The sequence below is a fragment of the Mauremys reevesii genome, linkage group 7, assembly GCF_016161935.1.
Source record: "Mauremys reevesii isolate NIE-2019 linkage group 7, ASM1616193v1, whole genome shotgun sequence".
Lineage (NCBI taxonomy): Eukaryota > Metazoa > Chordata > Testudines > Geoemydidae > Mauremys > Mauremys reevesii.
The window spans coordinates 64,086,134-64,230,312 of record NC_052629.1 but is presented as its reverse complement, the minus strand read 5'-3'; the positions used below and the strand labels follow the sequence as shown (position 1 = coordinate 64,230,312).

Here is a 144,179-nt window from a genome sequence, read left to right as displayed (position 1 = left end):
CTGGTGCAGGTTCGCACCAGTTCGCGGGAACCGGTTGTTAAATTTAGAAGCCTTTTTAGAACCGGTTGTCCCACGCCAGTGCAACTGGTTCTAAAAGGGCTTTTAAATTTAACAACCCATAAAGCTCCAGCAGCTGCCCGCCCCGCCCCCGGCCCCAGCTCACCTCCGCCTCCTCCCCTGAATGCTCCGCCCTCTTCTCCTCCCCCTCCCCTGCTTCCCACGAATCAGCTGTTCGCGCAGGAAGCCTGGGAGGGCTGAGAAGCAAGCAGCAGCTTCGCATAGGTGAGCTGGGGCAAGAGGGGCGTGAGGAGGGTTCCGATGAGGTGCAGCCTGGCTGAGCGGCTCCGGCTCCGGACCAGCGGCCAACCTGCTCCGGCTGAGCAGCTCCGGCCTGGGCCCTGGCCGAGCGGCGCAGCTGTAGCGCTGCCAGCCACCTCCAGGCAGCACGGTAAGGGAGCAGGGAAGGGGTGTTGGATAGAGGGCAGGGGAGTTCGGGGTGGTGGTGGTGGGGTGGATAGGGTTCAGGGTGGTCAGAAGGCAGGGAACAGGGGGGTTGAATTGTGGCAAAGGTCCCGGGGGGCAGTCAGGAAGGAGCAGGGGTTGGATGGGGCAGTGGGGGGCAGTCAGGGGCAGGGGTTCCAGGGTTAGTCGGGGACATAGAGAAGGGGTGGTTGGATGGGGTAGGATGTCCCGGGGGGCATCAGGAATGAGAGGAGGGGTTGGATGGGATGGCAGGGGCAGTCAGGGAACAGGGAAGAGGGGTGGATGTGGGAGGTGTCTGGGGGGCGGGGGCGGACCACGACTCTCTCATGGGGTGAGAAGGAGGGAACCGGTTATTAAGATTTTGGCAGCTCATCACTGAATAGGAGTACTTGTGGCACCTTAGAGACTAACAAATGTATTTGAGCATAAGCTTTTGTGCGCTCTAGCCCACTTCGTCGGATGTAGCCCACGAAAGCTTATGCTCAAATAAATTTGTTAGTCTCTAAGGTGCTACAAGTACTCCTGTTCTTTTTCTGGATACAGACTACTCTGAAACCTTTGCTGCTACTCTGAAACCTTTGCTTTTTTAGGAAGGGGATAGATAATTAGACAGAAAATATCATATTGCCTCTATATAAATCCATGGTACGTGTACACCTTGAATACTGTGTGCAGATCTGGTCACCCCATCCCCAAAAAGATATATTGGAAATGGAAAAGGTACAGAGATGGGCAACTAAAATGATTAGGGGTATGAAACAGGAGGAGAAACTAAAAGGACTGGGAATTTTCAGCTTAGAAAAGAGATGACTAACAGGGGATATGATAGAGGTCTATAAAATCTTGACTGGTGTGAAGAAAGTGAATAAGGAAAAGCAGCAAAGAATCCTGTGGCACCTTATAGACTAACAGACGGAAAGGAAATGTTATTTAATCCTTCACATAACACAAGAACTAGCAGTCACCCAATGAAATTAATAGGCAGCAGGTTTTAAAAAAACAAAAGGAAGTACTTCTTCACACAACATAAAGTCAGCCTGTGGAACTCTTTGCCAGGGGATGCTGTGAAGACCAAAACTATAACAGGATTTTAAAAAGAACTAGATAAATTCCTGGAGAATAGGTCCATCAGTGGCTATTAGCCAGGATGGGGAGGGATGCAACACCATGCTCTTAGTGTCTCTAGCCTGTTTGCCAGAAGCTGGGAATGGGCAACAGGGGATGAAACATTGGATGATTACCTGTTCTGTTCATTCCCTCTGAAGCACCTGGCCTTGACCACTGTCGGAAGACAGGATATTGGGCTATATGGACCATTGGTCTGACCCAGTATGACCATTCTTATGTAAAAATTAATTATAATAATAAAAATGTTTAGTACAGAAACTCCCCAACATAATGACCTCTCAAGATAGCAACAATGTGAGATAACAACCTTGGCAAATAATGCATTTTAAAAATCTTGGCCAACTAGGAAACATATTTATATAAGTTTCCATTCCCAGTCACAAATCTAGCATTCTGGAGCAAAGTCACTAAAATATAGTCCAACAAACACATGTTTATTTAACATGCCCCTCACTTTTCCCTCCACCGCACCCCACTCACTGGTGTTGTCCTTGGTCAGTGGAGACTCAGAGTTCAGAGGTGCTTTCACGTGAGTACACCTCCCAGGTGGGGGGCAAGAAGGCACCTTGCTCGTTCCTCCAGCTGCTCACTGTTCGCTCTGGCCACGGCTGTTCGTTGTGCCACCATTCACTCCACCACTCTATTGCCAATGGCCCTGCACAGTCACCGTCTGCTGCCACCTGCCACTGTGACCTCTGTGAGTTGGTCTCTTGAGGTTCCACCCAGCTCTCAGTGATTTCAGCTGAGCTCTCAGTGGGGGAACCTCGCTGCTAGTGCAGTCTGGGCTGTCTTTTACACAGAAACACTGTACCCACAGGAACACTGTCCCCACAGCAGGACTAAGCACTTAGACCTGATTATCAGTGATTTCAGTGGTCACTTAACAGAACAAAAGACTATCTATGGAGCCTAATCAGCTCTGTCTTTAAACAGTGGAGAGGGGCAGGTCCCCACCCTCTCTCGATGCCCTCAATCAGCACAGACTACGTACAGTTCTACTGCCCTTTACTCATACAATAAGAACAACATTTCATTCCCACTCCCTCACCCCCTGCATTCAAGTGATTTGTAACCAAACCCCAGCTAAAATCTATCACTTGGGCAACACAGCTCTGTTTGCTGGATACCTAGGTAGATTAGGTGTGAATGTAAATACAATCTGGTCCTGAAGCCTTTCCCCCCAGCCCCCAGCTCATCATTAGCTGTCAGGGAGAGCTCATTTAGACTTTGCTTACAAACCATCATTTGAAATTATTAGGTTGGCCAACAGCACTGATATGAATGCACTGACATTGTCATCAAAAACAATAGCTGTATAAGGCAGCTAGTCTATGTTCATACTTTTCAAATCTATTATACTTTCAGATACACGTATTTTATCATACACTGTATATGCTTTTAAAGTGTGTATTAATGTTTCAATTTCAATTCAAATTTCCAAACAGTCACTAAATTGGCATGTTTCAGAGTAGCAGCCATGTTAGTCTGTATCCGCAAAAAGAACAGGAGTACTTGTGGCACCTTAGAGACTAACAAATATATTTGAGCATAAGCTTTCATGGGCCCACTTCATCGGATGCATAGAATGGAACTTATAATGAGGAGATATATATACATACAGAGAACATGAAAAGGTGGGAGTTGCCCAATCAACTCTAAGAGGCTAATTAATTAAGATGCGCTATTGTCAGCAGGAGAAAAAAAAACTTTTGTAGTGATAATCAAGATAGCCCATTTAAGACAGTTTGACAAGAAGGTGTGAGGATACTTAACATGGGGAAATAGATTCAATGTGTGTAATGGCTCAGACATTCCCAGTCTCTATTTAAGCCTAAATTGATTGTATCTAGTTTGCTTATTAATTCAAGTTCAGCAGTTTCTAGCTGGAGTCTGTTTTTGAAGCTTTTCTGTAGCAAAATTGCCACCTTTAAATCTGTTATTGAATGGCCAGAGAGGTTGAAGTGTTCTCCTACTGGTTTTTGAATGTTATGATTCCTGATGTCAGATTTGTGTCCATTTATTCTTTTGCATAGAGACTATCCAGTTTGGCCAATGTACATGGCAGAGGGGCATTGCTGGTACATGATGGCATATATCACATTGGTAGATGTGCGGGTGAATGAGCCCCAGATGTGGCTGATGTGATTAGGTCCTATGATGGTGTCACTTGAATAGATATGTGGATAGAGTTGGCATTGGGCTTTGTTGCAAGGATAGGTTCCTGGGTTAGTGTTTTTGTTCTGTGGTGTGTGGTTGCTGGTGAGTATTTGCTTCAGGTTGGGGGGCTGTCTGTAAGCAAGGACAGGCCTGTCTCCCAAGATCTGGGAGAGTGAGGGATCATCTTTCAGGATAGGTTGTAGATCTTTGATGATGCGCTGGAGAGGTTTTAGTTGGGGGATGAAGGTAAGGGCTAGTGGCATTCTGTTATTTTCTATGTTGGGCCTGTCTTGTAGTAGGTGACTTCTGGGTACTCTTCTGGCTCTGTTAATCTGTTTTTTCACTTCAGCAGGTGGGTACTGTAGTTTTAAGAATGCTTGATGGAGATCTTGTAGGTGTTTGTCTCTGTCTGAGGGATTGGCGCAAATGTGGTTGTATCTTAGAGCTTGGCTGTAGACAATGGATCATGTGGTGTGTCCTGGATGGAAGCTGGAGGTATGTAAGTCAGTATAGCAGTCAGTAGGTTTTCGGTATAGGGTGGTGTTTATGTGACCATCGCTTATTAGCACAGTAGTGTCAAGAAAATGGACTGCTTGTGTGGATTGGTCTAGGCTAAGGTTGATGGTGGGATGGAAATTGTTGAAATCATGATGGAATTCCTCAAGAGCTTCTTTTCCATCGGTCCAGATGATGATGATGTCATCAATGTAGTGCAAGTAGAGTAGGGGCGTTAGGGGATGAAAGCTAAGGAAGCGTTGTTCTAAGTCAGCCATAAAAATGTTGGCATACTATGGGTCCATGCGGGTACCCATAGCAATGCCACTGGCTTGAAGGTATATATTGTCCCCAAATGTGAAATAGTTGTGGGTGAGGACAAAGTTGCAAAGTTCAGCCACCAGGTTTGGCATGTAACTAGTTCACAAAACTGGGGGGGGCGGAAATTCAGGGGTGTGTGTAGGGAAATCACTGACCCCAGAGGATCACCCAAGCAGCAGAAAGCTGGCATATGCGAACTTTTGATTTGGTGTCTGGACTTGTCCTTCTCTTCTCCTCCACCCGGTCTACCTTCTGATTCCTCTCAATGTGTTGTGTAACAAATAATAAAGAACAGTTTTTAAACAATTTTGACTTTATTTCCTTTCATATATATAGGGGGCAGGTAACTTCAAGAGAAACAAACACAACTGTCATACCGTACCCTGGCCAGTCATGAAACTGGCTTTCAAAGCTTCTCTGATGCGCAGCGCACCCTGCTGCGCTCTTCTAATCATCCTGTTGTCTGGCTGTGCAAAATTGGCCACCAAGTGAGTTGCCTCAATCTCCCACACTGCCATAAATGTCTCCCCCTTATTCTCACAGATACTGTGGAGCACACAACAAGCAGCAATTACAATTGGAATATTGGTTGTGCTGAGATCTAACCGAGTCAGTAAATTGCGCCAGTGTGCTTTCAAACGTCCAAAAGCACATTCTACCACCATCCTGCACCTGCTCAGCCTTTAGTTGAACTGCTCCTTACTACTGTCCAGGGTGCCTGTGTACGGTTTCATGAGCCATGGCATTAAGGGGTAGGCTAGGTCCCCGAGGATAACTATAGGCATTTCAACATCCCCAACAGTAATTTTCTGGTCTGGGAAGTAAATCCCTTCTTGCAGCTGTTCAAACAGACCAGAGTTCCTGAAGATGTGAGCGTCATGCACCTTTCCCAGCCATCCCATGTTGACGTTGGTGAAATGTCCCTTGTGATCCACCAGTGCTTGCAACACCATGGAAAAGTACCCCTTGTGGTTTATGTACTGGCCGCCCAGGTGTGCTGGGGCCAAGATAGGGATATGCGTTCCATCTGTCACCCTTCAGCAGTTAGGGAATCTCAGCGCATTAAAGCCATCCACAATGGTCTGCACATTTCCCAAAGTCACTACCCTTGATAGCAGCTGGTCAATGATTGCATTGGCAACGTACTGCATTGTCTGCTGGCAGTATGGTGTCTGCCGTAGGTTTCAAGGAGGGAGGAGCGAGTGATGGCACACACCCAGAAACACCCACGCGAATGTTTTTGCCCCATCATACACTGGGAGCTTAACCCACAATTCCAATGGGTGGCGGGGACTGCGGGAACTGTGGGATAGCTTCCCACAGTGCACCACTCTGACATTTGATCCTAGCCTGGGTACTGTGGACGCACTCCACCGAATTCATGCGCTTTAGTGGGGACACACAACACCGAATATATAAAATCGCTTCCAAAAATTCGAATAGAATAAGTTCGAATTAATTTTGTACTATAGACATACCCTCAATTTAATCCTACACTCTTTTTGTCCCTCTGAACAGGCTGCTGATCCACTGACTAGCAGTCTGCATTGCTTGGGGATCTGTCCTGCTTTTGGACTGCCCTGGCACGGCTGTGGGTGGCATCTCTGCAGAATCAGAGAGTTCAGCCTGAGGGGTAGAGGGAAGGAGTGCCTTGCATGACTCAGCCATGACTGGGTTAACTGTTTTTTCTCCTCTGCCAGAAGGATGGTGCTAGTATTAGGCTTTGGGAGCAGAAGGTGAAACAGGGGGATTGTCATGACTCTGCATCTACATCTCTACTCCAGGAGAAGCAAGTGTGTAATGGGATGGTGGTTGTAGGGAGGGCCATGGCTCATACCTCGTGTGGAGCAGTGCACTGCAGCAGGGTATGAATTCCTAGGAAGCTGAAAGAGCAAAGCAAGGAGGAGTTTTTTGCAATGGCTGCTCTAGAGCTAGCATGGCAGCAGAGACTGTCTGGGAGTGGGAGCAGTGAAGGCCTTTGAAGTGAGTGATAAAAATGGAGAAAAAATGTTTCACTGAATAAATTCTTTAGCTACTGCCCCTTCTTATCTGCTTGTCAACAACAGCTTCTGGCTGTGAAACGAAGCAAAGGGTGAACAGTAGGAAAGGTGGTTTGGTGAGGTACCAACAGAATTTGCCACAACTTTGAAGCAGTCCTGACCTGCTGCCTGCTTCACGGGCTGTTGGCAGGGCTGGCATTACCATGAGGCAAACTGAGGTGGCCGCCTCAGGTGTCAGACTGTGGGGGGGCACCAGTAGGATCCAGAGTCTAGAAAATTGTGTCTGCTGCTGGTGCATATGTATTCTCTCTGCTCTAGATGCACAGAGATGGTGGAGTGCTGTGCTGGAGGAAGGAGGGCACAAGAGACATAACAGGCAAGCAGGAGAAAAGGTGAGAGGGAATAACAGAGAGCAGCAGGAGCTGCAGGGGGGGAGAGAGAGGGGGGGGGAGAGAGAGAGAGAGGAGGAGCCTCTTATGTATCTCTCTAGCACCCTCAGGAGCCTGGACTGATTAACACCAGCTTCTCAGGGAGCTTCCTGTTTCCTGCTGCTTCCCTGAACCCACTTGAGGAGAACAGGCAGTCAACTGAAGTAGAAGGAACCAGTTAGGCCCTTAAGACGCTTATTTGTCCCCTTCAAATGAGTGTTGAGAGCCACTATAGCTGGCACAGAATAGCAGTCATGAGTGAAAGAAGAAAATGCCCCTCTGGGGCAGCATTCAGAAAAAGAAAGAAAGCAAACAAAGCTTTTCTAAGCAGGAAATACATAGACACAAATGTTCATGGTGAGCCTTCCAGCCCCAGTGAGACGTGAGTGGTGAGGAGATGTCTGATCTTCCAGTTAGTCAGAGTGCAGGTGACCTGGCAGCTACTGGAGCATCCATATCTCCATCTCGAATGGATGTAACCATGCACATTCTTGGAGAAGATTGTGTGGAGGCGCAAGAAACTGAGTTTAGTTCCTTAATTCTAGATGACCCAGGACTATGGATCCACTTGAGCAATAGCCTGAGGGACTTCCTTGTACTGCATGGGCCACAGCAAGTGAAATATTTCATGTTCCCCAAAGATAATGAAAATAGAAGTTTCCATCCAACACATTACTGGCATGAAATCCCCAATGGTGACAAAGAAGAGAGGCCATGGCTTATCTACTCAAAAACCCAGAATGCTACATACTGTTTTTGTTGCAAACTATTCCAGTCTAATGTTCCAGCCACATTGGGTTCTACAGGAACAAAGGACTGGAAAAATCTGGCTAGAAATCTGGCATGCCATGAGAAGGCAGCAAATCACCAGAGAGCATTCCATAGGTGGAAAGAGCTTGAGATGAGACTAAGGTTAAAGGCCACCATAGATGATCAGCATCAAAAGAAGATTGCATCAGAGCCTCTTTACTGGCAAAATGTTCTGAAAAGGCTCATTGCCATTGTGAGAATGCTTGCTACCCAAAACCTAGCACTGCGTGGCACTTCAGATCAGCTGTATGTGCCAAACAATGAAAACGTCCTTAAAATCGTGGAGCTGATGGCTGAGTTTGATGCTGTACTCCAGGAGCATCTAAGAAGAGTCACCACCCAAAAAATGTACACACACCACTACCTTGCAAAAACAATTCAAAATGAGATCATACAGTTACTGGCAACAAAAGTCAAACAGAAGATTGTGGCAGATCTGAAGTCAACAAGATATTACTCTGTTATTCTGGACTTCACACTTGGCATCAGCCATACAGAACAAATGACTTTAATGGTGCATCTTTTAACAACAACAGAACCTAGTGAAAATGTCCCTGCAATGGTGACTGTCTGAGAGCATTTTCTAGAATTTATTGACATTGATGATACTACAGGAGCTGGTATGACAAATGTGCTTCTTAAAAAGCTGGAAGATACGGGAATTGCGATAGCTGACATGAGAGGTCAGGGCTAAGATAATGGTGCCAACATGAGAGGAAAGAACAGAGGAGTGCAGACACGGATCTGAGAGTTAAACCCTCAAGCTGTTTTTGTCTCATGCAGTTCTCATTCATTTAACTTGGTGGTCAGTGATGTGGCATCAGTTTCTAGTGAGGCTGCTGAATTTTTTAATGTAATTCAAAGCATCTATGTATTTTTCTCTGTATCAACTCATTGATGCCAAATTTTGAAGCAACATCTGAGAACATCCTCTCTGACACTGACACCACTGAGTGCCACATGATGGGAAAGTCGAGTGGAGGTGATAAAGCCTATCAAACTCCAAATTGGGAAGATAGATGATGCCATAGTTGCCATTATGGAGGATAATGCTATGACAGGAACTGTTCGTGGGAGAACAGTGGCAGAGGGAAATGGAATCACCAGAAACATACATAACTTCAAATTTCTGTGTGGCTTAGTGTTGTGGCATGACATACTGTTTGAAATAAATTTTGTAAGCAAGAGACTCCAAGGTGTTGACCTTGATATATCTGGAGCAATGAAACAACTAGATAAAGCAAAGTCATACCTACAGCCTTACTGATCAGATGAGGGATTTCAAAATGTTCTGAAGAGTGCACAGAAGTTGGCAGAGGAACTTCACGCTGAAGCTATTTTCCCACCCATTCAAGAATACAAGAGACAACGAAGAAGACGACATTTTCATTACGAGGCACAGGATAATCCCATAAGAGATCCCAAACAACAATTAAAATTTGAATTTTTTAAACCAGGTGCTAGATTGTACAATACAGTCAGTTGAAGAACATTTCATGCAGCTCAAGGAACACATCAGTATATTTGGAATGTTGTATGATATTCCAAAACTCCTCACTATACTTGAAGACTACCTACACCAGCAATGCAGGGCGCTAGAGACAGTGTTGACACATGATGACATGTGCGATATTGATGCGAGTGATTTAGATGATGAACTGAAAGCCCTTTCAAGATACATTTCAGCAGGATCAACTCCAAAGCCTGTTCTGAAATATATGTGCACAAATAAGATGACCACCCTCTTTCCAAATGCTTTTGTTGCTCTGCGCATACTTCTAACACTTCCTGTAACAATTGCCAGTGGAGAACACAGCTGAAGTTAATAAAAACGCATCTATGCTCCACAATGACACAGGAGAGGCTGGTCGGCCTTGCAACCATCTCAACAGAGCATGAGCTGGCCCAGACTATGGACCTTCAGGAAGCAGTTCAAATCTTTGCGACCAAGAAGGCACGGAAAGCACCACTTTGATTATTCAAACAGATAAAAATGCCAGTGTTTACTATGCAGACAAGAAAAGTTACATTTGCTATTCAGGTGTTCGAAAGTTAAGTGTTACTTAAAATTCCTTGTTCAAAAAATTTAAGTTGTTAGTTCTCCTTTATTGGGGTAGTAGCAGAGCAGTACCATGAGAGGAATAGAACAGGAAGAAGACAAAATTGAGACCTTTCAAAGTTTTGGCCCAAATGAGGGGGCATTTGAGCTCCCTGCCTCAGGTGCCAAAATGTTGTGGGCCGGCCCTGGCTGTTGGCTACATATCGACTCTAGAGAACTGAGGCTAGGACTCTCAGTCTCATGGCACATCCCCTGTGTCTGTGACATCTCCTCCCCCCCATTAACAAAGTGAAGTTAAATGGTCTAAATACTATAAAAATAAAAGGGTGGCAATGTGGTTTCCTTGTAGAGAGGACAAACCCTTGCAAGTTAGTGCTTAGCCTCCCTCTGTCACTCTCTTTCTCCATATCAGTTCTTCCCTATCAAGATCTTCTGCTCTTTCTTTCCCTTAGTAGTAATGGGCACTGTGTTAGTGTTGTCATCACTATCTTCTCTCTTCAAAGGATTCATAGATTCCCAGGTCAGAAGGGAACACTATCATCTCACCTGACCTTATGTATAACACAAGCCAGAGAACTTTCCCAAAGAAATTCCTAGAGCAGATCTTCTAGAAAAAATCCAATCTTGATTTAAAAATTGCCAAAGATGGAGAATCCACCATGACCCCTCAGTAAGTTGTTCCCATGGTTAATTACTCTCACTGTTAAAAATGTACACCTTATTCCCAGTCTGAATTTGTCTAACTTCAGCTTCTGGCCACTGGATCATGTTACAGCTTTCTCTGCTAGACTGACACGCCCACTATCAAATATTTGTTCCCCATGTAGATATTCATAGATTGTGATCAAGTCACTCCTTAGCCTTCTTCTTTGTTAAGCTAAATAGATTGAGCTCCTTGAGTCTATCACTATAAGACAGGTTTTCTAGTCCTTTCAACATTCTCATGGCTCTTCTCTGAACCCCCTCCAATTTATCAACATCTTTCTTGAATTGTGGACACCACAACTGGACACAGTGTTCCAGCAGCAGTCACACCAGTGCCCAGTGCTGAGGTAAAATGGCATCTCCAATACTACTTGAGATTCCCCTGTTTATGTATCCAAGGATCACATTGGCCCTTTAGCCACAGCATCGCTCTGGGAGCTTATGTTATTGTCCACCATGACCCCCAAATCTCTTTCAGAGTCACTGCTTCCCAGGATAGAGTTCTCCATCCTGTAAGGGTATGTCTACACTACCAGATTAGTTCGATTTAACTTAATTCGAATTTGTGGAATCGACCTTACAAAGTCGAATTTGTGTGTCCACACTAAGAACACTAATTCGACTTTGTGAGTCCACACTAACGGGGCAAGCGTTGACACTGGAAGCGGTGCACTGTGGGAAGCTATCCCACAGTTCCCGCAGTCCCCGCTGCCCATTTGAATTCTGGGATTTCCCCACAATGCATGCTGGGGGGGAAAATGTGTCGAGGGTGGTCTTGGGTAACTGTCATCATTCAACGTGCTTTCGGACGTCTCAAGGGGAGATGGAGGAGCTTACTGACTCGCTCGGATCTCAGCGAAACCAATATCCCCACTGTTATTGCAGCTTGCTGTGTGCTCCACAATCTCTGTGAGAGCAAGGGGGAGACCTTTATGGCGGGATGGGAGGTTAAGGCAAATTGCCTGGCTGCTGATTATGCTCAGCCAGACAGCCGTGCAATTAGAAGAGCCCAGCGGGAAGCGCTGTGCATCCGGGAGGCTTTGAAAGCTAGGTTCCTCAGGGAGCAGGGTAACCTGTGACTGTTCAATTTCTTTACAGAGAAGCTGAACCTGCCCCTGCTTCAGTTACTGTTGACTTTCTTCTGCGGTTACATACCCCGTTCACCACATTTCCCCCCTTCCAACACATGTTTAAAAATAAAGTTAATGGAACATTGTTAATTAACAACGTTTTCTTTATTAATGAATTTGCATTAAAGGGTTGAAACAGGGACGCAGACTGTGGTGGGCAGGGTGTGCAGTGATGTTAACACCACTTCTACACTCGAGGAATGATAGGCTCCTGCTCCTAGAGCGGTCTGCAGTGCCGGACTGGTTGTTTCAACGGAGCCTGCCATCCCTCCTTTTCGGGACTCTGTGTGCGGGGGCTACGTGACCTTGTGGCGGGGGAGAACGATTACAGATTCCCCTGCTGCGTGGCTCTGTGGTCCGGGACAAGGACCGCTGCATAAGTTCTGTAACCACCCTCCCATGCCACAAAGTCACATACCCCCCACCCACACAGAACATGGAAAACACCTCCCAGACCGACCAGGGTGCCTACTGACTGCACTGTGTGTGTGACCTGCTGTTGATCCTGCCCCCGTGTCTGTACCCTGGTAATGGTGACTGTCCTATGCAATTAACAACCCCCTTCCCCCCCCTTCACAGACAGTCGTCTGTAGAAAAACTTGATGGAAATAGTAATTAACAGCAAACTACTTTTAATAATCGACTCACAGTTAGGGGATGAAACTGGGATTGGGGCTTCGGTGAGCTATGAAGGGAAGGACTTCTCAACATTTAGGGAATGAGAGCCTTCTTGTATTTGTGCACTCTGCAGGGGTTCAGTGACAGTTTTCACGGCCCCTGTTGCCCCTCCTTCTTGTTACTTTGGGTGAGGGGGGTTTGGGACTTTGTGGCGGGGGAAGGCGGTTGCAGATACAGTGCAGGGGGGCTCTGTCCTCCTGCCTGCGGTCCTGCAGAACATCCACAAGGCGCCGGAGCGTGTCAAATTTTCCCTGGGCATTTCCTGTGTGGCTGGTCAGAACATCCAAGCTCGGACTGCTGTCCAGAGTGGTGCACTGTGGGATAGCTCCCGGAGCTACTAAGGTCGATTTCCGTCCACACATAGCCTAATTCGACATAGCCATGTCGAATTTAGCGCTACTCCCCTCGTCGGGGAGGAGTACAGAATTCGAACTAAAGAGCCCTCTAGGTCGAACTAATTAGCTTCCTGGTGTGGACGGGTGCACGGTTAAGTCGAATTAACGCTGCTAAATTCGACATAAACTCCTAGTGTAGACCAGGCCTAAGATGTATGCATTTACATGTGTCCCTTATTAAAGTACATATTGTTTGCTTATACCCAGTTTACCAAGCAATTTAGGTTGCCCTGTATCATTGACCTGTCCTCTTCCTTATTTACCTCTCCCCCAATTTGTGTGTCATCTGCAAATAGTATCAGGCCCAGCACACCCGTGTCAAGGGAGCTGAGCCCCCATTGAGCCGCTTAAAAAGGGCAAAGCTACAACTGGGTCTATAAAGGGCTGTCCGAGGACAGGAAAAGGAAGAGTGATTGGGACAGGCTGTGTCTAGGGAGAGAAACTACAGAAAAGTGATGCTAATTGGCCGAAACTTGGAAGTTGCAAGACGTATGATTACCACAGACCCCCTGGGAGGAGAGGCTGTGAAATCCTAGGACTGGGTAAGCTGTGGGACTGTTTTTGTTTGTTTTATTTGGTTGTTTGGACAACAAATCTGCTTAAAAGAGACTAGGCATAGTGGTGTATGCCTGGAAGCTGGGGAGGAGCCCTGCCAAGTCACATTATCTAAGTTTCTTCACAAATAGAAGGATGGCTGAAATTCATTGAACATCTTCCATCTTCCAACTGTGTCAGTGCCTCAGTTCCTGTTTATGGTGAATGGAGTTTTTCCACTGGGAAGGGCTGAGAAAGGGCAGATAAATGACCTTTCATACCAGCCTCTGGTGTATGAATTCATAGTGTCTTGGCAGCTCTGCAACACTGCAGGAGCATTTTACCCTCACCCTTTGGCCTTCCCAACCCTAGTTACTTTGGGAAATTCTCCAGCTGTTGCAGTACCACCAATGCGGCTCCACCAGTAAAGTGCCATAGTCATGGCTCGGTAGTTCTGACCATTTTATCCTCTAGGCCTGCTCTGAGCACAATTAAGCAGGGTGCACCTGCGCCAAACTACATTAGTTTGTCCATGAGTGGAGAGCTGCAAGAATGAGCAATTTCCCTAAAATTGCCATGGTTACACAGACCATTACGAACCAGGATAACTGCATAATAATTGTTAGATGAATAAAACTGACAATAAATTATTCATATAGGTCCTAATTCCAAAAAGCACATAAGTGTCTGCTTAAGTCCCATTGACTTAAATGCAGGCCTGAACATAAGAATGGACATACTGGGTCAGACCAATGGTCCATATAGCCAGGTATTCTGTCTTCTGACAGTGGCCAATGCCAGATGCTTCAAAGGGAATGAACAAAACAGAGCAATTATCGAGTGATCCATCCCCTGTTATCCAGTCCCAGCATCTGCAAATCAGAGGCTTAGGGAAACTCAGCGCATGGGGTTGCATCCCTGGCTATCTTAGAAAGGATTCCTGTTCAGAATTGAGGTCACTTGCTGTATTTCTACAATACATTCCATCTAAGAATTAATGATTTAGGCCTCACCAGGCAAGTAGTAGTGTTGTTGTCCCCATGACAAAACAGAGGCACAGAAGTGTGGTGACTTTCCCACGAGACAGGCAGTCTGCGGCAGAGCTAGGACTAGACCCCTAGTCTTGTGTTTTAGCCACCAGACTCTTCTTCTGCTCTATGTGCACGGAACTACGCATGGCCTGAGTGATTTGAGGTCTTTCCCCATGAGCACGCAGCCCAGTGTGAAACTCCTCAACTTCCCCCTACCTACACGGTACATTAAACATGAAACAAAGCTGCATCGAAAAAAACCACCCCTTTCATCAGCACAGTATACAATGTTATCCTCGGTGGTTATCACTGGAGTAGATAATATCTACACTATGCACGAAAGCTTGAAACAGGTAAACATTTTAGCGTTGACGACACCAAGTTATATGTTAATGACTGTTGTAAATGTGGAGGGATGGAAAATTTACATGTATTGCCTGCAAACTACAGAGCATCAAGGCATGTTAAATTAACTGCCAGTGCTGCTAACACATTTTTCTGTGGGTTTTATAATGCCACCCACCACTGTAGTATCTGAGTGCCTTCCATGTAAAATCATTGGCAACTGTGACATCTCTAGTAGACTTCATGGAGACCCAGCCTCTTCTCCCATTTTGGGGTCACAACTGCTTCGGGTCAAGTTTTAGTTTTTGATTTTTTAAAAGTTTTTTATTAATTTCCTTTGGTGGTGGTAGGAGTTTAATGGGCAGAAGGGGGTGTCAGTGTTGAGAGTCAGTCTTACGGTGGGGGAAGGCTGTGAGCACAGATCGAATTAATCTGTGTGTAACATTTAGAAATGTATCAGGCCAGATGGGACTTTAAGTCATTGGCTGATTTGGGTGGGGAGCAATTTGGGGATGTGCTCGGTCACAGATCGTACTGAACATCCCCCAACTAGGGCTGCTGTGCTGGGAATCCAAGCCTCTGAAGCTCAGTTCAGGCTCCAGAGACTAGAATGCCCATGGATTCTGATCCTGCCACTGTCCCATTCTTTGGGTCTCAGGATACACATCTTCTACCCGGCACCCCCTTCTGAGAGCTGGAACCTGCCATCCAGCTGCCTAGCTCCTCTGGGTGCAGCACTGACCTTTCAGGCTCCCTGGTACTTAAACACATCCCTCTCCCAGAACTCCAACCGAAAGTTATGAAGCTTCTGGTTTAGTTGAACTCACCCAGGGGCTTACAGTAGTTGTGTGGAAGCCAACACACACACACACACACACACACACACCTGTTTCAGAGTCTAACGCATCTATGCTCCATTATAGTTAATCATATAAAGCATAAGTGCATACACATCATACAAAACAATAAACATGACATGTACATCCCTTTCCATCTCACCCTTCCCTGGGGAGCCCTGAAAGACCAACAGTGTCCAGAAAGGCAGGCAGGCAGGGTGTTCCCTGCCTCATGCAGGCTGTCAGATGGTGAGTGGTCTCTCTCTCGGGATCAACATGTTCATCTCTCTCATTGACTGGAGAAAATGGGCCCCTGAATAGAAAAGCTTCTGCCCTTTTTAAAACCTTCAGCCTGTGTCAGGTGATGCCCTTGCCAGCTGCCCCACATGAGCACAAACCTGTGCCAGGTGACTTGCCCCCCCCGCTAAACCAATTCTTCTGGGCAGGGACCAGTCTTCTGTCTACAGTGACCAAGGCCGCCCAGAGGATTCAGGGGACCTGGGGCAAAGCGGGGGAGCTGCGGCGCTTGTACTCAACCGGCAGTGGTCCGGGTCTTTGGCGGCATTTCGGCGGCGTGGGGCAGCACTCCATCAGGCCAGGGCTCACGGGGCATTTTGGCGGTGGGGGGATCTTCAGTCACTCCACGTCTTCGGAAGCACTGAAGAGCCCCCTGCCGCCGAAGACCCGGACCACTGCCGGTCCAAGGCTCATGGGGCCCCTGTGGGGCCTGGGGCAAATTGCCCCACTTGCCTCCCCACCTCTAGGTGGCCTTGACAGTAACTAGGTTTCCAGTGATTGGGTACTTAGTCAAGTACCCTGTATTGTTGCTCTCTTGCCACCAGCCTCTGGAAACTCAACCTAATGTGGAGGTAAACAGATCAAAGAGAAGGCAAAAGACTGGACATTCAAAATAGGGTTTGCAGTCTGACACAGACACCCAGGGATCACACAATTCATAAATTGTACAGACGTATTCCCAACTCATCACATGCTGCCACATCAGCCCCTGGAGGAATTTCACCTTCTCGCAGCACTTGTCACTTATGGCGAGTGTAAACCTCTGAGAAGGTGCAGCATACACAGCCCACACACTCCAGCTCCAGAGCCAGCTGCAATCTAGCACATACTAGATAGTAACACAGAATACATCACTGAAAATGGCACACTTAGGCCAAATTATGAAAATAAGGGGCTGTGAAACAGAGGGTAATTAAAGTGACAAATTCTGCCTGCATTCCCTTCTCTCAGATGACTTCCTGTTACGGGACGTGAATCTTGCTGATTGCTGCCAACATGTACATAAACACAAAACAGATTGAAAGGGGAACTTGAAGCCGTATCCGAGCCTTCCTCTCTCATTTTTGATACTCAGTCCTTTCTTTCCAACAAGTAGTATGGGCAAAGTGTTTCCACTTCTATTACCTATTATGGCAATGCAGAAGGCCCAGCATGATCTAAGGTTCACTGTCCTAACCACAAAACCTTCACTTCTCCAGGAAGAAGTTACTTCTTCCAGAAAAGATCTGACTCTTGGTTTGACTCACATCGCACTCCATTCTGCATCCGTAGGTTTTTGTAACACATTACTCCCTTGAGAGGAAGGCTGGGTTTGTAGTCACTGGCACTCAGGAAGTATGGATTCTCTTCCTCGATTTTCTGTGACGTTAAGGTCACTTAATTTCTCTAGGCTTTGTTCCTACCTCCTGTGGGTGTTGCAAGGACAAATTCATTAATGTATGCAGTATACTCAGATACTAGAGTCATGAGTGTCATAGAGAAGTCTACAAGTAAATAGATGAACAATGATGTGCTCCTAACCATCATTTCCATGCCAAGATATCTCATCTGGGTAACAGCCTAAGAGATTACAATGGTTGGGACCAAATATCAACATCCAATACCATTCCATCCATCTATGGTAAACCAAGAAACTTTTACTATGGTTTTATTTGGAAATTACTTACATTTGACATGTAGTTTGAAAAAGAGCTTAAAACTTAAACCCTCTCTCTTCAGTCCCTTTTACATCAACAAAAAGCCACAATTGTTTGCTTAAAGAAAACTATAAACAGATACAATTGGGCCAGGTTTCATGCCGGAATGTCTGTCAAAAAGTCCCTTTCCACAGCTGGGAGCTTTATTGTCATTGAGATGTCTAACATGGGCATTTGGGCACCTACATGCTGATTGCATTTGGGCCTCTCCAGTCTGGGGTGCTCCCAGTTCAGTGCCTATATTTGGAAACAAGATTGTGTGTCATACTAGCTCTCTTTTGCCTACAACCAACTCTGTCAATTGCATTATATGCCATAAAGTATTCAACTATTTAAAATAAGAAAAAAGCTGAAAATCCATATGAATCTGCAGCAGAGTCTTCTGGACCAGAGCCAAGACACTGGCCTCCATCTTGAGACAGCAAAGGAACAAAATTATGCACAACTTTCTTTTTGCCAGAAAGTGAGGTGAAGGGCGAGCACAAACACCTTCAAAGTGGGATCCTATCAGCCTATTACCCACTTTCAGGACAGGTATAGAGAGCGTTGTCAGATGTCACCAGTGTGGTGTTCTGCTCTATCCAATATTGATAACAGTCGACTGTGTGTGTGTGTGTTCTCCCTGTGTGCTGTCCCAACTCTGCGCAGATAGCTGGCACAGCAGATCTTGAGTGAACCACCCAATGACCACAGACTCCAATAAGGTACGAAGGCACCCGGCCAGGTTTACTGCCAAACGAAACACAGTCTCTAGCTCCCTGGATCAGATGTCTAAGTTCTGCTAGTACATATGTGCTCCCTGACAATGGACCAGCTCAGTCAGTGGTGGGATTTATCACTGCCCCCTAGGCCAGACCAAGACAACTCCTCAGGGGTAAATTCTTATACACAGGTACAAACAAGTTACATATCACTCCTGGCGTATTGATGTGCAACCCCTCTACGTAGCAAGGTGCAACCCCTCTACGTAGTAAGGTGCCGCCTCTCACCTTGTACATGTTGGTTCGAACAAAACAACTCTATCTATCATATTGCCCTTTTGCCCGTCTTTAGGATGGGTCAGCCTGTTCCTTGTTATCTGTGTGGAATGTGCAAGTATCAGAGTGTTCTGGTACCTTTTAGGTATGTGTATTTTTGCAACATCGGTCCTCTTCTTGCCAGCTTCTGTGAACAGGGCCTGCCTTTTACTTACAACTTAACTTTGCTTTATATTAGCAAAGTCTTGACCATTACTTTAGTTTAGGCCTTAGGCCTCATACCGGGCCTCTGATACAAGGGTTTACGTTTCAGGGCCTCATCTTACTACAGAGAGCAAAGCAGTCTGACATCTGCTGTGTCACTGAGCACATCCTCTAGGCTAGAGAGAATAAGAGAGCGCAGAGGCTCTCCTTGACGCCTAGGCAGACAGGCTGCAGAGTGTAGGTGCTGTAGGGGAGTGGCAAGGCTCCTGCAGAAGACCTGGGTCAGAGGAGAAAAGGACAAGGTTGATATGCTGAAAGTGTGTTAGAAAAAAGGGACTGGAAGCCTGTTGCTGGAGGCTGTTCGATGGTGCACGGGTTGTTGAGAGAGCTCAGTGCTTTACACTGCCTTCACACTTTTCAGTCTGTGTTTGCAGAGACACTCATTTTGCATTCAGTTCAGGGCAGCCTCTCAGATGCACTGTGCTCACATAGAAATTTGATTTTTATTCTGTTGTATTGTTCTCTTAATCTGAAATAATCATTAACTGAACTTTCGTATGTGTTCCTTCTGGACCCCATTCAGCAAAACATTTAAATATGTGAATAACTTTTAGCATGTTCCTAAAGATAACCATCTGCATAAGGGTTTTCTTGAAAAGGGATGGATTGCTGAATCAGGGATTATATTTGGAAAAGCATAACAGAACCTCACGTCCAAGGAGGGGTTACAGAAGACTGATCCAGCACCATCAACTCTTATTACATCAATGCCAGAAACAACATAGGAGCCCTTGACTCATGGAGAACTGTTTAGATTCCAGGGTAAACTACTGCACAGCTGCATTACATCCTTGAGAGGAGTCAGATTGATGCAGATTTCCTCCAGTCGGGCTACAAGTCACTCTCAAAATGAGTCCCCATGAAACCTAAAGCTAAAACTGCTCATCACCTAGGGAACATAAGTTTCAATGTTGGTCATTGTCAAAGTTCAGGGAAACTGCATCTATATTTCCCCTCAGTGGTCCCGCAAGGATACTCAGGCTTCTGGCTCCCCAGCCTCACCCCCATCTCCCTCCTGAGCAGAGTATTTCCAGGCTGACCAGTTCACTGTGTTATTTTCAGCAAAAGACAGTTTGCCTAAGCAGACCTGCTTTGCTTCTCTCCTCAGATGGTACGCAATGTAACTGGCACTGTTGTTATAAGTTACCACACAGCTCTTTCTAAGCAAACAAATTTTACTTGTAAGGTAAAAGCACGTCAGAGAAAAATAATAAAAGAGCTCCATGCTAATTACCTTATCAGAGATCTTCCCTCCCTGCCCTCAGTCTCCTCAAGGTCTCTCGTGGTGTCAGTCCTTGCAACCTTTCCCAGCAAGGAGTGGGGCCCTCCCCTTGGGCAGATGATCCTGTCTGATGGGTCAGAATGAAGGCCCTGAGTCAGTTTAAACTCTGGCTTTGTATTCCGAAGTCCTTTCTTTGTCTGTTTGGTCCATGGAGAACCCAGTTTGAGTCTTTGAACTGATGTCATGGAACGGGTGATCCTCAGACAAACGGTCCACCCCTCAGGGCACAGCTTCAAAGGCAAAGTCTGTAGGTGGGGTTTCAATCCCCTCCTGCCCAGTACTTCCTAAGAATTCCACTTCATACATATTGTCCTAAAAGATCCATCATATCTGCTACATTGTTCAACAGTGTCTTGAAGTTTTCAGTACTTCCCAGATGTTGCATTAATCCTGCCTTCCTCCTAAAGTCCCATACAATCCAACAATAGGACATAAGCATTTGCATTTTTAACACAGTGGGATCCTAAAATACTTCCACTTAATTCAAAAAGGTTTAACTTAATTCTGTAAGATTTGTCCAGGAGATTGCAGAAGATTGCCACCTGTCCCAGTCATATCCACCCATATCATTCCACTGGCTAAGCAAGAAGGGAGAGGATTGGTTGAAGGAGCTGCGCCAAACTTGCCAATTTCAGTTATAAAGCGTTTCAGCAAACTTTGCCATATGGTATTGTGTGCTTTGTGATTCACTTTGACTGCTCAGTTCATTCCGCAAAGGCCAAGAAAACCCTTTTTGTCCTTGCAGAACTCAAAATGGCAAAAATAGGATTTCCCTAAGACTTTTTTTTTTAAAAACTAACCAAACATTCTCCCCCTCCAAGCAAAAATACAAACACTCTCTCACTTTTGGGCCAAGACCAAGCATGGAAAATTTTAACCCAACACAAATGTTGCGGCATGTTCTGAGCGTTAGTAACAAATTGTTTTACATCATTAGTTGTAGTGATAGGTACCAGGCAAGCACCGTATCATTGGGACAAAGTTGGTCATAATATTTACTATGAATTATTCATGCATCTAATCCCTTTTTGGTTTCCAAATAGTGAGTTAATCCTGATTTTGGTTAAATGTAGTCTTTCAGATATACTCAGGAGAACATTTTCACTAATACCTGGAAGTTGTCTGAACATGACCTCACAAATTATAACAAAACAAAGTTGGTGCTTTTATATGTAAAAATATTTGTAAATCAGATTTACTCTTCTACAAGCGCCAGTTGTCCCCTTTCACGAGTTGTCCTGTAGAACTAAAATTGTTACTTCATGACACTACAGCATCATGCAGACTTCACACAATGTGATACCAGAATTGAATTTTGAAAGGTTTTTAAAATATCACACAAAGTTTTCTTGTGGGAAGTAGAGAGACCTGTGAAAATCAAGACTGTTCCATTAAAATCAGTGCAGGTAACAACCTACTGGATTCTGTAGTGTATGAATGAGTGAATTTTCTGTCCAACCTCTAACTTTTACAGATAAAAGTCTGTAGAAATTCCACAAACAGTGCAGCCTCCCTATCATTTCTAGGAACGTTTAAAAGTAACCAAAGCAGAAGCAGAATAGAGAGAAAAAAGTTCATTTACCATCACAGAAAATTGTGTCTGTGGTCTAAGAAAACAGGAAGACCATGATTATATTTTGCAGTATTAGTCAATAATATGTCAATGTCAGCAAAACAATGTCACTATGTCCCCTAAAAATCCAGATGGCTCTTAATTTGGCAAAGAAGAACCTATAAACTACACATAGAACAGAGATACTTCAGTTGTGTATTGCTTGCATCTTAAATTCTTTCCTTGTTTATATGCTACTTTATATATCATGGTTTGGTTTTAGTTTAGTATGTTGCAAGGTTAAGCTTGCAACATACTAAACTAAACATACTCTACTGACTGAGTTAGCCAAACATGTTGCAAGGTTAAACTTGTTCATCCCAACCACCAATTCTATTAGAAGTAGTAAAATGAACAAACAAACAAACACTTACAAATAATGAGTAGGATATTCAAAAGCATGTACGTGACTTAAGAACGCAAGTCCCATAGACTTTCAACAGGATTTGTGCTGCGTCAGTGGCTCTCAACCTATCCAGACTACTGTACCCCTTTCAGGAGTCTTGAGTTCCCCCAAGTTTCACCTCACTTAAAAACTACTTGCTTATAAAATCAGACACAAAAATACAAAAAAGTGTCATAGCATGCTATTACTGAAAAGTTGCTTATTTTCTCATTTTACCATACAATTGTCAAATAAATCAATTGTAATATAAACATTGTACTTACATTTCAGTGTACAGTAAATAGAGCAGGATAAAAACAGTCATCGTCTGCATGAAATTTTAGTTTGTACTGACTTCACTAGTGTTTTTATGAAACCTGTCGTAAAACTAGGCAAATGTCTAGATGAGTTGATGTATCCCCTGGAAGACTTCTGCGTACCCTGAGGAGTACACGTACCCCTGGTTGAGAATCACTGTGCAACGTCACATAAATGCTTTTGAAAATACCAGACTAGATGTCTTAGCAATTTTATCATCATCCAGTTAATTTAAAAATATTTTGTTTATGGAAATGTTCAGCATTCCATCATGGGTTTGTAAATAATTCCAGGGAAGACTCACTGGAAGAAATGGGTCTGAATGCAGAGATCTGAATGCAAGTTACTTTAGGAATTACCTGTTCTGTTTGGTGCTGCTATAGACATGGAATATTCCATCATCCTCTTCATGTCCAATGTGTACACAATAAACAGATGATCCAATAAACCTGAAAGTCCTATATGTAGGTATTCCTACTCCCAACTCCTTCAGAACATAAGAACTGCCAGGTTGGATCAGACCCATTGTCCATCTGGTCTGTTATCTTGTCTCTGACACTGGCCTGCACCAGAGATATTTCAGTGGAAAATATAGGATGTAGGATAATCAGCCCCCAATGGTAGGTCTCATTCTGATCACTAACAGAGAATGGTTTAAATCCCAAACCATAAGATTTAATATACTTTTCAAAATTTTTGTCATAATTAATTATAACTCTGGACTTCCTTAGTATCTCCATACATGTCCAATTCCTTTTGGAATCTTAAATTCTTAGCCTCAGTGACTTCCTAGGGCAGTGAGTTCCATATTTTAATAACATGCTGTGTGAAAAGTACATTTATTTTACTGGTTTTGAAAACTCCTCCTTCCCTTTAATTTCATTGAATGCCCCCTTGTTCTTATGTTATATGACAGGGAGAACAGACATTACTGATCTACCTTTTCTGGAGCATTCATTATTGTATATACTTTTTATCACCTTCCTTCTTATTAATCTCCCTTCTGAAGTCAATAATCCCATTTTTCCAATCTAAGAGGTTTATTTTATCTCCTTAATCATTTTGTTGCTCTTCTCTGTACACTGAGTCCTGCAATATCCTTTTTGAGATGGGGTGACTAGTCCTGCACACATTATTCCAGGTGTGGCCACACACTGAATTATATAAAAACTGTAGACTATTCTGTGCATTGTTCACCATCCCATTCCGTAGGAATTCTAACACTTCGCTTTTTTGACCATGGCTGCTCATTGAACAGAGGTTTTCATTGAGCTGTCCACAATGACAAGTAGATCCCTTCCCTGAGTTGATACAGTTAATAATTTAGAACCCTCTAAGATGTAGGAGTAGTTTAATTTTTTCCCTCTAATGTGCATTACTTTGCATTTATAAACACTGTATTTCATTTGCCATCATGTTGCCTATTCACCTAGCTTGTCACGTCTGAAGTTTCTCAAAGTCCTCTCTGGTCTTGACTAGCCGAAATAACTTTGTGTCATCTGCAAAGTTTGCTACCTCACTACCCAGCCCCATTTCTAGATCATTAACCATTATAATAAATAACATAGCCCAGAATGTTGGAGGACCCAGCTGTTAGCCTTTTGCCATAATGAAAATTTGCCATTTGACTCCTGTCTTCTAGCCAATTTTTGATCCATGACAATACTTCACCTCTCAGCCCATGACCATGTAAGCTTCTTTAGTGGCCTGTTATGCAGGACCTTGTCAAAAGCCTTTTAGAAATCTTGATAGTCAACTATTTGCCATTATCCACTAATTTATTGACACATTCAAAGGATTCTAAGAGATTAGGGAACAATTTTCCTATGCAGAAGCCATGCTGGTGAGATTCTATCAGATCATGATCTTCTAGGTATTTTTTATTCTGTTTTTAATTATAATTTCTACCTATATGTCAGGTACAGACAAGAGCCTTACCTGTCTATAATTCCCTGGATCAACCCTACGGCCTTTTAAAAAGAACAGGTACAACATTTACTGCCATCCAATCCTCTGCAACAGTGGCTGTTTTGAATAAGAGACTGCATATTTTTATTAGCAGCTCAGCTCCTTCATATTTAAATTTCAGTCACCAAGAGCACCTTGACTTTATTCCTAGAAAAGTACAGGTCTAGGGTAGGAATTTCGCCAATCTTCTCCATGGTGAAATGTGATACAAAGAATTAATATAACTCCTCAACATCCTTATCTTCTGAATTGCTCCTTTTAATCCCTGGAGATTCAGTGCACCCACAGATTCTTCACAGGCTTCCTGCTTCTAACATACTCAGAGTATTTCTTGTTTGTTTTTACACTTTTAGCTAGTTGCTCTTGGAAATCCATTCTGGTCCTTCAAACTTCCCTCTTACTTAATGCCTCCTGTAATTTAGATTCCTGTTTATTGGAGTTAATAGGGTCAGATTTCCAAATTTTGAAAGAGATCTGTTTGGTTTGGATAGCTCTTTGAACCTTGCCCTTTAGCCATCATGATTTCCCTCTTGTCTTTCTGGCTCCCTTTTTGTTCAGTGGTTCACATGTCTTCTGAGACTTTTTTTTTAAGTAACATCCATCTCACCTCTCAGGATCTTACTTCCTTGCAAAGAAACAAAGTGCAATGAAAATGGGTCAAATTCTGCTCTGTGATACCCAGGCATTAAGTTAAAAGAGACAGCACAAATGTAACTGAAAGCAGAATTTGATGCCATAGAAAAGGGGCATTAAAAGAGGGAGAAGAATAGGTGGGAAGTGATCTGAAATAGGATCATGGCATTCAAAAACTAGACAATTGGGCAAATGATAACCCCATGCAAAGGAAGCATACAGAGGACATATCAGATATTACACTGATACAACAGAACCTTATCCATAAGACCAAAGACAAGATGGAATGCAATTGGCTGAAAATGAGGTAATGATGAACAGATGAGATCAGAGCCCACACAGCATGCAGTGTGGTGTTTGGAGGAAATGAATAAAAATGACCTTATGAAGCCAACAACTTGATCTTAAAAGTTTTTTTTTTAAGTCACATCCTAGTTTGTTTGGAAATGCAACCCACAGCTATGTAAAAAACCAGTGAGTTAGCATCAGGTCATGATTGCATAAAACTGTTTACAGCAGTTGGGGTTTGGGCAGAAATAAAGGAAGCAGCATGAGAAAGACATCAGAAAGTGTAAGGCTGACTGATGCAAGGTGAGTCTCCTCACTCAAACCAGGACAGTCATTTCCCAGCTGTGGCAATCTGTAAGCTTTCAAAGGGGCACACAAGATTTAGAAATTGTTCTTCTGCATCAAATTATTTAATATATATTAAAAAGCCCACAACCACAGTAAGACTCCGATGTTACTTCCACAGGCAATTCATAGGGGTTCAGGTGGTGGTGAGCACCTGACCTATTACCTTGCATCTCTGATTCAGCTAGGGGGTTTCATCACATCACCGTGTGAGATGGCGCAACGTGCTATGCAACTCCACAAGGATACAGCAAACATGCTGTGTAGAAGTTGTGCTATTTTCTAGACTTCTGGGCAGACCAAATCAAGGCTGCAGAGGGGAAGTTTTATTCTGAATGCCTTGATTTTTGTGCAGCCACAATTGTAAATTTAATATTGCATTGATGTAGAATTTTGTGATTTAATGTAGTGTTTTTTATAAAAGGAAAAGACATTAAAAATTGAAAAAAAAATTAGGAGATTTCAAAAATGTTTAAAATAAAAATAAAAAACTGTACAAATTATTTTTTCAAATAGAGAACAGATTGGAGAGAGACAAATATATAAAGGAGAAGTCATCTCTCATCCTTCACTACAACATCAGTAGTGCAACTCCGCCACATCTCCTTATGTACTTTATTGCTTTACTCATCATGGAGCCTGGCTGCAAATTGCTGAGCCCTTTACATTCCCAGTAACTTCAATAGGAGTTGAGGGTGCTCAGCAACTGGATGGTGCCCCACGCAGCTTTTTTCTCACCATCCTTATTCTTTATGGGCTAGATCCTGGTCCCACAGAAGACTATGAGTTTTGCAGTGGACTTCAGTGGGAAGAGGATTAATCTGATAGCTGAAATGCACATTCCTTGACTTCAGTAGGACTTTGGGTGTACAAGGTACTCTGCAGCAGGGCCTCGCTGTTCATCTAACCCCCTACAAGCTAAAACAAGTAGTTATGCAAAGAAATAAAAACGATACATTATGTCTTCAGAAGTACCTGGGATTTCCCCCACCCAACTCACATCAAAGGGCTCAGTTCTGCAGCCTTTACTCATGTCAAATTAACGTACAATAAAATCCTATTGACTTTTATGTCCGCGAGTACAGAATGTTATCCCTTATACGCTATTGTGTGGCAAAATTTCATTCAGTTCTTTGAATATAGATACCTGAATGCATTAATGAATGCCGGCAAGAAGAGAATCCCAACAGATCAGAGCCTGATGAGGACAGTGCGGAATACAGGCACTTACAATCATTATGTAGGAAAGGCAGGTATGGTCCAGTGGTTAGAATACAGCAGCGGGAGCTAGCAATTCCTGAGCTCCAATTCCAGCTTTGTCGGTAACATCCTCTGTGGCATAGGGCAAATCACTTTAATTGCCCTAGGTCTCAGTTTTCCCATACAATGGGGATTATATTGGTACCTACCTCATATGAGTGTTGTAAGGCTTAATTAGTGTGTGTAGCTCTCAGAAAGTGCGAAGTAGTATTGCACATGAACCTGCGCTGCTGTAGGCTAGAAAATGCTAGTGGAATACACAGATTTAAGAACTTGTTTTCAGTTCTTCACGCTGAACGTTACAGGAGAATCTGTGCTGATATCACCCCTTTCATCTGAGAGTTTGCTGTTATAGCTACACTGGCAAATCTTTTCTAGTTTAGAGCAGGCCAAAGGCTGGGACTGTCAGACGAGCCTAAAAGAGATCAGTGATCAAATTCCATTGAATTTCAACTCCCTTTGGCTCCTTTGAGCTTAAAGGATTAAGGCGGGAAACACCACAATTTCGGTTTCATCTGCATCTCCTGTTTTAGTGAAGCAAATGTAATTTGAACAAAATTGGAGGTGTCTTTAGCTTAAAATATATCTGCAGAGAGGCCAAAGATTGTGTGAAATATTTGACAGGGAAGAATATAAAATTAGCAACATTGACTGATCCTCATTCAAAAGGAAAAATGAGTTTACCCACTCATTATATATAAATATTAAATATATAAATATCAGTCACTGGAAGGAAGGAAAGCCCTTCTATCAAAGTAGTGAAAACAATGTTCTATTCTTTCTTTTCCTGCTGAATTTGAATATCTCTGGAGAAGTGGAAGTCTGATTCAGAATTCCTGCAAGTTCTTAGTGAACCATAGCAGAAATGACTAAAAGAGTGAGGAAATGGGAACAGAGACACAAAAAGGTATCAGATTTTAATCCTTCTAAGACTAAACCTCAGTTTACAGAGCCCTTTCTTTATAGACGGACTGACACATGTCATGGTCTTCAGTGCACTGTAAACTGATTCCTGGCAGCTCCACTTCCACAAGCAATACTGATCATCCAACATATGGCACTTTTTGCACGGACCCACCCTGGAACCACATGAGAATTAAAATTCACCCAAACTTTTTTGGGGGGTAAATACTTTGTTCTATTGAAAACAAAACTTCATATGGTGTGTGACTGATGACAGAAAAAGGGGCACACACTTTAACAAGCAGCAGCACCATAACTAAAGCAATGCTCCACTCATTCCCCAAGTAGAGAGAAAGCTACTTCAGTTGGTGAAGGCGGCAAACAGTATTTACAGTCTCTTGAGCTCGATCATGACCCCAAGTTAAAGGCCACAGTTAATCATGAGGCGCTTGGTTTCCCTGAAGGTTAGCAGTGAGCTTTCCAGCTCCACAATATTTGAATGCTTATCCAAAGGTCTAAAGCTATCAGAACCCTGCTGGTCCTATCAAGATTGCATTACCATGCTTCCACCCAACAGCCCCACAACCTCTCCATGCCAACAGGCCCATGATCCTCCATATAGATCCCCTTCCTCCCAACAGGCTTGTGTTCCCTCTAAGGCCCAGTTATCTCACATCCCTCCCCAGTGGGATACATTCTCTCATATCTGAGGCATCCTTGAATGTTAACATTCCTTGTTGTCACTCAAGCTAGTTACCTCCCTGAGGCTCATGGTGGAGTGTACGCCAGCTGGGCATCCTCTGAAGATCAGGGAGGGAACTGCAGGCTTCTGGGCCTACCCTCTAACCCCATTCAAACCTGGCACAGCAGGAAAGAGGGGTGAAGAAGGAGAATAGTTGAAACGCCTGCACTTCCCTTTGGACGGAGGTAGATGGGGTAGGAGAGAGGTGTCCATAACTTAATTATCTTAACCTCACAGAGGTTTGATTTTAGGAATGGGTGGAGATTTATAAGTAGGGAGAAGGAGCAGGCTTCCATTTTTCCTTCTAAACATGTTTGCCCATCCCTAACAGAGCTACTGGAAACTCCAGAGGAGACTGACTTTTTCTGATGGTGACACAAGGTGGCTACATACATTTGATAGGAAAATGTGGAAATTTGGGATTTTCTGAAATAATTCCGTTTCCCAGAACATCTGTGCTCTGCACCACATGTGCTTAAGCTTCAGTTTCTTTTCATCATCTCATAGTAACAGAATAGATATAAACACTAGAGGTGGCACAGATCTAGCACATGCTCTGCTACACAGCTTTGTGTTCTCCACAGGTGCTGTTCTCTACCTCCCAGTGCCCTCTTTTGGCAATGAAAGATTTGAGATGACAAATAATATTGTGCTAGCCAGCCTGAGAGCACTAAGATGATGGAGTTGCTTTGGTTAATTATGCTACTTTTAAAAGTAAACATTGTAGCTTGGTTTCTGAAGCACTATGCTGCTTGTGATGACTAACATTTGTAGTCTAACAGTCAGACGCAAGTGCTGCCTAGATTACTGTGAGCTGACAGTAATGCCATGTGTCAATGGAAAGGTAATTTCCCTTTGATTTACACTAATGGCTCCGATTTGAAGCTTTCAAAATTGATCTAGCATCTTGAACAGTTATTTGCAAATTCCTAGGTTATTTGGAAATGAACATCATGTCCTAATTCAAAGGAAAGGTTATTTCCCCTAGGTATGCAATAGTGTATCATATTTTATTGGTGATCTCAGTATGTCACATTCTGTGCATATGTCTCTCTCTTAACCAGATCAACACCCAGGAGTAAGTTTTATTTTTAGAGAATGTATATTTAGATAACTCAGGTGTAAAGTCAATTCCTCTAAATGACAAGAGTCACGGTCTTAGGGTTACAGCACTGGAATGGGACTCAGGAACTCTAGATGCCATTGCTGGTCCTGCCACAGCCTCCCTGGGCCTCAGTTCCTTATCTATAAAATGGGGATAATATTTTCTTCCTCCTGTCCCGTGACGGTCTTATCTATTTGGACTGTAAACTCTTTGGGGCAGGGACTGTCTCTGTGTCTGTACTTGGCTGAACCCCATGGGCCCTCCCACTAGGTCCTACTGTAACACAAAGTAAGTCTGGAATGCCAACTTAGCTTCCAGGGACCAACACCTCCTCTGACATATACTGCTGGTATTGAATCTAAAGGCTTATATCTTATCATTGTAGTACCCACCTCCCAATTATTTAAAAACAGAAACACCAACACTGCTCACTGTCTCCCTTCCTTCCCAGCCTGGAGATTAAACAATTCTATTAGTTTTAGATTGGGGCCAGGGTTTTAAAAAGTGACGAGTGAGCTTGGAGACGGCGAATTTCTGGAGGTGCCACTTGAGATACTTTAGAAAGGGGTCTGGTTTTCAGAAAGTGCTGAGCACCAACCTGAGACACCTTTAAGGAGCTTGATTTTCAGTGGGTTGAACACCTCAAAAGTGTGGCACCCACAATCACTAGCCACTTTTAAAATAGTGGCCCCAATCTCTAAACTAATTGGCCTGGGATATTTTATATTTGTGTATTGGTGTATAATTGGGTGCATTGCATGTATGGATGTGGATGTAGCACTTAGAAGGAAAAAGAAATACCCCTCTCCCCATTATTTATTATTGTCTTTAAAGTATCATCTAAACACAACAATCAGGTTCAGGGCCTCACTGTTTTAGGTCATGTACAAACATAAAATAAGAAATGTTCATAAGCTAAATAGGAACAAGAGGCAATAGAAGAATGCAGAACACAACGGAGTTGGAACATGGAAAGACAAGAGTGATATTATTAGTAAACACACACAGCATGTACATCGCTTCTCGGCCTCATGGCTAAGAGGGGTGAAAACATTATCTAAGTTAACTCTTTTTTAAAATGAGTTAGGTACACAAAAGCTATAGATGAATCAGTAACCACCTCCCCATCCCCTGACAGCCATATTAATCAGGTGTTTCACTGTAAGCATCACAGCAGAGGTGGGTCTTAAGAAAGGACTTGAAGGAGGACAGGCTGGAGGCTGTGCAAATTGATTGGGGGAGAACAATTCACACTTAGAGGCAGGGGCGGCTCTAGAAATTGGGCTGCCCCAAGCAGCGCGGAGCGCTGCGCCGCCCTTCCCCGGTCCCGCGGCGGGTCCCCTCTTCCCGCGGCTCCGGTTGAGCTCCTGCCGGCATGCCTGCGGCAGGTCCACCGGAGCCCGGGACGAGCGGACCTGCCGCAGTCATGCCTGCGGGAGCTCAACCGGAGCCGCGGGAAGACGGGACCCGCCGCAGTCATGCCTGCGGCAGGTCCGCTCGTCCCGGGCTCCGGTGGACCTGCCGCAGGCATTCCGGCGGGAGCTCCACCGGAGCCAAATGCCGCCCCCCCGGGAAACGGCCGCCCCAAGCGCCTGCTTGGCGCGCTGGTGTCTAGAGCCGCCCCTGCTTAGAGGATAAACTAGTAGAATTTGTAAAGGTGCTTGGTGGGGGAGAAGCAGACAAGCGGGGGAAATAGGGTGACCAGACAGCAAATGTGAAAAATTGGGACAGGGATGGGGAGTAATAGAAGCCTATATGAGAAAAAGACCCAAAAATCAGGACTGTCCCTATAAAATCAGGACATCTGGTCACCCTAGGGGGAAAGAGGCTGCCATTGCTGGCAAAGCAATGTGAGTGAGTTACAATGCAATGAGGTAAATAGGAGAAAGTAACCTGGGAAGAGCCTTAAGAGTACCAAGCACTGTTGTGTCTCTCATGTGGCAGACAAGGGAGAGTCACCACTGAAACAACAAGCTAGGAAGATAATTTTGACTTCACGGAAGCTCCTAATTTAAAGTCAGCCAGTTAACTGTATTACACTTGCATCTTCATGAAGCGACATACCCATCCCATGAAGATTCTCTTGAAAAGAAGCCCTTGCAGAGGGCTAGTAGGTAGTACATTTGGGGCTTTTTAAAACTGTGCCAGATTTAGAACTAGTGTAAGCAGGTCCAACTCCACTGAAGGCAGTGGCATCACAGACTCTCACGGCTTGCCTATATGAACAGTTAGTTTGCAGCAAGCTAGGGTGAAAATCTGCCCTGCATTAGCCTGCCCCACACACAGTGTCTGTGTGGATGCTGCTGCTGCATATTAACGTTCCCTCATGCATTGAGATCGGCTTCCATTTCAAAGCAGTGTAGATCAAAGAGCACTATGGAACTTTTAGTGGGTGGCAGTGCATGGACACAATGTGTGGCAGGCTAGAACAAGCTAGATTTAGAGCCTCTAGCTTGCTGTAAACTAACTGTTCATATAGACAAGCCTTTATACCAGCTATTATTTTGACCCACAGAGGCAAGTTCCATTCATTTCAATGGACTTACATTAGTAAGTAGCATGACCCATTGCATGTCTAATCCTTTTACACTCGTTTTCCAGCATTATGGTTTAGCAGATGGTGCTTTGCCTTCCTATGCCAAATAAAGACCACTCATTTAGGTCCATTGTGTAATCTTAGAAATTATAGCCCACACCCAAACCAAATAACCAGCCTACCATGGATGACTGAGAATGTGCTCAATTCAACTAGATGAAAAGTATGATAAGGAATATGATACCTCTACATGTGTGGGAGAATTACATACTTAATGCTGTCAAAGTAGTCTTTGCTAACACAACCTATATATTCTACCTTCCTGAAACAACAAATCTATTGTAAATAGTAAGCTTCAGGGACTGATGTAGAAGCATGTTCTTGCAAGCTGGAATATTTAAAAAGTAAGGAAGGAATCTGACATGTACAATAACAAGTTAATGCAAATATTTTATTACCAAGTTTAAAATACAACCCCAAATCTCCAGGAACTAGCTGATATGGAACCCACCCAAGTATAACAAGCTGAAAGGGTGTTTATTTCAGCCCTGTTTGTTGGGGTTGAAATAAATTGCAAGATCGGTGTCCACAAAGCTCATTTGACGTATCCACCATGCTACTTAAGGCCAAATCTTTAGAGGTGCGGCGTACCTTCAATTTCCATTGACTTCAACAGAAGCTGAGGGTGCCTATTGCTTTGCAGGATGAATCGTTAAAAAATGGAAAACATTTACCAAACAAATGTCTCACACAACTGCAGACTGCCCGGGGGATGTTATACAAGGTGACACGGTTTTATCTAAAATACTAGTAAACAGGGCACTGGACTGGGACTCAGATACCCAGGTTATTGACCCTGATCTGCCACTGACCTGCAGTGTGACCATGGCAAGACACCTCACTTCTCTGTGCCTCTACTTCACCTCCTGCCATTTGTTTACCTTGTCTATTCAGTTTTTCAGCAAAAGGACTGCCTAGCACAATGGGGCCCTGAGTGGAATTAACACAATAGAAATAAGTGCCTCAGTCCAGCCATAACTTTTTGCTATATATTTTAAATAATAACTACTAAAAAAGAAATACAGGAGCATTTGCACTGTGTTCTCGCTCACACATTCCCAGATAGTATATTTTCCTTTGGTAAAAATTCCTTCCATTTACCAGCAGGCTAGCCAAACAGCCTCTTTCAATCAAACGGAGCCGCCCCACTAGAGAAGTGCCATAGACTGACTTGCTATCCAGGTATTAGCGGTGTTTTCTTAGGCTTTAAATCAGAGGAACCCTTTAATTTTCTGACCTTAGTGACAACTTTATTGAAGTTATTTATGAAAAATAACTAGAGACACAGATGGTTGTGCTCTAAGAGGCTTCTCTCCTATGATTAAGGATGAAGTTATTGAGAGGGACTAATACAATTTAGCCAACAGACCAAGGGCCAGATCCTCCAGTCCATTAAGTCCACTTTGCACTGTTCCTGAGCCAGATGCCCTCCCACACTCCCAGTATAAGTGGAGGGAGGAGGTATGATGGGCCAGCACAGAGCAGAATTTATGACAATGGCATGAGTTAGAGCTGCTCCCTTGAAGCTCTAATTTGCACCAGGGCCAGGCGGTTCGGCATTAGGGAGTGACAGTTGAGACTCCATCCCTACATCTTTTCAGACGAGTACTGGATTCCCAAACAAATTGTTGAACAGCTGATCCCAGTGTCTGCTCCAGATGAGCACCCCAAAAACATCCTGTCATGGAGTGTGGGGCAGTCAGGGCCCTGCACCCCTCTTCCTGAGATTCCCCGTGACTCTCAGCCAGCCAGTAATACAGAAAGTTTATTAGATGACAGGAACACAGTCCCAAGCGGAGCATGTAGGTACAATCAGAACCCCTCAATCAAGTTCTGCTGGGGGGTTTAGGGAACTTAGACCCCAGCTTGGGGTTCCCTGAGTTGCACCACCCAGCCCAAGACTGAAAACAAAACCTCCTCCAGCAGCTCTCTTCCCCTTCCCACCGGCTCCTCCTCTCCTTTGTTCAGTCTCCCGGACAGAGGGTGTCACTTCTCCCAACCCCCCTCCTGGCTCAGGCACCGGTCAGGTAGCTTCCTTCAAGGGAAGTCTCCCATCCCCAGTGTAACTCCCCTGCAACATTTGCAGATCAAATCCGCCCCACTTCCTGCTCCGTCACACATCCCTACAGCATTTGAGATGCAGACTAACTAGTGTGTTATATGGGGATTAGAGAGAAATCTCAGATACATTTGAAGTTCATCAAATACCTCCCTAACAACCTGACTCGCAGGCAGATTTAATTTACTTCATGGGAAAAGATACTATTGTTGGTGCTCAGTTCTGGGCTGCCTGTTTCAACTGGAAAACTTGTCTTCTTGTTGTAATAAAGAAAAGAAAAACCAGCACTTGCTGAGGCAAGCACAATGTTCTTTTTGCAGAATCAGGAGGATCAAACGGCTGGGCTCCACCCAACTCATTCCTTCACTATGATTCGCCTTCTAAATAGACAGTACCCTCCGGGATTCACAATTGTCTATGCACAGTAAATAATGTGATATGTGCTGAAGAATGCAATGTGAGAGATTGACATTCAAAGCATACCACCTACCTAGATCTCAGTAGTAAGAGCAGAGCGGCCGCACAGTGCTGCTAACACACAGGTGTTGGGAAGGTTGCATATTTGGCTGTGAATATCTTCTACACCTCAGCTCTCCATATTAATAGTCACGATTTCCTGAACCACTGTTAGGACAGCAATAACTTGACTTCATTACAACTTTTATATAGCATCCCAGTCATTCTTTGCATGTTGCCCAACATAATTTAATATGTACATAACAACTTATTTAATATGTACATATAAATATAGCACTATGACTAGTGAGTACTGTTAATTCTTTTAAAGTCTGTTACAGTAAACTGTTCAGTATGACTGGTTGAAAATTTTCAGACAAAAGTTTTTTTCCCCATGGAAAACTGGGCTTTTGATTAAATGAGAATTTTCATGAAAACTGTCTGCTTTCCTTGAAGTGTTTTTGATTATTTGTTGGAAAACAGGTTTTTTTTTTCTCGTTGAGAATGGGTATTGGCTGAACATTTTTGGTTTTCATTATTTTAAAAATAAAAGTCAATGTTTTCTGCTAAAAATTTTGATGAAGACAAAAGAATTTGATAGTTTTTGTCAAAATTTTGGTCAGGAAAAAAATTCCTGAGCTCTACTGCTCAGAATAGTGTTACTGAATGATATATTTGCTCTGTAATATACAAAATGGTGAAATTATGCAGCGAAGGTCTTTCAAATTGGCTGTTTCAGTCCAAAAAACTTATAATTCCTTTTATAACCAAAATCAAAAGCAGAAATCATAAATAAACACCAGGTTTTTATCTAAATAAGAGTTCAGTGTTTAAGTCAAACCAAAAAATCAGTTAATTTATTATATAATATATTTTCACAATTTAACTGGAAATAAGCCATTTAGGATATGTTACAAACCCTAACATTTGTTTGGCTGACAAGGTGCATTAAAAATGAGAAATGTTGTTAGTTACCTCCTTCGTTTTAGGAATGAGGCCTATTTTTTGCTACCTGGGAACATTGGCTTAAAAAATCTTTAAGTGAACATTAAGGCACTGCTTCAATTTCAACACGGTATATAAAGATTTGCTTAAGAGCTTGTCTACACAGGGAAATGGATTGTTGGCAGAACTATACCAATATAACTATAGCGCTATGCTGGTATAATTCCCATGTGGACACTATTTGAGAATAAAAGTGACTCTTTTTAGTATAATTACCCCTTATTATACCAGAATGAGGTTGCCTTTATCCTCAAATAAAGTGTCTCCATGGGGAGTTATAGCAGCATAGCTATAGCTGTATAATCATAATTATACTGCTATAGTTCCGCTGGTCAATTGCTGGTGTGGACAAGCCCCAACGTTCAGTAAATGAGAAGACACATGGACCGCAATGGGGCCATGTGCTTAAATGTAGGCCCAGACTTTAGTATCTTGCTGAATCAAGGCCCAAAGAAATAAACAGAAGGCTATATTGCCCCCAGCTCTTACACAGGTGCCAGGGTATAGGTGGTAGCTTCCTGGGCACAATCCCTCACTGAGCTCCCCCTGGGATGGGGGTGCTTGGGTCCCAAGACAGGCCAGTGCTAGAATGGCACAATTTGGCCATAGCCTGTAGCTTCCTGAATTTCTCTATCTATGTTCCCTTCCACCCCCAACACACACACACCTGATAATGTGGTGTAATGCACATGTTTTCACTCAGCATGAGTTTGGGACGGCTTCATTACTCATAGGCGGCAAAGCCACAAGTGAACTATACAGGTCATCCCACACAAGTACTGATAACAGTTGATATTGCACCACATATTTAGTATATGGCCTATATTATAGAAAGTTATTCTAGGAATGTTTGGGGGAGTTTTAAAACATTTTAATGGGACTATTTCTTGTATCCCTCTGCCTGCAAAGCCATGTGCCTCAGTTTTCATGAGGCCTATTGTACAAGGCTCAGAGAAAAAGAAAAAAAATCAAGCTAAAAATATAATAAAAAAAATAAAAAAAACTACTCAAATGATCTAAAAATAACTTTCCTATAGCTAAAAATTCAATCTCTTGTTTCTGAGGTCATCAAACTGCAGTTGATTTCAGTGACAGTTGCTGGGTGCTGAGAAATTTTAAAAACAATCAGACCACTTATTTAGATGCTTAAATATGAGATTTTTAGGCACCTGTTTTTGCAGCTATCAACTCTGCCACAATTTGAACCTGTGGTTTCCACCAGGCTGCTGTGGGCAGGGGCGGATCTAGCTTTTTTGCCGCTCCAAGCACGGCAGGCAGGTTGCCTTCGGCAGCTTGCCTGTGGGACGTCCCCGGTCTGGTGGATTAGGCAGCTTGCCTGCGGGAGGTCTGCCAGTCCCGCAGATTTGGCGTACCTGCCGCCGAATTGCCGCCGAATCCGAGGAACCGGCAGGGCCGGTGCAACCTATTAGGTGACCTAGGCGGGTGCCTAGGGTGCTAGGATTTCGGGGGCGGCATTTTCTTCTACAGCGACCGTGATGGCCAGATGTTCGGCCGCCCCAGTTGCCGCCAGCATTTAGGCAGAGGGAGGTGGGGTAGGGGGGCGCGGGGAGGGCCACCTGCAGCAAGTAAGGGGTGGGGGCGGCACGCAGGGGAACTCCCCACCCCAGCTCACCCCTGCTCCGCCTCCTCCCCAAGCACGCCATGGCTGCTTCACTTCTCCCACCTCCCAGGCTTGTGGTACCTAAGCTGATTGGCACTGCAAGCCTGGGAGGCGGAAGAAGTGAAGCAGTGATGGCGTGTTCAGGGAGGAGGCGGGGCAGGGGTGAGCTGGGCGGGGAGCTGCCGCATGGCTCCCCGGGCCGGGGAGGGGAGCTGCCACGGGGGGGGGGCCCCACAGGGCGGAGGGGGTGGGTGGGGAGCTGCCGCAGGGCTCGGGGAGGGGGTGGAGCAGAGGTGAGCTGGGGTGGGGAGCTACTGCATGGGGGGGAACTGCCGCAGGGGGGGCAGGGGAAGGGTGAGGGCGTAAGGTGGCAGTTTCACCTAGGGTGCGAAACATACTTGCACTGGCCCTGGGGACCGGCGGACCTCCCACAGGCATGTCACCAAAGGCTGCCTGACTGCCACCCTCACAGGGACCACCAGGGTGCCCCTCCGCAGCTTGCTGCCCCAGGCACGCGCTTAGAGCGCTGGTGCCTGGAGCTGCCACTGGCTGTGGGTATTTCAAATTGATAATTGCATCACTAAGCCACCGCCCCTCCAAGGGATGCTGCATGGTGAGGGCTCTGGCATTGCCTCTTTAAAGAAAATAGCTGCACTGAAACATACTTTGTATCTTAGATGATTGATAAATTACACAGATTCAGTCACTAGTCAGAACATGGACTCAGTACATTGTTAGAAAGACACTGTGCTTGCAGCGGACATGGTTTTGGAACCTGATTCCGAGTAAGCTTTGCTGGTACAATAAAAGATCAAAGCAAGCAGAGCTAGTTAGATTGGCCCAGATCCATAAATCAATAGAAGTTAGGAGCCTATGTACCTTTGTGGATCTGGGCCTTTGTACGTGCCGGTCCTGTGCATACCTGGGTTTTATTTTCATGAACAAGTAGCCTGAGCTCAGTTCTTAAAAGGGAGAAACAAGGACTGACCTAGGAAAACTCAGCCAGATAAAAGTTTTAATGTATTTTTGTTCTTTCTGTAAGAGGAAGGCAAGTTAAATATTGCTCTTGCAAGAGCAATGCCTTCACGTTGTGTGTAGTACTTGGCATGATTAATTTACCCTGGCTCTCTAGCTACCAAAAAGGCTTTTCTGATTCTGAGCTGATAAGTAGTTAACCATCTTCATTACCAAGAAACTAAATAAATAGCATCTCTATTTAGAGTTTCTTCCAGTAAGTTATTTCAGTGCATCCTGGTCCAACAGTGTTACTTCCTCTTATTGGTTCTATTCTTGATATCAGAAGCAGGTCTATTGTGATTGCAGCTAGAACTGTTTCAGTAGCTAAACATAGCACATGATGATGTGTAGGACCTTAAGTTTCCTATTCACCCCAAATATTGGTTACCATGGACACAACATTTTGAAGATCACGAATTATTAAGTCAGTGAGTTGCAAGGGTGTAGTCAAAGATAGAACTTGGCCCCCTATCTGTAAGTTACAAAACAATAAATCTGATATAAAAGAGGAAAGATATGGCTAATATACAAAAAAAGCTTCTAAATTACACTAGATAAAATTAAACCATTTAAACAGAGACTTAATGCGTTACAAAGGGTACTACCATGTACAGGTAGTTAAACGCTCTAACATATTTCTATAATATACTGAATAATTTATTATTATTTTAAACAATAATTACTGTTATGGATTTTTTTAAAATACCAAGGTGAGCACAACATCTGATAACAGTATGACACAGACAGACTGAATGAAGTTGCACCAGCAAGGCTTTAGTTTCAAATTTTCAAACTTGCTGCCAGTTAGAGAGGTAGCACAGTCTAGGGCAATGTTTCTCAGTCTCTGGGGAACAACCTGGAAATGGACTGCACACCAGTCCTGATTGACTGGTGGTTAGAACTGTTTGGAAAAATTATGAAACATTTAACAGTTACAAAAAATATTTTTTTCTGTATATTTCCCCCCATTTTTACCACCAATGCTAATACAGTCCATGATGCAAAAGTTTGTTGGAGTGGGTAAACTACAACAGTTTTTTTTGCTATTTTGTGGACTGTGGACCAAAAAAGGTAGCACCTTCTATCTAGAGGAATGGGATCAGGGTTAGGACATAGTCAGGAGTTTCTGGGTTCTAAGCCCAACTGTTACTCTAGCTTGCTGTGTGGCCTTGGGAAAGTCACTTCATGGCTCTGCCTTCATCTCTACAGCTGCAAAACAGGAATACTACTACTTCCCATGCCCAACAAAACAGGGATATTCACATATCTTACTTGTTTATATGTTCAAAGTGCTGTACAGACAGAAAAGTATTATTAATAATGGAAAATATGGAAAGTAAGCATGGAAAACCTTAACAGTGAATTTCTAATCTTTTGTCCATTTTTTTAATGTAAATATTTTATAACTTGAAGGAAAAGGGAATAATCTGTAAAATGAAAGGTCAAGTGGTGCCTTTTATACTTCCAGGTTGGGTGTCTCACTGTCACAGGTAACACATGCCATGAGCTCAGTGGCTCAGCTGGTGAGCTCCCAAACCCCTGAATAATGCTGGGGAATGAATGAAAAGGTAAGGGAACTCCTCATTACAATACAGTGACACTCAGCACTCCCTTCTCTAACAGCGATCTTCCACCTAACTCCACAAAATAGTCCACCTAAAATAGCAGTCCATCTAATTAAATAAAAGATTGTCATTATTTACATTTTCAGGCTTAAGTCACATGGAATGTCACAGGCCTCAAGTGCAGCAGAAGGAAACAAGAGGCAAATCTGAAAAGTCAACTCTCTCCTCAATCTCACCTTCAGCAAGGGAGGAATATTGGGCTGAGCGAAGTGGCTACCTCGCTGGTCTCTGCCACAGTGATGAGATTTGGAAAGCCAATCCATTTCTGTGGTGAGGGGAAGCAGGCAGGGGAGGGCCATGTCCTCCACTTATTTCTCCTCACTGAGGGACAACTGAGCCAGAGGAGACCATGTGCTTGCATGTCTATTCCAACAGAGTGAGAAATCAGCTAGCCCCTGAGGGTCTTAGTGGGCCCAGAGAATGCTCTTGAAGGAAAGGATGGACAGCACGCATGATGGACTGGGTACCTCAAAGGGAGGGGAGGCTGTGAATTATTCAGGAGAACTTGTTTGTTTATTTTCCAATTTATACCAGATGCTATTCCATAAGCAGTGAGCCCATTCAGTGTTCTGGGAGCCCAAACCACAATTAAAAGGGATCATTAGCCAGTGTAACAACAGACTTCACTTCATGATAGGTTAATCCCCCCCACAAAAGTTCCTAGCAAATAATAAAACTTCCCCTCCCCAAAACACAATGGGCTTTGGAGTAGGGCCAGCAGGTCAAAGAGCTCTAGGATCTAGCAGACTATTATGAGAGTTATGGAGTTGTAAGGCAGTCACAGAACACTGCTAGCAGCTCTCTCACATGTATACCAAGAGGTTTTAGGTCAACTGACTGCACCTTGGGCAGAACAAGGGAGTCTCCCGGGGGAGGGTTCAATTGTCTCAAAGAGCATCGTGAATAGGGGGGTAGCTACATGAGATAGCTCAACACCGCAATCCAATTGTCTACAGGGTGGAGGATTCGGGGAAGGTCAACTAGTCATTGGCATCCTTCCCTTAAAACTCACTGAGAACAGGGCCTGCTCATAACTATCTGATGTACATGTATCTAGAGCAAATATGATTAATTCATAGTCACCTATATCCACAGGCTCCTGCTCTAAGTCAGCTGCTTTGCATTGCCTCTCCTCAGTGACTGATTCAGTGGATAATAAGGCAACAACTTCCGGACTGCCAAGTCACCTCAGTTTGGCATTTAATGATCAACAGCATGAACTACCTCCAAGACTATCATGTTATTTGTCTTACATGTACCTCAGTAAACAAAGAACAGAAGAGTCAGGTAGGGCTTGACTCACTTAGGATAACAATAGAGGTGTCGTGTGAAATGATTAGCATAAAGTACTGATGTACAAAGTACATTTTTGGGATGAGCTCCTCACCTTTGCTGCAGCCCCTTTATGCTGGGTGAAAGAGTCAGTCTCACAAAAGGGCCTTAAAAGCCCTAGTTCTGCCTGGGGGATGATCCTCTCAGTGCACACACTGCAGAAGACAACCATAGCTTGCCCTCCAAGAGCAAGCCCTGGCATACAGAGCCTGCTGGGGTAGGGATAGAAGCAGGGCCGGCTCTAGGTTTTTTGCTGCCCCAACCCTGGGCTCCCCCCACAAAACCTCCCTGCTGCCCCAGCCCTGGGGTTTCCCCCCGCACTGCACCCCCTGCCGCCCCAGCCCTGGGGTCTCCCCACCTGACCCGCACCCCCCTGCCATCCCAGCCCTGGGCTCTCCCCTCCCACCCACACCCCCTGCCACTCCAGCCCTGGGCTCTCCCTCCCCCACACCCCATGTGGCCCCAGCTCTGGGTTCCCCCACATCAATGTCCCCCCATCCAAACACCCCCTGCCACCCCAGCCCTGGGCTCTGCTCACTCCACCCGCACTCCCTGCCACCTCAGCCCTGGGCTCTCCCCCTCCTCCCATCCCGCACCTGCACCCTCCTTCCGCCCCAGCCCTGGGAGACTGGTAACTTACTTCCAGGGCGGGTCATTCAGCAGGAATTTGGATGTGCACAGAACACAGACAGGATTGGTTCCCATATGGTTACAGAACTACAGTAAAGTTGAACAATTTTCAGCTTGTGTGATTGGAGGATATCTGAATGCATATTATAAGACTGTCCTCCATAAATGAGGAAAAGTTGAGGTGCCTTTATTATTCTTTTGTTCCACTCTTTGTTTCTATGGGGAATTTGCCAATGCAATATCACTGTCTTCCTTTTAAACAAATAAAACTTAAAAAAAAAAGGCAATGGCTGTTGAAAATAGCAATTCCAGTCCTAAAAACCACTGGGAAGCATTTCTTGCTCAATTTTATCCTACTTTTTCTACAGCAAATTACAGTGGATCAGTATATTTGATTTGGGAGAAATGAAGTAACAGCTGCCCAAATTGAGCTTGAGCACTCCTGAATTTTGAGGTGTTCAAATCTGGAAGGCAGGTGCTAGATTCCCTTTCTGAATATTAGCTAAATCTGGAAAGGAAAAGTCAATTTCTGCTTCCATTGCTCAGAAGTGGAAATCCTCCTACGTGCTTGGTACTGTATCTAAAGCTGCTGAAGTCCCCTAGCAGAGCCTCCCCTCCCTTACTTTTCATTTTAAATTCTAGTGGGATCCACATACCTCCCTTGCTAGGCTTCAGATAGAGAGGGGCACTGTCCATTTAGTCCACCCAATTCCTTCTTTGGGGGCTGCAAGGTGAGGTCACACCAGTATCCCTAATCCAGTCTGGGGACCACTTCTGAAGGGGATATCTGGGCCAAAGCCGCCTACTCCTTGGGCACACTTGTTCCCCATTCACAGTGCCATCCCACTCTAGCAGTGAGCTCTCCATTCACAGCAAGTTGCAGCATGAGGTTTCAGCTACCATACTCCCTCCCTTTCCTGTTGATAGTGGCCAAGGGAATGCTGGGAAATGTAGTTCTTTCCCTGCTCCAGGGCTGGCTCTATAGGCAGGGAGCTAACCAAGGAACTACAGCTCCCAGGGCCCCCTGTTGATTCTCAGCTCCCAGGGTGGATCCCTGCCAGCTGCCGCCCCTGAAAGTGGGCTGCCCCAAGCAGCTGCTTGCTTTGCTGGTGCCTAGAGCCGCCCCTGGTAGTACCAACACTAGTGGGTCTGAGTTGAAGAACTGAGAGGTTGAGCTCTGACAGATAGGATGGGAATATTATAATTTTGGGATTTTCAGTGTTTTGCTCTTCTAGAAAAGTATTCAAACGCTATTTTGGCACTTGGATAAATCAGAAGTTTTGCTACAAGGTTTAAAAACCCAATAGGTCTCAAGCTTTCAGTGAGGCACTTTGTTACATTTGAAAAGCTGTGAGGAAAAAAAAAAGTTAGAAAATGTATGTAGTATTTTTTCTTTAGAATGTATGGAAGCCGGAAAGCCCTCAACACAGAGAACCCTCATGGACCTCAGTGAGAATTCTATGCACATAGTACTTACAACAGGTCTTTCTTTTGCAACAGATTGCAATTATGAAGCTATCTGCATACTGAAATAATGCAACTACATGTGGTTGGGTCATGACTGCACATTCTAACATGGTTTCTGCAGTAACTTAAGTCTTGCATCACACTCTAAAAAAAGCATTTCAGTTCACTTTGTATAGTAAAACAAACATGAAGCATTTCAATTTTCAAACACTTCCTTTTAATTTTCAAGCCAAGTGGATCAGGGCAAGTGTGAAATATACATCGCAGTTCATGGACAGCTGAGCAGGTGTGTAAGTTACATTGTTCCATTCTCCAGCAAATGTACCAAAATCACCACCATTCTGACACTCATTTACTCCCTTGGTGGTGGTGTCAGAAGATAGGTCAGGGAGTGTATAGGCAAAACATATTTTGAACTTACACAGTTCATGTAAAGACCAAGTATTACCAACGTTATACCTATTTTACAGGTAGGGAAATTGAAGCTCCCTGTGCTGTGCCTGTTCTGGTGATTTTAAAAAGTATTTTAACTCACACAAAAGTCTTAAAGGTGCATCAATGGAATATTGTGGTTTGGAGACAATACACAAAGCATGCTCGCCCTTGCCTCGAGTTTTCCCCTCCATGTGTATTGCAGACCCCATGGAGCACTCTCTGCAGGGTCTGGGAATGGAGAGCTACAGAAGCAGCTGACTTCCCCTTTGCAAAAAACCAAAAAACAGAAAGGATCTGTGTATGGAGGGCCCTTCTGTATATGGATCATGTGTAACTGAGGCCACAGGTCTATTTATTAAATCCCTCTTCTTGTTCCCACTATGCCAGCTGCTCTGGGTCTGAAAGCAGAACCCTTCCAACTCTCACTGAGAAGATTTGCTGCCCAAGGGTAAAGCCTAATCTGGTACAGCACTGGTTTGCCATAACATTTGTGCTTAAAATGTCAGGTTTTGGGTGGGACAAATGTAGAGACTTTTCTCCCTATCTAGGTTAACAAGAAGGGCATAGACCAACAGTGGCATCCTGGCCTCTGCCTGTGGCACACAGTGTAGTCTTCTGAGGACTGAAATGCTGTGGTCTAACAAAAGTCTTTGAGCTTAATATTATAGGGGCATCTGTGGGAAAATTAATGACCTGTGATATACAGGAGGTCAGACTAGAGCAACCTTCCAGAAGTGCTGTGCCGAGTCTTCATTTATTCACTCTAATTTAAGGTTTTGCGTGCCAGTAATACATTTTAACATTTTTAGAAGGTCTCTTTCTAGAAGTCTATAATATATAACTAAACTATTATTGTATGTAAAGTAAATAAGGTTTCAAAATGTTTAAGAAGCTTCATTTAAAATTAAATTAAAATGCAGAGCCCCCCAGACCCGTGGCCAGGACCCAGGCAGTGTGAGTGCCACTGAAAATCAGCTCGTGTGCTGCCTTCGGCACGCGTGCCATAGATTGCCTACCCCTGGACTAAATGATCTCATGGTCCCTTCTGGCCTTAACCTCTATGAAACTAAGTATATGAGCCACCAGCGATTCAGTATAAGCCATCAGAGGTTATGGGAGCACTTCACAGTTTATTTGTGTGCATCAAAGTGGCCTGTTTTCCTACTACTGCATTGCCTTTATAACTGTGCAGCTCATGAGCTGCCACAGTTTTTGTTGTTAAACCCTGTTTCCTGAAATGGATCACTAAACAGAGCAATATCTGGATATATATTGGATTGAAAATGGGCAGACAGTCTCCACCTGGGAGGACAATTGCACCAAATTTTTTAAAAGACAAATCAATATGGGTACTGCTTTTTAATTCAAATAATTTTTCAATTGGCTTTAGCTGCCATTGTACATTACTCTAATAAAAAGGATTCTGACCTGCAGTCTGGGGTGTGTGACTGGTCTTGAGGAGAAAACTTTCTGCAGTTAGCTAGATGCAGTATAATGAAAATAAAAATAGCAACAAATTATTTATACTCTGTCATCATGACCATATTAAACTATGGGCTAAATCCTACAGTCCTTACTGAGTCCTCAAGGGTCTGGCCCGGCCCACTGAAGTCCATGGGAGTCTTTTCACTGAGTTTAAAGGGCTTTATATCAGAGTATATATGCAGAGTTCTCATTGACCTCAGTGAGAGTTTTGACTGAGGTGGGAGTGCAATATTTGGTGATCTCTCTATATGGAAATCACTTGATGCATTACTAAAGTGCAGTCACCATTCTGATGGAAAGTAGCAGCTAGTTAATAGTATACTTCTGCATAATGTAGGGCAGGAAGTAAGGGAGAACAGTACACTAAAGTGAAGAAATGCAGTTCAGGCAAGCAGAATGGTTACTATGCACGCTACGTTATCATAAATAGTCCATGTCCCTTAAAACAAAGTGATTCCATTGACTATGCCAGTTCAAATAAAACTGTTTAACTCACATTATTTAATGGCTAGTACACATCTCCAGAAATCTTATTCCCACTGTTTAGATTGTTCACCATAACAAGTTCCTCTTGGAGAATTTCAGAGTGGAACAGAATCATGGGATTTATAAAGGTGAGGGTACTTTGGGGGTTTATAGAACTTCTTGAAAAGGTAGGTAGAGAGGGCACCATTGAAAAAAACCCCAGACATGTAATTAAACTTACTGCAGTATTTCTAATCCTACACACAAGGCAGATAATGCAAATAGTGCAGGGAACATCTGGAGACTCCTCAGTTTCTGATGAATAGGAGAAAACATGTAAGATCCTTCATAAGAGACGTAATGTCCAATTCCCATTTACACCACTCCAGGAACCACTCCAAGGCCATTTTAAGGCACAAGACTGTAGGTTCAAACCTAGGGTCCCAGCTGCTGGAGACATTTGATGAATCTGAGCTGTCAGAGGAGAAAAGTAGTGTTTCGCTCCCATGCTTAAGAAAAGCTTGAAAATGACAGCTAAGGATGTGGTGACACTTACCTGCATCTGCAAACAAGCTGAATCAATTGCTTTGGAGGTGTGAATTGCTCAGGCACCTCAATGAGGTGCTACCACTAAGACCCACTGCTTTGGGGTACCCTGCCAAAACCACCCCAGTGAAGGACACTGTGGCAGGATAAGGAAAGTGCAGTGTAGCTGGCCCACCCACCTAAGGGATGTAAGAAATGGGGGACACCCCCCCCACAGCTGCCCATAAGGGAGTAGAGCTTTTGCTGTTGCTCCTGCAAAGAAGGGGCAGCCCAGGCAGCTGTCCCTGCCTCTCTGGGAGGAGAAGGAGGCATCATGCCAATGCCCAAGGGAGTGGGAAGGGCTATGGGTGTAGCGATATCATGGTGCATCTAGGATCCCAGATTGCCCCTTTGCAGTGGTAGATTAAAAAGTGGTGTAAAGGGGCAATAATGTAAATATAAATCAGGCCCTTAGTACCCAACCTTCAGCCACCTCAGTCCCTATTCTACTGAACTACAACAGCTAAAACATTTAAAGTCAGCTGGGACAGAATTAAACTGTGGCTCAACATGTCAGGCCACAGCAGGCACAAACTCACTTTTGTTACCATTGAATATGCCTTTATTAATAAGCAAATCATCTATTAATTATTTGTATTCTCATAGCCTAGGAGCCCCACTCATGGACCGGGACCCCACTGTGCTGGGTGAAAAGACTGTCCCCACCCCAAAGGCTACAAACGGCTCCGACTGTAGTATTCAGAGTAGCAGCCGTGTTAGTCTGTATCCGCAAAAAGAACAGGAGTCCTTGTGGCACCTTAGAGACAAACACATTTATTTGAGCATAAGCTTTCGTGGGCTACAGCCCAGTTCATCGGATGCATGCAGTGGAAAATACAGTAGGAAGATAGATATATACACAGAGAACATGAAACAATGGGTGTTACCATACACCAGGGGTTCTCAGACTTTTGAACTGGTGCCCCCTTTCACACAGCAAGACTCTGAGTGCGATCCCCCTTATACATTAAAAACACTTTTTCATATATTTAACACCATTATAAATGCTGGAGGCAAAGCGAGGTTTGGGGTGAGGCTGACAGCTCGTGACCCCCCCATGTAATAACTTCATGGCCCCTTGAGGGGTCCTGACCCCCAGTTTGAGAACCCCTGCCATACACACTATAAGGAGAGTGATCAGTTAAGGTGAGCTATTATCAGCAGGTGAGAAAAAACTGTTTGTAGTTGTAATGAAAATGGCCCATTTCCAGCCATTGACATTACACAAAGTCAAACTATTTCCCCATGCTTATTTCCCCTGCCCCCACAGTTCCTCACATCTTCTTGTCAATTGCTGGAAATGGGCCATTTTCATTACCACTACAAACAATTCTCTCTCTCTCTCTCCTGCTGCTAATAAGCTCACCTTAACTTATCACTCTCCTTACAGTGTGTATGGTAACACCCATTGCTTCATGTCCTCTGTGTGTGTGTGTGTGTATATATATATATATATATCTTCCTACTGTATTTTCCACTGCATGAATCCGATGAAGTGGGCTGTAGCCCACGAAAGCTTATGCTCAAATAAATTTGTTAGTCTCTAAGGTGCCACAAGTACTCCTGTTATTTTTTCAGACTGTAGTAATCGTTCATTGTTCTCTTCCTGCAATCTCTGTGCATGGTCCTAGTGAACAAACATTGCTACATGTCTGAGCTCTCCAACAATAAAAACCTGTGTCTGATCCGTTTTGCCTTCACCCTGCAGGTCCAAGGAAAGGGTGGAATGAGCCTGCCCTTTGAACAGCCCCTGCTCTGAAATGTACGGCTGCCATGGCTGTTTGTTCATTCTCTGAGGTTCTCAAATGGCAAGGTACAGGAACGGATGAAAAGCCTTATTCATGAACCAGGCCCAGCTACAGCACAGGCAGGTAGGGACAACATCTTTTGTTTGCTCAGGGATTTTTCACCCAGTGCCCTGCAAGGAGTCACTGGAAGGGATTTCAGTCACCTAAGGACTTGGCAATTCCTGCTAAGCCTCCGGTTACTAACACTTCAGCGCTGTTCCATGTGACTAATGGCTTGGCCATGCAAATTAAACTGCACATCCCCATAAACTGGAGGGGAAAACCGGAAAGTCACAGGATATCAGAAGGATCCTTTTACTGTGACTCTAAACCCATTTTCATTTCCTCTGCTCAGATCATCTCACTGACAGCAGAAGCAGCAAAGAATCCTGTGGCACCTTATAGACTAACAGATGTTTTGCAGCATGAGCTTTCGTGGGTGAATACCCACTTCTTCGGATGCATCCGAAAGCTCATGCTGCAAAACATCTGTTAGTCTATAAGGTGCCACAGGATTCTTTGCTGCTTCTACAGAACCAGACTAACACGGCTACCCCTCTGATCACTGACAGCACTCATTCACAACCATTCCCCTTCCACTAGCAAAGTTTGTCAGGAGACTGGGGTGCTTACTACCTGGGAACTAGGTTTGTCAATTTTGGATGGACCTATTCCTGGAGGTTTTATCACATGACATAATCTTTAATTAAAAATTAATCTTTAAATTCCTGGAGACTCCTGGACAATCCTGGAGGGTTGGCAACCCTATTGGGAACCAACAAACTATCTCCTGGCTGGATTCACCATTACCTGCTAAGGTCATTTACACTAGTGCAAAGTGGGTATAAAACACAGCCATGCTGATTTAGGAGCCTTTTACACCCACTTCTCTCTGCACCATTTAATTATTTACAGCTGTGCAAAGTGAATCAGGCTTAAAATGCCTACAACTGGGTAGTATTGGCTCCCAGTAACTAAATAAGCATGGTTAGAAAGTTTGATACCCAAAAATTAACCTAAGAGACACAAACATGCAAAGGTAAAGAAGTTTAAAGAAAATCTGCTTTGTGGACACCACTTCTCTCACCAGTGGCAATCTCTTTTAGCTTACCTTAAGTCCAGCTATTAACATTTGACTCCTTCTGCAAATGGATCAGAATATGCACAAGTGATGTATATCAGTCTAATAATAAGATACAAGTTATCCTTTGTGGTCATGTTGCTTTGCATGTGTCAGAATGTGGGTGGCAGCATTGCACATACACAAGAGTCTGGATAACTGGGAGGAGAATGTAAGGGTAAAGGAGATGAAGGGATCAGTGTGGATTCCAGCAGAGGTGGAATTGTGGCATACTCCAGCACTATTACTGAGGCACTGCTGGGATATTGCAGCTGGGGTTTGGTGCTAACTATATGAATTGCAGGGATGAATGAGAAGGAAATTCAGAACAGGCTGGTATTGCTGACACAGTGTACGGACAGAACCAAGACATACTGTTGATTTCTTTAGTGTTGCATGTTCTAACACCAGTGGCTGGTTGCTGATTACACCCAATGCTGATGCTGAAGAACTATTGACAGTAATTGTGACTGACTAAATAGTTTTTCCAGGGAGACTGGCCTTATTTGTTTAAAGGTCTCCTTAGCACCGTCTAACACAGATTTCTGCTCTGGAGAGCTACACTTAAGATCTTATTTTTCAGTCATCGCTTCCTTCTCCTCTGCTCTGCTTGACTCAGTGGCCCAGCCCTTCCTCTGACTTCCTCTTCCTGGCTGAGCCTCAGTCAGAGTCCCCACCCTTCCTCATGATTGAGTGAGGAATTTTATTTTGGGGAAGGCAAGGGGAGGACCGGTAACTACGCAGCTGGTGGTACCAAACGCCTTCCACATGTCACACAGCAGAGTCTGAACATTTTAATCTTAACAATGGTCTTTTGGAGCCAAATGCTGTCACCTTTCTTTATGCTAAGTAATAATCCCACTCCTCACACACTCCTTCAGTGGGACTCCTCAAGGAGTAAGGTGGTACACTCACTGATAGGAAGGATGGCAGAATGGGGCTCTTATTGAAGGAAAGGGAAGACACCCACTGTGAGGACTAGTGTACGTAGGCTGATAGCAGAGATCATAGATGGCTCTTCATGCAAGGATATCCATTTACAGGTATTTGAAGATCTTTAAACATCAAAGAGCAAGGGAGTCCGAAAGGCTGGAACTAAGAATAACAGACTTTTAGGCTAGTTGGCACACACTGAAGTCTATGAAAGAGGGAGATGGTCTGGTGGTTAAAGCACCAGACTGGGATGTAGCATATCAGGATTCAGTTCCTAGCTCTGTTACTGATTTCCTGTGTGACCTTTGGCAAGTCAATGAACACCTCATTTCTCCATCTCAAATGGGGATAATCCTTCTCCTTTGGGCAGTCTTCCCTATTCACATTATAAGCTCTTTGAGGAAGGATCTCTCACCAGGTGTACAGCATCTAGCACAAGACTCCGAGAAATTGGGGGCTCTAGGGGCTACTGGAATATAAATAATTACTGGTTGTGGGACTATTTTTAAAAACTTTTGCAGGTTGCATTTTTTTAAATAAAGAGCATTAAACCCACAACATAAATACTTCTGCATGCACATGATTGCTGTAACTCCAAAAGCAACATTATGTGGGGAAGGTGGATTTTTGCTTTTATAAAGGTGTGTTTTTGTTTTTTAAAGGTTTATATTACAGTTAAGATACAGATACTGTTGGAGATTTTGTGGGAAACATAGCTTATAACAACATCCATAGGCCCAGATGTACAATGGGATCTGCTCATACAGACCATGTTCTTTTCTGCCCCTACAGAAAATTTCTACTCTTCAGCAAAACAAATGCCAAAATCACTTGATTTGGAAATGGTGCTACAGTGCCTGATGGGAATTGTATAGTCTGGATGCCTCATGCTCCCTCACTCTTCTAGGGGCCAGGTTCCTTCGCTGGGCTACATCTCCCCTAATGCACTATAGTCTCCAATCTTTCCAAGCCTGTGCATTTAACATTTATGCATGTACTTAACTTTAATAGGACTTTTCACATGTTTAAAATTAAGCATGTGTGTAATTATTTCCAGGAATAACTAGCTGTACTCAAACACAAAACCCCACTAATTCCCACTACAAATAGCTTTATGTTTCACCTAACCACCTTAAAAAAAAATTCCTCAACTCCAGAAATAAAGCCAGTTAAAACCCCAAACATTAATTATGACAGTTAACCAAATGGTTGAAAAATAGTCCTATTACTATCAAACCCAAACCATCCACATGTAGCTAGACATCATAATTTTAACAATGCTAATTAATGGTTAGCAAAGAACAAACTTTAGAAATAATCCCATAAAAGTATTCAAAAGCTAAAACAAATAAATTTCAATTTAAAAATCATAATGGAAATGAAAGCCATCAAAATGCCCTAAAGTTTTCTACAAATCCTTTAAATCACGAAAAATCTTGACAATTTTCAGTTATAAAAACCAACAAACACAAAACCACAAAACGTTGGGTGAGGATTTGGGATTTGATACTAGGATCTTTTGCAGGAGCATTTGGTATAGTTTTGTAAAGTTGGATGCCAATATCCGCTATTCTTAACTTGTATTTTGGATTAGAGGCATTGGCAAAAAAAAATCTATTTTTTGGAACAAGTTTTAAATTTTGGGAATTAGTTACTTCCCAAGGGAGATTTGAGGAAGCATCTCTACTTAATCTAGACAAAAACACTACAAAACATTGTGTAGGGAACAATTATGCACTGGCTAAAGAATGAACAAGGGGATTTAGCAGGCATTTTCCACATCTGATTTGCACATTGCACTCCTCAGTGACACTGGGTAGAACAGAGGAAGTCACAATGGCTGAGGAGGTAGTGTATAGTCTTGTAATACTCAAGTTTGTTTGATCAGTTACAACACTTTACACAGAATAAAGTAATGTCATCCTAGGAGAGAGCTTTCCTGTGTGATTCTGTTTTAGGACTCAGAACTTGGATGATAAATATCTGTTCCAGACTAGAGAGAGGAAACTTCACTTCACTCAGGCCCTATCTACGGGTATGGCTACACTTACAAATCTGCAGCGCTGGTAGTTGCAGCGCTGGTCGTCCAGCTGTGCAGGGCCAGCGCTGGTGTGTGGCCACACTCACAGCTACCAGCGCTGCAGTGTGGCCACATTTGTAGCATTTGCAGCGCTGTTGGGAGTGATGAATTATGGGCAGCTATCCCAGCATTCAAGTGGCAGCAACGTGCTTTTCAAAAGAGGGGGGTGTGGGGCAGTGTGACAGGGACGGGGGGGAGAGAGAGAGAGTGGATTTTTGGAACTGACACTGGGCAAAATCAGAAAATTTTCCCACCCCCTTACTGTTAACTGCAAACAACCTGCATCCAACATACTCTTTCCCCCCTCTGCCCCCTCCCCCCGTTTCTCTCAAGCAAAGCAAACACTCAACCCCTGCAGGGGTTATCTCATTTCATTGTTGACAGTAGTTACAGATTAATGACAGCAAACAGGAGCTATGTTTGAAGCTCCGAATTGACAACAAAACAAAGAGAGGCTGCATAACAAAACAAAGGGAATAATTTAGTTAAAAGCATTCTGGGATACTCCTTATACCCTGGAGGCCAATAACAGCGCTGGTGAGTGTCCACACTTGATGACCAGCGCTGCAACCCTTATACCCCAAGCAGACCTGGGTGTATGGCCAGCGCTGCAGCCAGGGAGTTGCAGCGCTGGTTGTGCCCTGCAAGTGTGGACAGGGTGTAATTGCAGCGCTGGAAAGCCTCTACCAGCGCTGCAACTTGCAAGTGTAGCCAAGCCCTACATTACAAAATAGAGCTGTTGCAGAGAATGGTTGCAGCTGAACCAGCACTGATCACTATTTAGCTGTAATTGGAGACAAAGACAAGTTATGTTCAGAGCAGTTTCAATGAAGTGCTATTGTATTGGCAGGTGCTGATACAAATACTTTTGGGGGTACATTGGCTGGGATATGCACAGCACAGGCTAGATGAAACATTGCTGAACAGATCTTCTTGGGCATATTTACAGCTCAACAATGGCCAGCTCCAAGTCCAAGCAGTTTATTTACCAATTCTTTTTTAACGGTCAGCTTGCTGACTCCTGTAAAGAATTCTCATAGGTTGGTAACACACTGTTTTTTGCTTTACTGAAGCCATGCTGGTTAATTCCTATCATACCATGTGCATCCAAGTGTTTTATTGTTTTTGCTAATTTACTTAGTGCTGACAAAAGGTTCAGTAGTCTAATTGACTGGGTCACAAGGACAGTTAGCTTAACACATACAAGGAGAGGTTCTCTTTAAATTCTGGAGATCAACAGCCAAGCCAGTTGGTGCCAGTTGTGACCACATAGTATGGGCCAAGTTTCTCATGCATTGGAGTCAGATATAATTGTACAATGTGGTATGGAGACCCCAGGTGGAACTTTCTAACAAGTACCTTTGTTTCTTTTGGGCTGCTTAGGATACGCACAGTACAAGCAAATTCATCTCTGTATTCATTCCATGAATTTATCCCTATGACTTACATGAAGTTTATCTAGGTCCCACACATGCAACTTCAGAACCCGTGACATTACAGCACTGCTTTGCTATCCAAGGTAGCAGTTTATCTAGTGTAAGTGAGCATGTATAGCAGTGCCCTCCCAGGGCAGAGTAGGAATCAGAGTAGGACTCAGAATAGGATGGTGCATCTAGGAGAGGGATGGCGAGCAGCCAAGGCACCACGTACTTCATGTCCACCTTCATGGGATAAGCAATAGCAGTTTGCAGGGTCAGGTGAGGTAGATAGCTCCTTGCTCCCCTGCATACATATGCAGGTAAGTTCACGTTGGAGCCTCTAGTAACTGCAACAAGCGTGTGCTGCGGACCTGCGGGATTGGTCGACGCTACGCACGGCTCATGCGGCGCCTCATGGTCTCAGACACCATCCAATGGTCCAGGGACATCTACATCAAGCACATCACCGGCCACCAAGAGTACCAGGAGGTGTGAGCTAGAGTGACATCGTTCTTTGACTACGAGAAAGGGACCAAGAGACTTTCTTCATTGGATCACATGAACTGGAACCATAAACTCCCTGAACATTAAATCTCACCAAATGAGGGTCAATCCATCCTCATCATCATACCCACTCATTATACTCCACACCCGAACATAGCCACTTTATGAACTTCATACTCTCATATCTCAATGTCTGTACTTTGACCAATCAACCTTTTACCTCCAATCAGGGATATTGCTGATTATGTATTCCTTATGCCACCCGATCTTAAACCAAACTTTGCACCCTCGATAATCTGGATGTTATTCCCTGATAACCAGAAACTTCTATGCCTAAACTCTGTACTGTTCCCTTTTTCTTATCATCATCTTAATAAAATTTTTAAATCTAATCAGGTCTTTAGACACCACAAGCTATTTATGGGCCTAATTATGCAAACATTGGCTAGCAGGCACAGTGTTTTCAATGAGACTTCGCAGGAGTAATCAATGGGCCTGCTAATGGGTGTGAGTTCTACTCCTGATGCCAAGTCTTTGCAGAACCAGGCTTTATAATACTTAACAACAATACTCCCCTCTCTCATGGCATTTTCCCTCCAAGGCTCTCGAAGTACTTTATAAAGCTAAGCGTGAAAAACGTTGGAGATAGCTATAATTTTTATGAATATTATGTGCATCTCTATTTGCTTGATGATTATAGGGAGGCCTGCTGTATAGAGGGCTAAAGGTTAACTCAGTCCTAGCTGGCTTGTAGCCCAGCCAGGAAGGCAGACAGTGACTTCAACTCAATTACTGGTACTCAGATGAACAATGCAGATGTTAATTCCTTTTAATATTACCTCCTCCAGGGCCTTTCAGGCAGGAGAAATGAAACAAAGCACTTGGGAGGGGTTAAAAGCCTCAGCCCTGAGGCTGAGAGGGAGGCAAAGAGAGGCAATGACTGCCATGGAGACGCTGTCCCTCCACACCCAGATGTTAGGGGTTGGGGGAAGTTACACATGTCTAAAGCTGGCAGGTAGGACAAGATGCATGTAGGCCTTTTGTTATTTTTACACTTTTCTTCTCTGTTCTGTACCTGTGGATAAACACAATAATGCTTTGTTCTGAAGAGGCTGTTCTGAGCTGCTGCATTTAACTACTGATCACAAGTCTCTATGGCAGATACCAAAACCAGCTGGACCTGCTAAGGCAGTGGCTCTCAAACTTTTGTACTGGTGCCCCCTTTCACATAGCAAGCCTCTGAGTGCGACCCCCGCCCTTATGAATTAAAAACACTTCTTATATATTTAACACCATTATAAATGCTGGAGGCAATGGAGTGGAGTGGAGGGCTTGGGTGGAGGCTGACAGCTTGCGACCCCCTCATGTAATAACTTCGCAACCCCCAGTTTGAGAACCCCTGTGCTAAGGAAACATGGAAGGCAAACTGGGCTGCGCTAACCTAGAGACTCAGTTTAAAAGTGGGGTGAATCATGGGATTGCACCCCAAGAGAAACTGAGGTGCTGGGGTTGGCACTTAAAGAGGTGCCCAGGAAGAGACAAAGAGAGGTCAAAGGTATAGCTTACCCTGAACTGTGACACTAATTCTCACAGTATACCTGGAAGAAAAGTAGTCTTCTGCATCAGCAACAGCTTTTAGAAGGGGAAAGAGAAGAATAACTCTCTCAGTAAAGCCATCAGGGGAAAAGAAGGCAGAATGTACCTACTCCAAGCTGGAATCTGGCCAGAATGTTGTGGCCAATATCCCTGCTGTCATCAGTAGTGTCAATGAATCTGCCAGTGATCACATGTGAACAGGACCTCAGTTTTACATCTTACCACCCTAAAACCATGCTGGGGCGTTAGTTCAGCACTGACTCAGAGGGCAGAGTGCCATCTACTGAATCAGCAACACCACTTCCTGCAGGACTTTGGGTTTTTGGATGTGGTATTTCCAAGTACTGATTAGATTTGAGGCTGCTTAGCTAAGGATATCACAGAAAGGGTATGGGTGAAAGCAGGGCCGGCTTTAGCAAGTCTGGGGCCCGATTCGAACAGTTTCGATGGGACCCCGGCAGGGATGACTAAGAAAAAGAAAAACACGTAAAAAACACATGGGGCTTGTACTCACCGGGCGGCGCTCCTAGTCTTCGGTGGCGGGTCTTTCACTCGCTCCGAGTCTTCGGTGGCACTGAAGGACCTGCCGCCGAAGTGCTGCTGAAGACCCGGAGTGAGTGAAGGACCCACCGCCGAAGTGCCGCCGAAGACCCGGAGTGCTGCTGGGTGAGTAAAAATTAAAAAGGAGCCTCTGGCCAGGGAAGGGATTCTCGGGCACTTGCCCCCCACGTCCCCGGCAGCCCTGCCACTGGGCGCGGGGCCCGATTCGGGGGAATTGGTGGAATCGGCTTAAAGCCAGCCCTGGGTGAAAGACATATAGGTTTTCAATAGGTACAGAAGAAGTATTTGAAATGAAATATCCTGTTGTATTACACAAAAAACTTGAAGAGGGTTGTGCAAATACATACTGTTGCTCTGTTAGGTGCTGTATTAATATTCACTTCTTACAGCAAGGAAAACTCAGTCATTTCAAATACAGGAAAAAAGGCAAAGGAAGGCAGCATTATCTGTCCTGTGTGTCCCGTGCCTGCTCCAAGACACTGGAAGGAATGCACTTCTAGAAGAGTCAGTCATCTTACTTAACAGCTAGGCATGGTTATCTCATATTACAAAGAGATTAGCCAAACTTTTCAGGGAGAGTTATACTTTTATCTGTAAATTTGGTTGAAGAACTCCTCTTTTTAAATAACTCCTAGATACACGTGCGCATACACCCACGCCCCAGCTCAAATGTTTCTGGTTACTGATGTTGATAAATGTATTTGTCCCTTGATATGAAAAAAGAAAGATCACAGCCGTTGGCTCCCTGCATGGTAGCTGGCTGGCTCTAACAGGTTAAACAGCACATTTTCACTGAAGTGGTGCTGGCATGCCAGCACAAACAACCACAGCTGTACGGGATATATAACTTGTTCCTGCAACCCTGCCAAGTCCAGGCAACCTCCCCTGGAATTTGACTGCCCTGTTATAATTCCTGTGAAGAAAATTTTGCTCATATAAAAGTTTGCAAAAAAGCAGCTGGAAAGGATTAGGAACATGTTTGAAATAAAGTTATAAATTACGAGTGTTTGAGATGTTTATGTAAGAATTTTTCACTGTTACCCAACTGTAGCTGTTCCCCCTTTGCTGGCTTTTTTGAAATCAATTTAACTGTCTCCATAAGAGATCCCAGTGAAGAATCCAAAACTTCCCCCAAAAGATCTTCTGCAACTAGTGCTTCCTAATTTTTGAGTCAGTCTCAGCGAAGCCAAGGATTGAAATAGCTGGAGACTGAGCTAACCCAATTTATAACCAAGACTTCTCACAAATGGAGCCGTGGGCTGCCTGGGAGGTGTTACATCAGCCAGCTCATGGCCAGACAGGAAGGTCCAATCCTACCTATGATAGTGCATTCAAATTTCCTCATTGCAGTTAATGGGTGTTTCTGGTGCACGAGCACTGGAGGATCAGTGATGCTGGAATAACCCTATTAATGAGTTTCTCCAGACAGTGACTGTACAGTGCGTGTGCGCCCTGAAGACTCTATAAATGGAGAGTCAAGCCTAAGCTGAGCCAAAGGAGCAGGTTGTATGTGAGCCACATAGAAGCTGTGCCAAGCTTGTCTCAGCCAGAAGCTGCTTTGTGCTTCTGCAAGCAGAGTGAGGAGTGCTGCTACCTATGATGCAAGCAGTGCGCTGAGAATGTCAGCCATTAGGGAGGTCAATGTGGCATCTTCCATGGCCACTACAATAAAGTACTTTAGCCTATAGGAATCCTAAGGACCCAGTATGATGCATCAAAAGAGATCACTGCTAGAGAATACAAATTCCACTAAGCAGGTTGGTAGTAATACGGTAAAACAATAATCAATCCAGAGTGCACCACTGCATTCAAGAATTCAGTGCACACTGACTATGGATAAGATCCATTGTTACTACAATCCCATGTGGGATTGTAAAAACAAAAACTTTTCCTTGCTAGACCTCGCATCCTCAGCAGAACTGAAGAGCCTGTGAGACCATTTGGGGCAGACCTCCAAGATGGGGAACATCAGATAGGTGGGGCTATATCCTGATAAGATCACTATTCCATGGCCAAGAGACTCTGTCATGTTGTAGAAAGATAGGATGATGATGCCTTTCAGCAGCATTTGTATTACTAGAACCTGGGAATTTATTGACCTTTGGGGAAACTTTTCCCAGCCATTCTAAACACTTAATGCTTCTGAAGATGTTCTTCCTTAGAAGGATTGAATATCAGTCTCCTTTTCTTTGGTCTTTACTCCTTCTCCTGGATTTATATTTCTTTTCTGCTCTTTTAGGGAGCTTTTGTTTCTTCTCAGCTGCCCTACGTGCCCTGATGAAGTGTTGATCCTTCAGCGTACTCCCAGAAATATTCCTCTTTGTAGAAGTATTGAGAAATGTAGATCAACTTAGTGGAAGACTCTTTTATTGAGAATGTCTGTAGCATCTTTGCCAACAGAGACTCAAAGCTGGCTTCATTTTTTTATTTTCCTTAATAGAGCAATCTTGCCATCGGCCCTAGAAATGATGGGATTGTTGTCTGCAACATCCTTGTTATCTCCAACCCAAATCTCACAGCATCATTCCTGAGAATGTACACAGCATACCAACAGGTGTTTACAAAGTTCCTGGCAAGCTGCAATTCTTAACTAAACTACAGCTTCTGGACTACATTTGGCTCTAACGGGGTTGTTTGCAATTGCACAAGAGATTAATTTGGCCTGCTAACGACATTGGAAGGGCACCATCTGGAAACATCTGCTTCTAGAGTCACGCATCATCCTGTTTCAAAGCTCCTAATTAAATTCTGGAAATGTTTCACAGCCTTTATTAAAAACCTGAGTATGATATATGGTACCTCCTTTACCTTTCAACTAGGGCTCTCAAGAGATTAAAATATTAATCACAATGTTAAACAATAATAAAATACCATTTATTTAAATATTTTGAATGTTTTCTGCATTTTCATATATATTGATTTTAATTACAACACAGAATACAAACAGTACAGTGCTCACTTTATATTTATTTTTATTACAAATATTTGCATTGTAAAAAACAAAGGAAATAGTATTTTTCAATTCACATAATACAAGTACTGTAGTGCAATCTCTTTATCATGAAAGTTGAACTTACAAATGTAGAATGATGTAGAAAAAATAACTGCATTCAAAAATAAAACAAAGTATAACTTTAGAGCCTACAAGTCCACTCAGTCCTACTTCTTGTTCAGCCAATTGCTCAGACAAACAAGTTTGTTTACATTTGCAGGAGATAATGCTGCCTACTTCTTGTTTACAATGTCACCTGAAAGCAAGAACAGGTGTTCACAGGGTGCTGTTGTAGCTGGCATCACAAGATATTTACCTGACTGATGCACTAAAGCAGTCGTTCCCAAACTTGTTCCGCCGCTTGTGCAGGGAAAGCCCCTGGCAGGCCGGGCTGGTTTGTGTACCTGGCCAAACCTGCGGATGTGGCAATCGCAGCTCCCAGTGGCCGTGTTTCATTGCTCCAGGCCAATAGGAGTTATTAGAAGCGGCAGCCAGTACGTCCTTCGGCCCGCGCCACTTCCAGCAGCTGCCATTGGCCTGGAGCAGCGAACTGTGGCCACTGGAAGCCGCGATTGGCCAAACCTGCGGACGCAGCAGGTACACAAATCGGCCCAGCCCGCCATTGGCTTTCCCTGCACAAGCGGCAGAACAAGTTTGGGAAGCACTGCACTAAAGATTCATATGTCCTTTCATGCTTCATCCGCTGTTCAAGAGGACATGCCTCTATGCTGATGATGAGTTCTGCTCAATAGCATTCCAAAGCAGTGCAGAGCGACACATGTTCGTTTTCATCATCTGAGTCAGATGCCACCAGCAGAGGGTTGATTTTCTTTTTTTGGTGGTTTGGGTTCTATAGTTTCCGCATCAGAGTGTTGCTCTTTTAAGACTTCTGAAAACGTGCTCCACACCTCATCTCTTGCAGATTTTGGAAGGAACTTCAGATTCTTAAACTTTAGGTTGAGTGCTGTAGCTATCTTTAGAAATCTCACATTGGTACCTTCTTTGCATTTTGCCAAATCTGCTGTGAAAGTGTTCTTAAAATGAACAACCTGCTGGGCCATTTCCGAGACTGCTATAATATGAAATATTTGGCAGAATTCGGGTAGAACAGAGCTGGAGACATACAATTCTCCCTCAAGGAGTTCAGTCACAAATTTAATTAACACATTTTTTTTTTTTAACAAACATTATCAGCATGGAAGCACGTCCTCTGGAATGGTGGCCAAAGCATGAAAGGGTATATGAATGTTTAGCACATCTGGCACATAAATACCTTGCAATGCCAGCTACAACAGTGCCATGCAAATGCTTGTTATCACTTTCAGGTGACATTGTAAATAAGAAGTGGGGGGCATTATCTCCCATAAATGTAAACCAACTTGTTTGTCTTACCGATTGGCTAAACCAGAAGTAGGACTGAGTGGACTTGTAGTCACTAAAGTTTTACATTGTTTTGTTTTTGAGTGCAGTTATGTAACAAAAAAAATCTACATTTGTAAATTGCACTTTCACAATAGAGATTAACTTCAGTACTTGTATGAGGTGAATTGAAAAATACAATTTCTTTTATCATTTTTACAGTGCAAATATTTGTAATTAAAAATAATAATATAAAGTGAGCACTGTACACTTTGAATTCTGTGTTGTAATTGAAATCAATATATTTGAAAATGTAGAAAAACATCCACAAATATTTAATAAATTTCAATTGGTATTCTATTGTTTAACAGTGCTATTAAAATTGTGATTAATCACAATTCATTTTCTAATCATGATTAATTTTTTTGAGTTAATCACGAGTTAACTGCAATTATTTGACAGCCCTACTTTCAACACATCTATGTTTCAGGTACAGATTTTTTTTTGCAGATACTGCCTGCTCTCAAGGACACATTCTCCACCATATCCTATTGAAGTCATTCCACAAGCTCTAGACTGATTCTTGCCTTGCCTGCCTCTGGAAATTTCCACCACATGTGTCTGACGAAGTGGGTATTCACCCACGAAAGCTTATGCTCCAATACTTCTGTTAGTCTATAAAGGTGCCACAGGAATCTCTGTCGCTTTCCACAAGCTGTGTAAGAGTACCATTATACTTCAGTACTTACAAACAGCTCAATACTCAAAGAATTTCCCAAGGGAGAGTTAGCTTATTGTTGCCATTTGGCGTGCAAAGAGGGTAAGCACACAAAAGATACGTGCAGTCAGTGACAAAACCAGGAACAGCACCCAGCTGCCCTGACCCTCAGCTCCATGCTCTATTTCCTGGAACCTACTGCTCCCAAAAGCAAAACGTGTATATATATTCGTTCTGCTTAATACCATAGCTTGAACTTGGATTTCCTTGTGTTTTGCAATATGTCTGTTTATCCTCTTTTCCTGTGTCTTCTCACTCATTTGGAGTAGGATTAGTTCTTCTCAGTGATTATTTAAGATAGGAAAAAATGTCAGATGATATAAGTTACATCCTGTGTACATCACAAGATCCAAAGACAGTATACATTCCTTTTTAATATGAATCACAGTGGGAAGGACAGAGAAAACACCATTAGACAGTTAATGCCAAGCAGTGCAAGAAAAGCTGACAAGTAAAATTTTCAAAACTGTCCAAGTGACTTGGGAGCATATGTTCCATTGACTTGAAAATGGGATGTAGCCTTTGAGTGCCTAAGTCACTTCTGAAAATGAGACATTACGTGCTTTTGAAATATTTTTACCCAAAGCTTCTGTATTGATTTTGCAATTTCTGTAAAGACAATAGGGGCATGAGGCTATTTGTTTAGGACCAAACTGTACATTTTGTGAAGTTTCTACTAAGTTTTATAATATGCTGCTGCACTTTAAGTCAAAAGAAAACCCTGCAGCCACATGTCGAAAGCAGCAGTATTAACTCAACTCCTAACCTAAATGAACCTCTTTCACCACAAGGAAGAGAACTCCACATGACTGAAATAGTAACATTAGCAAAGGAGGTGAGAGAAGCAGCACTTTTATAAAATGTTGTCTTTATTTCTGCTCCTCTCCCTCTTCAGAAGGGATCTCTCAGCTGGAAGGGGATTGGGTAAGAGTCCATCACTACATCACTGTAGCTAGACATGGGATTAGATGGCACAGGGGATACATAGAAAAGCCATGTTAGTGCACTGCACTCTGTCATATCAGAGGTGGTATGGATTATAAAGGGTTTTTTTTTTAATTGTTTGTGGAGACAGGAAAAGAGGGTTCTAAGTGCCTAGATAGCCTAGGTCAGATTCTCATCCTTGTTACACAAGTATAAATTCAGAGTAATGCCAATTACATTAGGGGAGTGATTGGATTTGTCAACAGAGCAACTGAAATCAGCATCTGGGCTTCCGATTCTACCTGATATTTTGGAGACCAATCCTGTTCCATTGAAATCAGTGGCAGCAAGACTAGGACATTCCTGTCCTAATATCTGCTTTCAATACTATGTACAACATTTTAATGAGCATAACACAGTAACTTGGAGTTGGTTCTGTATTCCTTACTCACATTACTTATTCCTGCAAGCACTTCCATTGAAGTGAATTGTGTTTCAAGGGATAGGTAAGACATAAAAAAATCCGCTTTTTTGTTCACCAGTTTCCGTGGCTCTGGCATAGCTTTCCTGTTAGACTGCAACATGAATAACCACCAGTGTGCTAACGGGAAAAAATGAAACAGGCAAATTTTCCACTGAAACTGAGCAAATTTTATAATCCACAATTTTACAAAACGTTAGTCTCTCCCGTCTTAAAAAACTACTACCCTTGACCCCACTTGCCTCTCCCACTGCCCAATCACCTTCTCCCTTTCATCTCTAAGCTGATGAAAGACACGGATTACAATTGCTATTTGGAGTTCCTCCCCACCAATTCCATCTCAGACCCTCTGGCTGCCACCCCTTGCACTCCATAGAAATTGCTCTTGCCAAAATCTCCAGTGACTTCTAGCCAAAGCTCAGAAGCAGTAATTCATCATGACCCAGTCAAACAAGCTCTTCTTGAAATCTGCCCTCCCTCGGCTTCCACAACAGTCCTCTCCTGGGTCTCCTCCTACCTCTGTAATTCCTTCTTCAGAGGATCCTCCTCATCTCCCCTCTAATTTTCTGTGGGGGTTCTACAGGGCTCTGTCCTTGGTCCCCTTCTCCTCTTCCTTTACACCTTACCTATGGGTAACCTCATCCAACTACCATCTCTGCTGACAACTCACAGATCAGCCTCTCTACTCCAGACCTGTCTCTTTCCGTCCAAGCTAAATATCTCTGACATCTCGTGGATGGCTAGCAGTCAGCTCAAGCTCAACATCCCTAAAATATAAACCCATTTAATCTTCCCCTTCAAGCCCTGCCCATTTTCTCCTCTCTCAGTCACTGAGGACACCACCGCCATCCTGTCTGTCCCGCAGGCCTATAACATGGGCATTATCTTCTCCTGGGCCCACTCTCTAGGTCCTCACATCCAGGTTCTTTCTAAATCTTGCAGATTTTTTCTGGATAACATCTCTAAGATACAGGTGTTCCTATCCATCCACACAGCTAAAACTCCCATCCAGTTTCTAATCACCTCGCATCTTGATTACTGCACCATCCTTCTCTCTGGCCTTGACAAAGGCCATCTTGCTCAGTTCATATTCAGTCAGAATGCTGCAGCTAAGATCATTTCCCTAGCCCATTGCTTTGACCATGTTACCTGTCTCTGCATCCTTCCACTGACTCCCCCTTCTCTACTGCAACGAACCCCTTATTAAATTGCTGCTTACAACTGCAAGCAGAGGACTGAGTTTACAAATACTGCCGTGACTCCTGGGGGGCGGGGGGAAGTGGGGGGAGGGGAGGTGTGAGCCTTACTTAATCAACAATATTGGTCTGTATTTATTAACTGTTTCTGGCTGTTTATTCTGTGCCCCCTTTCCCCCATAATAAAGTTTTCTTTGTTGTATGATGGACTCAGAGCTTGCGCAGGGGAAATATTGCCTGTCAAAAGCACCCAGGGGATGGGGGGAGGGAGGGAATTCAGTTTTCCCAGGTTTCTGGAATGGGGCTTGCACTGGTATTATTTGTTAAGTTTTTAGAAGCAACCACTGGACAATTGAACCTGCCCTTGTGCTGCCAACAGCACTTGGCAGAAGTGGTACACAAAAAAAGCCTTCGTGCTTTCTCTCATGTTGCTACTGAGACTTGGGAGCAGCTCCCTGCCAACAGCTGAAAAGCTGCCTCATTATCCTTCTTCAAAACACTCCTGTTCTGTGATGCCTACAAAATAATCTTGTCTATGTTTAGGGCACTGGTATGCTGAGGCAACAGTCAATCATGCTGACCAATATCATCAGGGCCGGCTCCAGACCCCAGCGCGCCAAGCAGGCGCGTGGGGCGGCATTGTCCCGGCAGGGCGGCATTTGGCTCCGGCGGACCTTCCGCAGTCATGCCTGCGGGAGGTCCACCGGAGCCCCGGGACGAGCGGACCTGCCGCAGGCATGACTGCGGAGGGTGCGCTGGTCCCGCGGCTCGGACGGAGCTCCCGCAGGCATGCTCCACCGGAGCCGCGGAACCAGCGCACCCGCCACCGAAGCCGCGGAAACAGCGCACCCGCCGCAGACACTTCTGCCCCGGCCGCCGGACCGGGGAAGGGCGGCGAGCGCGCTGCACTGCTTGGGGTGGCGTAATTTCTAGAGCCGCCCCTGAATATCATCTCACAGTTTCCTTGAACATCAGCCTGTGATGTTATCAACTGTTGTCTCATTTTAGAATTAGGTTGTAACCACTTTGGGGCTGGGACGGTCTCTGTCTTGTTTGTACAGTGCCTAGCACCACGCAGCCCTGGTCCATGACTAGGGCCCCCAGGCATCACAGTAATACACATAATACATCCATATTTTTCTGCACACTCTGGTTAGATGTTCTATTTCTTTAGAAGTTTGGATTGGGGCCCATTTCAAAGACACTTGATTGATTTACAATCAAAATAATCCTTTACAAATCAGGGATACAAATCCAGTTCCAGTCTGCAGCTGCTGACAGAGCTCTGCAGTTCAAGCCAGCTGGGAAGAATTAACACACACCAACTCCTGCCCTCAAGGCAGACAAGTCTTTCCTGGAGGCTGCTATTACAACTCTGAATTCCACTTGCAAAGGTAGAGGTGTGAGAGCTAACAACTACACTCTTTCCTCCCCACAGGCCAGCAAAGGCTTCTAAGAGCTCCAGCAACAGTAGGAGCTATTCATACTTGTGAAGCTGCCTCTCCACCAGGACACCCGCTCTGGTGTTGGTGCTGCTTGGCTAGGTGGCCCACAAAGTCAGTGCTTCCTTCCCTGTGGACAGACCAGCCTAGATTAGTTTAGGCATTTGTGGTCCTTTGCTGTGTGAGGGCCTGCTGCATGGGCAAGCAGGGAGGAATGGAGTCTCTAATGGCTTTCCCGGGTGGGGCTCCCTTGGAGAGAACAGCAAAGAGTCCTGTGGCATCTTATAGACTAACAGACGTATTGGAGCGTGAGCTTTCGTGGGTGAATACCCACTTCGTCGGATGCACGTGATACTTGGAGAGAACAGCACCCAAGTATAGCAAGAACAGCTGGAGTTAGGCTGCCTCCCCAGTTATATTACCACTAGGACTTGACTTAGAACTCACCCTGGAGGTTTGTTTGTCTCTCATCTTTCACTAAATCTCTCTTGTTCCTGCTGCAATGATCTCAGAATGGAGATGCCTCAGCATCAAGAATCTGGGGGATGGAGAAGTAAATTGGCATCTGGTTCTGACCCAATTTGTCATTTTCAGTGCAGGTTACAGCTTTCTGATTGGCTGAAACGCTGCATAAACAATGCTCCCCATCAGCTCTTTCTGCAAAACTCCTGTAAGTTTTCAAATGCTTGGTTTCAGTGTGCTTTTTCCAGAGCAGTAAAGGGTATGCAAACATAGCATTCCCTTGAAAAACTGCCTTACAGAGTTTACAGTCAGCATTAGCAGGACAGCTGACTCACCAAAAGACTCCCTATATGTTTCTGCTTCTCTTGTTTGCCTTCTGGCCTCGGAGAGTCAAAATGGGGCTCTTGCCCCCAATAGGCCCATGCCTGCACACAAGCAGACATTTTGGGATGTTTCATAACTGGATCCAACATCTGCACTTCAGATTTTAGACATGAATTGACTCTTCACAGTATGCACAGAAACAAGTGACAGATAACTATCCCAGGAGCGCTGCACATTTTCAGGCATCTAAGCAAACCCAATCAACCCCAGAGAGGGTTGGAAGTGCATAGTGACAATCTGCTTTGGGCATTTGTCACAATCCATGCACCATAGGCTAAAGATAGACATACTGTGCACCAGTGTAGCAACCAACCAATGCAGCCACTTCTGGGACAAAACAGGCAGCAGTGTGAGAGCACACAGCAACTGAAAAACAAAGAAGAAAAACTGCACCTCAAATACCCACTTTATACCCCCAAGCTCCAAAGCAGAATGAATAAGATCCGAATGATGGCTGGGATTTATTTTCAAAGGTTTCCCAAGGAAGTTAGGCACCCAACTTCTTCCAAAGGAACTGGGTTCCTAATCCTTTCAGCCTCTTTGAAAATTTCAGCTGAAGTGTCTAGCAACACTGTACTTGAGCAGGATTATATTGTTTTGATTTTTGAAGCCCTGTTCCTATCTGGTCACTGCACTAGAATAGCTGAGCAAACAGTCGTCAGTTTCTGGATTTTAGTGAAACACGTTTTTAAGACTGATTACATTGGCATTTGTCCAGGGGAAAAAAGCAGACTATTACAGCTATTCACGGAGAAACATGCAACCTCGACCAGCTTCCCAAGAGTGGCCAGGGACCTACAGCTGATACACTCTGCTACTTTCACCAACAGGAATAAAAAAAGATCATTGAGACAGCACTAAGCAGGCTAAGTGCAGGACAGGAAGACAGTTTGTTTAAAACACACAACCTGAGCAGCAGAATTATACCTAAAGGAAATGAGATCATCTTTCACTCCTTGATTAACTCCACAAACAACTGACAAGTAATCTGGAGTCATTAAAGCATGAGAATTTTTATGATTCACATTTACTTAAAAATCAACATCTTTGGAAATTCCTAACAGCCTACAGATGAGCTGTAGTTTGAGTGTAACAGTTAAAAAGGAAAATCACATATATTTGTTTAAGTTATCTTTAGTGTTGCAAACTTTACCGGTTTATTAAAACTTAATTGTCCTTCTTGTGAGAGCCAGAGGTGACCTGATTTGAAAAATAAACTTCACTGATAAAGGGAGAAAATGAAATGGTTTACTGGACAGGTGCCCAAGTGTGTGAACTTTCAGCTAGAATATTCTAAAAAAGTGTCTGTAGTAGCAAATTCCTTTACACATGTACCACTAAGACTAAAACCAAGTATCTTGAAATCCATTCCCCTGTATTTTAGCATAACCCATTATTGGTTAAAGTGCAGTTCTACTGTAAAAACAGAACAGGTTCAGGAAATCTGCTGTCTGTGTGTATTTATGTGTTCAGCTGATGGAAGGGGCAGACTTGTAGAATTTCTATGGGCCATGAGCAGGGAAGAACCCAGTTTGACTTTCATATTCCAAGTTGAGTTTGAGTTTGTCCAAAACCACAACAAACAATGTTTTACTGGTTGTGGGACTGATTCTGATCTCAGTTATACCAGGTGTAAATCATGAGCTACTCCACTGAATCAATCGTAAAGCCAGATTTAGAGAAATCAGAATCAGGCCCGTAATAGAACAAATATGGAGCCCTGGTCCTGCAACTGCATCCATATAGCGAGCCTGCTGCAGCTGTACAACCCTGCTGGCTTCAGTGGGGTGCTGAGGAAGGATTTGTCCATGCAGCTGCAGTTGCAGAATTGCAGCCTTGATTTGGAATCACTTCCAATCACTTTGGAGGCTTTGATTCAGCCAAGACCCTAAGCACGTATATAACTTTAAGGATTTAAGTGTTATTCACGTCACACATGTGCCAAAGTTCCTCACTGAATCAGGGCCTGGGACGCTAAACCTGGAACTTATGACACCATTTTTAAGAGGCACTTTTCAGGCTAGAACTTCAGTTCCATGGAAAGTTTCTATTTTTTAGATAATGCTTAAATGGTTTATTTAACTGACTATTTGATAGCTCTATCTTTTGGGCTTTAAATAGAGGCCACAAGAACAAGTGTATGGTGAATGTGTTTTATTTCTTCCTGATTTTAATATCTGACTATCACTTGTGAAAAAGAACATCCTGAACAAACAATTCCCAGGCTCTCACACAGGGAAAAGAAAGCAAATGGAGATCTACTGCCTTTACAATCTCTCTCAAGTCCATACTGCTAGATAATCGAGCCCATGCTTTTTTTTAAAACAGTCAGACACATAGCACAGATAGTGAACAATGTAGTGTCATACAGGAAGCAGCAGGCCAGAGAGCAAGACTTGCTCACAGGTCACTGATCTCAATCTCCATATAGTACTGTAGATTCCTTCTTGAGCTACATGACTTCTCAGTCTTTAGTCAAAGTCTTTCTTGAGCACATCAGCTCAGTGTGGAGTTAGTTCTTTGGTGATCTCTTCAGCAGCCTTTCATTCCCTCGCTATTGCTCCCAGATAACTCAGATTTGGAATTCTGAAGGCCTCCCTTATTTTTCTGTCCCATCACAGCCTTTGCATCAGACTTGCCGGGTGAAAAATCAACCCTATGCAGAGGTCGCAGGCAAGGCCTCCCCATCACTTAAGGCAGATGATAATGGCCAAATCCTGCCTCCGTACCTGCAGAAGGTCCCGTGGCAGCAGAACAGGTTCAGCCTCTGGGGAGCTGTGCACTCCCACTCCTGTGCAACACAGATCCCTACTGTGAGGTTCTCCCTGTGCATCAGCACTAGGAAGCAAGGCCAGAACTGCCATAGTGCACCTCCTCCCGATCTCTGCCCCTTAGCCAGGTGCATAATGGGTGCACAGAGCTACTCCCACTACAGTCTCATTCCCCAGCACCATTTACTCAACTATTTGGGCATGAGGTTTTGGTTCGAAGGAGTTGAGAGGGGGTTATTGTGATGCAGAAGGCCTTGTCAAGCCTTTACTGTGGTGAATGTTGCCCAGTATGTCTCAAATGGAGAGACAGTGGGTCAGAACCTCCTCCTGATGTGGCCTTTTTACTGCATCTCCTCAGCCAAGATTTCCGTCACTGTCATGGCTGTCAACATGTTACACAAGCCAGTGCAGCATGGGACAAAACGGCTGAAGTGTGGAACACCGGGATTCTGCTGCATGCTGGACTCCAAGGCAGATTATGAAGGTTTTTAACTCTAGAACATTGATGCCAATATTTCCCCTGACTGAGGGGATGAGATGTGGCAAACAAGTAGAATTTAGGGGAAACGGGAAAAAATCTACAGCATAATTTAGCCCATTTCTGAACTATTTCTAACTACACAGTTAGAAAAGGGAAGGGAAACTAATATAACAGTACATCAACATTTAGCCCTTTTTTATCAACAAAAAGAACAAGTGGTTTGGAGTGATGTAGTTCAGTGCTTGTGGGCAGTTCATGATGTGAGGGCATATGCTATAAGGGGACAAATTCATCCCTCCTGTAATTTCATTGGCCACAGAGGTTTTACACAAGGGATGGATTTAGCTCATGGACTGTAGCAGGGATCTGAAGCAGTCTATCAGGTGTGTAATAGTGAAGAAGGCAAAAATGATTTTATCAAAGGCTTTTAATTAAGGTCCCATTTCTTCCTTTTTCTACTATCTGAGCAATTTGCCTCCAGTCTCAACTGTGCAAATGGCATATTAAAAGTCAGCAGGTGAACCCGTCTTCTGGGTTTCCTTAAAAATCTAGAGCAAGGTCTTTGCTGACTTACATCCTATAAAGCCCCGTTGAAGCCAACAGGGTTTCACTGGAATTGTGTCTTGGTAGAATTTGGCCCATTTTCTACTTTTGGTAGCTCAGTCATGGATTTCCAAGATGGACTACTCTTCAAATGATTATGTTAAATCACCATGGCAAGAAAAATGAGTGGTTCTAATGAAGCTGAAAGGCCGTGGTTGGTTTTCTACTCACCCTCAGTTTGGGGCTTCCAAGTTAATCTATTTTCATCCCCTCTCAATACAGTAACCATAAACTCAACTTGCTTTCATCAAATGAATGACCAGTTCTAATACTAGCAGCCCTGGCTGCATAAACAGAGTATAGGATTTGAGAGCATATGTAATCCCTCTACAAGCTCCAACTAAGGGGAGAAGGAGATACAGGAGTCAGAGAAGTTCTATGTTGTGCCATGTCATTACATTGTTGCACTTATTAGTATGTGCTGGCATTCTTGTCATTCACCATCCCACTACAAAGTCACAACATAAGGTGGGAAAATATTTGAGGGGGCAATTTTATTCATAATAGATAATTGGAGAGCCCAAGCCCTCCTCATTATTCCAAACAGCAGCTCTGCCAGGGATGTTCGATCAAATATCCTTGATTTCCATCTATCTTTCAGACCGGACATATGTAGGATGTTGCCCAAATTCTACTGGTCAGTTAGTAACAAACAAGTTCCTTTTCAAGCACGGATGTTCATATGGGCCAGCTTTCTTAGACGCAATATCCTAGGGTTCATACCCAGTCTAACACCTAAAGAAACACCCATGTTCTTGCATGTTATTTCAGACATGACAAAACTGAACCTCTGAAATACTCTGATTATTAGAAAGAGCCCATAGAATATTTCTCAGGAATAGAGGGTGCCATGTAGTAATGGGCAAATCACTTTCAATAGAACAACAGTTGATCCCCACTCCCCGAATCCTGTGTTCTAGCCAAATTGCAGCTGGGTAATATATTCTGCTAAGTCAAAATTACCTCTTGAGTTTCATCTAGAGACGATATTCTTGATTCACAGTTCTAAAAGCTTTGTGTAGTTCTGTTGGTGCACATGTGCCCTTCAACCCTAAGTGGTGGCTATATTATTTCCCTAATATATAGGGTCAAATTCTGCCCTAGTCTACAGGTGTGCCCTAACTGAACTCAGATGGTAAAGGAGTGGCATCCTTCAGTATAGAAAGTCCTATATAAACTTACATAAAAATATACAAAAATAAATCACTAGGTGCTATTACAAAACAAATAATGCATTTCCTCCCTTATCAAAAGCCTCACCCATATTTAGATTCTGCTGTAAGCGATTATTGACTGCCAGGAGGACACATTAAGATAAGGAACTCTACAAAGAGCTAACTCAGACTACATTTAACTGTTAGATTATAAATGATTTGCAGTGAAACTACAGTAGGAAGAATTAGAATTCCCCCCTGAGTCATTCTGATAAGTTTTTGTTTGAAAAGAGTTAAGTGACCTCTTTTCTAAAAAAAATTCTCCCAAGGGTGCAAAGCTTGAGACAACCTTATCCGGTATCAATCTTGTCATTGGGCTGGAATGCTAGTTGGAGCCAGCCAATCATCTTTCAGGCTAAGCGTTTATATAGAGAGGCACTTCCTCTGCAGAACAGTGAGAAATGAGCACAGGGCTCAGATTGCTAAAGGACCAAGACTAAACCGGCTGCTGAGACAGCACAGAACACTGCAAGCCTTCCGCATTGTTAGTGGAGTGGTAAGTGCAATGCCTTTACAATCTAACTGTATTTTATAAACACACATGCAGCCTGCCATGCCAGTTGGAACTGAGTGGCTGCTTTTTTAAACCCACAGGCACAAGTTATATTTTTAGCAATTTGAAAGGTTCATTTCAATTTCTAGTTCCCACTCCAAACATCATATAATGCAACTTTAAAATATCTATCACTGCAGCCTGAAAGCTTTTATTATGTGGGGCTCTAAAGAACTGAGCTTGGAAAATTAATGTTGGAATATCAATGACCTATGTTTCACTTTAAACTTAAGAATTGCAGTCAACTAGTTCAATACAAATATTGTAACCAGAACAATACATTTTCTGCAATCTAAAATAGATTTGAAAAACATGTATTTGTCTAGCTACCTAAGGAATGATGTATTTCTTACAGTAGTACTCTAGACATTTTTACTTTTAGATATAGGCCCTTGTTTTGGAATTTGGGACATGTAATGTCTGATTGCAGGGGGGGAGGAAAAACATTCCAATTAGCTGTGCTGATTTTCTTTAGAATGGGGAAAACAGACATTTTATGGTCATTTTTTTTCCCCTTCCTCCATCATGTTTTGTAAGCCAATTTGTTTTTTTTTTAAACTAGTCACTTATAGGCAGATTACTATTAACATGCTATGCTGCCTTTGCTGTACATGCACAACTCCTCTGGCTGTCAGTGGCAACTGCATGTGTAGAACCAAGGCAGAATATGCCCCAGCGTCTCCTATTTGCCAACTTTTTATATTGTGAATAAATTGGGGAGGGTGGAGAAAAAGGCTAGATTTTGAAAAGAATCCCATACAGGCACCTACCTGAAGAAGCCGGGTTTTCTAGAGTACTCAGCAGCTCTGACTGAGAACAAATTAGCTACTTAAATGGGAGCTGAGCTCTCTTGAGACTGCAGCTCCAATTTTGGGTGCTGAGCACTTTGAAAATATGCCCATGAACTATTAAACACCCATTGAGAATAGGCAACCACAGCTGGACAGCAACCGAACAACATTGTCACTGAATTCTGTACTGATGCCTCTGCTCCACAGTTGTGGTTAAAGAGGGGAGCTCTCCACTTCCTGAGCCCTCTACTCTTTTTACTTGAGTTTATACAGATGGGTAGTTTTAAACTTGCACCAATGCTTTGAGAAGGATGCAAAATAATGTTACTGAACTGACCATGGCCGGGTGATCCGAGGTGAAGGTTGCAAGCAAATCCTTAACTGAGAGCAGGATTTATCTTTGTGTTTCACCCATGAATGTACAAGTCTTCACACACAAGAGTGGGTCTGTTTAGACTTGCCCAGCTTCCAGTTCCAACTGCTAGGACAGAAGTCTCAAGAAACAAAAGCTTTCTAGCTCCAGGAATGGTGTTAAGGAGCATTAGCAAAATAAATCTACAGGGAATCTAGCCTTTAAAATGAGATCGAGACCAGGTTCAGACAACAAGCTCTCTTTTAGTTCATGGGAAAGAAAGGCAAATAGTCCATGCTAACTTATTCTTTACTCCTTCTCCTAAGCATACTGTGGTTCATGCTGAAGTTCAAGCTGCCGGATGAACAACTGCAACCTAGCACTCCAAGACACAACACCACTTTAAGTTCCTCTTTTATTTTCAGAAGCAGAAATACTGCAGGTAGAAGAGGAACCAACCAAGTCACGACTTACCCAACGCCATGAAGTTACTCATCATTATCTCAGTTATGCTGGGGGCACTCGTCACAAGCCTAGAATCTGTAAGTTTCACAACAAGCACAGCCACCAGTTCAGCACAGATCATGTTTATTTCCATTTTTGACCATATCATAAAAGCTTCCCCTTTCATCACTGAACTAGGCCTATTATTACCATCCTGCTTTCTGCCACATGTATGAATCAGACGTTTTCTGTGACACAACTGTGGTTTGAACCTTCTTTCCTGTAGTTGTCACCTACAATTCTACTGCCTATGGATATAGAGGGAAAACTAAGGTGGTTTCCTGGAGAGAACTTAGATGGGGATTAGACAGGATGGAGAGAGCAACAGCCTCTGACATTTTTGCTCAACGTTTTTTTCTTCTTAATTCTAGCACAATTGCAGGATGTCAAGTACTAGGAATTAGCAGAGATTTAATGCAGAATATTGGGCTTTATTTGAATGCCCACCTCCCCCCGCAACCCCTACTCTGACTTTGGATATTTTGGCTCCTATCAGTTTGTATTACATAAGGCAATGCTGTCCATACACATGGATGCAGCAGAAGCTTTCTGTGGCCAAGCCCTGCTTTTGCACTGACCAATCCCCTTCACTCGAAGGGGCAGTCAGTGGTACTAGGAATCTAATCCTGCCTTCTCCAGCTTTAGAGCAGAGTCCCCTGCCTGCAGTATAGTTCCAATGTGCCAGGCAGAGTCAGGATCTGGAACACAGGACAAGAAGAACTACTGCTGTATAGATCCATTGGCCATTACTACCATAGAGCAAGGATGCACCAGCAGCAGGGTTACCAAAAGCTAAGGGCTGCAGTGGTGGATGAGTCCTGTGCCTTTAATCCACTGTCTGGTGTAGGTAGATGGGAAGGAGGTGGATTTCTCCAATGACCCTTTGCTCACTGTCTGGTCATATGGGCCTGGTTTCTGAGGCAACTTTGGCCTTCTTAGCAGAACTGCAAAAGAAATGTTGGTTTGGTACCTGAAGCAGTTGGGTGTTTTCATTCTACTTTACTGCAGTAGACTTTCACTGTATCCCCACTCATCCTCCCTGGACTGCACTGAATGTCCCAAGTTCTGCTGTCAGTCGCATGCATTTAACACTAACAAAGTCATTAGGATTGCAGGCATGCCGGAAGGAACAGAGCTAAGGCCTGTCTGTGTACACTCCAGAGCAGGGCCGCCCAGAGAATTCCGGGGGCCCGGGGTCTTCGGCGGCGGGGGGCCCCCGCTCAGGGGCGGCTCTAGACTCCAGCACGCCGAAGACCTGGGGGGCGGCATTTGGCTCCGGTTGAGCTCCCGCAGGCATGCCTGCGGCAGGTCGACCGGAGCCCGGGACGAGTGACTGCGGCGGGAGCCGTGGTCCCGCGGCTCCGCTTGACCTGCCGCAGTCATGCCTGCGGGAGGTCCAGCCGAGCCGTGGGACGAGCGCCCCCTCCGCAGTCATGCCTGCGGCAGGTCCACTCGTCCCGGGCTCCGGTGGACCTGCCGCAGTCATGCCTGCGGGAGCTCAACCGGAACCGCAGGGGCCCCAAAAAACACTCCTGGGGGCCCCTGCGGGACGCGGGGCCTGGGGAAAATTGCCCCTCTTGCCCCCCCCTCTGGGCGGCCCTGCTCCAGAGACAAGACAAAAGTGAGCACATAAAAAAAAAGGAACAATCTGTAAGAAACTTTCCTTAAAAAATAAACAAATTTGTATTTTCCCCCCTTAGGCTTTGACCAGGCAGCAGCGGCACATGCTATCAAGCAAACATAAATCAGGACACCAGGGTAAATACTTGCCATTTCTATTTCTGTCTCTCTAAAACCTGTGGCCAAAATACACTCAATGCAAAATAATCACACAACACATACTAGACAACAAAATTCCTTTGGAATAGTTACATACTAAATATGTGTCAACTATCCGTCACTTTATGGATCTACTGAAAGATTTATAACTTTGGTTATTGGGGTCTTTTGCTTGCAGATTGTAACTGTGTAAATGGAGGAACCTGCATTTCCTATCAACTCTTTTCCCGGATTACCCGTTGCTTATGTCCAAAAGAATACAGTGGACAGCACTGTGAAATAGGTATGGTACAGTGGTTCCTAACCCATTCTATATTCCACCTCCTTCCCTCCCCTACTGCCCATTTTCTAAATTTAAGGTGTTTCTAATCTCCGTTTCTATGCACCAATAGAAATGAAAGTACCTTTGATAGAAACACAAATGGATATTTCTTAATAACTTGTATTAATGCATAAGGGGAAGGAGCAATACCTAAATATTAGGAAAAAGACAACCAGGACTGTTCACAGTATTCCACAGTGGAAAGAATATGCTGCCAACTTTGTGTTCGTATTTCAGACACTAAAAGCCAATGCTATACGGAGAACGGTCAGGACTACAGAGGGACTGTGTCAAAGAACGAGAAAAATGAAGAATGCTTATCGTGGGACTCCCCTTCACTAATTAGGAGGGATTACCATGCTGGCGTGAGAAATGCCCTGCAGCTTGGACTGGGGAAACACAATTACTGCAGGTAGTTCCTAAAGCTCTCACGCCTGTTAGGTTGGCTATTCCCCAGAGCACTGGGAGTGACAAGATGCATTCAGTGGAGTGCCAAGAGTTTCCAAGACTACTTGCTAAAATTTGGACTTGGTTCTTCAAGATGCCTAGCCCCCTTATTTTTCCACTGAAATTAATGGTATTTGGGTGCTCTCTGTACTTTGCTGTCTTGAGCCCTTCAAGAGCCTTATAAAGAAGTACTAGTGCAGCAAATAATATGGATGAGCTGCAGGTTTTATGCATAAAATATTTGCTTTTGTCCTTCTGCAAATATACTCCTTTGACATGCTTTGCAATAGAAGATCCCTGACAACCCTCTTCAGGGGGAATTCAGATTTTATTGAGTCACTAGCACTTAGAAGCACTGTTTACAAAAAGCACCTCTCCCTCATTTTCTAGAAACCCGAATGGAAAAGCTAAGCCCTGGTGTTACATTAAAAGGGGATATTGGACTTTGGAAGCAGACTGTGACATACAACTGTGTCCCACAGAAAGAGGTAAATCAGGATTTACTTGAAAATTACTTAGAGATTTGAAGTTGACTGTAACCCCCAGACTTCTACAAAAGAACAGTCCAAGATATGTTGAGTGAGACAGAGGAGCAGGAGGGCTCCTTTAGTTTTTAAGGCACCTTTTCACAGTACGCAGTAAATTTCAAACTGGAGGTCCCTGGTACAACTGGGGGCCAAAGTCTTCTCCATTGCACTTCTGCAGCCTCACTAGCTTCCACAGATTATCTGCGAGTAGGAGTCAACCCATAATATCCACCATTTCAAATTGTACATGCTCTTAAGGGCTAGATGGTGTGACTGAATGAGAACATCGCAACACATTTTCTGGAAGATTTGTTGGACAGACTTAGTGGTCTTTAAGCTAATTTTGGTGCTCACTTGTCATGTGATGAGTGCACTCTATCTGAGCATGCCTCCAACAAGTTTTTCCTTTCCTTTCACAGAACCCACATGTGGCCAGAGGAGCTCCAGCAAGTACTTCAAGATCGTGGGCGGGAGCATTGCAGCTATTGAGTCTCAGCCTTGGATAGCCACCATCTTCCATTATTCAAGGAAAATGGGGCAGAACAAATTTGTGTGTGGTGGCAGCCTCATTGACCCTTGCTGGGTGCTTACCGCTGCACACTGCTTCTCCCAGCTGTAAGCACTCATTACCCCTCCTGTGTCTACTGCCGATTTATTTTTGCTTTGTTCCTTCAGGCAATGCCGCATGGCTAAAAACCACACATGTGTAACTCAGCCACAGCAGGACTGTTCTTTTCTTTAAGCAGAGCAGGGAGAAGGTTAAACCATTAGACGCCTGTATCTTGTACCTCTTAGCAAAAGGTAGATATTTTGCTAAAAGCGGAGCTCTGAGAGTGAAGTTTAAAACAAATTCAGATAGCAATTTATCCCTCCCTTACAGCCAGGATTTTGTTCTAGCTCAGCTGTTTTCCAAACTCAGAACTTGTTCTCTGACTGGGGTCCGCTTACCTCCTGCACAGAACACTTGGCGATCGTGGAAAGCTGACTTTCCCCTGAATTCTAACAGCTTCAAAAGGTGTCATTGCCCAGAAAGCCCTGGACACCTATAGAACCAGCTGAAAATAAGAGAGCCAGCTAGAAATACATTCCAGCGGAGGTTTTTCTAAGTAGCTGAAGGGATTTGGACACCCAGTTTCCATTCATTTTAAACGAGGGAATCAGGAGCCCAAATCCATTAGAAAAGTGATTAGGCTCAGACTCTCAAAGATGCCTACCTTCACTTTTCTACATTAACAGTTGCTGTAGTTGACACAAGACTTTTGAAACAGGGAATGAGAAGGGAGACCTTCACAGGACTCTAAGATGTTGTTCACATTATGAACCAAATTATTTTAAAACAAACAAACAAAAAACCAATCCTTGCTCTCAGAAACCCGATAGTCTTCATGGGTCCTTTATTTACTTTCTTCCCAGGGGAACGGATTCATCAGGCTACACAGTTGTTCTTGGAAAGTCCAAGCTGGATGCTACTGATGACAAAGAACAAACATTTCAGGTGGAAAGAATCATCAATCATCATGAATATTCAGATGAAGGCGGTGACTTCAACAGTGATATTGGTAAGTGGTGTCTGAAATACATCTTCATAATCCTGAGCACATATGAAGTACACTGCTATAATAGGGGCACTGATGCACAAAGCAGCAATGTCTAGTACAGGGGTCGGCAACCTTTCAGAAGTGGTGTGCCGAATCTTCATTTATTCACTCTAATTTAAGGTTTCACGTGCCAGCAATCCATTTTACCATTTTTAGAAGGTCTCTTTCTATAAAAGTCTATAATATATAACTAAACTATTGTTGTATGTAAAATAAATAAGGCTTTTAAAATGTTTAAGAAGCTTCATTTAAAATTAAATTAAAATGCAGAGCCCCCCAGACTGGTGGCCAGGACCCAGGCAGTGTGAGTGCCACTGAAAACCAGCTCGCGTGCCGCCTTCAGCACCCGTGCCATAGGTTGCCTACCCCTGGTCTAGTAGGGGATGCTAGGAGCCAGACACTCCTGATAACTAGGCCTGGTTTTGGCTAGAATTCCCTCTTGGGCAAGTCAGTGTTTGTAAAGCACTTTGAAGATGTGAAGTGGAATGTAAATGATAAGTATCATTACATGGCACTTTCCGAGACTGTAGATAAAAACGGATTTCATATTGCCCTCTGCCCCCACAAAATACAGACTTTACGTTTCTATTTCCATTGTATGCAATACAGACTTGCTAGTTTTACACCTGCTACCCTCGACTCCATCATCCTTCTTCCAATTACCCATTAGAAAAGACAGACACCTTGTTTTCCCAGGTTTAGGCTCAAAACAGCTGAAGTTTCAACCAATGTTTAAATCTGAAGGCAGCATCTAGTGGCTGAGTGCTGTAGCGCAACATAGCATATCCTTCTCTGCAGACCCTCAACTGGAGTGACAGTAGATGCCATCCCCACTCAAGTCAGGGAGCTGTGCTCTTACAAAATGCTGAAAGGAGCACCTGGGGCTTAACGTCTCCCTCAAGTCTTTTAATTCACTGTCACTTAGATGGATGAAATTAAAGGGTGAAAAACTTGCCAATTTCAATTTGGCAAAGTTCTGTGTGACTAAAATAATAGTCTTTCTAAGTAAGGAACTCAGAATCAGGCCCCAGGTGTGTGGGTAGAATGCATGTACATTACAACATTTGTTGGAAAGTTATCGTTCCAGCTGATTATTTTCCTACTTTACAATATTAACTGTAACCACTTTGATTTTTATGTAGCTCTCATGAAAATAAAGTCGTCTTCTGGACACTGTGCAGTAGAGTCTGAATATGTCAAAACTATCTGTTTACCATCTGAAAACCTAGTGCTGATGGATAATTCCCAGTGTGAAGTTTCTGGCTATGGGAAAGAAGACAACTGTAAGTGAATATGATCTTAAATTTCTACTGATAGAATGAGAGCATATACGGCTAGTCAAACTTGGGAATGTTCTATACTTCAGCTTTTCATCATAGCAATTCAAGTCTGCCCAGTATACAAAGCTAGGCACAGTGCTGGGGGGGGGGGGGGGAGAAGGGGGAATTGACCAAAGTTTATTTTTTAATAAAAATTAGAAGCATAGGTGAGGGGATTTTTTTTGTCCTGAGAATGACAGGACAAGTCAATGTGATCTGAGCATGGTGTATTAAAACTAAGTCTCCAAAATAGATTTTAGTTCATGTGTTTGGAACCATAGTCCTTCTGAGTAGTCTGACTTTTCCCAACAAATCAGTAGCTTTCTTCTTCACACCCTCTCCTGTTGCAGTTATCCATATACTGTGTGATCTCTCCCTTCTTCCAGGATAGGTTTCTATCCCTCTCCTGAAATCTCTAGCACCAGTTGTTCTTGGGCACTTTTATTCTTGGGAGAATCTTTCTTTAAAACCTCAGCAGGAATGAGGAACAAAACATAGGTACTAGAAAAGAAGTATAAAAATCTTAAAACCAGGAGACAGAAGGTGACTATATGAAGAGCAATGGCTGGGGATTTTCAAAGGGCCTAAGAGAATGGAGCTCACTTCTCACTGGGTACCTAACTCCCTTGGACTCCTTTAAAAATTCCACCCTATAACAACTGCAGCTTGCTGCAGTGCAGAAGAAGCACATGTCTGGGGCAGCACAGCTTGTGCATGTTATAGGAGTTTTAAAAGAAAGCCATGCAGTGCTACCAGTGTCCACTGGGACCCACCAAACTCAGATGAAACAACCACATTTACGCAAGTCAATGAGTCATGCAGATTGGCTGCTTTGATGTGCCCCATCATGCCAACAATTCAATAGTGTCTTCCGCCTTTTATGCCACACACTTACTTTGGGGAATCTGAATCCCAGCACCATGTCTGACTCTCCATGTTAATTTCCCTTGATATGCCCCAGTTCTAGGAAGAACTTTTATAGAGGTGTGAGGTAATTTTAGTAAAACTATACAAATTAATACAAGAAACACAAAGCATGCCCCATCTTCCATTCCTGCTGCAGACAAAAGAGTTGAAAGTTAGATTGGTCTTCTGCATGAATAAAGACTTCAGGTTTGGCTTCACTAAGATAAGTTATCAAGCTCTGTGTCTGTTTGAGAATCAAATAAGATTTCTGTTTGAGAATCAGAAAATTCTAATGGAAACAATACATTTTGCACTTTATTCATCTACTAAAAGTAAAAATAAAAACGTTCGTTGTATAACGAAGATGTAGTATTCTCAAAACTGATATTTTGTGTGGATAAGTTAACTTCTTCTGCTGCATGAAGAGGAAACGTAACAGCATGAGTGTTTGTGGCGGGGAAAGCCAATCTAATCAACCTCCTCTTGTTTGCAGGGGATATTTACTATTCCAAAATATTGAAGACAACCAACGTGAACTTAATATCACAGTCATTGTGCCGGGACGAATACTATGACCAAACCAGGGTGAATGACAACATGGTCTGTGCTGGGGATGTGCAGTGGAAGTCTGATGCATGCAAGGTAAGAATGCTTACGTTTTGTTTTAAAACCATTTGCTGACAGAGTTTCTCTAACATAATCCACACGGTACATAGTTGGAATCTTTGAAATCCATTGGCCTTGCAGAGAGTGACTGTGGGTCATTTTTTGAACAAGAACTCAGTTATTCAGCGGAGTTCATCCTGCTGCAGCCAGGTGTGATACAGAAAATATTCTGCTGGTGATGGAGGAGCAGCAAGCTTTCCCCCCACCCTCCCACCTCCTTCCAGGTTGTGAAGGAGCAGCAGTGCTGTTTCATGGCCTAGGGCTGTAATAGCTTCTGCAGCTACTGCATGGCCACTCTGTTGGAACAGCAGTGGGTGGATGTACACAACAGTGGATCTGCCCTTGCTCTTCCCCAGTTTATTCTAGTTTCATTTAACCAGCTGTGCATGGATCTGAAAAGAACTATAGCAGAGCTGGTCTCCACAGCCTGGAGGAGATGCAGATCCATTGCACAGGTTCCTCAAATCCAGTTCTGTTTCCTTCCACCCTCGCACCGTGAACCAGGCTATGCACGGACTTGGAGGAGGAGGGAACAGGACTTCCCATTAGCACTAAAATTATCTTATGGGCAGACACTTGAATATTTATTTATCTTTTTCCAAGTGAGGATGGAAGGGGAATGGCTTCTGATCCTTCAAGACAATACTTGCCATCCTGGCTTAGGCCTTCTATAACAAGAATGCTCCATGTACTAATCTAATGATACCAGAGGACTTCATGTAATATAACTCAATCCCTTCTAGCCCATTGAGGGGGCTGCCTCTTCCCTTACAAATATAATGCTGACCATAAAAGCCACTTGAGCATTCTATCCTAGCTTTCCAGTATACTCAAATCAGATTGTGATCTTTTTTTATTTGCATTGTCAGGGAGATTCTGGTGGACCACTAGTCTGTGAGCACAATGGCAGGATGTCTCTGTATGGGATCGTCAGCTGGGGAGATGACTGTGCTAAAGTAAAGAAGCCCGGCGTCTACACCAGAGTCACTAAATACCTTTCTTGGATTGAGTCCAACATGAAGGGAGTCAATTTCAAAAGCCGTAGCCTCCCTAAATTAAAGTGACCTTTCCTCAAAGCATGGACCCAAAGCAGGAAGTCTAGAGCATTCATTTCAAATAACTGGAACTGAGCCACACATCGATGCAGTACATTGAAACCCTGAATGTTAGTTTGGAGTTGATTTGTGCATGTTTGTCTCTCGGGTCTTCAATTTAAATGCCTATGTGGTTTGTTTTCAACATTCATAGCAGTGTATCTGAAGCAGTCAGATAATCTGTATCGATACTGCATGGAGTACCTGAAAGTCTTTCCATGGAAGACTCAAATATTTAACATTGAAATGCGTATTTCCAGTCAAGATACTGTACATGTCACATTGTCTCCCTACTTTATATCTGAATCACTATTAGTCACTTTTATAAGTACCTACACAAGTTTTATCAACCATCCAGTTATTGGTTTTAAATTGTAAGTTTTTTTATATATTTTGTAAATATTTGGCCTAAATGAACAGTTGGTTAATTTTAACATTCTGAGGAATGTCAGGATACAAATCACTAGGCAGCAGGAACTCTACGCAGTGAGTGCCTGCTGCTAGTGAATGAGAGAATTTTTATCAATGCATTGCCATGGGCTGACTGCAGTTCTGATTAGACAAAAACCAAACCAAAACAAAACAGAAAAGAAAAACGCCACACATCACGCATCTTAGAACAAAGGTAGTGAAGCAATTTATGGCGCATACGCTCAATCCTGTACTCCTTAGACAGGCTGAATGTTCATGGATGTCAACAGGAGTTGTGCCTGTATGAGGAGCCCTACAAGGGTGCTTTGGTGTAATGAGGTTAATTATGGACTGTGCTGCAAGAAAGCAAGTCATTATTAATAATCCAAGTTGACTTTCTGACCACCTCTCAGGAATTTTTGGTCCCTTCCATAGGGCCTGACCCTGCCATCTCTGCCATGACTGATGGCAGGATTCACAATCATTCTTTTTATATCTGTGACCAAATGTTGCCTCCCTGTATGTTGCAGGGATGTAAATGCCAGAACTTGGTCCCTACTCTTAAGTCAACGTTTGGAAGCTACCTCTTTTCCCAAGACTCATAGTATGCCAGTACATTTTATTTTTTAACTAGCTTTTGTTTTATGGACACAAAATTTGTACGAGGGCTGGAACCTCAACTGTTATTTAATGATTTTACTTTGTTTAATTTATTGTTTGTATTTTGGGGGTAAAAACTGTCAATAAAAATTGCTATTTGTATGTGAACGTTTCCCCTCTCTTCTCTATGCTACAGTTGCAATGTCATGATCTGAACACAGGACTGATAGCTGTGAACTCCCAGTTTTCATCCCATCTCTGGCCTTGAGCAAGTCATGACTTCTGACTTAGTTGTCCAGTATTTTAAGTGGAGATAAACAACTCAGAGCTGTTTGACTTCATGTTTATAATGCACGCAAGAATAAAGAATGCTCAGTATTCGATTAGCTGCTTCAGGCATGGGTAATGCTCAGGCTTAGGAGTGGAGTGGGAGGAAGGGGTAGAGTTTAACGCATTAAGGATTCTGCCATTTGTATGATCCTTAGCCACTGAAGCAAACAGAACCAGATGTTCTCTAGAAAACTGGTGACAGTATACAGAGGAAGTGTCAGCACAGCAAGTAGGAGGCAACAGAAGCATAACAAGGTTCTTCCTTCCTGCCTCTACTAGATGAGGTTTACTGTAGCTCTTGGCTGTAGGAAGGAAAGAAATGGACCTTAGGAAAACAGAAGTGGGGAAAAGATGCACCAGCTCTAATAATAGAATTAAAGTGCAATTCAGACACTTAACTCAATCTTGCTCTCCTTTCAAGCTCACGTTAGTATCATATGTTTAGGCTTTTATCCTCTGGTGCTGCTATAGATGCCAAGGAGTTAGAAAGCAAGATTCTCTATCTCTTCTCTTTCCCCCCCCCCCCCCCCACCACAAACCACCACCAAGGTACCAAGAGCAGCTTCTGCTAAGTCTGACAGAAAAATAAGGCCTCTTTGGTGCTGGCATCCAGTAACTATTCTGTCCTCAACCTTCCTTTTCTTTACAAGGGAACAGCCATCAATTGCTATGGCTGTTCCATGTCAGACACCCATAGGTACAAAAGGTCCTCAGTTCTTGGCTGGAGTGCAGTAAGATTCTGGTATAACCCTTTTCTAAGAGGAAGCAGCAACATTTCAGGAGGCCATAGTGAACATGAGAGATCACTCCCCATCTCATTTCCAGGAAGATGCTGCAGTCCAGCTTCTCCAGCAGTTGCCTCTGTAGCCACTGGTTTTAGAAGGCGGCCAAATTCAAAGATGAACTTGAGTAATTCTGGAGAGATTCTCAGGTGGTGGGATTTGCATGTTAGAAAAGGGCAAATGAAAGAACATAATACACAAATTTAGACTCCCCTGCACCTCAGTAAGTGGAGCCAAGAGAATCTGCATACAAAGAAGTCTAACTTACACTTCCCCTCAATTTGGCTCCAGTTCTTAAAACTGGAGGAGAAGCAGGTGCAACACTAGGAACCCAGGTAGGAAAGGGCTCAGAACATTAAGATCCTTATGGCCCTTTTAACTTTCATCATGGACAAAATACCACCACTACTGTGAAAAGAAGGTAAACCTACACTGGGAAGACTTGCCATAGGTTCTAGGGACTGGACAGATAGTGAGGATAGAGCACATAGCTCAAGGTCTTCTGCCTTTGCTGTTTAAGGGAACCCCACTCTGTTGGCATTGTTTCCGCAGCCTAAAGAGCAAGATTCTTTAGGTAGCAATAGCACATGGAGCCCTCCAGCCAAGGAGAGTTTAGCAAACTGCTACTGATCCAGAGACTTCCGGGTGAAGCCTCCTTTATAAAACAATTGCTATAAGCTAGCGTGTTTGCTCCAGACCCAGGGGGTAGCTGTGAATGCTGCCAGTGAGATACGCATGCATTTGTGCGATATTTCTAATTGTGAAAGCAACACATAAGAATGTCACTACAGGTATGCCTACCCTGCAGTTAAACACCCATGGCTGGCCCGTGTCAGATGGCTTGGGCTGTGGGGCTGTAAAATTGCAGGGGAGATGTTCAGCGTTGGGGAGAGGATCCCAGAGCTCAGGCTCGAGCCCAAGCCCAAACATCTACACTGCAGACATGAGCTAGCCACGAGTCTTTAATTGCAGTGCAGACATACTCCAGGCATTCTGCAGTGCACTCTGATTTCCTTCAGTGAAATTACCACCCCAGAACAAACACTGCTTGTCTTACTAAAGTGAATAGTTCCATTGTCTTTAAAGGAAGGACTCTCAGAGGCCAGCAAGATTTAGCCCCTTATTTATCAACGTGCTGCAGGTCAGCTCTTTGGCATGCTAGACATAGCTATACTGACAAACCCTTTCTAGTAGAGGCAACGCACTAAGGATTATTGCACAACTACAAGGTGTATTTGTACTGCGGTATGTAAGGAGGACAAAAGTCTTAAGGCCGCAATGGCTTCAGAAACCTTTACACTGCATAACAATTTTGCTGAACAGAACTCCGATAGTGTGACATATAATACTGACAGCCAAATTATTCCAAATGTACCTGAGTGATTCTAATAACTGGAAGGTTCAGAAGAGGTCAGGATGGACAGGTATAAATTAGCTCTTCCAAAAGCAGGTCTCTGGTAGAAATGCTTTTGACTTCCCTGAATACTGCAAATCTTTCATTTTGCTGAATCAGAGCCTAGTTAAGACACAAGAAGCAGAAAAGAAAACAGTGCAAACAAATCAGCCAGGATAGACTGCGATGCCTGTCGCTTGAAACGGCAGCCCCTTTGATTTCTGTGTACTGCACCATTACATCTCCAAGAGCATGGCCTCTGTGGGAGACAGCAGCTGTTTTGTCCCCAGAAGTGCTGCAGCCCGCAGGTGCAATTACAGGAGAAAAGTGGGGGGATGTGATGTCGAAAGGCAGGAGACCAATGGTGTAAATTGCTTTATTTTAAAATTGGGGTGTAGATTAAGGAAGTGGCTGCACTGAGAAGCTCATTTCTCCATTTATCCCAGAAGCAGAGGTCAGTGTGAGAATCTATGGGATTGTGCATGGCATACATGGAGTTGGGCCACCCTCTCAGGGATGCGTGCCCTCTCTCTAGGGCTCTGTCCATTTTTATTTTGCCTACAGATTATGTGCCCTCCGCCTCCCCCAGTTTTCTAGGCCACTTTGTCTGCCTGCCCCCCCCCACCTCCACCTCCACCCCATCAGCATCTCCCCCACCCCATTGCAGTCTGGCATCCCCTACCCCTCTATATGTGGCAGGAGATCCTGTGCAGGGCAGGAGGAGGAGGAAGCACAGCAGTGACTGTGACCACACCTCCGACTCCCCCTGCACGTTCTGCTAACTGCAGCCAGCCAGCACCAATAAGAGTTACTGTAGGTGGTATGCATGGGAAGAGCAACATAATACTTTGGTGCAGGGGAGAATTAAATGGTGGGGACCCAGCTTCCTCCAATCCTCCTGCCTTGACTTTACCTGCGCTGCAGCCTGTACAGATGCTCTCCAGTGAGGATTTCACATTTGGGGTGGCTGGTTTGCCTTATTATCCACACACACACACACACACACACACACACACACACACACACACACACACACACACGTACGTAAATTAATATCTTCACCAGGGACGGCTCCAGGCCCCAGCACGTCCGCTGGTCCCGAGGCTTCGGTGGACCTCCCGCAGGCGTGCCTGCGGAGGGTCCGCTGGTCCCGAGGCTTCGGTGGAGCCACGGGACCACGGGACCCTCCGCAGGCACGCCTGCGGGAGGTCCACCGGAGCCACAGGACCGGCGACCAGCAGAGCGCCCCCCACGGCATGCCGCCGTGCTTGGGGCGGCGAAATGTCTAGAGCCGCCCCGATCTTCACTTCTGTTGGTGAAAGAGAAGCCTTCGAGCTACACAGAGCTCTTCTTCAGTGCCAAATTTTGTCTCTCTCACCAACAGAAGTGGGTCTAATAAAAGAGATGACTTCACCCACCTTATCTCCAATATCCTGGGACTAACACAGCTACAGCACTGTAAGCATTAATCTATATAAATCATTTTCGCCTGAGAGGAGGTACATTTGCACACACACAAGCAGCAACTAAGTTCTGGTTGTGGCTCTTCCTTTTGTTATTGTATATAGAAAAATTGCACAAATCAATAGCTATTTTGTGCTTCACAGGGGGGACACTGACACAAGGAAGTCTGTGCAAAGTCTGAGGGCAAAACCCAGAACTAGAGTTGAATTTCACCAGCTCTCTACAATCTGTAGCCAGGTAAATAAAGCTTTTTAGGGATAGCACTGACAAACATCTAAACAAACAAAGATATCCCCCTCTCAATGCAACAGACCCACCAGATCCTGTGAATCTCATGACGCTGCAGCTACATGAATAACGTAGCTGAAGTCGATGTATTTAGATCTACTCAACACAGTGTCTTCACTGCGGTGAGTCGACTGCTCACATTCCCCCATCGACTCCGCCTACGCCTCTCGCTCCAGTGGAGTACCGAAGTCGACAGAAGAGCGCTCGGAGGTCAATTTATCACGTCTAGACTAGACGCAATAAATCGAGCCCCGCTGGATCGATCACTGCCCGCCAATCCTACAGGTAATATAGACATACCCAGGGCAAGCTCCAGGTACCAGCAGAGGAAGCAGGTGCCTGGGGTGGCACATGCTAAAGGGCAACATTCTGTCTTTTTTTTTTTTTTTTTTTTGCGCTTGGGTCAGCAAAAGTGGTAGAACTGGCCCTGGACATACCCTTAGTCACACACCAACATAAAAATCCACTTCTTCAGAGAGACTTCAGCATATAGGGAGTTGCAGAGGGAGGTGAATGTGTTACCCTTTTGCTGGAATGTGTTGCTTTTGTCCTTCACAATACAATAAATTTGCATCTTTTAAGCTATTTGTGGCCCTCCAGAGGGCCCAAAAGACACCTCAAGGATTCAGGTCCTAATGCTTCTAAAGCACTTGAAAATTCATGAACAATACATGGCAAGCAAAGGCAAAATATACATATCATCAATCCTCTTCTTCCAGAAAGATCCTCCACTCTCACGTGAAGGATTCGGTTGCTCTCTTCTGTCAGAGGCCATGCTTGAGAGTGCAGTAGATTATAAGGGAAGGACTCAGTATTTAGTGAGTGTCTATTGTTGCCCTTTTTTTTCTGAATGCTGAAATGAAAGGAGAGCAAAAGGTGCAATATAAATATAAACACTTGACTGTAGGGCAACCAGACAGCCAGTGTGAAAAATCGGGATGGGGTGGGGGGTAATAGGAACCTATATAAAAAAAAGACCCAAAAATCAGGACTGTCCCTATAAAATCAGGACATCCGGTCACCCTACTTGACTGCGATTTATGTCTGCAGGCACAATGAGTTTACTTTTAGCACTGACTGTGGAGAAGGAACCCATCTCATTGTCTGAGGCAGGTGCTCCATCTAGTGGCAACTCCTTAAATCTGATAGTGTAGTGGCGAGGGCAGGGGGAAATATGGTTGCTCCCAAAGCTCTAGGACAGGTCATGGTTTCTTAGGCCATATCTACACTATGAAATTAGGTCGAATTTATGAAGTCGTTTTTTCAGAAATTTTTTTATACAGTCGATTGCATGTGTCCCCACAAAAAATGCTCTAAGTGCATTAAGTCGGCAGACTGCATCCACAGTACCGAGGCTAACATCGACTTCCAGAGTGTTGCACTGTGGGTAGCTAGCTATCCCACAGTTCCTGCAGTCTCCGCCGCCCATTGGAATTCTAGGTTGAGATCCCAATGCCTGATGGGGCAAAAACAGTGTCGCGGGTGATTCCGGGTACATGTCGTCAGGCTGCCCCTTCCTCCGTGAAAGCAATGGCAGACAATTGTTTTGCACCTTTTTTCCTGGGTTACCTGTGCAGACGCCATACCACAGCAAGCATGGAGCCCGCACAGCTGACTGTAACCGTAAGTCTCCTGGGTGTTGGCAGACATGGGACTGCATTGCTACACAGCAGCAGTTCATTGCCTTTTGGAAGCAGACGGTGCATTACGACTGGTAGCCATTGTCGTCGTACTACTGGGTACTCTTTTAACCGACCTCAGTGAGGTCAGTCAGGGATGCTTGGGCAGACATGGGAGTGATTCAGCCAGGTCATTCCCATCTTCTGCTGAGCAGCCAGGAGATGATGATGGCTAGCAGTCGAACTGCACCATCTGCTGCCAGCCTAAAGATGTAAAAGATAGATGGAGTGGATCAAAACAAAAAATAGACACGATTTATTTTGTATTCATTTGCTTCCTCCCTCCCTCCATGAAATCAACGGCCTGCTAAACCCAGGGTTTTGAGTTCGATCCTTGAGGGGGCCATTCTTTGTGACAGTTTTTTGTGTTTCTCCTTGATGCAAAGCCTCCACTTTTGTGGACTTTAATTCCCTGTAAGCCATGTCATCAGTCGCCCCTCCCTCCATCAGAGCAGACCATCGTTTTGCACCTTTTTTCAGCCCAGACGTTATAGCACTGAGATCATGGAGCCCGCTCAGATCACTGCAGCAATTATGAGCACTGTAAACACCGTGCACATTACCCTGGAGTATATGCAGAACCAGAACCTGCCAAAGCAAAACCTGGCGAGGAGGTGACAGCAGCGCGGTGATGAGAGCGATGAGGACATAGACATGGACACAGACTTCTCACAAAGTACGGGCCCCGGCAATGTGCACATCATGGTGTTAATGGGGAAGGTTCATGCTGTGGAACGCCAACTCTGGGCCTGGGAAACAAGCACAGACTGGTGGGACCGCACAGTGTTGCAGGTCTTGGACGATTCCCAGTGTCTGCGAAACTTTCACGTGTAAGGGAACTTTCATGGAACTTGCTTTCCCCTGCCCTGAAGCACAAGAATACCAACATGAGAGCAGCCCTCACAGTTCACAAGCGAATGGTGATAGCCCTGTAGAAGCTTGCAATGCCAGACAGCTACCGGTCAGTCGGGCATCAATTTGGAGTGGGCAAATCTACTGTGGGGGCTGCTGTGATCCAAGTAGCCAACACAATCAAAGAGCTGCTGATATCAAGGGTAGTGACTCTGGGAAATGTGCAGGTCATAGTGGATGGCTTTGCTGAAATGGGATTCCCTAACTGTGGTGGGGCGATAGATGGAACCCATATCCCTATCTTGGCACCAGAGCACATAAACCAAAAGAGGTACTTTTCAATGCTGCTGCAAGCACTGGTGGATCACCAGGGACGTTTCACCAACATCAATGTGGGATGGCCAGGAAAGGTACATGACGCTCGCATCTTCAAGAACTCTGGTCTGTTTCAAAAGCTGCAGGGAGGGACTTTCTTCCCAGACCAGAAAATAACCGTTGGGGATGTTGAAATGCCTGTAGTTATCCTGGGGGACCCAGCCTACCCCTTAATGCCATGGCTCATGAAGCCATACACAGGCAGCCTGGACAGTAGTCAGGAGCTGTTCAACTATAGGCTGAGCAAGTGCAGAATGGTGGCAGAATGTGCATTTGAACGTTTAAAAGCGTCCTGGTGCAGTTTACTGACCTGGATAGACCTCAGCAAAACCAATATTCCCATTGTTATTACTGCTTGCTGTGCAATCCACAATATCTGAGAGAGTAAGGGGGAGACATTTATGGCGGGGTGGGAGTTAAGGCAAATCGCCTGGCTGCTGATTATGCGCAGCCAGACACCAGGACGGTTAGAAGAGTACAGGAGGGCACGGTGCGCATCAGAGAAGCTTTGAAAACCAGTTTCATGACTGGACAGGCTACAGTATGAAAGTTTTGTTTGTTTCTCCTTGATGAACACCCCGCCCCCCCCCACCCCGCCTTGGTTCACTCTACTTCCCTGTAAGCTAGTCACCCTCCCCTCCCTCCTTCAATCACCACTTGCAGAGGTAATACAGTCATTGTTGCTTCACATTCATGCATTCTTTATTAATTCATCACACAAATCGGGGGATAACTGCCAAGGTAGCCCAGCGCGATGGGGGAGGAGGGAAGGACAAGGCCACACTGCACTTTAAAACTTATTGAAGGGCAGCCTTCTGTTGCTTGGGCAATCCTCTGGGGTGGAGTGGCTGGGTGGCCGGAGGGCCCCCCCCCCCCACATTCTTGGGCATCTGTGAGGAGGCTATGGAACTTGTGGAGGTGGGCTGTTGGTTACACAGGGGCTGTAGTGGCAGTCTGTGCTCCTGCTGCCTTTCCTGCAGCTCAACCGTACGCTGGAGCATATGAATTTGATTTTCCAGCAGCCTGAGCATTGAGTCTTGCCTTCTGTCAGCAAGCTGATGCTACCTATCATCTTCAGCCCGCCACTTACTCTCTGCAGCCCGCCACTTACTCTCTTCAGCCCACCACCTCTCCTCGCATTCATATTGTGCTTTCCTTCACTCTGACATTGTTTGCCTTCACACATTCTGCTGTGCTCTGTCAGTGTGGGAGGACAGCAGGAGCTCAGAGAACATTTCATCTCGAGTGCGTTTTTTTCACCTTCTAATCTTCGCTAGCCTCTACAAAGGAGAAACATTTGTAGCTGGTGGAGGAAAAAGGGAGAGTGGTAGTTTAAAAGACATTTTAGAGAACAATGGGCACATTCTTTCACGTTAAACCTTGCTGTTCACATTACACAGCACATGTGCTTTTGTTACAAGGTCGCATTTTGCCTCTTGTATTGAGTGCCTGACGGTTTGGTGTGAGATCACTCATGCTTCACCCCTCCCCCCACTGCAGGGAACATTTCTTTTCAGCCACAGCCAAACAGCCGAGCAGGAACAGGCACCTCTGAATGTCCCCTTAATAAAAGCATCCTATTTCAACCAGGTGACCAGGAATGATATCACTCTCCTGAGGATAACAGAGAGATAAAGAACGGATACTGTTTGAATGCCAGCAAACACTGGGACCATACGCTGCCATGCTTTGTTATGCAATGATTCCAGACTACATGCTACTGGCCTGGCGTGGTAAAGTGTCCTACCATGGAGGACGGAATAAGGCTGCCCTCCCCAGAAACCTTTTGCAAAGGCTTTGGGAGTACCTCCAAGAGAGCTTTATGGAGATGTCCCTGGAGGATTTCTGCTCCACCCCCATACACGTTAACAGACTTTTCCAGTAGCTGTACTGGCCACGAATACCAGGGCAAATTAATCATTAAACATGCTTGCTTTTAAACCATGTATAATATTTATAAAAAGGTACACTCACCAGAGGTCCCTTTGCCGCCTGGTGGGTCCGGGAGGCAGCCTTGGGTGGGTTCGGGGGGGTACTGATTCCAAGTCCAGGGTGAGAAACAGTTTCTGGCTGTCAGGGAAAATGGTTTCTCCACTTTCTTGCTGTGAGCTATCTTCCTCGTCCCCAAAACCTGCTTCCGTGTTGCGTGATTCTCCACTGACGGGGTCAAAGCATAGGGTTGGGATAGTGGTGGCTGCACCCCCTAGCATGGCATGCAGCTCATCATAGAAGCGGCATGTTCAGGGCTCTGACCCGGAGCAGCTGTTTGCCTCTCTGGTTTTGTGGTAGGCTTGCCTTAGCTCCTTAATTTTCACGCGGCACTGCTGTGCGTCCCTGTTATGGCCTCTGTCCTTCAGGCCCTTTGAGACTTTTTCTAATGTTTTGGCATTTCGTTTACTGCAACGGAGTTCAGCTAGCACGGATTCATCTCCTCATATGGCAAGCAGATCCCGTACCTCCCGTTTGGTCCATGCTGGGGCTCTTTTGCGATCCTGGGACTCCATCATGGTCACCACTGCTGATGAGATCTGCACTCACCTGCACCTTACCACACTGGCCAAACAGGAAATGAGATTCAAAAGTTCGCAGGCCTTTTCCTGTCTACCTGGCCAGTGCATTTGAGTTGAGAGCGCTGTCCAGAGCGGTCACAATGGAGCACTCTGGGATAGCCCCTGGAGGCCAGTACCGTTGAATTGTGTCCACACTACCCCAAATTCAACCCGGCAAGGCCACTTTCAGCACTAATCCCCTCATCGGAGGTAGAGTAAAGAAATTGATTTAAAGAGCCCTTTAAGTCAAAGAAAAAAAAAAAAGGGCTTCGCCGTGTGGACAGGTCCAGGCTTAAATCGAGGTAACATTGCTAAATTCGACTCAAAATTGTAGTGCAGAACAGGCCTTAGAGTTACAGTAGAACCTCAGAATTATTAACACCTCAGGAATGGAGAACTCTGACATGTTTTTAACTCTGAACAAAATGTTATGGTTGTTCTTTTGAAAGTTTACAACTGAACATTGACTTAATACAGCTTTGAAACTTTATTATGCAGAAGAAAAATGCTGCTTTCCCCCTAGTAGTTTACATGTAACAGTACTGTACTATTTGCTTTTTTTAATTCCCCCCCCCATTTCTGCTGCTGCCTGATTGTGTACTTCTGGTTCCAAATGAGGTGTGTGGTAACTTGTAACTCTGGTGTTTGTAACTCTGAGGTTCTACTGTACTTAAACTAGAAACAGATTTGAATAAAAAAGTTGGGATTCTCTCAAAGTTTGGTTACATTTGGGCCCACGGTTTTGGTCAATCAAAATTATGGTAAGTAGGTGCCTCCCCTTCAAGAAAGAATCTGACAGAATTTAAGGAAGGACTAGTTCTATTTGCTAGCGACTTGATTGATTCATCTACCCAAGTGGGAATAAATTCAGAAATGAGAATTCCATCACTTGGGAGATTATTTTGCAATCTAGCTACCTTTGCTGTTCAGAGGTGTGGGGAGGAAGCTTCCCTCATGTTGGCTTTACTCCCCACTCCCTTTTTTTTTTTTTTTAAATAAAGTATCCCCTTGTGTTCACAAATCTCCAAATTGAGCTAATTCCCCAAATCTTTGATTTTATGCCTAAAAGAGGCATTACATTCAACAAGAAAATGGGGTTGTGTTTGCAGTGACACTTATTTACCATGTCACTTTCATTGCTTAGTGGTCTTCTCCCAGGTGTGTACTCTTTGTCAACCCACCCAAAGAGACTTATGTAGAATCTGGTTTCTGCTCCATATACATCAAAGCCATAAGGAGTCTAATCGAATTAAAATAGAATGTGCTATGTATACTTAAATTGGAGATGTTGATGACCCCATGTCATTTCTGTTGTTGGACTATTCAGGGAGTGCACACTCCCTCGCTTCTGTAAACTGAACTTAGTACACACACCAGGGGGTCCTTGCATTCCTCCGTTCTACCGCACCAGCTCCATGTGTGCCACCCTCCCATCCCCCTCCATTTCCTGCCAGGGGTTGTGTGTGCACCTTCATTCCCCTTGTCCTCAATGCTCACCATTCCCCTTCCCCTGCGTACCAGGAACTGCAAGGTATTTATGTGCCAGATATGCTGAACATTCGTATGCTGCTTAATGCTTGGGCCACCATTCCAGAGGACATGCTTCCATGCTGATGATGCTCATTAAAAAAAAAAAAAGAATTAATTAAATTTGTGACTGAACTCCCTGGGGGAGAACTGTATGTCTCTGGCTCTATTTTACCTGCATTCTGCCATATATTTCATGTAATAGTCTCGGATGATGACTCTGCACATGCTCATTTTAAGAACACTTTCACTGAAGATTTGACAAAACACAAAGAAGGTACCAATGTGAGATTTTTTAAGATAGCTACAGCACTTGACCCAAGGTTAAAGAATCAGAAGTTTCTTCCAAAATCTGAGAGGGACGAGGTGTAGAGCATGCTTTCAGAAGTCTTAAAAGAGCAACTCTCTGATGCGGAAACTAGAGAACCCGAACCACCAAAAAAGAAAATCAACTTTCTGCTGGTGGCATCTGACTCAGTTGATGAAAATGAACATGTGTCAGTCCACACTGCTTTGGATTGTTATCAAGCAGAACCCATCATCAGCATGGACACGTCCTCTGGAATGGTGGATGAAGCATGAAGGGACATTTGAATCTTTAGCGCATCAGGCATGCAAATACCTTGCAACGCCGGCTACAACAGTGCCATGCAAACAACTGTTCTCACTTTCAGGTGCCGTTGTGAGCAAGAAGCAGGTATCGTCTCCTGCAAATGTAAGCAAACCTGTTTGTCTGAGAGATTGACTGAACAAGAAGTAGGACTGAGTGGACTCATAGGCGCTAAAGTTTTACATTATTTTTTAAATGCAGGTTTTTGGGATTTGGGGTTTTTTTTTTTACATAATTCTACATTTGTAAGTTCAGCTTTCATAACAAAAAATTGCGCTATAATACTTGTATTAGGCGAACTGAAAAATATTTCTTTTGTTTTTTAATGTGCAAATATTTGTAATCAAAAATAAAGTGAGCACTGTACACTTTGTATTCTGTGTTATAATTGAAATCAATATATTTGAAAATGTAGAAAACATCCAAAAATATTTAAATAAATGGTACTCTATTATTAACAGTGCGATTAATCATGATTAATATTTTTAATCATGTGATTAATCATGATTAATTTTTTTAATCACTTAACAGCCCTAATAAACTGCTTTTATTTCCAAAATACAAATTGCTGGTTTTCCTGCAATGGTGCTTGTCCTTTTCAATCCCTTTTCTAACAAGTGAGCAAGTTACACTAATCATGTAAAAAAGTCATCGACATCTAATACGGACCATTAGCTATGGAGAGAAATGGAAGACATATTATATATTATTATTCAGAACTGTATGCCTGTTACCTTTTGCTCCTCACATCTATTTACTGGATCCATCTTGCTTTATAGTTAAACTGTAAGCTCTTTGGGGCAGGGACCACTATGCGTGTTTGGGGCGGGGGAAGGTGGCAATAAATGGGGACTTGGTGCTACCACAATATAATAAATATTTAGACTGTATATATGGTTATGAAAACTACTACAAAACTCTTAGTATTTCATAAGTCACAGTATTCATCTCAAGCTCTGTGTATTAACACACACACACACACACACACACACACTTGCTCTATATAGCTCTTGGGGACGGTACTGAGCTCCACACAGGCCAGTGGCATTGTTTGCCATGAACCACTTGGAGGCGCTAGAACATAGCTCTCAGCCAAGACAAGTACTGCAAGGGCACCAGGCAGCATAATTCAGGGGAAACAGCATGGGAGGAGAGTCCTCGGAGTTCCTTCACCCTGGCCCTCAGGAAGCTACCTGCCAAATTCTGTGTATATGTCTAAAAACTTTTAAAAGGAATAAGTTGTTCCCCTTGTTTCAGAGGGGTAGCCGTGTTAGTCTGTATCAGCAAAAATGAGGAGTCCTTGTGGCACCTTAGAAACTAACACATTTATTTGGGCATAAGCTTTCGTGGGCTAAAACCCACTTCATCAGATGCATGGAGTGAAAAAAAGTAGGCAGGTATAAATATACAGCACATGAAAAGATGGGAGTTGCCTTACCAAGTTGGGGGTCCACCCTAATTGAATTGGCCTCATTAGCACTGACCCCCCCCCCCCACTTGGTAAGGCAACTCCAAGTTAGATCATCCATAGAGGAACAGAAATGATATCATGCGAGTTTTGATCACAGACTAAGCAGCTCAAGTTTTGAACAGCAAATGAGAGTAAACTAAATTTGCAGGATCTGTCAAACAGTTTTGCACAGGGAAAAATCTCAGTTTATTCAGAATTTCTGCTTATAGGGAAGAGGCACAATTCATCAACTCCTTCCTCCAGCACCAAATTCTTGTATTCATTGTATTTGATAAGAATCAAAGATATGAATAATTTCAGAGAATGTATTGGATGAATTTCACATTTCCAATCACTTTTCTCTGTGAAGAGACAGAAAAATCAAGAGCTGATAATTCAAAATTAGCCAATTAATAATCTGCACAAATAAAGATCAGCTTGTAGCTGTTTCCTGAGCAGTTCATGGCAAAATACTGGATATGCAAAATTCAAGTAATTTTGAATATCCAGACTCCTGGAATGGCTTCTCTTCTCTGATTGGAAGAGTGACACTATTAGAATCTATTTTCAGAGGCAGTTGTGCTTACCTATTCCAAATTTGCTTTTCATCATTCTTCTGCAATATTTGCTTAAAATTGACAAGACATTCCCAAGTGAATTAGTTTGATGAAATATTAATAGAAAACAAATGCAAAGGCAATCATAGAAGCTCATTTAAAAAAAAATCAAACTGTTTGAAGGAGAGATGTTGCAGTAATGTAACCAGCTCTAGCTGCAGTCGAGACTGCTTTTTACAGCTAAGTAATTTACTCCAGGAAATAGGTTTTGTAACAAACAAACAATGACATCCTGAATTAACAAGGTATGAGCAGCTGCACCTCTGTAATATCAGATCTACAGGGCTGTTGACTTTACTGTATAGTGTAAAGCTTTCCTCTAAAGTGTGTGCGCATCAGGAGTGGGTGTTACTTAAAGAGGGCAGCTTTTCCCCATGAGGATTTGCATTTACATAGTGTCTAATTAGAACATTAGAAGCCCTGGAAGTTATTGTGTTATATACGCAATATAGTAAAATGAAGTGCAAGAGGTCAAACGGTCTTACCCGAAGTCTCAGGGAATGACTGAGCAAGATGGGGAAAGAACTAAGAGGTCTAGTTCCTCAGCCTCTGCTTCATCACTTGACCACTCTTCCTTCTAAAATACACTCCCATATTGTAACAGAAGCCACAATAAGACTCAGAGAGCAAAGCAAAGCAAATACAAGCCTGAATGAAGTGAGACACATGTTAAGAACCTGAGTCCACATCGGCCTAACAGAATTAAATCCCCCAAGGACATAGGGACAAGTACATTTCTGGTGTAACTGGTCATTTCAACAGAGCTGCTTTCTGCAGCATTTTCCATGCAACTCCAGGGTGAATGGGTAAATTAAGGTTGACCCTTTCTGCATTAATTTACCACGTTGCCCTCTAAGGAGACATGGGGCAGTGGATTTCGAGAGATTCCCTGGCAGTGCTCCTCTGGTAGGAGCTGTGCTGTCAGGGATCCAGCTGGCATGATGAGGCCCCTGCTAATCCCCTTGGATCTGCTGGTTTTGAAGGTGGAAGCCCCTAGCAAATGAGGACAGGCGAACCTCACAAGGAAAACATTGGAGTTGACAGCCCTCTATGCTAATAACTCCTTCACAGGAATGTCCTGATCATAACCCAAGTACTTGCATTCTTCCACTTCAGCAGAGAACTACCAGCCTGAAACCACCCCCCACTGCCATTTAGGGCAGTCATGAGGGAAGGAACTGTAGCAAGGAGACATGTTCAAAGTGGATGATTCAGGCTCTGAACTGAGAGTGGAGGAATGGCCTCTCCCAGTATAAAGAAGGAAACAAGCAATTCCCCACCTTAATGAACATGGATGCTCAACAGTTCCTATGAGCCTTTTCATCTATTAACATGTGTCTTTCACGGTGCACAGGTCATATGGCTTTTAAGTGTAGTTGTAGCCATGTCAGGCTGGAACAAGGCAGACCAGGCAATGGTACAGGAACTTAGTAAAGGCCTTGAGGGTGGCAGCTCTGAAAGCCAACCTGTGAGACAGTCAACTTCCGACTGTTGTATACAGTGTAGTTGTAGCCATGTCAGTCCCAGAATACTAGAGACACAAGGTGGGTGAGGTCATATCTTTTATTGAATCGGCTCCTGTTGGTGAGAGAAAGCTTCTCTCTTACCAACAGAAGTTGTTCCACTATGAAATATTACCTCACCCACCTTGTCTCACTCAGCATGACAAATTTAACAGGACTCTGAGCAAAGGCTGTCATGTATGACAAGGACTCGTGTCTTATGTGATCAATCTGCTACGCCTTTTTCTGCTGCTGCTCTTTATCTCTTGCTCAGGAGTCAGTCACCAGGAGAGTATGGCTCCACAGAAGCTGGGACGAGTGGGATGTGGGAGCTACATCACTAGGGATTCTGAAAGGCATGGAGTAGTTGGAGGCAGTGGGTAGGGATCTGTTTGGGACCCAACAGCTACTAACTGACCAGCTACTAACATCTGAACTTGCCTGATGGATGGGAACACACCAGGCAGTGTTTCAGGACAAAGTCTGTCAACACACAATACTGCAACTACCCTGTGAGAGGAAGACAGTCACACATGGCTGAAAAAAAATTATTTCCAGCCATATGTTGGATTTCACCATTCACAAGTCATGCTATGTTGATTAGCTAGGAAGCAATCAATTCAGAAACAGACACCAATATCATGAGCTCTGAAGCTCACCGCTCCATATGCTGTGAATACTTACAATGAACTATCTGTACAGAGCAAAATGTATTCAGTGAAGAAATTCAGGAATAGATTTTGAATAAGTAAGCTGAAGTGCCAGTCTGATCACCATTATGGACAGAAAATAAGGGCAATTTGAATTCTACTGCTCTTTTTAGTGAAAATTATTCACTCAGCTCCAACAGGCACGGACCTGTGCCTGTGTCAAATGGTTGCTGCTTTATAAGAGCTTTTCGAATGAGGGCCACAAATGATACCACCATATCAGCTAAATAAGCCCATAGCACACACGTGTGTTGTGTCTTCTACTATAACCATCTGTCATGACTATTTATTTTAGCAAATGTTACCGAGTATGTCACTTAATCAATTCCCTGTCGTTGCAGTGGCCCCGGGTCCTGGTGCACCTTGGTCCCTTCTGTTTGCTGCCTGTGGCATGCAATAGTTTAGTCTCCTGAGATGCAGGGGCAGCAGAAGCTTCCTAAAAGGGGAGAGGGGGAAGCACTGGAGCCTGAACCATGACCCCACACCTCCATGCCGCCCATTCCCTCCAAGGCTCCTTGCCTGGAAAGAGTTGTGCTTAGAGAGAGGGTTGTATTTTAAGCAAAAGGCCCCAGAGCAGGAATTGAAAAATCTATTAATTGCCAGTGATAAGGAAGCAGACCCAGCAAAAATGCTTGCGGTGAGAAGCCAGCAGCTAGAACTTGAACACGAGCAAAAAATAGCTGATATGGAAGGAGAAGTTGCTGAAAGAGAATGCCTGTGATTTGAACATGAACAAAATGGCGTATATTTGATTGCAGGAACTAGAAGCGAAGGCAAAAGTGGACAGACAAACTCCAACTCAAGAGAATAAAGGAACAACAGGAACTGTATCATCCTGAAAAACCAGCTCCTCTCAACAGCAAAGATGGGGATAGAATCTGTCCAGTTGTAACAATGTTGGCATGTTGTTTGACTCTAGAGCAGTTGTCTGTGTGTAACCAAATTTACCCCAACACTGCCACCTTTTATGTAAATACTTTTACTGTGAGCTCGGGTGAAGGTAACCCCATAACTTGTGCGGAGAATGTAAACGTCAAAGGTAAAAGCTGTTATGGGCAAAATTACAGCTTCTAACATCACTTTTGTTAAAGCAGATTTTGTCAAAGAGGAAGATTACTTATCAAATAAGAGTGTGAATATTTGTAATCCTCTATGAGTTTACTGTAAGTGTGCCCTTAGCCAGAATCCATCTTTCATGGATTGGTGTTAAACATGAAGTTAGAGCTAGTTAAGGAAGCTATCACCTAAGGATCTTTTGATTGGGGATGATATTAAACCTTTGTTCAGTCAAGTTGATGACATAAACCAGTCACAGGAAAGAAATAATGCTGAATTTGTCTACTAGGGGCAAAGATTTGCCTATGGAGGGTTTCTCCAAATGTTCATATGAGGAAGATAGCGGTTTATCTGTGCAAAGAAGCAGTGCATATGTGGAAGAAATTTCTGAGTGTCTATCTGGTATCTCAGAAGTGAATCTGGCATTAGATAGGGTACATTCTTGGTGAGTGATAAATTGTTGGCTAGTAAAGCTTGGGAAAGTAAACCTGACCCAGGTAAAAGTGATGTGCTTAAAGTAGTTCAGTGTAATAAGAGTCTATTTGTGGAAAACAGCAGTTTATCTGTTAAGGGAGGGGAAGGCAAAGAAAGTTTAGATGAGCATAGGCAGCCTTCTGAGCTGATGGCTTTGTCTAATCAGCAGTTTGGGAAGGCAAGGTTAATGGAACATGAGTATCCCTATACCTTACCTGTTACCAGTGTGGAGAATTGTGACAGTGAAGGAAATGTTTCTGTGTCTGTTAGGGGTAATGACTTGCCTATGAAGAGAGCCAATCTCCAAGCAATTGTCCGTGAACATCCATGTGTGCTGGGACAAGGCAAATGATATCCCAAGCTGTTTGTCTGTTAAAGGGGAATGTTTCTCCAGCTCTTTTCTGTTTGTAGAGCAGATAGAAGAAGCCTATCAGCCTATGATGGTTGAAAATGTATCCGTTAACTCAGAGCCGATTCTGGATTACAACTAAAGCCCAGGAAGGAAGTGGTCCTGAATTGGTGTCTGCTAGAGATGATGACATTGTAACTAGGTTGCATCCAGTTGATGTCATAAATAGCTCCCAGAGACCAAGCGATTCTGGTGCTTCTATTTTGCTTGTCGCTAGTGTGTTGCTGGGTAAAGATATGACAACCTTGTCTGATCAGGGTGATGATATAGCCAGGGTACAAGGAAAGCATAAAAAGGTGATTGGACTATGTTACCCACTGACAGTGTGAAAACTTGTAACATGGAAGAGAATGCTTCTAATCTTGTGACTATGAAGTCTAGCAGTTTACCTGAAAGGGGGTTTTGTGAAAATCCTCCTGATGGGCCAGAGATGATTCTGGATGTATGTGAAACTTAGAAGGAGTTTGTTGATTTGTCTGTTGTGCCAAAGTCTATTCTGGACATAAATAAAGCTCAGAAAGAACTTGTTGCACTGCTACAGACCGGGGACCAAATAGCTAGGCAGCAGTTCTGCAGAAAAGGACCTAGGGGTTACAGTGGACGAGAAGCTGGATATGAGTCGACAGTGTGCCCTTGTTGCCAAGAAGGCTAACAGCATTTTGGCCTGTATAAGTAGGGGCACTGCCAGCAGATCGAGGGACATGATCATTCCCCTCTATTTGACATTGGTGAGGCCTCATCCGGAGTTCTGTGTCCAGTTTTGGGCCCCACACTACAAGGAGGATGTGGGAAAATTGGAATGAGTCCAGGGGAGGGCAACAAAAATGATTAGGGGTCTGGAGCACATGACTTATGAGGAGAGGTTGAGGGAACTGGGATTGTTTAGTCTGCAGAAGAGAAGAATGTGGGGAGATTTGATAGCTGTTTTCAACTACCAGAAAGGGGGTTCCAAAGAGGATGGATCTAGACTGTTCTCAGTGGTGGCAGATGACATAACAAGGAGTAATGGTCTCAAGTTGCAGTGTGCGAGGTTTAAGTTGGATATTAGGAAAAACTTTTTCACTAGGAGGGTGGTGAAGCACTGGAATGGGTTACCTAGGGAGGTGGTGGAATCTCCTTCCTTAGGAATTTTTAAGGTCAGGCTTGACAAAGCCCTGGCTGGTATGATTTAATTGGGAATTGGTCCTGCTTTGAGCAGGGGTTTGGACTAGATGACCTCCTGAGGTCCCTTCCAACCTTGATATTCTATGATATTGTAGAAGGAAAGGAATTTCTTGGTGAAGTCTTTGAAGTCTGTGAAAAGAAATTGTTTCCATTGACTCTTAAAGGGCCACTGTTGATAGTAAACAGTCTATCTTCTGAGGAAAGTGCATTGGTGCCTAGTGGCCAAAGTCTTTCAAATGAAAATGAATCCACTGAATTTGAATCCACAGATTATAGGGCAAGGACATTGGTCTCTGCTTTTCCCTAATCCCATAAAAGCATCTAAGGATACATTTACACTTGGAGCTAGGGATGTGATTCCCAGCTCACATTAGACATATCCGCACTAGCTTTCATTGAGCTGAGTGCTAAAGATAGTAGTGTAGCCAGGGTAACATGGCAGTGGTGAGCAGAGGAACAGATTAGCTATGCCAGCTACATACCCATGGGGATGAGGAGGTTTGTGCTCAGCATTGCTAGTCCATACCACTGCTTGCCACTACCCATGCTACCCCAGCTACGCTACTATCTTTAGTGTGCTAGCTCAAGAACCGCTAGCTGGGAATCTCATCACTAGTTCCTAGTGTAGATATACCCTAGCTGTGGTGTACTGAAAACCATGTTAAAATTATAAACTATTGCATCAAGTGGTAAGAGTTTCCTGGTATTTCTTGCAGGCTAACAGGCTCTGTCAGGAAGCATGTGCTCAGAGACATCAAAAATTTGTCTGCAAATGAACCGATCTGGAGCAAAGTGGGTTGAGCTGCAACTCTCTGCCTAAGGGAGCAGCCTGCTTTCTCTCTCTCTGTAATTGGTTGCATGTCAGATTTCTGAATTCTAATAAAGAAAGCAGTATTATACACTTCCTAAAAGGTTGTAATGTGGGATACTACCATTGTATGGGTTGTTTGTTTGTTTGTTTTGGTCCTGGGCTTTCATGCTCCTTCTTATTAGCTTTGTACTCAACTCCTGCTTGGAGCTAATGAAAATGCGCACTCAGAAAAAGGAAGACTTTAAATTCATACAAGTAGTGTGAATTTATGCAACCTCCTGATAAGCACCATACTTCCTTCTTGCACAGAACTTTGCTGTGGGAAATAACTACATTATCAAAGGCTCAAACTGCTGCATTGTTTCTTCAGCATTTATACAGATTAATTAAAATGGCACATGAAAGCCATCAAAGCATAGTTCTATTACACAAGAAATTTATCAGTTTGGCCTAACATTGATACCTTAATTGAATTTTTTATAAAACCATACTAACTTCCCAAATGAACAAAATAGCAAAGACTCTTGCTGATCTGCATCCAGGCCAGTTGCCTGTATATTCAGAATGACAGTGTGCTCAGTGCTGTACGGAGATGGGAAAGCCCCAAGGAGTTTACAGATTAGCACAGAGAAAGTTCCAAAATACAGTCACCTGGCATGGTACCTCTGAATCCCTAGGGTTGGTTACTCCAGAACAAGGCAACAGCACATGTGGAGAAGCTTGCTCTCAACTACCCAGGCTTCTGTGCATAAGGGCCTTCAGTCTTCAATGACGTCCAGAGATACCAACACTATCTTTAAAGAAATTTAGGAGTTAAAAACAAACTGAAAAGCTGATGGAGCTAGAGTTCCTGAGTTCTCAAGCTTGTACAGTGCTCAGAAAGTCTCTTATGCAATACATTACCCACTGATTGCAATACACACCAACAGCCCAAGCCATGCCACATTGGGAAATTTGTGTCTTAAGTTAATCTTTTCCCCTATGTTGACCCACACCTGCAGGAACTAGCAAGAGAGTATGGGTATAGAAGCTTCTATCAGAGTACACTTCTGTGTTTGCAAAACGCACACAGTAGGACTTGTATTAAAAGGTTACCTGCAATAGATAAATTTCTTCATGGGTCCCAGTTCGCTCCTTTAGCAATGTATTTAAAAACAAAAATAAATAAGCAAGCAAGCAAGCCAGAAAGTATTTCTACTAGCCCACCTCACTCCCTGCACAAAAAAACCTCCATTAACAAATCGGGAGTTCTCTAGACAGGAAGATTATCATGATCTGAGAATTAGTGAAGTTATGACGTCAAAACAGTCAAAAGAGCGAAAGCTGATCAACTGAGAGGGAGGGAAATTTCAGAGTACATCTGCACAACAAATTAAGATGTGACTGCACTGCAGGTAGGCATACTCATGCTAGCTTTAATCTAGTTGGCACAAGTAATAATGGTAGTAAGGATGTAGTCTACTAAGGATTCTGGGTATGCATGGGTTGCTCACCCAATCTGAGTCCATATACAGCTGTGTCTTCACTATCTAGATTAAAGCTGGTGCAGGTATGCCTTCACCCATTACAATTATACATTCATTTGTAGTGTATGGAACCTTAGATTGCTTTTGTTAACATCTATTTAATTTAAATGACTATTTAAAGGGGCATCTTTGTTAGAGATCTCACTCACTCACCCTTCAATTACAGTAGAAGGGTTCCCAATGCAAACCTGAACACCGCCCCCAAGACTGCCCAGCAAAGCCAGAAAAAGCCAATGTTGGCACACTGAATATTTCTAAGATGATATACAAGCAACATTTTATTTTAAAGCCCTTTGGGGCTTCTTTATATATAATGAAGTAACAGAAGAGAAGATAACCCCGTTTAAAAAGAACCCTTTTAAAAATCACTTGAAAGAACGAAGCAAGAGGAAAGTTCACCAATCTATAGCAGGGGTGGCCAAACTGTGGCTCATGAACCACATGCAGCTCTTTTACAGTGAAGTGAGGCTCCCAGAACCCCCCATACACCCCTCCATGCTCTGCCTACAAAACTGGCCAGGGAGACCTCGGGGCTTCTGCCCTGCAGTGGGGTTGTGGGACTGGGGGGAGGGGGGTTGTCTAAGGACTTTTCTGCCCTGCAGGGATGGGGGAGTGTCTAAGGACTTTAGCTCCACGGGTGGGCATCAGAGCAGAAGCCCCGCACCCCAGCAGGCGCTACCCAAGGGGCAGGTTGTGCATGTCTTGCGGTTCTCGAACTTCTGAAGATTGTCTGTGGTTTGGAGGGTCAAAAAGTTTGGCCAATCCTGATCTATAGTTTAAGGTAACTGTAGTGTTACATTATTGCTAATGCACAGTATTAAAAAGCAGGACTAAAATACCACTTCCTTGTGATTGCTTAATAAAACCTTAGAGCAGCAAGCATTTCCTAAGCTGATTTGTTTCCATTATGTTACAGAGGAGCTAAATTTCCATCATAATTCGGGGAAGATTATGGTACAGCAGCTAAATATCAACCACAATTATGTTTTCTCAGCTGGGGCAGCTATATCCAAGACAAAGCAAGTTTAAAACCAGCTTCCTGACTCATTTAGCCTTCTCAGGAAATGAAGACATGGAGTCTCGTCTTAAGATGTCCTTGGCATCCATCAGCTCAGCATCCTTTCACTACTGCATCCCTAGAAAGGGTATTTCTTAAATCATACAACTTGGTGCACAAGATTCATAGATCTCACAATTTAATCCAATTAAATCAAATTAATTTTCTCTGAGTTTGTAGCTCCAAAAGCAGCAACTGGAATTAGTGTTGCAGTGCGAGAGAAATAACACCTTCATCCCAGCTCTTGTGATGTTATAGTGAGTCTCAAAACAGCTGGTATTTTTCTTAAAGCTCTTGCTTAGTTCTGGCAGGATGTAATTGAGGTGAGAATATCAACTTTTTTTTTTTAAATAAAGTTTTTAGGCCACATGGTTGCAGAAGAAAGCTTTAAAATATGACTTGACTGTGCCCATAGGGCTCAAATTCCAGAGGGTATATAAAAAGAGAGCTCCCCATTTTTTTCAGTCTCATGACTTTTAGGGTCCTGACTCATTAATTTTTGAGTGTTTGGGTTGGCAAAACTGTAAGCTAGGTACCCCAGTTTTCACACACCGAGCCTTTGGAAGAGAGTGGCAGAAGTGTAACCACCACATGAGAGTTTGAAGACAGAAAGTGAAGAAATACTGTAGCCCATTCCAGAAGAACTAAAATAGGCAGAATGTAATGATCAGAGGTTAGAACGTAGCACACGCAATGGGGCTAAACCCCCTTCTGTTACAAGAAGTGCCATGGTAACCTTAAGTGCTTAGAACTGACGCTCACTAGAGGTTGACAATTCTGGTTTGGGTCAGCTTTTAAGGTTTCAAACTTTTGAGATTAAACCTAGGTCTCCCACATCCCAGGTCAGTCCTTTAAACATGCCACACAGCCTGCTGCCCTTAATTGCCCACTTCAAACCCATTATGATGCAGCTGTATCACTGTAGCACTATTGTGTAGATAGTGCGGAGAGAAGGGATTCTTCCATCCCTGTAGTAAATCCACCTGTCTGAAAGGCAGTAGCTAGGGTGATGGAAGAATTCTTCGATCCACCTAGCAGCATCTATACCTGGGCTTAGGTCAGCTTAACTACATCGCTCAGAGGACTGACTTTTTCACACCCCTGAGCAACACAGCTAGGTCAGCCTAACTTTGTAGTTTAGGCCAGCCCTCAGAAACTGATTTCCTTCCCAAGACCTGAAGAAGAGCGCTGTGTAGCTCAAAAGCTGGTACCTTCCACCAACATAAGTTGGTCCAATAAAAGTTATTACCTCATCCACTGTCTCTCTCTAATATCCTGGGACCAAAATGGCTACAACACTGCAGACATCAATTCCTGAGGCAGATTTTCTCCATGGGAACTGGGTATTTGTGAATGGGCTGAGATTCCTGAAAAAAGGCAGTGCCCTGAATGCTGACCACCTCTGTTCCAGGACAAGAGAGCAAGAGTGTGTGTGTAAATAAAACAAGTTACACTTAGATTATACACCTGGATTCCATGTCAATGATTTCTCCTCCACCAGGAAACTGTCCTGCAAGGATCCAGACATCTGCTACTGCTGACAAAGCGGAGAGGACTAGGTGCCACAGCACAATGATGCTAGAGTGTGAAGGAGCACACTTGATTTTGCATCTCATCTGACGGACCACATCTCCAGCAGCACAGAATCCTCAGCACCATCTTTCATGTTAGTTGAGTACCAACTCGGGGAAAGAATGCCACCTTCTCCAGGTGATTATCACCTTCCTACAGGACCCTAGCTTTTTCTTGGAAGGTACTGACTCCAATTAGCATGCTCAGCTGGCAGGAGTGCTGGAACAATGTATACAGTGGGGGTGCTGAGAACCATTGAACCAAACTGTAAACCCTGTATATAATGGAAACCACGTCATGACAGGGGGTGCAGCAGCACCCCAGTTCCAACACCTGTGTCAGCTGGATGAAAGTCTAAAGCAAGGTTGGGCATTTATTCAAGTGTTTTTAAAGTGTCATAACATGAAAGGTTACCTTGAAAGCAAACAAGCAGCCAATCCATTAGTAACCTCAAGGATTACGATCATTGCTAATGATCTTATAGTGCTTCATTTAAGAAAGCTGGTAAATGCAGGCTCAATAAGGAAGAGATAATTTTGGACCTTCTTCCTTGAAAAACAAACCAAAAACTATTTCATTGCTTTTAAAATAAACTGACTCATGAAAGTAGGATACATGTATAGTCTGTTGCCTTTGGAAAGATACCATATGAAGTTATGTACTTCATACACCTCTCAGAATGCTTTATAGTTTTAAAGAGAAAGGGGAATGTAGAGAAAAGGTTTGTAGAGTGGGAATTACTGTGATTCAAATTTAAAGTGTTCTAATTAGATGACAGCACAAAAGCAACATATACAGACAAGGCCATTTTTCGTAGCGCCTTACTGAGGAAAGCAAGGCTATCTATGACATTTCTATACTGCCCATTACTAGTATCCAAGTGCCTCCCTCAATAGAGTTCATGGAGTTTTCTCCTCTTTTCCTTTCCCTGGGGACAGAAAACTGCTCTTCGGCTAGATACGGAAGACCAGATCCTCGAGTTCAGTATAGCCGAGCTCAGAATACCCAAGGAAGGGGACATAGGAGGGAAGTGGGTGGAAAGCCAGTTCCCTGATCCTTGGGATGTTTTGGCCCATCTCAAGATTGAACAGCTTCAGGGTGGTTCTAACCTGCCCTAGCCATTCCACCAGCTGAGAATTATTCCACCCAGGCCCCCATCTGTCTTGCAGCACACCCACTATGCCAGAAGTCTACGTTGTAGAGCTTGCTAGTGGATCCAACAAGAAAGTGCCTTAGCTAACCTCTCTGTGATTCCCTATGCTCAGTCACCAAGATTTATTGGGTCCCCAGTGAGACATGGTCTCCACAGCCCTGATTTTATGAGAGGTCTCATTTTGACTACCAGTATTTGTGGGTACATCTTGTAGCATTAGATATCTAAGCATCCAATTGCAGTTGAAAGATATTTTATAAAACATGCTTACAAATATTTGCACCCACTGAAACCAGAGGCCCACTTGTAGGGAAGCACGTCAGGCCCCATGTTATTAGGTTCATAGCAAAATCACTGATGTGCAAGAAGTGATTATTGTGCTTTTTTCCCCCCTAAACTAGCCCTTGCAACTCTCCCACGCATGGAACCAGATACAGGAGCAGATAATCTGTGCCATTACTGAATGGCCCATACTTCAAGTTAACTAGAAAAAAAACCTTATTTTGGGGGGCACAGGGTATGTCTACACAGCAAAGATAAACCCACAGCTGACCCAGCTCTAGGACCCGGAAGTCTACACAGCAATGAATCAGTCCAAGGCCCACACACCCGAGTCAGCAGGCATGGACCAGCCATGGGTTTTTCTTTGCCGTGTAGACATACTCTAAGAGGCCAGCATGTTTATCTAGTGCAGCATCTGCCCCCTCCCCAAATCCCTGGACACTGACAGGTATTGCCTACAGACCCTGGTCGAGTACAGTACAGAACTACATGGAGGGGGGATAGCTCAGTGGTTTGAGCATTGGCCTGCTAAACCCAGGGTTGTGAGTTCAATCCTTGAGGGGGCCATTTGGGGATTGGTTCTGCTTTGAGCAGCAGGTTGGACTAGATGATCTCTTGAGGTCCCTTCCAACCCTAATAATCTATGAAAGGGCCAAACGTGCATGAATTACCAGGGTGCAGTGCAGTCTGCAGTGCCAGGACAGGTGGGAAGCCTGCCTCTGCACCCCAGCAGCACCACTGACCGGGAGCCACTGGAGGTAAGCCTGCACCCCATCCCAATCCCATTCCTGAGCCCCCCCATACGTCAAGCCCCTCATCCCTGGCCCGAGCCCTGACCCCTCCTGCATCCCAACCCCCAGGCCTAAGCACCTTCCCACACCCTGAACCGCTCATTCCCAGCCCCACCCTGCAGCCCTTGCCTCGGCACCCCAACACTGTGCCCCAGGCCTGAGCCGCTCCACTGGGTTGCAGGCATCAACAATTTTCTTTAACTGGGTCACCAGAAAAAAGTTTGAAAACCACTGATATAAAACTTAGCTTTGTGGAGCCCTGGGCAATTGCCCTGTTTGCTACCCCCTAATGCCGGCCCTGGGTCAGGCACAGTGATGATGGGGTCTGCAGCAGGGCTATAGTACATTTCCTGGAATTAGAATTTCCAGTGCTGACTGCAACCACAAGAACAAACTGCCCCAGCAAGGCATAGTCATTTCCTCTGTGGTTTATGCTTCACCAACAGTCTAGAGCTACATCACTGATGCCTATGTGGAAATACCAGGAACTAACTCTATACAGGCACATTCTTAGCTGCCGAGGGTCCTTTAGCTGTGGGCAGGCCTGTGGCCACCCAGAACCCGATAGGACAGGCCTACTAGTTCAGGTGGCCAGTAATGCATCCCTGACAAGGGGAAAGTGGGTGGTTCCTGAGACCTCCCCCACATTGGCAGCCTGCCAGCTGTACACTCTTGCACACTGTACATCCCTGTTTCTGCGATTAGCATATCCCACAGAGCTGGAGATTGTTACCCATGTACAAACAACAAAAGTGAGCTAGAGCGCAGACTGAAATCCCGCTAGCCCTGTGGGGCTTTCACTGCTAACAACAACACTGGTTTTATTTGCTGCCTCCTGGCCTTTATCTATGCACTCTAACCAGATGTATATATGTATGTTACACACACACACACACACCACCCTTTGTCTTTGATTTTCACATCCCCAGTCAGCAGCTGCAAAAGTCAACACATCTCAATTCAGTTCTCAAGGTCCGGAATATCGGGTTTTTAAGTGACCTGAGGTCAAACTATGTACATAAAAACCCAGAGACAAGACAACAGTGCACTTATCTGAACTGACCCACTGACACAACTTTGTATTACTCCAGCTCATAGTGTGTAAGTGGGCTCATGTTTCCCCAAAACAGGTCATGCAGCCCTGTTAGCAATAATATCTTCCCCCAGATGATTTGGAAATTGGACTTTAGAAGGCTCAAAAGCAATTACCATACAACTTCTGCTTTGATGGAGGAGACAGAAATAACAATGAATTTGTTTTATAAATTGGATGGTGCTTACTAATTACCACATAACCCCCACCCCCCATCATGACATGCTTGTTAGCATGCACTGCAAAGTAACAGTCAGCCATTCTATGCATGAATCTTGTGCCCTGAAAAGCATTGCTGAAAAAATTCCATCTATTCATAACAGAGTCTTAAAGTTTACAGGTCCCAGGCTACAGATGGAGAGTTTGAAGTCCAGAAATTATCAAGAATAGGAAACACAACTTATCTAACCCCATTTAAATTCATTCAGAACATGATCATGTAAGATGAGTTGCAATGACATCTACATACCACTATGACTGGTGTATTAAAACCCAGCCACACTATACCACAAGAGGCATTGCCAACATGTGTCACAACAGCTCTTTCAGAGTGCTTCTAACCATGCAAGAGTGTTATAAGTGGTGGTGCAATTGCACCACCACCGAGATTTTTCAGCATTCCCCCCTCCATCAACCCTGACTTGCTTCATACGGGGGTGCCAACGCACAGGTACAACAGAATGTAGCTGATCCCACAATCCTATTCAGCACCTGTCCTACCCACTCCACCACTCCTCAACCAACAAGACTAGTCTCCTCCAGCAGCAGCATGCAGCTTTGGTGGTGACAGGCAAAACAGAGGCCTAGCATCTGACCTAGAACTTGAACTTCCTATTTCATTGGCACAGGAGTGGCATATCATAGCAACAGGAAACAGCAAGAATTTTTGGTCTACAAACCAGTCCTATCAGAAGCAGATGATATGCAGAGAAAACCACTGAGAGCGATGTATCTGCTGCATGCAGTTTCCAGTTGTACAATGAAAACTCTTGCCTCATGTGAGACTGCTGTCAGTTGGGGCCCTGTTTAGCACCTATTTGCCCCTGTGGTCCCTTTTTGCAGATGTGCCCCATCTGTCAGTTTCTCTTCTATAACCCTGTAGCCTGGCTGTGTCCCCTCGCTATTTTGGCACAAATGTTCTTCAGTTTTGTAAAAATCTATTTGTCCTGGCTGACACTCACTTCTAGCACCATGAAATGCTGCAGTGACAGGAATGACTGATCACAACAGCGGTAGGGATTTACTCAGAGCTGTGTATAAAAATAGAAGGGCTCCCTCAGAGTCATCATCATTGTTTTTAAAAAGGCACTTTACCATACCTAATGTGCCACAGCAGCCTGGCCACTAGGGATTGCCAGATGTCACGCTGTGCCCCAAGCAACACAGATCTATGCCACACACAAAAAGGTGCAAAAAGAAAGCAGGGTCCCACTAGCCAAAGTTCTGCTCATGACACTAGTTCAGGCTCTGTGGGAATTGGGATCTCTTCCTGTTTGCTCTAACCAAGCAGACATCTGGGTTTCACATCTAGAAGGCTGATATGCAATGTTTATTTCTAAGGCACGTCTCACTGGCAGCTAGAAGCCATTCACAGGAGCTTGAAGGACGCCAGTAAAGAGGAACCACCTCTCCACCTCCCTGACAAGTTGCCTACTTAGGCAGAGTTGCCCGTCACTTACACCACTAGAGAACAACCAGGGACTAAGGCAGGGGAAAGTCTGCCCTTACGGAGGAGAAAGATGCACCTAAACAAGCACAATTATATCAGTGGGTTTCTCTCTTGCCCCCTTAGGATTCCAGTAATAAAGGGCCCCTAAACAGGCCAGAGGTGTGTGGGGGGGTCCACATTGGTTCTGGTTGAAATTTGTTCAGCAAAAGGAAAGAACTGGTTCGCTATCCATCCCCTTGCAGCCAAGATCTTGAGATGAACTGAATGTTACACTGATGATGGGGGAAGCTACTTGAACACAAAATATTTTAATTCACTTAAAAAAACATCAGGTTAATCAGAATCACCGGCCTGTTGCCACTTCATTAGGCCTAAAAGTGTTAAGATACAGCACAAGGCTTGCAATTATAGCCTATTAACTGATGATGCATACTAATGAGCAAGTCATACTGGATTGCTGAAATTAGGTAGTAGAAAGTAACTTAATTGGAACAATGCCAATACTTTAAACAATTACATTCCTATCATGACAGAGCTTTGTCTTCTGTTGGAAGAGAGACACTAAGTCCATGACTCAATTTTATATTTGCTAAAGAAACAATTAAAGCTGAAGATTTCATGGTTTCTAAGAACCTTGAGGACCATAGGGAAAAAAAAGGAAGTTGTGGAACGAGAGCAAGTTTGTGGTTAGTTATTTAAATTACCAGTGATGTTAGACAGTTTAATTCACAATGCCTTTAAACTTAACCTTCTAGCATTTATTTTGCCCCCATCTCTGTACTGTGTGTTTATGCAACATTACCTGCCAATGCAGTTTGGAAGCACAGAGTGTGAAGGTTTCACAACTATATTACAATTATTCTAGGTATGATTAAAATAAGGAGCAGAGTCCTAATAATTAAGGTTTGGCTCTGGGCACCAACTTAGTCTCTGTGACTGCAGCGTCTCTGGTGTGCACAAAACACAGCTCCATGTCTGTCTCCCATCAACCTAGATTCTGCTGTTTCTGTATTAACTGAAGTTCAGAGCTGCAGGCAACTGAGCTACGCAAGCATAGGCGGCAGGTTCGTATAATTTTTGGTGGGGCCCAAAATGGTGGTGTCCCCCCCCACCCCCCGCTCCCGCCCTGTAAGCTGATATAAAATGAAGCTACAATGCGTCAGCACCACAAGATTACAAGTGTCAATTAAAAGTGGAAAGTCAGAAGCAGCACTTGCCTATTAATACCTAATATACGGTATTAAATTTTGTTGCACTTGTTGTGACAAAGTGGGAATGTTCTTAATGTTTTCTCTGAATACTGTGTGGGTGCCTCAGTTTCCCCCGCAAAGTGCCAACTGACGGTGTTGGGGACAAAGAGATCAGGTGGCCTCCTTCTCCGGAAGAGACACAAAGGCCAGATGAGGGAGTGTCAGTTTGGAGGGGGCTGGGGAAATCGGGAGAGGCCCAGAACTTGGGTCTGGGCTCCCCACCCCCCAAGAAGGACCTGACTGAGGGGTCCTGTTTTCTGTACCTACAAGCTCTGTTTTAGACTGTATCCCTGTCATCTAATAAACCTTCTGTTTTACTGTCTGGCTGAGAGTCACATCTGACTGCGGAGTTGGGGTGCAGGGACCTCTGGTTGCCCCAGGACCTGCCTGGGCAGACTCGCTGCGGAAAGTGCATGATGTGGAAGAGCATGCTGAATGCTCCGAGGTCAGACCCAGGAGGTGTAAGCTTCTTGCCCTGGAGACAGTCTGCTCAGAGAGGAGGCTCCCCCAGAGTCCTGACTGGCTTTGTATGGAGTTGTTCCAAAGCATCCCAGCATCCCCTTCCACACCATGCGCTTCCCGGAAGTCTGCACAGGCACTGACACTCCCTCCTCTGGCCTTTGTCTCTTTTCCAGGCATTAGGAGGCCACCTGATCTCTCTGTTCTCCAACACCTTCAGTTGGCACCTTGCAGGAGAGTGGCCCAGGCCATCAGTTGCCTGGAGGCAGGGTTGCAGCCATTCTCTGTGCAGACGGCATCACACTGGCCCTCTAGGGCTTTACAACAATCACACCCCCTTATCCCACCATCTAGAGCCTTAAGAAATGCATTGGGGAAACTGAGGCACACAGACAGTATTCAGAGAAAACACCTGTATATGACCAGTTACATACTTTGAAGGGTGTAAAATAATCAAATATTGTGCTAAATACAATGATACTCCAAACTGACCACCAAATTTAAGTTGCATGTTTTTCCCCTCAGGTGAGGGTTCTGGGGTGGGGCTTGGGATGAGGGGTTCACAGTGCAGGAGCGTGCTCGGTGCTGGGGGTGCAGGCTTTGGGGTGAGGCAGGGCTGAGGATGAGGAACTTGGGGTGCAGACAGGCTGTCCCAGGGCTAGGGCCAGAGAGGACTCCCCATCACCACCACTGGCAGCAGCAAGCTCCAGGGGAGGGACCCCTCCTGCCCCCCATGGCACACACTCTGCACATGCTCCTAGGGCCCCTCTCAGGTCCAGAAAGCTCACTCCCCTCCCCTATGATGGGTACTGGGGGGGGGGGGCACAGGTGGCCTTCCATGTTGCTGCCCCTCACCATAACTTCACTGTGGATGGGGCTGCCCCTTGCCCAGCATGGGGCAGAAGTGGGGTAGGCAGGGTGGTGGCTGGCTATGGGATGGGGGAGCAGGGTGTCATAAAATTCACCCAAGCCCCAGCTGCTCAGGTCTAGGAAGCCTCCCTCTCCCATCCCTCCTGTGGCGGGTGGGTTGGTGGGTGCTGGGGGAGGGGGCATTGTCTTCACATGTGGCTTCCTGCCTCCCCTGTGCAGCCTGCTGTGCCTCACTGGGGGTAGGAGTAGGGACTGGGACTGGGGCTGGGGCAGGGGGGGGGAATCATAGGGTCAAACACTCAAACATAATAAAAAATCATAGGGTCAAACACTCACGGAAGCCCCAACAGCTGCTAAGGTGAATGATGTCCGTCTCCTGGCCCGTTTGTGTCTCCTCCAGGTAGGGGCAGGAGAGGGGAGGGGAGGGGAGGCCCCCTCCACTCCCCTCCCCCTCCTGAGTGCTTCAGCAGTAGTTAGCATTCCTCTTATGCTAATGCTGCAGCCCTTAGGCTACGGCAGCAGCAGCAAAGGAGAGAGAGACGTGCTGTGCGCTCTCTTTACATTCAGGCAGGGAAGCTCCGGGGAGGGGGAAAAAATCTAGCTCCAAATATTGGTGGAGCAGAGCCCCTGATTATGAATATTCCTGGGGCTTTAGCGCCAAGAGCCCATATAAGTTGGCGCCCATGTACGCAAGATAGAAATGATTCTGATAGGTGAGGGCATTGTATCTGAACATGCAGCTGGATGGATGATGCTCCCCTTTTGTAATATGAGCCACACAATCTTTTATCTCTTGCTGCTTATGCCCCATAAAGCCATTTTCCATCTACAGCTGGCCAGGAGATCAAGACCACCCCTTAGGAACATGGCCTCTGCCACAGTTTCTATCTAGGCCATCACGGATTTCTGTCCTATAATACCTGGATCTTAGAGCAGAGACACTGGTCTTTGGAAACACTTTGCCTGCTGTTCCCAATGTGCCATTGCAGAGCAGTTACACTGAGTTTTAAAACCTGTGGCAGCAAGTCATAAGGCCTACAGCAAACCTGGGTCTACAGATTAGGCTCATGGGGCTGCGCTACGGGGCTAAAAACAATTGTCGTCAATGTTCGGACTAGGGCTGGAGATTCGACTCTGAAGCGTGAGGATGGGGCTAAGCTTCAGAGTCCGAGCTCCAGCCCGAGCCGCAATGTCTACATGGATGTTTTTAGTGCTGTAGCATGAGTCTGAGTCTGTGGACTTGGACTCGCTGCTGTGAGTTTTAAAACACAGTGTAGACACAGGCTGCCCCAGATTTGAATTTCCTTGTTCTTGCTTTCAAGGCCCTGCACAATTTAGGGCCTATCTTCCTTTGGTTCAGTCAGCTAAGCAGTGTATCTAAAATGCCCTCTTTCACTCATCAGTACGTCTTCTTCAGTATAGCCTCATGCACCCACAACCTCTTCCCTGGCCTAGACTACCATGTCTCCACCTTTTCCTCCTGCAAACACACTTTTCCAACAACCCTAGAAACACAACTCCTAACAAGATAGATGCATATTTAACACTTACTAGCATCAGTGCCCGCAACGTGCTCATGGCCTTCCAAGCAGAAGCAGCCTGGCAGTTCTTCAAGGTAGGAACCAATTAGAGCTGTTTGAACAAAGGGTTTTTCAGTTGGCTGGCAATTCTGAAAAAAGAAAAAGAAAATCAAATCATTTCAGGGTAACTCAACAATGAAAGTTTTCAAAGTTTTCACTGAACTGAAGTTAAGAAATTGGGGCTGAATTAAACATTTTGTTCAACAAGAAATATTTTTTTTTAAATAAAAAGTTGAAGGAAGTTTCTCACCAAAGTTATTTCAAACCAAAAAATTCAAACATTTCATTTGGAAAGAGTCCAAAAAATATATATATTGTTTTTTCAAGGCTTTTTTTTCCTTTTGGAAAAAAGGGTCGTCTCAGCCCAGACAATTTAGCGAAACTGACATGAATTGGCAAAACATTCTGGTGTCACCAAACCTGCGTTTTTTTGCCAAAAAGGTTCAACTGAATTGTTTCACTCAGCTTTGCTGCCAGTATAAAAGCAACAGAAAACAATGAAATGACCAGGATGTTTCTAAAAATATTGGCTCAACTCCTCACTGTTCCCCATCCTATGGATATTTACACTGCGAGCTCTGTGAGACCAAGACCTGGTCTCGATGCCTGACTTACTTGAATCTCAACACTTAACTCCTGTGCTTTGTACTCTCCATTGACCAGCGTGATGCTTCCCAGGGGTACCAAGGGCTGGGAGGCCCCTCGCTCTGACCTGTCCTTAAGGTATCCCTAGGCTATCTGTACTTGCCAGGGATCAGCTCCCTCATACCACCACCCACAGGCAGCACAAGCACGCCCCTCCCAGCCTACATAGGCTCTGCTGTCCATCTGTCCACAGGTTAGAGATAGGCATGTTCCAGCCCCGAGCATCCATCTACAGTGCCCAGCCCATGATCCCCTGAACACTCGCAGAATTTTAGTAAGGCTTTTGGCATAGTCCCACGTGATAGTCTCATAAGGAAATGAGGGAAATATGGTCTACATAAAATTATGATAGGGTGGGTGCACATAGGGTTGCCAGGCAGCCAGTTTTTAACCAGAACGCCCAGTCGAACAGGGACCCTGGCAGCTCTGGTTGGCGGCGCAGCGGGGACCCAGGGTTAAGGCAGACTTCCTGCCTGTCCTAGCGCCGCACAGTTTCCAAAAGAGGTCACCAGGTCCCTGCAGACCCTAGACACATGGGCAGCCAGGGAGGCTCCACCTGCTGCCTCTGCCCTGAGGGCCGGTTCCGCAGCTCCCATTGGCTGGGAACAATCATCAATGGGAGCTGCGGGGGAAGCGTGGATCCTCCTTGGCTGCCCATGCATCTAGGGCTGCAGGAACCTGATAGACGCTTCCTGGGAGCCACAGTAAATGCCCCCAGAACCCCACAACCTGAACCCTCTTCAGCACCCCAACCCCCTGCCCCAATTCGGAGTCCCCTCCTGCATCCAAACTCCCTCCTGGAGCCTGCACCCCCCCAACACCCAATCCTCTGCCCCAGCCCCCTCCTGCACTCCAAACTCCTCATCCCCAGCTGCACCCCAGAGCCCACACCCCCAGCTGGAGCCCTCACCCCCCCCCCCGCAACCCAACTCCCTGCCCCAGCCCAGAGCCCCCTCCTGCACCCTAAACTGCTCATCCCTGGCCCCACCCCAGAGCCTACCCCAGCCAGAGTCCTCACCAGACTCACACCGTCCCAGTCCAGAGCCCCCAAACCCCTCATCCCTGGCCCCACACCAGAGCCCACACCCCCATCTGAAGCCCTCTCCCCACTCCTGTGCCCCAACCGCCTGCCCCAGCCCAGTGAAAGTGAGTGAGGTTGGGGGAGAGTGAGTGACTGAGGGATGGAGCGGGCAAGGGCGGGGGTTCAGAGTAGGGGCAGGGCTGGGGCAGTGGTGTTCGGTTTTGTGTAATTAGAAATTTGGCAACCCTAGGTGCATAACTGGTTGAAAGACTGTCCTCAAAAGTAATTATCAATGGTTAACTGTTAAACTGGGTGGGAATATCTGGGAAGATCCCACAGGGATCAGTCCTGGGTCCAATATTATTCAATATTTTCATTAATGACTTGGATAATGGAGTGGAGGATATGCTCATAAAACCTGCAGACATCATCAAGCTGGGAGGGGTTGCAAGGACTTTGGAGGACAGGATAAGAATTCAAAACAACCTTGACAAATTAGAGAGTTGGTCTGAAATCAACAAGATGAAATTCAGTTAAGACAAATGCAAAGTACTTCAGTTCGGAAGGGAAAAAAACAAATGCAGGACTACAAAATGGGGAATAACTGGCTCAGTGGTAGCACTGCTGATCAGGATCTGGGATTTATAGTAGATAACAAATTGAATATGAGAGTTAACGATGTGACGCAGCGGCAAAAAAAAGCTAATATCATTCTGGGGTGTATTAACAGGAGCACTGTAGGTAAGACACAGGAGGTAATTGTTTCTCTCAACTCAGCACTGGTGTACTGTGTCTCAGCTGGTGTACTGTGTCTAATTTTGGATGCCACAGTTTAGGAAAGATGTAGCAAAATTGGAGAGAGTCCAGAAGAGGGCAACAAAAGCCATACAAAGTTTAGAAACCCTGACCTGTGAGGAAGAGTTAAAATAATTGGGCATGTTTAGTCTTGAGAAAAGATGACTGGGGCGGGGGGAGGAGGGAAGACCTGATAGCAATTTTCAAATGTGTTAAGGGCTGTTATAAAGAGGACTGTGATCAATTGTTCTCCCTGTCCACTGAAGGCAAGACAAGTAGTAATGGGCTTAATCTTCAGCAAGAGAGATTTAGGTTAGATATTAGGAAAAGAAAACTTCCCTACTATAATAGTAGTTAAGCTCTAGAATAGGCTTCCAAGGAAGGTTTTGGAATTCATCATTGGAAGTTTTAAAAATCTGGTTGGGCAAACACCTGTCAGGGATGGTCTAGGTTTACTTGGTCCTGCCTCAGGGCAGGGGACTGGACTTTATGACTTCGAGGTCCCTTCAAGCCCTACATTTCTGTGATTCCATGAATTCCCAGATCCTCTGTTCTTAAAGGAACAGTACTCCATGTCTTATTAGTTACACCACAGAACACAGCTCCACTTAACAAACAGCACTTAGCCTTGCTTTCTCTACAAACAAATCTAAGTGTATTTAACAAAGAACAGAGATTCAAATGATAGCAAACAGAAATATTGGAAACTAAGGCTTACTATCAAATAAGATCATAACACACATACTAGAACCTAAACTTACCTAACAAGACAATCCCGTCTCAGAGTTTAGCTCACTCAAAGATTCTCTCCCATTGTCACACAACCAGATATCTGTGACCCTCCACTCCTAAGACAAGCCAGCTGGCAGCTTGTCTCCTTGATGAAGGATCCCTGGACGTAACCCCTACCCCCCAGCTTGTCTTTTCTTGTCTAGAATCTCCTTGGTAGGTTTTGCCATCACTCAATTAGCATTTTGCTCAGTCTGCAAATAGGTATTCATTGCATATTGTATACTTCACAATCTGCACATAGCCAGTCAGGTAAACAAACAAGTTTCTTTCAGGCAGGAAATGCTTAATACCTTCTGATCACCAGCCCCAATTCACAGCGCTTAAGAACATTCCATTTTCAGTATATATATATATACACACACACACACACACACACACACACACAACTCCTTATACCTTATCTATACATATATTTCACAATGCTCATAATGACCAGAATGACACAGGATTTCAGTAAAGACCTAACGTGACACTCTTTGGGAAAGTAGTGTGCAGATATCAGACCCAGGAGACCCCTGTATCCCTTATGAATCCTTGTGTTCTCTCTGCCAGTTGGCACCAACAGATCTCTGGGTCACAACCAGCAACCCAGTTCCAAATGCAGATCAAGGTTCTAATGACAGTCTAACATCCATGGAGTCTTTTGGGATAGTCTTAAACAAGCCTGCTACTATAATAGCTGATGTTCCTTAGACCAGTGGTTTTCAAACTGCGGGTCGCGTCCCAGTACTGGGTCACAGAATGTAAGGCACTGGGTCACGGTGTCTCTGGTCAGCACCATTGACCAGGCCATTAAAAGTCCCGTTGGTGGTGCTGCCCAGCTAAGGCAGACTAGTCCCTACCTGTTCTGACACCCCGCTGTGCCCCGGAAGCAGCCAGCAACAGATCTGGCTCCTAAGTGGGGCGGCCCATGGGTCTCTGTATGCTGCCCCTACCCCAAGCACCGGCTTCACACTCCCATTGGCCAGTTTCTGGCCAACGGGAGCTGGAGGGGCAGTGCCTGCGGGTGAGAGCTGCGCAGAGCCGCTTGTGCGCCTCCACCTAGGAGCCGGACCTGCTGCTGGACACTTCTGGGGCGCAGCACGGTCCACAGTGCCAGGACAAGCACACCCCTGCTGCACCACTGACTAGGAGCTGCCCACAGTTAGCCCTCACCCCAATCCCCTGCCCCTGAGGCCCCCCCAACCCAGAGCCCCTTCCTGCACCCCAAACCCCTCATCCCCAACCCCACCCCAGAGCTTGCACACCCAGCCCAGAACCTTGACCCCCTCCCACACCCCAACCCCCTGCCCCAGCCCTATGCCCCCCAAACTCCTCATCCCTGGCCCCACCCTAGAGCCTGCACCCCCAACCCAGAATCCTGACCCCCTCCCGCACCCCTGCCCCAGCCCTGAGCCCCTCCCACACCACAACCCCCTCATCCCCAGCTCTGTTGGATCGCGGGCATGAACAATTTTCTTCAATCGGGTCGCCAGAAAAAAAAGTTTGAAAACCACTGTCTTAGACCACATTGGGGCCTGGTCTACACTACGCGTTTAAACCGAATTTAGCAGTGTTAAACCGATTTAACCCTGAACCCGTCCACACAATGAGGGCCTTTATATCGATATAAACCAATTTCTGTACTCCTCCTCGACGAGAGGAGTAGCGCTGAAATCGGTATTGCCATGTCGGATTAGGGTTAGTGTGGCCACAAATCGACGGTATTGGCCTCCGAGCGGTATCCCACAGTGCACCATTGTGACCACTCTGGAAAGCAATCTGAACGCAGATGCACTGGCCAGGTAGACAGGAAAAGGCCCGCGAACTTTTGAATTTCATTTCCTGTTTGCCCAGCGTGGAGCTCTGATCAGCACGGGTGGCGATGCAGTCCCAAATCCAAAAAGAGCTCCAGCATGGACCATACAGGAGATACTGGATCTGATCGCTGTATGGGGAGACAAATCTGTTCTATCAGAGCTCCGTTACAGAAGACGAAATGACAAAGCATTTTGAAAAATCTCCAGGCTATGATAGACAGAGGCCACAGCAGGGACTCAGCACAGTGCTGCATGAGAAGCGTAACGGAAAGCCAAAGAATCAAATGGACGCTCATGGAGGGAGGGAGTGGGGACTGAGGACTCCAGCTATCCCACAGTCCCCGCAGTCTCCGAAAAGCATTTGCATTCTTGGCTGAGCTCCAAATGCCTGAAGGGTCAAAAACATTTTCCCAGGTGTTTCAGGGTGTATGTCGTCAATTTACACCCTCCCCCCCCGAAAGAAAAGGGGAAAAAATCATTTCTCGCCTTTTTTCAATGTCACCCTATGTCTACTGTATGCCGCTGGTAGACGGGGTGCTGCAGTGCTGAACACCAGCATCACCTTCCCGGTGGCAGACGGTACAATATGACTGCTATCCATCATCATCATCAGCCCGTGAGTGCTCCTGGCTGGCCTCAGCGAGGTCGGCCAGAGGCACCTGGGTAAAAATGGGAATGACTCCTGGTCATTGCCGGCAGATGGTAAAGAAGGCTTGGTAACCGTCCTCATCATAGCAACTGGGGGCTGAGCTCCATCAGCCCCCCCCTTTCATGTCTAAAGAAAAGATTCTGTAATGCCTGGACTATCATAGCAGCTGGAGGCTGCCTCCCCCTCATTTTATCTCACTAAAAGTCAGTGTTTCTTATTCCTGCATTCTTTATTACTTCCTCACACAAACGGGGGGACACTGCCACGGTAGCCCAAGAGGGTTGGGGGAGGAGGGAAGCAATGGGTGGGGTTGTTGCAGGGGCACCCCCTAGAATGGCATGCAGCTCATCATTTCTGCGGAATCTCTGGGGCTCTGACACGGAGCGGCTGTGCAGTTCTCTAGTACACTTGCCCCATATTCTAGGCAGGACTGACTCTATTTTTAGACAAAACATAAAGAAGGGAATGATCCAGGTAGTCATTCCCATTTTTGTCCATGCGCCCCCGGCCGACCTCAGCGAGGCCAGCCAGGAGCACCCATGACAGCAGCAGACGGTACAAAAGGATTGATAACCGTCATCGCCAATTTCCAAATGCAAACAGTGCAAAATGACTGATAACCATCATCTCATCGCCAATTTACAATGGCAGACGGTGCAATAGGGATGGTAATCGTCTCTGCTACCTTGCAAAGGCAAATGAATGCTGCTGTGTAGCACTGCAGTACCGCCTCTGTCAGCAACATCCAGTACACATACGGTGACAGTGACAAAAGGCAAAACAGGCTCCATGGTTGCAATGCTATGGCATCTGCCAGGGCAATCCAGGTGAAAAAGGGCGCAAAATGATTGTCTGCCGTTGCTTTCACGGAGGAAGGATTGGAGTGACAACATTTACCCAGAATCACCCGCGACACTGTTTTTGCCCCATCATGCATTGGGATCTCAACCCAGAATTCCAATGGGTGGGGGAGACTGCAGGAACTATGGAATAGCTACAGGATAGCTACCCACAGTGCAACCCTCTGGAAATCGACGCTAGCCTCGGACCATGGACGCACACCACCGAATTAATGTGCTTAGTGTGGCCGCGTGCACTCGACTTTATACAATCTGTTTTAAATAAACGGTTTCTGTAAAATCAGAATAATCCCATAGTGTAGGCATACCCTAGGATACGGCTAGCCAAACTCTTCTTTCCAGAGGAGGTATTCTCAAATGAAGGCCCTTGCATCTGTGTTTGGAATTTGCCCCCTCTGACTATTCAGTGCCTGAGCTTGGGAGAGAAAGATTCATCAGTTGCTTGAATATTTTCTCTGTTACATGTATCATTATGAAACGTTATTTAATATCTTTACACAGCACTTGGGTGCTTTCCATAATGACAAGACCTATACAAATTAAATCTCTTTGCAACAGTGAAAAAAAACGCAACTCAAAGTCTGTCATAGGCTGCATTGAATCCCTGTTCACACGTACAAGTTTAGATGAATGGTACTAAAATATTTAGACTGTGTAGTAGTTAGTGGAGAGCCTAAACATGTTATGCAAACACAAAAAGAAAGAGTTGTACTGTTTAACCCAGGTGCCAATAATGGGGGTAGGGGAAGTACTTGGAATCTTCTGAGTTCAGAATTAAAAGGATCCCTACAGAATTCCTACAAGGCAGCTCTACTCACCAAGTGACTGATACAAGGATCATTCTGCAGGACTAGAAGACTAGGAAAGATTGATCTGTGGAATTGTGACAGAACTTGCAATGGTCTCATACAGAAAGGTTACCTGTAGAATACAAGACCAAAGTGGAAGATTTTAAACAAGAGAGAGTATAGAACCCATGTCAAAATTTTGCAGGGAAACACTAGTGTTCGGAAATACCTGTACAATTGTATTTCCTGCATCTGATGTGAGATAAGGAGGAAAGAGGAAGAAAGCAAGCTATGAAGAACATGAAAACTAACCTATCTTTAGTTCAAAAACAGAATTTACCAGAGTTAAGTACTCCTTAGGCTGGAGCTTGGACTCATGTCTGGCAGATGATATTGTTCTAAATTCTATTTACTTACATATGTGGGCTGTTGGTTGCCTGTATTTGTTTCCAAACACAACACACTTTTGCTACTTGACCCCTTTTAAAAAACAAAAACAAAAAAAACCACACTTTTTAAAAAAAAAGGGGGGGGGGGAATAAGATAAATGCGGAAACAGAGACCGAGAATTTGAAGAAACTTGCTCACAGCCACACGAGTCAGTGCTGGAATCCTAAGACTCAGGAGTTCTTGGTCAACAGCTCCAATAAAACAAGTTGCCTTATCTTTCAACTCAGCAGATGTGTCAACTGCACTCTGAGTTCAAAAGGAACACACTCTAGCCCAGATTTTTAAAGGTATTTAGACACTGCTGCGCGGAGCATTGCACTGCCTAACTAATTTAGGAGCTTATCTCCTTTCCAAAAACTGATAGTGGGATGTAGGCTCCTAAGTGCCTAAACCCCTTTTGAAAATGAGACTTTGGTGTTGCAGTGCACTATCCTGTACTTTGTGTCAGGCTTCCTCTTGCAAGAGAGAACTGATTAAGGTACTGGTATAAACCAGCTGTCTTTAGTAAATAGCAACAATTATATCTTATATTGTATCTATTCAGTGCTGGAGAAAAGCTACATGCTAAGCACAGGACATTGCATGCAGGCTAATCTGCTGCAACGTGTTCCAGCTAAGAGAATTACTGGAACCAATCAGATGTTCCGTTTTTGCCAGCCTGGATTCCAGGGCATTCAAAGAGCGAGCATGATACACAGCAAGATGTGGTTGTTTAATGAAGCCCCTCTGGAAGAACAGAAATGGGTATGTTCCTTGTACCATTATACAGGGGAGACTTTGATGAGTGGAAGCATTAGGAAAATGCTTCAGGCACGAAGCAGCAAAAAAAATCATCAAAAGATTACAGCTCTGCTTCTCAAACATTAACTTGTCACTTGATAGCATGTTTCTACCAGAGCTCTTTCCTTTATTTAAATATCATTCCAAAGTACAGCAGGGCCGCCTGGGCGGGGTAAGTGGGGCAATTTGCCCCAGGCCCCAGCCCCTGCAGGGGCCCCCACAAGAGTTTTTCAGGGCCCCTGGAGTGGGGTCCTTCACTCGCTCCGGGGCCCCCGGAAAACTCTCGCAGGGCCCAGGCCCCCGGAGCTTCTTCTGCTCTGAGTCTTTGGTGGCGGGGGGGATCCTTCCGCCCTGGGGCGGAAGGACCTCCCGCTGCCGAATTACCACCGAAGCTGGACCCGCCGCCGAAGTGCCGGATCTTCGGCGGTAATTCGGCGGCGGGGGGCCACTGCCGCAGGTCTTCGGGGCACTTCGGCGGCGGGTCCCAAAGCGGGGGCCCCCACCTCCGAATTACCGCCGAAGCAGGGGCCCCCGCCGCCAAAGACCCTAGGCCCCCTGAATCCTCCGGGCGGCCCTGAAGTACAGTCTGCATCAAAACCCTTAATGTGGATCTTTATGTTAGGGTCAGCGGCTAACACAGATGACAGTTTCAGGATACAGGACATATTGAATCCTTTTGGTAGTGGTTTATACGCATCAGCTTTTGCATATTGCAACAGAGCATTTGTCAAAGGCAGAATTTAGGAATAAATTAAGCCCAGATCCAACTTAAGTCTGCCTGGTGTCTCTACCTTATCAAAGTTCTTGATTTTCCTCCAAAGCCAGACTGAAGCCCACCCTGCCTGCTGCTCTACCCTCTGATGCCCGGTGTACATTTTGTTGGGTACACCTGCAAGGTTCTGCAAGTGGTGAGAATGTGCTAGTCTTCTAACTTTAATAACTGGCACGGCACAGCAGCCAAGAGCCACCTCCCTCTATCTTGAGCCACCTCCCTATTAGCAGTATGCACAAATGAGTACAGCACACTCTGATGGGCCTCTCTTAGAAAGTGTTCAAAGTTCAGGAAACACCTGGAAGGTCTCCCCTCCCTCAGACCAGTGGAGGGGAGGCTTATAGGAGAGTGCCTGACCATGTGTGTCTACAGCAAGGAAGGGCAAACTACGGCCCGCAGGCCAGATCTGGCCCATCAGGGTTTTCAATCTGGCCCATGGGATTGCCACTCCCGTGGTGCAGCAGGGCTAAGGCAGGCTCCCTGCCTGCCTGCCCTGGCCCCGCGCAACTCCCAGAAGTGGCCAGTGCTATGTCTCTGCAGCCTCTGGGGGTGGGGTGGGGGCTCCATGTGCTGCCCTTGCCTGCAGGCAGTGTCCCCGCAGCTCCCATTGGCTGGGAACGGGCAACCGTGGCCAATGGGAGCTTCAGAGGTGGTACCCACAGGGGAGAGAAGCATGCAAGGGAGCCGCCTGCCCCACCCCACTCCCAGGAGCCACTGCCAGACATGCTGGCCACTTCCAGGAGCAGCCGGCCTTAGTCCCAGTCCCACTCCCACCCCGGAGCCGCTCCAGGTAAGTGGCAGTGCCAGGCCAGATCCCGTAACCTGAACTCCTCCTGCACCCACATCCCAACCCCCTGCCCTGATCCCCCTAACCTCCTGCCCTGACCCCCCTCCTGCACCCCAACCCCCCTGCTCTGAGCCCCCTCACACACTCCACACCCTCTCCTATACCCCAACCTCCTGCCCTGAGCCCTTTCCTGCACACCACACCCTCTTCCACACCTCACACTGCCTCCCACACCCCAACCCCCTGCCCCAGCCCTACATTCATGGCCTGCCATACAATTTCCCCACCCAGATGTGGCCCTCGGACCAAAAAGTTTGTCCACCCCTGCTTTACAGTGATGCAGCACGGAATTCTCCTGGCAGATAAAATCGTTTACGGGTTCCCTAGATTTATACAGCATGTCCCAGTAGTCAGATTAACTAGGCTGGACTCCGACACTCCAAGAACAGCTGACAATGACCAATTTTCTGGAGTTGCTTTTAGAGGGTGGAATCAGGTCTTTAGAAACTGCAATTAGAGTAATAAGAGAGGGCAGCCTGCTTGTTGAGACATTTTATGCAAACACACACAGTATACTGGTGCTTTGTGATCTGCACTCTCTTCTATTTAAAAAAAAAATCCTTAAAGGCAGTACCATAACCTCCTTAGACTCAACTCTATGCCAATGGCTACAAAAAGCTGCCAGTTGACCACAACTAGGCACATGGAGAGCTGTGACTACATAAGAACAGCCATACTGAGTCAGACCAAAGGTCCATCTGGCTCAGTTTCCTGTCTTCCGACAGTGGCCAATGCCAGGTGTCATGGGTGGCGGGTATAATAGGCCAGGGGAGACTCTGCCTCCCCCGGCGCTGCTGCAGCCGCTGGACACCCAGTTGCAGGGTTTGACATCAAAGTTTTTGCTTTATTATGCCTCATGCAGGTTCTAGGGTGGCTGAGGAGGCATGGGTCATGAGGAACCTGCATGGGGCATATCAAGATTGTCTTCTACCAGCTGCTTTTCCCCTTAGTGGGTTGGGTCTGGAGAGGGTAGTAACAGCGCAGCTTCGGCCAGTCTGGGGCTCCTCTGGCCAAGGAGGCTGGGTAGAGGTGCTCGGGGCTTCTCCGAGCGGGGTAGGGCTTGTGGCTCTGGCCATGGGGGGGTGGGAGGGGACAGGGGGTCTCAGGGCTCCGGCCATAGGGAGGGCGCAGGCAGAAGGGGCAGAGCCAGGGGCTAGCCTCCCCAAAGGGAGGCTCCTCCCACTGCCTATGCCAGGTACCCCAGAGGGAATGAACGAAACAGGTAATCATCAAATGATCCATCTCCTGTCACCCATCCCCAGCTTCTGACAGAGGCTAGGGACACCATTCCTACCCATCCTGGCTAATAGCCACTGATGGACCTGTCCTCCATGAACTCATCTAGGTTTGTTTGTTTTTTTAAAACTAGTTTTACTGCTACAAGTGCAATGCTACAAGGGCATTTCACTATTACCTTGTTTCCCCTTCATTTGTGTCTTCCACCCAGTGCTTTTCAAAAACAATGTAAGCTCTTTGCAGCAAGGCTGCCTTTATGGCACCTGGTGTAATGGGACCCTGATCACTACCATCAGACAGATAATGGTAAATTTCAAAGTGTTGGTTGCGACCAAGAAAGCCTGAAAAAGGTTTGGGTCCCATCTGCTTCTCCCAGCATGACACAGAATCAGCTGTGACCACGCAAAGTGCTCTGGCCTTGGACTGGAGGTGTGGGTGACAAACTTCAGGCTACACTGTGACACATTACCTTACTTAGAGACTAGGAGAGCAGCACTGACACAATAAGGTAGTGGGAGAGAAAAAGCCAGAGTTCCCATACAAATAGAATAGCCGGGTAAGAAGAGGATCTATTTATGAGGCACACCAAATTTCGAGGCAATCTGAGTAACTGTGGGGATTAGAGAGCACTTAGAACAGGGGTCTCAAACTCAATTTACCTTAGGGCCAGTGCCAGTCCCCAAATCCTCCCAGCAGGCCAATAGTGTCACTGAAGATGGTGTTCAGAAAAGAAAGTATTTATATTGTATTTTTTATTTTGAATTTCTTAGAAATAATAAAACTGTCATACAACTTTATACAATTCTGCGCCTGCCAGAGAGTTTTAGTGTTTGCCAGACACCTGGCAACGCTTCAGTTCTGTCAGTTTGTTGATGTTTGGCCTCAGTGATTGAGCAGTTGCACACCTTGCTGCAATCCTGAAGGTTTCATCAGATAGCCATGTTCCGTATTTTGACTTGTTTATATTCATTGGGGGAAAAAGTGACGCAGCCTCCATGGCTGACTCTGCCCAGCAACTAACAATGCTGCTTCCATGGCTGACTCCGCCTGGCAACTAGTGATGGCATCTCTGTCCCTCTCCCCTAGCCAATGGGAGCTGTGGAGGGGAGCGGTGCGGTGCCTGCAGAAGACATTGCCAGCAGCATGTCTGCATGCGTCTCTCCTCTGCAGGCCTCAGTGGGGAGGTTCTTGGGCCGCAGATGGCCCGCGGGCCAGGACTTTGAGACCCCTGACTTAGAGTTAAACTTTAAACAGAAACTGATCTTAGCCTTAACTAGAGCAGACCTGGTGGTTCACTATTATACGAGGCATCACCTATCTTCAATTTGAGGGTTTGTCCTGCTTTCACAGGGCAATCAGCCATGACCCAGCCTGCATTTCAGACCAGTGCAAGATCATGTCCTGATTATGGTGACCATATTTTAGAACAGGAAAGGGAAAAAATAGAAATGGATACCAGATAATTGGCTACAATGGAGGTACAGATTTCTTTATTTTAAGAGACTGTACTCAAACGTATACAAAATAATTCAATTAATTGTAACAATCTAAGCACCAGTAGAAAACATACCATCCTGACTGATGCAGCTAACATCTCCATTGGCAGTGTTTCCCAGCAGGCCCGGGAGCAGTGTTTTATGTTTATTTATAACTTCTCAAAAGGCAGCAAGAGCCCTGTAAAACAATATTTGCATTTCATCTCTGAAAGGAGAACCAGCCCGCAGTGCCTAGTTAGGCATGGAGCCTTTCTAAACCTAGAACTGAAAAACAATGGGACTGGACGGTTTGGAGGGTGGGGAGGAATCAGCCGTGAGACACAGACACTTTCACTTCTAGGCTCCTACTTGAATCCATTCAACTTCAATAGCAACTGAATATCCTTTTAATCTGGAAGTGAGTTTGTGGATCTCAGTCCAGTTCCTAGAGGACAACTGTCCACATCACAAAATCCACTGGTGTACTGTATTTGGCATGCCTCTTGGGGGTCACCACAGAAAGACCAAGGACTGAATGGACACTGAGCTACTCTCTCACCCCTGCTAGTGAGCTCTCTGCAACAAGATGAAGACACAGTAGCTAAGATAATGTAGGGAAAGTTGCACTGTCACTGCTTGTTCTGTGGATAAAAAGAGGATGCATTAATAATACTATTAACAGAATCTTTCAAAAGGCTTTTAATTAATTCACTTAGAGTGAAGGGGGATTTTGGAGATTCGCAATTAAACCTCTCATCTCACAGGTTGATTACCTGTAATCCCATTTATAGCACATTGTGATTGCAATCACCGAACATAGTCAAAGTCTTTCCCTTTGCACAATTTTTCCCCAAGTAATGCTGCCAAGTAAGTTGCCGGGCTAAAACCAGATCCCTTTTAGACAGTTGTATTAAACATATGCACTGTGCTTTACCATGAAAGCTCAGCTCTGTACATGCTCCAAAGACACCATCAAGCTTGAGCTGCTTTTGCAGACAGTGAAAACTGAAATCACTCAGGCCTCCAAGCATGGCTAAATCCTAGAGAATATAGAAGAGGCTTAAGCTCCGGTACTCTGCCCAGTTGGAGATGCTTTGAATTCCATGAACTACCAGGTCTCAGGATTAACCTGCCAAGAGAGATATTTTGCCCAGTTCCTGGGACTACCTTCAAGAGTAAAATTTTCCTGTTTCTACCAGTGAATATTTCCCAGTGGCTGACAGGCAAAGTCCCACACAGAGTCAAAGGGCATGAGATTTCAGAGAAGCTTCAGGTGGACAATTCTAAGGAAGGAAAGGAGAAATATTCTCTTTTCCTCATCAAAGATCCTCTGATACTATCTAGTGAATGGACCACAGGCAGCCTACATACATGCACCTGAAACAATTTGCCTTTTGATCAGGGGCGGCTCTAGGATTTCTGCCGCCCCAAGCAGGGGGGGCGCTCTGGCAGTCGCCGGTCCCGCGGCACCAGTGGACCTTCTGCAGACGTGCCTGTGGAGGGGCCGCTGGTCCCGCGGCTCCGGTGGACCTCCCGCAGGCATGCCTGCGGATGCTCCACCGGAGCCACGGGACCAGCGGACCCTCCGCAGGCACGTCTGCAGGAAGTCCGCCGGAGCCACCTGCCGCCCTCCCGCGGGACGCTGCCCCAAGCGCCCTCTTCATGCGCTGGGGTCTGGAGCCGGCCCTGCTTTTGATCAGTGGCCTCACATAGAGGGATGATTTTTTCCTTCCAGCTGAGGTTTTGCAGGTCTCTCCTCAGGCCAGTGCTTTCTGCAACTGTACAATATATCTTTTGGGCTCCATATTTTTACGGCCCTGCTCTCACATGCTGTTGTGTCAAAATAATGCTGGGGTTAAAAAACCTAAAGATTTCCTCTGCATAAATTATTCACACACCAAGTACAATTCAGCCCGCTTGCCCATTTTGCTTTCAACTCACAGGGAGGAAAAGAGGCCAGAGGACTCCAGACGTGTGTACCCAGCAGACAAGGCAAACTGTTTTCAAATAACCCTTCCTTGAAGAGCAGAGGGATTCATTTATCTACTGGCATTTACACCTGTCAAAAAGTTGAGGGCTCAATAAGCAGGCCCAGCTTGAAAATAACTGCATTTTTCACAAAGGATGTGCTTTATGAACCTGACCCAAGCCTTAATGCAGCCCTGTGAGACAGGCAGGTATTAATTCCCCTGCAGGGGGAAGGCTCAGAGATGTTAAGTGACTCGCCTGATATCAGAAAGCAGCTCTGTGGTAAAGCTGAGATGAGAACACAACCATCCCAACTCCCAATCCTTTATTCGAACCACTAAGAAATGCCGAAAAGCTAGTTATGTTCTGAAGAGTCAGTCGGGTGACAGTTTTCACAACAGCATCACACTATTGATTCATTCAATTTATGACCACTTTGATTCCCAGATCATTTCCTCCAGTACTGCTGCCTAATCAGTTATTCCCCACTTTGTATTTGTTCATTTCATTCCCTTCCTAAGTGTAGTACTTTTCACTTGTCTTTATTGAATATCATCATACTCAAGTGCAGCAAGCTTGTTTCACTAGATGGCTCACATGGATACTGACTGTGCAAGTTGCCCTTGTCTCTCTAGTAGCCATGTTGGTCCCAGGATATAACTACACTTCAGGCAATTTGCCCTTGGTAACTTTAAGCAAATGCCCCCCGTTTCACATGCAGGGCCAGTTAGACAGGCAGAACTGCAGGGTCTCACTGTGTGGATGAGACAATGGTGTAGGGAAGAGGGTTTTAGGTTTATTAGGAACTGGGTGAATGTTTTGGGAAAGGAGGTAGCTATACAGGAAGGATGGGCTCCACCTAAACCAAAATGGAACCAGGTTGCTGGCATATAAAAGTAAAATCATTGTAGAGGAGTTTTTAAACTAAGGGCTGGGGGAAAGCCAACAGGTACAGAGGAGCACACTGTTCAGACTCAAACATTCTTTAGGGAAGGATTTATTAAAGGGGATATTCTATACCCTGATAAAGAGGAGAGGATAGAATATGTTAAAGTACAGGTAGGAACTGAAGAGAAACAGTCAAACAAAAGAGTCCCATTCAGTTACATCACATGAAGGCAGACAACTAAATATTGACAAATTGTATAAGTGCTTGTATACAAATGCTAGAAGTCTAAATACTAAGATGGGTGACCTTGAGTGCCTGGTATTAAATAAGGATATTGATATAATAGGTATCACAGAAACTTGATGGAATCATGACCATCAATGGGACAACAATACCAGGGTACAAAATATATAGGAATGACAGAATAGATCATGCTGGTGGGGGAGTGGCATGACATGTGAAAGAAAGCAGAGTGTCAAATACAGTAAAAATCTTAAATCAAACTGTACCATAGAATCTCTATGGACAGAAATTCCATGCTTGAATAATAACAGTAGAAATATACTGCCGACCACCTGACCAGGATGGTGATGGTGAAATGCTCAGGGAGATTAGAGAGGCTATAAATATAGAAAACTTAATAATTAGGGATTTCAGCTATCCCCATACTGACTGGGTACATGTTACCTCAGGATGGGATGCAGAAGTAAAATTTCTAGACACCATTAATGACTATTTCTTGGAGCAGCTAGTCCTGGAACCCATAGGGGTGAAGCAATTCTTGATTTAGTCCTAAGTGAAGCACAGGATCTGGTCAAAGAGATGATTATACCTGAACTGCTCGGTAGCAGCACCCATAATATAATTAAATTTAACATCCTTTTTTTTGGGGGGGGGTGAGAGGGGAGGTACAAAAGAAGCCCACCACAGTACTATTTAACATGAGAAGGGGGAATACACAAAAAAGAAGGAAGCTAGTTAAACAGAAATTAAAAGTAATAATCACAAGAGTGAAAGGCCTGCAAGCAGCATGGAAACTTTTGAAAAACTACCATACTAGAGGCTCAAATTAAACACGTACTCCAAATTAAAAAGAATAGTAAGAGGATCAAAAACATACCACCATGGATAAACAGAATAAAAGAAGTGGTTAGAGGCAAAAAGGCATCCTTTAAAAAAATGGAAATTAAATCCTACTGAGGAAAATAGAAAGGAGACTTGCCAGAGTTTATGCAAGTGTAAAAACAGAATTAGGCAAGCCAAAAAAAGAATTTGAAGAGCAACCAGCAAAAGACACAAAAACTAACAATAAAAAATATTTTTAAGTACATCAGAAGCAGGAAGCCTGCCAAAATCTGTGGGACTACTGGGCGATGAACGTATGTAAAGAGCACTCAAGGAAGAGAAGGTCATGGTAGAGAAGCTAAATGAATTATTTGCATAAGTCTTCACTGCAGAGGACATGAGGGAGATTCCCATGCTTGAGCCATTCTTTTTAGGTGACAAATCTGAGCAACTGTCCCACACTGAGGCGTGAATAAAGGTGGCTTTGGAACAAATTGATAAATTAAACAGTAATAAGTCCCAGTACCAGATGGTATTCACCCAAAAGTTCTGAAAAAAATCAAATATGAAATTGCAGATCTACTGACTGGAGTATGTAGCCTATCACTTAAATTAGCCTTTGTATCAGATGACTGGAGGATAGCTAACGTGATACCAATTTTTAAAAAAAGCTCCACAGGCGATCTGGCAATTACAGGGCAGTAAGCCTAACCTCAATATCAGGCAAATTTGTTGAAACTATAGTAAAGAACAGAATTGTCAGACACATAGATGAACACAATTTGTTGGGGGAAGAGTCAACATGACTTTGGTGAGGCATGTTTTCTCTTTACAAATCTATTAGAATTCTTTGAGGGTGTCTACAAACATATGGACAAGGGTGATCCAGTGGATATAGTGCACTTGGACTTTCAGAAAGTTTTTGACAATGTCCCTCATCAAAGGCTTCTAAGCAAAGTAAGCAGTCATGAGATAATAGGGAAGGTTCTCTCATGGATCAGTATCTGGTTAAGATAGAAACAAAGGGTAGGAATAAATTATCAGTTTTCAGAATGCAGAGAGGTAAATAATGGTGTCCCCCAGGGATCTGTACTGGGACCATTGCTGTTCAACATATTTAAAAATTATTTGAAAAAAGGAATAAATAGTGAGGTGGCAAAGTTTGCAGGTGATATAAAGTTACTGAAGATTGCAGTCAGCTTTGGACTTAACTAAGAGTTAGAAAGGGATCTCACAAAACTGGGTGACTATGCAAGAAAATGTCAGATGAAATTTCAATGTTGATAAATGCAAAGTAATGCACATTGGAAAACATAATCCCAACTGTACATACACAACGATGAGGTCTAAACTAGCTGTTACCACTCAAAAAGATCTTGGAGTCATAGTGGATAGTTTAAAAACAACCACTCCAATGTTCAGCAACAGTCAAAAAGCTAATAGAATGTTAGGAAAGGGGTAGATAATAAGACAGAAAAATATCAGAAGGCCGCAACATAGATCAATGGTATACCCACACCTGGAATACTGTGTGGAGTTCTGGTCACCCCATGGGGGGAAAAAAAAAGAAGAGATATTAGAAATGGAAATGATGCAGAGAAGGGCAACAAAAATTATTTAGGGGTATGGAACAACTTCTGTATAAGGAGCGAGGGAAAAGACTGGAACTGTTCAGCTTGGAAAAGAGACAACTAAGGGGATATGTTTTAGAAGTCTAGAAAATCATGAAGGGTGTGGAGAAAGTGAATAGGAAAGTGTTACTTACTCCTTCACATACCACAAGGATGAGGAGTTATCCAATGAAATTAATAGGCATTAGTTTTTAAACAAACAAAACAAAGTACTTCACACCACGCAGTCAACCTGTGGAACTTGTTGCCAGGGGGTGTTGTGAAGGCCAAAAGTACAACTGGATTAAAAAATAATTAGGTAAGTTCATGGAGGATAGGTCCAACAGTGGCTATTTGCCAAGATGGTCAGGGATGCAACCTAATGCTCTGGGTGTCCCTAGGCCTTTGACTGTCAAATGCTGGAACTGGATGACAGGAGATAGAATCACTTGACAGTTGCTCTATTCTGTTCATTTCCTTTGAAGCATCTAGCATTGGCCACTAACAGAAGACAGGACACTGGGCTAGATAGACCATTGATCTGACCCAGTATAGCCATTCTTGTTTAGTAAAAACTGGAATAATTGGAATGGGGTGAAGAATGAGATGGCTACACTGGTAGGTAGCACACTTCAGCAACGAGTTATTTACTTAGAGGGATTCTATTGTCCTCACTCCACCACAGTACTCAAGCTACTCCAGTCAGATATGGGGGGGGGAATATTAATGAAGCAGTAATTAAACCTTACAGTGTCTCTGAAAACATCCAGGTCCAATTGCACCCTATAAACTGCATCCAGTTCTGGCCTCTCTTTTGATACTTCACCATCATTTTATGTTAGCTTGTAGGCTTTTTTTTTTAATGTTTTTTTTTTCCATTTATTGGATTACATATATAATATTTTCAACTGAAATTCTCTTGTTCCTATGATTACATGCCTTTCTAGAATCCCCTGGTGTAAATGTTCTGATTAAAATAAGAGACTTATTTCATTACTAGGGATGGAACACTGTTGCATTTGCTGGGGAGCATATTAACATCAGTAACTCTTTGGCAGACACAGCAGCTGCCATTTACCCAAAGGTAACACAGGGGTGTGAAGCAGACTAGAAGGTGCCTACCTGTTTATTATTTTACGGCAACCAGAAGGAACACTGCCATTGAAATAACTGGCACAAGCCCGATCCCTGCTCTGAAGTTCTTACAGTCAAATTTCAAACATACAAAGGGGCAACAATAATAGGATCAGGTGGTTACTGCAAGGTGTTTGTGTGATGTGACTGACAATGTTTCGGGTTATTTATTTTTATATCTATAGATGATATAGCTATAGAGAGAGCGCCCACAAAACACACACACCACTCACTTTGCTAACTTGAAGGTGCGGTAGCTCAAGAGTATCCTACAACACACTCAGTACGAATCAAGGAAACTACTAAACAGTACAGAATGTGTCTGTATATCAGTCAGAGAAAACAAGAGCCACGTTCTCCATACAGCTTCGTTAGACACTCAGGGTGCCAAAATGAAGGCTGTGTGCATGCACACACTAGAGTGACCATATTTCTCAAAGGGAAAACGGGACAGCGTGTGGGGCTGGCGCAAGCCCTCCCCCACCTGCACAGGGCTGGCTTGACCCATTTGCCCGAAGGCCCTCCACCACCACCACCACCAGTTGGAGCTGGCCTGAGCCGCTCGCCCAAGCCCTGCCTCCCGCCCCACCACTGAGAGGCTGCCTGCCCCCTGCCCAACTCCTACCTCCCCTACTGTGCAGGGTTGCCATCACTGCCCCCACACACACACACGTTCCTCTGCACCGCACTTTTTTTTTTTTTTTTTTTTTTTTTTTTAATAAAAACGGGTATTTGTCCCGTTTGCTCTTGCCAACTGATCAAGTCTACAAGACAAATAGGACAAATGCTCAATTTTGCCAAAAAATTTGGGATGGCTTAAAAAAAGGGAGAGGGGGAAGAGGGGGACTGTCCCAGCCAATATAGGACATAAGGTCACCCTAGCACACATGGGCTCTGCCTTAACTCCGCTCCTTTGTGTGCAAACATTTCTCTAAACTCAGCTATAAGAGTGCACCAACAGTTGCCTGACTCAGTGCACTGTAAGAGCTTGTGGGTGGGTCTCTCTTGCGTTTTTTAGCAACATGTTTTGAAAGCCCTGTCCCAGCCATCCCAACTCCTCCTCCTTCTGTATCAGAAAAAATAAATTTCAAGACTTTTTGTTGTTGTTGTTGGGTAAAACAGATCTGTTATTTTTGGCCAGTGCTAATAATTAGCCCTGTCACCAAACTGAACTTTTAACACAGGAAGGCAAAGGTTAATAAGTGTGACACTTTGTAGAGATTATGGTAAGAAACTCTAATCTTTCATAGCCAAGTGCTGTGACACAGCATGTCGGCACACCATGCTCTGAGAAAGCTCCGGTAATAGATTAGACTGGGAGAGATGCAAGCATTATATTCCTGTCAACAGAAGAAAGAAGATGGGAGTGAATTGAGATGGTAAATAGACCTTTCCCCTTTACTATCTTTGGCAGTTATTCTCTACAGGCCTTTGAGGGGGGAGATTTGCTTAGGCATGTTCCAATTACATAGCTAATGATGGGATAGTAAAGAGGAAGAGAGCTCTCTTACATGCAGCTTTCAAACTTAGATGCATTTTCTACTTGTATGCCCAAATGGTAAGAGAACAAAAGAGATGCAGATCTCTTCAGATAATCATGGCAAAGAAGCTGGAACTATAAATTGGGTTTTCTATAGATGGTCATAGTTCCAATCTGCATTGCTTATTTTAGCTCAAGACAAACAATTTCACAAGTCACTCGGTCGGAATTTAGGCCCTGACCCTGTGAGATACGGAATGCCTTCAGCCCCCACTGAAGCCAATGAGAGTTGAGATGCTCAGAACCTTGAGGAGAGACTGAGTCACATTCAAGTTGGTTAGATTTTATTATTTACTAGCCTTCTGCAGACTTGCTACTTTGGATTCCTTTTCCCATTTCATTTTCTGTTGCTCACAAATGTTATGTAGGATTTAAACTGGTTAAGTATATCCTAAGGTGGTGCTGCACTGTCCAGTGATCCTGACCAGGACCAGTAGATAACTCCCAGCACCACCACCCCTGCACATGTTGGGTTTTGCCTGAAACCTGAAACAAGTAATTTAGGAGACTAAAGCCTGGTCTACACTAGGCGTTTAAACCGGTTTTAGGAGCGTAAAACCGATTTAACGCCACACCGGTCCACACTAAGAGGCCCTTTATATCGGTATAAAGGGCTCTTTAAACCGGTTTCTGTACTCCTCCCTAACGAGAGGAGTAGCGCTAATATCGGTATTACCATATCGGATTGGGGTTAGTGTGGCCGCAGATCGATGGTATTGGCCTCCGGGCGGTATCCCACAGTGCACCACTGACCACTCTGGACAGCAATCTGAACTCGGATGCAGTGGCCAGGTAGACAGGAAAAGCCCCGCGAACTTTTGAATATTTCCTGTTTGCCTAGCGTGGAGCTCAGATCAGCACGTGTGGCGATGCAGTTAAAAATCAAAATAAAGAAAGAGCTCCCGCATGGACCATGCGGATGTGATCGCTGTAAGGGCAGGCAAATCTGTTCTATCAGCGCTCCGTTACAGAAGACGAAATTCAAAATCATTTTAAAAAAATCTCCAGACAGACGCCATAGCAGGGGCTCAGCGCACTGCTGCGTGACAAACGTAACGGAAAGCCCAAGAATCAAATGGACGCTCATGGACTGGAGGACTCAAGCTATCCCACAGTTCCTGCAGTCTCCGAAAAGTATTTGCATTCTTGGCTGAGCTCCAAATGCTTCTAGGGTCAAACACAGTGTCCGCGGTGGGTCAGGGCATAGCTCGGCAATTTACGCACCCCCCCATCCACCCCCAGAAGTGAAAAGGAAAACAACAATCCTCTCTTGACTCTTTAACATGTCACCCTATCTTTACTGAATGCTGCAGATAGACCCGATGCTGCAGCACTCAACACCAACATCCTTGCTCCCCCCCGCCATGGGTGGCTGATGGTGCAATACGACTGGTATCCGTCCTCGTCATCAGCCTATTGGCACATGGGGCAGTGCAAAAGGACTGGTAACCATCCGTTAGGTCGATCAAGGGTGCCTGGCCCTAATTTTTCATGGTAGATGGTACAGTATGGCTGATAACCATCATCGTCATAGCAACAGGGGGCTGAGCTCTGTCAGCCCCCACCCTTCATGTGTACAACAAAGATTCAATTGCCCTGGACTAGCAGAGGATGCTGGTCTACTCTGCTCCACACTCCTTACTGTCCTGTCTGGACTATCATAGCAGCTGGAGGCTGCCTTCCACTCATTTCTCACTAACAAGTCAGTGTGTCTTATTCCTGAATTCTTTATTACTTCATCACACAAGTGGGGGGACAATGCTACGGTAGCCCAGGAAGGCTGGGGGAAGAACGGAAACAACAGGTGGGGTTGTTGCAGGAGCACCTCCTGTGAATAGCATACAGCTCATAATTTCTGCAGGATCTGACACAGAGCAGCTGTGCTCTCTGATACAGTGGTTCTCTAGTACACTTGCCCATATTCTAGGCAGGACTGATTCTATTTTTAGATACCAAAAAGGAGGGATTGACTCTGGGAGTCATTCCCAATTTTAACTTTAGCCCCTGGCTAAGAGCAGCCAGGGGCACTTATGACAGCAGCAAATGGTGCAAAACGACTGGTAGCCATGCTCATCTTTTTACCAATTTATGGATTGGTAGATGGTACAGTATGGCTGATAACCATCTCTGCTGTCATGCAAAAGCAAAAGCATGCTGCTGTGTAGCGCTGCTGAATCGCCTCTGTCAGCGGCATCTAGTACACATACGGTGAAAGTCACAAAAGGCAAAACAGGCTCCATGATTGCCATGCTATGGCATCTGCCAGGGCAATCCAGGGAAAAAAGGTGCGAAATGCTTGTCTGCCGTTGCTTTCCCGGAGGAAGGAGTGACTGACGACATTTACCCAGAACCACCCGCGACAATGATTTTTGCCCCATCAGGCACTGGGATCTCAACCCGGAAATTCCAAGGGGCGGGGGAGGCTGCGGGAACTATGGGATAGCTACGGAATAGCTACCCACAGTGCAACGCTCCAGAAGTCGATGCTAGCCTCGGACCGTGGACGCACACCACCGATTTAATGTGTTTAGTGTGGCCGCGCTCGATTTTATACAATCTGTTTTACAAAACCGGTTTATGCAAATTCGGAATAGTCCCGTAGTGTAGACGTACCCTAAGTTAGATCTCTGCATACATCTGACTAGACAGTGTCTTTGTTAAAGCTGCTAGTTCTAAACATTCCAGTAATCTTCACTCTATATACTGATCCAATAGCCCTATTGGATTTAGATTACCACAGCTCTTTGTTGCTGATGTTCAGTTTTACGCTGCTTCCAGTGGACTATGTTTGTTTGAATGCACCACAATCAATTTTCTACACAGAAGAGATCTGTATTTGTATCCTAAGAGATCTGTCATCTCTGACAAACCCCAACTTTGAAAAAATGATCCTTTTTCTTCCACATGTCTTTCCCCGGTTGTATCCAGAACTGTAGCTGCTAACTCTAGTGACCAAATATTAGCTTTCCCCACTATCCCTACAGAACTCTGAATTCTATTCTGGCTCATTCACTGTCAACAGAATTGCAGGGGTTTTTATGTAGGTTTTTATTCCATGTTCATCACCAAGGTACAAGAGCTCCTCATGCATGAGCCAGAAACAATACTCAGCTTGATTTTCACATTCCAGCCAGAGTTTACAACACTGGCAGTCAAACAACACAACAAAAAATTTTAACTTGTAAACATATCAGATTGAGATGAACATACAGACACAAACACAGATCCCCAAAGTCACTTACAGTCACTTTAAAACATTGCCTAGTAATACCAGCTTTTACATAAATAGGTTGCCTTAAATAAACAAATAATCTAACAGCCAAAAAGACAGTGTATCCCATTAAGTTTAACGCTTTCAGAAAATTGCTCATAGTGATAAAAAAGGGTACTGTACATACATACAATAGAAGACAGTCTCTGCCATGCAATCTAAGTTATAGAGGTGCTACTTATTAAGTGCTACATTTGAGCATTTTAAGTCACTAAAGCAATGAGTGTAACAACTACTTCCTTTGGGAGACTCTTCCTAGAGTTTTGTAGACATTACCATAGCTCAGAAATCTTTGAGGTTAAGCAAAGGAAAATTCTAGCTGAACTTTACTCCTTTATTCTTACTTATAGATTTTGGCCACAGAATAGAATTTAGTGTGGTCCGAACAGGCCATTTGTATGCAATGGGGAGTTTTATGGGTCCAGTATAGTCAAAGCCAAACATTAAAAAAAAAAAAAAAAGCCAGAAGACTTAGGCCCCTAAAGAGTAAGATTTAAAAAAATCTCATGATTTTTAAGTCAAATGACATTTCACATTACTTCAATGTCATAATTTCAACATTTCTGCACAACCATTAAGGCAAAAGACTTTCATTTTAAAAAACGTAAGCAAAGGTTCTCAGCTTGTCACAAGACTGAAGGAAATGGAGCTTTAAGAAAAACACACCAAATATGGCAACACTTGTGATAAAAACCTTGTGAGCGGACAACTCTGTGGGCTGCTCTAGTGAACATCAGAGAAAGCCCTGAATTGAGGAGAAACAGATGAGTCTGAATCTGAACAGCCTCTTTTACCTGATAACTAACCATGTTGAAGAGTCTCTTCCATGGAGAGAGAAGGAAAGAACACATTGCTGCGATAAACCAGCCTAACCACTACAAGTTCTGGGGAGAGCTCTCCAGAATGTCTTAGACCAATACCACCTCAGCTGAAGGGTAATTAGCTGAGAGGCAGGCAAGGGCTCTATGATTAGAAAGCTGATTGCACCTGTGCTCTGCTTTGCATTCTTCCTTTTTCTCCTCATGCCATTCTTAGAAAAGAGGGCTGTACTCCAGAAGTTTGGGGATTTACAAGGGGGAGGGGAATATAAGTTTCAGATATTGACCTGAAGAAAGCTACACTAGCCAATGCATTGAGCCACAGCAATATTACAGGCACCATCAAATGGGCTTGTTTTGGTCACCTGTCAAGCAGCCATGAATGATACTTATGGATCATTTGAGTAGTCTAAAGAGGATTAAAGGAGATCATGTTTTTAAAGGAAGTTTTGTAATGGCTTTCTTGCTTATGCAGACCTTCTCTAATTTTTCTGAAACACCTTTCAACAATATTAAATACCTTGTACTGAAAACTCTGTCTGGTTTGCACAGCTGCCAAGGTCACATTCTGGCATGCTTTCCCACCTTGGTGTTTGTCCCTTTCAAGTACTTTGTGTCAAGTTCACCTGTGTTGCATGATTAAACAAACCCCTACTGAAATCAAAGGATCTGTGCTGGTCTGTTCTCAGTGCACATTAGCCTTGTCCACTTTGGAATTAATCTTGCTTTCATCCTTTGGTGTAGCTACACTGATGCAAACCCCTAGTATGCAGAAAGGAAGTGGAAATGTGCATCAGCAGAGTTTAGTCCATTGCTGAGCAAAGTGCAAATGGCAGTTTTCCTTGCCTACACTAGGAGTTTGTACTGCTGCAGCTAATTCCAAGCTAAGACAAGGTCTTCATCACTGTAATTAGGGTGACCAGATAGCAAGTGTGAAAAATCGGGACAGGGGGTGGGAGGTAATAGGAGCCCATATAAAAATAAGTCACAAATATCAGGACTGTCCCTATAAAATCGGGACATCTGGTCACCCTAACTGTAATTGACACAATACTTTGCAGTGACTTGTCTACTTCTTTGCCCCCCTGTAGCAACTTACACACTACCACAGAAAGCAGGAGAACTTTTCATATTACTAGCTTTCTGAGTGCTGCCTGGCACACTTGGTACAAAGACATTTAGTGCTGCCCCATCTAGACACATCCACATCCATGTGCTGATGGAATGCTGAGGCTGGCTGCCAGATGCTGCTTCCAAAGAAGTTGCAGCAGAGTTGAGCAGCCATAGTTAATTACAGCTGTATTCCATGACAGCTCTCTTACAAGCACAAGTGGAAGAATCTTTATAGCATTGCTGCGGGGAGGGATCTACTGTAGCAAAGTTGACAGCCCTACTTTGTACATAGAGACAATCCGCTAAATTGCTCGCAGATAGCCTACACTGCCATAACAGTAGAACACTTCATAGCTATGATTTTTAAATGCTCAAGGTCATGTTTTGGCCTCTCAGGAAGATATTAATAGTATTTCTTCCCCTTGCTATCCAAATTTTTATAGGACTATCCCAGATAATATTGATTGTGCCTCAGAGGCCTGTCTGAGTGACCAGAAGCTTGCTGTCATCTCCGAGGATAATTTAATATGGCTGATAGCTCTGGTTACACAGCAGGATGTTCGGGAAGCTGATGAAAACTCTTACACTTCCTAGAGCCCCATGACTTGATGGATTTTTCTCTTGATTTCTATCACAAAAATGACAGCCTCAATAAAATCTGCCTATTCCAAGGATGGTGTTTGCAGATATACTTTATCCTGGTTGGCTGCAGCCCTTGTGCAATTTGTTACAAGAATTACTTCAGTGCATAATGGGGAAGCCAGCAGATACTGTGCACGTTATTCTGGATGGACATTTTTGCTCTAATTGATAGCTGACCTTGTAGCTGAACATGTTATACAGGAGTGGTTTGTCCACTGTAATGAGAGTGGCTTGATTTTAAAAACAGAAATAACGTTCATAGTGTGTTTATGACCATAAAAACCAAGGTCAAGTTCTGCTCTGCTTAACTCCCACATTCCCCATACAGTACCATTGATCTCAATTGTGTTGCAAGAGTTTAAGTCAGGGATGAATTTATCCACTAAAGAAAGAGAGTGTATATGTACAAACATTTTTTCCATAAGTGTTGTGAATTTCAGTGCTCATGAATGTGAGGAGTGCTGTTGATACTTAGAAAGGTCATTGTTCTAATGCCTGTCAAAGAAGCACTTAAAAGGGTTAGGGGAGAAAC

General features: G+C 44.5%; 1 protein-coding gene and 1 long non-coding RNA gene across 3 annotated transcripts; one reads left to right on the top strand and one right to left on the bottom strand.

The window, feature by feature from the left end:
• The first annotated feature begins 71,876 nt into the window (after positions 1 to 71,876).
• Positions 71,877 to 83,506, top strand: PLAU (plasminogen activator, urokinase). Its single transcript, XM_039546535.1, has 11 exons — positions 71,877 to 71,971; positions 73,597 to 73,713; positions 75,376 to 75,433; positions 75,633 to 75,737; positions 76,014 to 76,188; positions 76,614 to 76,711; positions 77,170 to 77,365; positions 78,164 to 78,309; positions 79,491 to 79,631; positions 81,067 to 81,215; positions 82,109 to 83,506. The coding sequence occupies exons 2-11, from the start codon at positions 73,654 to 73,656 to the stop codon at positions 82,301 to 82,303; spliced, it is 1,323 nt and encodes a 440-aa protein (XP_039402469.1). The 5' UTR covers positions 71,877 to 71,971; positions 73,597 to 73,653; the 3' UTR covers positions 82,304 to 83,506.
• LOC120409093 lies at positions 77,991 to 141,953 on the bottom strand. 2 transcript variants are annotated; one of them, XR_005601118.1, is made up of 3 exons: positions 141,869 to 141,953; positions 116,660 to 116,777; positions 77,991 to 78,216 (listed from the first exon to the last, which is right to left on the bottom strand). It is a non-coding gene; the product is annotated as an uncharacterized LOC120409093 (long non-coding RNA). The 2 variants fall into 2 exon arrangements; XR_005601119.1 differs by lacking the exon at positions 77,991 to 78,216 and adding an exon at positions 85,875 to 85,972.
• Positions 141,954 to 144,179: the final 2,226 nt, after the last annotated feature.

Bases quoted from the DNA above. Each gene is read 5' to 3' on its own strand.
- PLAU (XM_039546535.1), top strand. From the start codon at position 73,654: ATGAAGTTACTCATCATTATCTCAGTTATGCTGGGGGCACTCGTCACA. The intron at 73,714-75,375 runs GTAAGTTTCACA...TTCCCCCCTTAG, and splicing joins TCGTCACAAGCCTAGAATCT to GCTTTGACCAGGCAGCAGCG. The intron at 79,632-81,066 runs GTAAGTGAATAT...TCTTGTTTGCAG, and splicing joins CTATGGGAAAGAAGACAACT to GGGATATTTACTATTCCAAA.